This window comes from Mustela nigripes, chromosome 16 (assembly GCF_022355385.1).
Source record: "Mustela nigripes isolate SB6536 chromosome 16, MUSNIG.SB6536, whole genome shotgun sequence".
Classification (NCBI taxonomy): domain Eukaryota; kingdom Metazoa; phylum Chordata; class Mammalia; order Carnivora; family Mustelidae; genus Mustela; species Mustela nigripes.
The window spans coordinates 58054788-58181046 of NC_081572.1; the positions used below are offsets into that span (position 1 = coordinate 58054788).

A 126259-nucleotide genomic window follows, 5' to 3' on the forward strand; every position below is an offset into this window, starting at 1 on the left:
GGGCAGGGGGCGGAGACGCCGGGAAAGAGGGGGGTGCAGCCGGGCGGGAGGAACCCCGGGGTTCCTTGGATGCAGGGAGTGGGGACGGTCTTAGAGGCAGGCGGAGCCAAGGCAAGGCCACACGTTTTGGGGTTCAGAGGAGGAGAGACAAGGAGGTGACTGCACTGAACGGAACCCTGGATGGGAGGAGAGGTTCAGCTTAAGATGGATGGAATGGCGGACGCTGGGAGAATGGAAAAAGGGACCCTACTGCCCGGCCTGGGAGGGTAGAACTGAATGAGGAAAGTGGGGTCTAACTGCAGAGGGGAGGGGTGGTGGGGAGATCCAGCCCGGAGCACAACCTGGGCTGGTCTTCTTAATCTCTCCGATTTTATGGGAGCCAAACTGGTCAGTCCCTGGTTTCCACACCTTCCTGCTGCGTTTTGTCAGCAAATGTGCACCTCCACTCCTTCCCTACTGACTCCCAAAAGACCAAAAAATTGGGAAGATGGTGGCCGGAGGATGCGCTGAGCCGGGAGGGGTGCTGGCCACAGATCTGGGGAGTAAAGGGGCTAGAAATGGGACGACCGGTGCCAGGGACGGGGCAGGAGGATGGGGAGGAAACCGCGAGGCCTTCTCTGCGGTGCTCTTCGGAGTCAGGACGCGCAAGTGTCTCTCCTCGGCGAGGGGCTAGCAGCCCCCGCCACATCCCCATGGCCAACAGAAGCACCTTTCCACGCGGGTAGGAACAGCGTCTTTAATGGGCCCCGCCTCCCACGCCAGCTAAGCCGCCCCCCTTGCGTGCAGCCTTCGCCTCCTCCACCGCGGCGCGCAGGGCCTGGGCTGGGTCCCCGCGGAGCCGGGCCAACGCCCCAAGCAGCACAGCGGCGCCATCCCCCGCGCGGAGCTTCTGGCCGCTCAGAAAATAGTGGGGCAGCGTCCCGGCCTCGAGCACGCGGCCCAGCTCATCCAGCAGCCCGAGGCAGCAGGCGCCCGCGTTCTCGGGCCGCGCGAGATAGAGCGCGGGTAGCCGCTCGCACGCCCAGTAGAGCAGCGTCCGCAGGAGGTAGGGCGCCGCGGCCCGGGTCCCGGCCACCAGCGGGCGCAGCAGCGCCTGGGCCGCCGCGTGCGCTTGCAGCAGCGGAGCGGGTATGCGCGCCTTGAGCGCCAGCTCCTGGCGGGCGAAGCAGAGGTGCCAGCTGGAGGCGCCCAGCCCCTCGGTGTGGCCGCCGGGCACCAGGTAGAAGGATGACGACTCGGGGGCCAGCGGGCCGGCCCACGAGTGGCTCCGAGCACCATCGGGCCAGCCGGCCACGGACACCACGGGAATCAGGTCGAAGAGCAGGACGCGGCGCGGCGGCCCTGGCGTGGCCAGGAGGACGGTGGTGAACCCCGCGTGGCGGGCGGCGTGAACCAAGCGTGGGGCACCCGGGACGGGGAACAGGGACTCAGCCACCGCGGCCAGTGAAGCAAAGAACCACGCAGATACCTGGATGGGGCAAAGTGTGGGCCAAGTCTCCCAGTCCTCCGACGGCGGTGGGACTGGGCTGAGGATGGCTGCTTTCCTGACGTCACCATTCAGGTTTTTCAGTGGGGTGGAAAAGCCATGATCGATTCTGTTTTGCTCAGGCGGCTCGGGCTGGGAAACGTTACTAGAGAGTTTTTCCAAAGACATGTTTGGCTCAGGTTCAGTGACATAACCGTGCTGGTCCATGGAGGTTTGGGGGCCCTCGGGACCTCCTTCACTTTTGGTTCGGCGGATGGAGTCACGCCCTCCTGGGACTGGAGGTCCTAGGCAATCCCGCCAAGCCTCCCGGATCGAGGTTCCGCGGACCTGCTCTGGGAGGCACAGCCACGCGGAACAGGTCTCCGCATCCAGTTGGAACTCCTGCCCAGTGCCGTCTAGCGAAAACACGGGCACTAGGAGTGTAAAGCCGGCGTCGTAATGAGGTCCCCGGATGTAAGGACCTAGGGGTGCAGGTCCCAGATCCAGGGAGCCCTCGCGAATCCCACCACGAAGCAGCAAGAGCTCTGCTTGGGGAGGAAACCGGGGGTCCCGACGGTGAATGAGACCTACGGGAAGAGACGGGTTGGGGAGGGCAAGGCCCAAAGCCCCGGGCGGGGTGGGGCGAGGCTCAAGGCTGGGAGCGGCCGGAGGCGGGGAGAGTGACTTACCCAGCAAGGAGAAGACGAAGTCCTTGGCCCGGAGGAGATCGGGTCCCGGCTTGGGCGCGTCACTCCAGCTCTCCTGCACACCGAGCTCCTGGATCAGCTGCGTTAGTTCCTGCAGCTGCGCCCCGGAGCAGAAGTCTATGTCGGTGAGCGGCCGGGCTGGGGCTGGGGGCGGCGGGCCCCACCAGGGCGCACTCCCCCAGACCGCTGAAGCCATGTGGCTCAGCCGTTTGGGGCCAGGGAAAACACAGACGGGAGGACGCTTAGACGGGCCGCTCCTCTGCGGCCAAAAAGCCGCCCGCGTTCTTCTCTCCTCCCGAGGCCGCCGGAGTGCCCCAGACACAGTTCGTCAAAGGGTCTGCAGCTGAAGGGCTCTAAATTTAGTCTTGAAACCGAACAAATAAATACCTCCAACGCCGTTGCCCTTTTCTCAAATGCTGGTCCCCGCCCCCATGGAAAGGCTCACCTGACTCAGCAGGTAAAAAGTAGCTGTTGGGCCCTCCGACGGGATGTTGATAGTCGCCGCCGCCGCCCCTGGTCCGCCTCCCCTTACCTCTCTTTCGGAAGCCGCTTGTGGTCTGCGGCTGCCCTCTTCGGGATAGCTGCAAGGGGTGGGCAGGCAGCAGACACAGGGATTCAACAGGTATCTTCTTCCTGGAGCCCGAGGCCACGCCCCCAAGCTGGGGCCACGCCCCCTTCTGGAGGCCGTCGGGGCAGTTCCGGCCCGGCCCCGCCTCCTGCCGGAGATCCGTCGCGCTCCGCGCTGCTGAGCTCTCGCGCTGTGCTGGGGGTTGTAGTTTGTCTCCCGAGCTGCCGGGGCGCTGAGGCCACGCCCCTGCATCCTTTCCTGTTCCGCTGAAGTAGTGTCTGATGGAAGTTGTAGTTTCTGTGGAGATCAACTCCTGTGACTTTCAAGCCCAGGTCAGGCCCACGTGAACATTCCGTGGGGTTGGAACAGGATGGCTCCGAAGAGCAAATAATAAAGGGGGACGTACCCCAGGGGTCTGGGGGGTAATAGGGGCCTCTGCATCTCTTGTGGGAGTACAGGAGTCCTGGTCGCTTAAATCTAGGAGGGGTCGTCCACGCAATCATAACCTTCATTTGAGAGACGAGACTGCGGCCTATAAAGGCTGCACGTGGTAGGGAGCGGCCAGAGAGGTGTTGGAGAGGGGCTCCCAGCTGGGTGCCAAGCCATCCCTTCGGGGTCAGTGTCAGTCAAGCACACACAGGTAGTGACCCAGGAAAAAACATCTGGCTCAGGGAAGGGACATAGGTATTGGCGAAGCCCACCTCGGACCCATGAGTGCTGGCAGGGAACACACCTCCCATCGTCCAGCTCATGCGCCCACACAGAAGTGTTATCAGCACTGAAAATCAAGTCCAGAGGAAAATCCCAGCCAGGCTGGGGCAGGGCAGTGGAACACTCTCTGGAGGAAATCACTTTCAGTGACCACGGCCACCAGAGATACAGCTCTAGCCCAGGATGAGCCTGGGACCCAGAATGAGAAGACAGAACCACAGGGAACCAGGGACAGACCCGCAGACCAGACCAGTCCACCACCAGACCAGGATTTCTGACATTCCCTTTGCACCCTTCCCTGGAAGGACTATGTCCAAGGTGAGGTCGGCCCATGTCTGCAGCAAAGAGCTGCGTAGAAGGGGACTCAGAATCGAGCTTGATTTGGGGAGCCCCGATCTCAGGGGTTCTGAGTCCCTGACAAAGAAATCTCTTCGCCCTCAGCAACCTTGAGGCCCAAAACACAGCTCAGAATGGGGGAGGCAGGTTTCCATATACCTGGTTGTGACCTGAGAGACCAGATGGGGGAGGACTAAAGGCTAGGGTCTTTGTCACAGTCTGAGGGGCAATCGGGTATAGGGTGTCCCTGTCCCTACTCCTTCCCTCCTCCCCAGAGGGTGGCCTGTCATCACATTGAAAACAACTAAGTTCTCTGGGTTCTGTGCAAGCTTTGAAGATGCTGGGTTTGAGTGACAAGGGAAAGGAAAGTTTCTGTAAACTGTAAAGCATTGCTGTCCGATAGGTTTTTCTGTGACAGCGGAAAGGTTCTAAATCTGTGCCATCCAATACAGTAGCCACATATGGCTACCGGGCACTTAAAATGTAGGTAATGAGACAGAACAGAATTTAAATTTTTTTTTCCTTTTTTTAAGTAGGCTCCATGCATGCCCAACATGGGGCTTGAACTCCCGACCCTGAGATCAAGAGTCACGTGTTCTACCGACTGAGCCAGCCAGGCGCCCCTAAATTTTAAATTTTATTTATTTATTTATTTATTTATTAAGATTTTATTTATTTGACAGAGAGAAGTCACAAGTAGATGGAGAGGCAGGCAGAGAGAGAGAGGGAAGCAGGCTCCCTGCTAAGCAGAGAGCCTGATGCAGGACTCGATCCCAGGACCCTGAGATCATGACCTGAGCCGAAGGCAGCGGCTTAACCCACTGAGCCACCCAGGCACCCCTAAATTTTTAATTTTAATTAATTTATGTTTTAACAGCCATATTTGGCTCATGGCCACTGTATTGGATGAGGCAGCTCTGGGCCTTGGGGTTCCACCACACAGGGATGCAGGAGAAACAGGGGCAGGGATAGAGTAGCAGCCCTCATCGGGCCCTGTGGGGGGCCACAGCATCAGGAACAGGGCTAGGGTGGGATGTCCCCAAACAACCACACAATCGTTCTCTCGCCTCTTTATTCCTGATGCACCTTTGCCCCCTCTTTCTCCAAGGTTCTCATCACACTCTGATATCCCCACTCCTTGGTGGTCTCCGGGGGGTTGCTGCACGCCTCTTGGCGACTGCGTCTGGGAGACAGAGCTTCACACTTGTCCCTGCCCACCCCAAACTGTCTCTGGCGGGCATCGAAGACCACATGCCCGACTCGGGTGCCTGACCCAGGGCAGTAGGGCTTCCAGTTGACTTTGGGAGGCATAGACATCTGGCGATAGCTCTGGGAGGCTGAAGGCACCGGATCCACGGGACGGTATGCCCAGTCTTGGCCACCTGCTCGCCGGGAGGATGGCTGCAGCTCAATTAGCAAAGGGACCTCTGAGAAGGTTTGCAGGTCATTGTAGATCACCGCCGGGGGCTTGGGTGAGCTGGAGTTCTGACTAGGTGGGACAGGCGGCCATGGAAGGCGCTGTTGTGGATCTTCCTTCTGGGGAGCCTGCTCGGATGCACATGACTTTGGGCACAGTGAGGACTTTGGGGTCTGAGGGAGGCCCAAGACTTGTTCTGAGTCGGTACTTAGAGCAAGGCCTGGGTTCTTGGGGTGGTTGGGATGTGAGATAAGAGGTGAATCCTTGTGGAGGCTGGATTCCCTAATAAGACTTTGAGTCTTGGGGAGAATATGGTCTTGCGTAAAGGCTGGGCCCCTATGGGAGCCAGGATCTTGATTAATTCCTGGGTACTGGTGGAAGTTAGGGTCTTGGGTATATTCTGGGCTCCTGTAAATTCCAACGTCTTGTGTCCGGCCACATCTCCTTTCGACTTCAATGGCTTGTGTCAGGCCTGGACTCTTGTAGTCTCCGGAGTCTTGGGTAAGGCCTGAGCCCTTAAGGAGACCAGAGGTTTGGATCAAGCCTGAGCACCTGTTGACTTCAGATTCTTGGTATAGGCTCTTCTGTGGGCAAGGATCTTGGGGAAGGCCTAGGCTCCTGGAGACTCCCAGCTCATGAGCATGACCTGTGGTCTTGTAAATTCCAGAATCTTGAGAGGGTCCCGCACTATTATGGAGGCCTGTTGTCTGGGAGAGATCTTGCCTTTTATGGTGTATAGTCTCTTGGTTTTGTTCTAGATTCCTGTAGACGCCAGAGTTTTGCATAAAGCCTGAACTCCTCTGAGTGTCGGAAGTTTGGGGAAATGGTATGTCCTTGTGGAGGTTACAAGGTTGACTGAGACATGGGCTTCTAAAGATACCTGCATTTTGAGTAGGACCTAGGCTCTTTTGGGGGCCAGAATCTTGGGTAATGACCAGATTCTTGTGAAGTCCAGAATCTTGAGAAGGGCTCGGACTCTTGCAGAGAGAAGAGTCTAGAGTAGGGCCTGGGGGCTTGTTTAGGCCTGGATCTTCAGCAAGGCCTGGGTTCCTTGGAACTCTCAAGTCCTTTGAAAGGCTTGAAGTCCTTTGGAGGCCAGAATCTTGGTTGAGGCCCAGACTCCCCTGAAGTTTAGGGGGCTGGGGTGGAATTGGGGGTTGGAAAGTCTTGGAGAAGTGCGGAGGGATGGGGAACTGGGAAGAGGAGACGGACTGAGAAGATTTGGAGGTCGGGGGAAAGGTGGGGGGTCGCACTGAGTCGGAGAGCTGCTGGTGGTTGGAGGCTTGATGAGGGACAAAGGATCTGGGGGACATAAGGGGCAGAGAAAGAGTGCACGGTGGAGAGATGGTGCTCACTGAGCTCTGGGTAGTGGTCGGAGAATGAAAGCAACGCTGAGAAGGTGTGGCCTCCTTGGAGTAGACGAGGAATTTGGGGTAGACCGGAGTCTGAGAGTCTGTGCGTCTCCTCTCTGAACTGCAGGGATGGAAGCTAAGATAAGGGAAGATCTTGGGCTGCAAGAACTTGTCTTTGGCATCATTCGAGATCTTCCATTCCACATTTCCCAACTCCAGGTAGCCCAGGACGGAGCCTGTGGAGTGCTTGGCACTGTCCCTGTTGGGTTGCTTCGTTGTTGGCTCCACTGTACCAGAGCTGTCCAGACCCTGCCCCTCTTGGGGCCTGTGGAGGGTGCCCATGTCCTTTCTGGAATACCCAGAGGGCGGAGGGGGGCACATATGGTGTATACTCTGCTTCACCCTGCGGGCATCATAGACCACGTGGCCAGTGGAGAGGTCTTGGCCAAAGGCAGTCAGGGTAGACGGAATAGGAGTTAGGATGGGGGTACGGGTGGTCACAGAGACTGGAGTGGGAACAGGAGTGGTCGTCAGGGTCATGACCAGAGTTGGGCCAGGCGCTGGGAGAGGGGCTGCGACAAGGGTCGTTGGGGGAGGGGCTGAGGCAGAGGCGGGAGAGGGCACCAGGGGGTGAGGTGCATGGGTGTGGGTTAGATGAGCATGGCCTGGAGTGCAGGCTGGGCTGTGGGCTATTACATGCTCAGGGGTGTGACCCAGGGGATGGGCTGAGGGGTGCTCAGGGTTCTGGGCCTGGGCAGGAGTGGGCTGAGTGTGCTCAGGGGTAAAGCCTGGGGAGTAGGTATGGGCCTGGACTGCGGTGTGCTCGGGGCCATGGACTGGGGCTGGGGTGTGTTCAGCGGCATGGGCTTGGGGGGTGATGTGCTCAGGGGTGAGGGCTACGGAGTAGGTATGGGCCTGAAGGGAGTGGTATTCAGGGGCTTGGGCCGGGGAATGGATCTGGGCCTGCGGCAGGTTATACTCAAGGGTGTGAGCTGGGTCGGCCTGGGGGGTGGTGTGCTCAGGGGTGTGAGTTGGGAAGGAGGTCTGGGCCTGGGGGGTGTGGTCAGGGGCGTGGACTAGGGAGGAGGAGTGGGCCCCAGGGGTGGTGTGCTCAGGGGTGTGGGCTGGGAAGGAGGTCTGGGCCTGGGGGATGTTGTGTTCAGAGGCATGGGCTAAGGAGGGGGTGTGGGCCTGGACTGGGAAGTAAGTGTGGGCCTGGGGGGTGGTGTGCTCCGGGGTGTGGGCTGGGAAGGAGGCCTGGGCCCTGGGGGTGGTGTGCTCAGGTCCATGGGCTGGGGAGGAGGTCTGGGTCTGGGCTGTGGTGTGCTCAGGGGTATGGGGTGGGGAGTGGGTGTGGGTCTGGGCGGGGACACGGGGTGGGTCATAGTCTGGAGTGTTGGTCTTGCTCTCATGGGGCAAGAGGAGGGGAACCACGTCCACCGTGCTCATCCTGGGGAACTGGGAAGGTGTCTGGTGCCTGGAGATAAAGGGGGCCTGGGCCTTTAAGGCTGTGACCTGGGAGGCTTCCCCAGCTCCCATCACCCCCTCCTTCCACGGTCCCCAGGGAGCGTCCACAGGAGCCCTGGTGTGTCCACATGGAGGCGGCACCCAGCAGCACCCAGAAGCTTTCTCGTTGTTCATGTCTGGAATCCAGGAGTTGAGATGGTTAGGGTGCCCGGCCAGGAAGCCGGGGCGACGGTGGAAGCGGGAGGAGACTCTCGAGCACAGGTTCTTGGGGTCCATGGAGCAGCGGGTACACATGGGATGGCCACCTGCACAGCTGGGATGCTTGTCTGCGGGCACAGTGGGGAGGGGGCAAGGCCAGGGCTCCTGAGGGGCTGAGAGAGGGGACAGGCCCACATCCTTGAGGCCCTGCTGAGGTCCACTCACCTTTGGGGAAAAAATGATGGAAAAGGATCCGCAGAGAGCTCTTCAGATGCCTCCAGAGCTGAGGGGAGCAGGGGAGGGGGGAGCCCGGACGTGCGGTGAGCCCTGCCGCCCAGCCCGTGCTCAGCCCCATCCCGGCAGCCCACCCACCTCGGCCCCTTCCCACCACGGGGCTCCCCCAACCCTGTTGCCCCCGCCCTGACCAGAGTCACCACGTTGATCCCCACGTTGAGCAAAATGACACTGCCCAGAATCAGAAGAATAGAGTCTCCAAGGTCCTGGCACTTCCTGGGGTTGGTGCCAGAGCACACTTGAGCTCCGTGGTGGGCTCGCTCACCCATGGCCGGGGGTCCCAGGACTACCTGGGCCCCCCCGTGGCCCCCACATACTCACTAGGAGCCAGACTCCTGTCTTGGGGGAGGGGGTGAGGGACTGGGTCACAATGGGGCAGGTGTTGGGTCACAATGAGGGAGGGGAGGAAATGGAGGGCCTGCTCTGGTACCAGGTTCTCCTCACCTGAGTCCCCAAAGTCCAGCGGGACTGAAAGCCAGCGCCCTGCCCTGGGGCCCTCATTCCTCCTCTGTTCCCTCACTGCCCTACCTTGCTCCCTCGAACACTCATGCAGTCTGTCCCCTCCGCCACTCCCGAGGCTGGGAAGACCTTGGCCTCAGAGCCTTGGCCTTCTCCCTGCCCTCCATGGGGCAGTGGCCCTGGATCTAAGCGGACGTAGGACGCACGGGCCTGGAATCTGACCTTCACCGTGTCGTGTGGGGCTGAGCCGCAGAGCCCACTTACGGACCAGGGAGAGCAGCCGCCCAGAGCTGGTGGAGGTCTCCCAGTCTCCTGGCTGCAAGGGCCCCGTAGGGCAGCACGGAGTGGAACCAGGGTCCTGCCAGGGGGGACGGAGGCCACAGCCACGGGGACGCAGGCTGACAGGAGGAGGGACCCTTCCCAGCCGCAGAACACACCACAGTGCTTTCCGAACTCTGTTGCTCTTTATTCCTGCCTCTCTGTGTGGCACCCCCCTGTTGCCGCGGGTCAGTGAAGCTTCCCGGTCCGGCTCCGGTGCAGCGATGGCCTTGAGGCCGAGGCGGAGGGCGGGGGCAGCGAGTTGGCCCGCGCTCGGCTCTCCTGCACCTGCCGCTTTAGCTCCAGGCTGTCGTAGACCTGGCAGCTGGCAGTGCCCCCCGGGTTCCTGCTGAGCGGCAGGAAGGTGGGCTGGGGCTGGGGGGGCTCGGGGACCTGGGCTTCAGGCAGGGGCTGGGAGGAATGGGGGAGCAGGGCCGAGCAGGGGGCTGGGGCCCGTTGGTAGGTGGTCTCGCCCAGCATGGTGAGGGAGGTGGAAGTCGTCAGAGGGTGCCGAGCCGGCAGTGCCTCAGCCCACTCGGCCGCCCGGCGCCGGACCTCGTGGGGCTCGCGGGCATTGTAGCTCAGGTGGCCCGTGGATGGGTGCGGGCTGCGGCTGGGCTGGCTGTAAGTGTGGCCGGGGACGCTCCGCCGGTGCGCCTGGGGGGAGCAGTGCTCACGGGCCTCGGGCCGGGAGCCCCGGGGCACCAGGGTGGGCGGGGGCTCAGAGCCCTCCAGACCCCGCCGCCGCTGGTCCCAGGAGTCATAGAGGAGCTGGCCGCTCGAGGGGTAAGGGCTGAACCCCGCGGGGACCCAGGAGGGATTGGGGGGCAGCCGGCGGAGGGGCGGTGGAGGTGAGGCCCACTGCTCTACCTCCATGCTGCCCCAGACTCGGGACTGGGAGCAGTGGGGCCCGCAGGACTGCAGCCGCAGCTCCGACTTGGCCTCCACACGCTTAGGCATGCGGCGCAGCTCGGGCGAGAGGTAGAGGGAGGGTGGGGGCAGACTGGCCAGGATCCCGCCCCGGCGGCCCCACAGCCCCACGTTGGAGGGCAGGCCCCTCTGCGGGTAAAGCCCTCCCCAGCCGCCCCGTGGGTACTTGGGGTGTGGGAAGGCCAGGTCCTCCTCCTCCAGGTAGGAGTCCAGGTCGCCCCCGAAGGAGGGCACCACCCGCAGCTGGGACATCTTGCGGCCTTGATGGTGGCTGAGGAAGGCTGAGCGGTTGTGGCATAAATGCTTCTGGTTCTTCAGCCCCCACTGGTGGCTGCAAGAGTTGTGGTGGTGGTGGTGGTGGTGGCGGTGACCGTGGCCGTGGCGTTGGCGAGGGCCACGGCTGCGGGGACGGTGGCGGTGGCGGCGGGGGCGGCGGTGGCGGCAGGAGCGGGAGCTGCGGAGATGGTGGTAAGAGGAGGACGGGTAGCACACGGGCCGGGCCAGCTTCACTTCCATGGGCTCCAGGGTGCAGTGGACGTGGACGTCTTGGGGCTTGGCAGGGGGATCCTTGGTGGGACTTTCACAAGGCTGGGAGGTTTCATCTGGGGGTGACAAGAGTCCGTGAGGTCGGGACGACTGTCAAAAGAGCTCGGGGTTGGGAACAGGACGGCATAGGTTTCTCGGGTTGTGCTGGTGACGATGGGGTGGGAGGAAGGGGGCCATGTCCCCGACCTCTCTTACTGCCATACTTACTTTTCTGATTAGTCCAAGAGATCATCTTGTCTAAGACGTTCTGGAGTCCATGCCACATCTGGGGGTGGGGAGAGGGCGGGAGTGAGGACCGAGCGTCTCTCTACCCGCACCCCGCCCCGCCACACTCCTACCTGGCTCCCAGCCAAGAGCACACTCCTGCAGGTGCAGGTGCCCCCCCCCTTGCCTGTGGGGGCGGCCTGCCGCCAGCACTGACCATGGTCACCACGTTGATCGCAATGTTCACCAGGATGACGAGGCCCACCAGCAGAAGCAGCACATCTTCGGGATCCTGCGGATGTTCCTGATACTGATTACAGCACCCCACGTTGTCATACCAGAGCTGGTTTTCCATGGTGGGGGGGCCCTAGGGCCACCTGGGCCACCGCCCCCCCCCCCAGGCCCCAACCACACTGTACTCATGCTGGGACCTGGGGACAGCTACCAGCTGGTGAGGGGTCTGGGTCATAATGAGGCACATTGTGGGGAGTCACAATGCAGAGGTGGCCACTTTTATCCACGCGGCTCGCCCTTAGATGGCCATGGCCGCCCTTGGTTGCCACTTGATGGGGCCCCCGTCCCCGGATATCCCAGAGCTCAGTCTGTCTCTGTCTCCCACAGGGGCCTGCTTAAGTCGCCACCGGATTCGTGAGTTGAAAATAGGGTCGCTATAGTTGTAAGACGGTTTTCACAGGGCTCGAAAGGTCCATAAAGAATTTCCTCCAAGTCGTTGTCCTCATGAGACATCATGGCAGCTTGTGGAGTTTGTCCCCTCGACCCATGCTTACTTGGCGCTAGCAGCTAGGGTGACAGCAAGGGTCCCCCCGGGGTCACCCCACTGTGCTGTTCCCTCCCCGTCCTTCCTGTTTCACTGCGATGATTCGTCTAGCACCTACCCTCCCCCACCTTTTCTGGCCAAGGATTGCAGCCAACACAGTGTGGTCACCAAGCCCACTGGTCCCCTCGCTTCGGAGCAAGACTGACTTCCCACACGCCCCGGTTGCTTTCATCTGCCAGGGACCACCCCCCGACCATGCTCTTTTTGCTTCCTAACCAATTGCCCTCCCACTGACCTAGACCTCCCAGCGGGAGAACTGTTAGATGCCCCCTTAAGAAAACCTCCCAAAATTCACAAAGCACAAAGAGATGTCATTGTTGACAAAGGAGACTTGTTCAGAAGCAGGTTCATGACTGGGGCCCCTGGAAGTGGCGCCCTCGGGTCCTTGAGTCATTTGTCTGAACGATGGGTGAAAAACTCGACCGGAATAAGGCAACATCCAGTGGGCGTTCCCCTTCGAGCCCCTAAACACGTAGTGGGTGCTCGATACTCACTGAACGGGATCAAAGTGATCAATGATGTCGGCTGAAAGCGAACAGAGCAACAGGCCCGTTGCTCTGTTGCTCTGTTGCTCAGAAGGCCTGTCTGTCCACATTCCGCGCACACATCTGCTACGGAAGGTGGGGTCCGCGGCCTTTGGCAGGGGAGCACTCACATGGCTTCGGTTCCCAGGCGCACCGGCGGCCATGTGCGTGTCCGCATGTCTGTGCATGCGTGTGCATGTGTGTGTGCAACGCGGGCCATCTAGGAGCAGGGCAGGGCCTGCGTTTCCCTGCTGCGTGTGGTTGGGATGCTCTGACGAGTTCCTGTGGTCGACTGAGGCAGGTGGGAGCCTGAGGGGCCAGGCTGACTCTGTGTGACCGTGAATAAGTCACTTTTCCTCCCTGAGGCTCGGTCTCCTCTTTGGTGACAGGCAGGTGCTAACCGCAGTAGTGAGGTCTCAGAGGGCAGCCCTCAAGAATGTCCCCTGTGTGTGGTCCTCGGCTCCAAGCCTGCTCGCGGCTACAGGAGCTTCCGGTCCTGACTGGGGCGTGGGGAGGCCTGGATGCCCTCCTTCCCAGCAGCCCCGCTCAAAGAAACTAGGGCTTGGGGTGGGGGCACACATCACACCTGGGGGCTACAGCCCAGCCCTGGCTCCGGCCGAAACCAGGCCGCTGAGGGGCTAGGGCCACAGGGATGGGGGTCTCTCCTCTAGTGCAGGTCAGTTTAAGGATCTGGGCCGGAACCTGGGGGGCTGCTCTGGGCACGAAAGAAAACAGGGGAGTGGCAGGTGGGAACCTGCCTCATCAGGGGCTAGGAGAGAGCTGCGGGCAGGGCCCAGGGAAGCTAGGAGGTTGACGAGGGTCCTTGGGGCTTGTGAGGCCCCTGTGGCCAGGGAGACCCTTCTCTGAGTCACCACAGGGGCCCTGGCTTCCCCAACACCACCGCGGACCACCTCCTCTTTTCCTTTTATTTTTGTCCCAGTCACCCCTCTGTCACAGAACGGTATACCCAGCCCTTGTTTGTCCCCTCCACGGCGTTGCTGGACGGGGAGCCCAGGGGGTAGCAGTGGGACAGGGCCTCCACCTCACGGGTCAGCTCCCGGAGCCGCCGCCGCACGTCTCGGGCGTCATATACTACGCGGCCCGAGGAGCGGCGCCGGGGGATGTCAGGGACGTGGGCAGGGCCCAAGACTGGCGGTGGGGCCACAGGGGCAGGGGCACAGGGCTCCGGCTCAGCCTGGGCCCCTGGCCCCACCCCGCTGTTCCTATGGCTCAGGGCCTGTGGGCTGGGGGGCGGGGGGTTCACCGGGTACACGTACGCCTCAAGGCCTAGCTCTGAGCGCATCTCCGCTTTGAGCGGCCCGCCTTCCACGGCCTGCTGGAAGCGAATGGTCTGGGGAGGGGGCTCCGCGGCATCCTGGGGCCAGGGAGCCCAGAACCCCTGCGTGGACTGAAAGCCCTGCCAGTCTGCGGGCTGATCCCAGTGGTGGGAGCAGACTGCTGGGTGCTGGTGTGGGGGCTTCTCCTCGTCGTCCGTGTCGGGGACCCAGGCTGCCGGGCGGTGGGTACGGCGGCCTGAAGAGCGGCGGTGGCGGTGGCGGCGACTGGGCGGGGGGGTCACGGTCATTTTTACAGGGTCCATGGTACATCGGAGGTGGACTGCAGGGGCGCTCTGCTTCGGAGGCTGGGGCGGCTTCCCTGGGGAGGATGGCTTAGAAGCTTCTGTAGATCAAGGGGAGGCGGGAGGCTGGTGGAGAGGCTGGCAGGTATGCTGGAGCAGGGGGGAGGCTCCACCGCTGAGAGGGGAGAGTGGGAGGGGAAGGGGCCGGCTCTAGCTCAGGGCTGACTCACCAGGTTCCTGCCTCTCCTGTGCCCCCCACCCCTCCCCCGTCCCCAACCCCCGGCCCCCCGCTTACCTTTCTCATAAACAATATGGAACACTTGGTGTAAGAAGCCACGGAGTCTTCGCCAGAGCTGGGTGAGGGAGGACACAATGACCCCGGGCGGGCCCTGGCCACCAGGCCTCCCGCCGCTGCCCTCCTGCCAGTGCCCACCCGCCTGGCCCCACCCTGACCAGCGTCACCATGTTGATGCTAATGTTAATGCAGATGACGAGACCCAGTAGCAACAGGATGGAGTTGCCCAGGTCCTGACAGTTGTTGCTATTGGAGCTGTGATACGACGCCCACCCAGGCCGTGGCCGCTCAGCCATGGCCATGGGGGTCCCTAGGGCCACCGGGGCCCCTAGGCCCCCAGCCCACTGTGCCCACAGTAGCCACCAGCCTGCATGCCTGCCCCAGGGGCTCCTGGGGGCAAGCGGGTCACAATGATGCCGGGGCACTCCCTCACAATGTGCCAAGAGGCAGTCTTGGGCTCGTGGGTGGCCCTCCAGCCTGGGCCCAGGCCTTGGCAGAAGCCGAACCCTTCACCTGGCATGCCTGTCGCCTGGACCAGCCCGTGTGCCCCCTGGCCTGTCTGGGTCTGCCCCCATGACCCCAGACCCTTTCTTCTCTATACCTGCCTCAGGCCTCTGCACACACCTGGGCCTGGATCGGAACTCCCCGCACAACCCCACTACCATGGCAACCGTACCCCAGCACCCACTCCCCCCTTTCTGCACTCTGAGCTGCTCCCGGAAATGGGCTGTGGGCTCAGACCACCTCCTTCTCCCTCACCCGCAAGTGGAAGCCCTGAGGCTTAGCTCCTCGAAGTACACCCCCGCCCCACCACAGCAGGCACAACCAACAGTTAAATTTTTATATTTACAATATTCTCTTCATCTTTTGCCAGGTTTAAAAATGTGTACAGAGCCGCAAAGGGTTGGGGCAGGGATGTGGGATTGTCTGGGGGTTGTTCTGGGGAGAGGGGCTGGGCATTGGAGTCCGTGGCTGAATCATGGGGTCCCCCAGCCCCCGTCCCATGCCCCAGTCTGGGGGGGGGCATCTGTCTACAAGGTTCAGGGCCCAGGTCCCTAGCATTTAGAGGGCATGGCCATTTGGAGAGGAGCTAGACCAGGCAAGGGGAGGGGTCAGAAAAGAACTAAGTTTCCATGGCGGGAGGTGGGAGAAGGGACAGTCAGGAGGCAGAGTTCTGGGGAGCCAAGACCAGGGATTCCGGATTTGAGTGTCAGTGGAAGACAGCCCCCCACCTCCTATTCAAGTTTGGCACTAACGAACCCGCCCCCAGCAGACAAGGACTTTCCTCCACTGGTGTCCCTTAAAACCCTACTTGACACCATTCTTCTCTCCCAGAGGCCCAAACCCTTTCTCCCCAGGCAGTTCCTCTCCGGGGCGGCCACTGCACACGACCTTTCAGATTCGCCCTGCTGCTATCTGCCCAAGCCCTGTCCCCCATGGCCCCCTCCATCTGTTCTCAGCACTGCTGACCTCATTCTCTCCCCAGCCTGTCCCATGAAGCCTTTCCCCCTGCGCCCTCTTCCCGCGGCTCCTTTCCTTCAGCCCCGGCTGAGGGAAGGGGGCCTCGTCAAAGAAGGGGGTCGGCGGCTGAGGGGAGAAGGTGTTCTGACACTGACACTGGGTGGCTTCAAGGAGGGAGACAGAGAAGGGAGGAGGGACACTGAGGCAGAGAGGGAGGGATGACACAGGAAAGGAGGAGAGACACAGGCAAGACCCCTTTCGCTGTCACTTCCGTCCCCCATATCCCATTTGTCCCCAAATTTACCTGCCCTGGCCCAGGCCTGGGGAATCCTTGGAACATTTTGGGGGTCTCCCCCCCACAAACCCACCTAATCCAGTTTGGCACGGATGAGCAGTGGTCTGAGAACTGAGGGAAAGGCTGTTCTCAGACCCCAGTGAGGGCTTTGGTCAAACATGCATGGCCTCCGTGGGTGGCATGCCACCCCCCCCCCCCCGACTTGGCAGCTCTTGGGTGGGGGAGACAGGCTGTGGTCTGCCCCCAGGATTTGTACGGCCTCCACACTCCACTTCTGTCAGTCTGAAGTCTGTTCCCACCTACTGGGGGGGGGGGGGGGAGCTAAGTGCTAGGCCTCAGGTCTGGGGGGCTGCGGGGGGAAAGCTGGCGGGAAAGGGGCTGTCTGCATGGGAAAACACACATCCACATGCAAGAACATGTTTCCACTCAGGGAGATGCGTCCTGGACCCGTGGGAAAAGTTCCCAGGCAGCCCAGGGACAACGGATCTCCTCCCTTCCCCCCGCAGGGAATCCCACCAGAGCACGGTCTTCATCTGACATCGGCCACGGGGGATAAACATGCTTCGCTGGGGTGGGTGGGTGGGGCACACAGTGGGAGTTGGGGGGGGAACGACTTGATTTCCTCGGTTCCTTCCCAAGGGTCACTGTCCGGGAACACACCACTTCCAGGGTCTCCATTGGGTAGGGAGGTGGGGTGGGGGGGGAGAAGGCAGGAGGGAATGGGATTCTGGGGTACAAATCCCCGCAGAAATTCTTTTGAGGGGGCCAACATGTGTCCAGGGCGGCAAAAAAAAACACCTCACCCTGCACATGGGAAAACACACCCCCTCGTGAGAAAGCACGCCTCCACGTGGGAAAACATGTCCACGTTTCCACACAACCAAGACTGGTGTCCCAATGGAGGGGCCGGAACTCCCCGGCTGTTCCGAGGCCCTGGTCCAGAGAAGAGGACGGGCCTCTCGGCATGGGAAAGACACGCACCCCGGTGCGGAAACCCATGTCCACCTGGCGCTCCCGCCGCGGGGCATCTCCGGCGCGCGAGAAGCCTGTGGCCAGTCCTCTTCCCTGCCTTCTGGCCGCATTGCCCCCCGACGGCGGCGGCCATGGCCACGGCCACGGCGGCGCTGGCGGCGCTGGCAGCAGCGGCGGCGGGGAGGGCTAGGGAGGGGGGCCTCCCCCGCCAGCCTCCCCCTATACCCGAGTGGTGGAGTGGGGGTGTGGTAGCGTGTTGTTGTGGCTGGTAGCGGTGGGGGGTGGCGGGGGGAAGGGCCCGAAGGGGTGCAGGGACGGGGGCGGCGGGGGCGGCGGGGGCCCCAGGCCGCTGGGCAGCAGGGTCAGGGCCCCGGGGGCCAGCAGAGGTACGTCGTCCGGGGCCCGTCGCAGGGCTAGGGTGTAGTCGGGCGGGCAGGCGGGGCGCAGGGCCTCGGCGGGGTCCGCCCCGACGCCCCCGGCCCGCTTCAGCTGCAGGGACACCAGCTCCTCCTCGGGCGGCAGCTCACGGCCGGCGGCGGGGAGCAGGGGGCCCCCGCCCGGTACCCCAGAGCCCGAGCCGCCGGGGGGGGCTGAGCCGCCGGCACCGCAGCTCCTGCCGCCGGTCCCGCTTGTAGTAGAGCGCGGCGAAGGCCAGGATGTTGAGGAAGAGGAGCGAGGCGCCCACGGCCACCGTGACGCTGAGCTCGGTGGAGTAGTCTCGGGAGTCCCCAGGGAAGCGGTCGTAGGCGCGGGGGCCCGGCTCAGGCTCAGGCTCAGGCGGCAGCGTGGCGGGCGGCGGCGGGCGGCGCGTGCCCGGGGCGCCGGGGGGCGGGCGCGGCGGCCAGCGCGTGGCGTAGGGGGGCAGGCGCGTGGTGGTGGTGAAGAGCTCCGTGTGCAGGTTGTGCAGGTGCGGCACGAGCTCCAGCCAGAAGGCCACCTTGTTGGCGCGGTAGTTGTCGCGCACGCGCGGCTTCAGGCCGATGTGCAGGTACTGCTTCTCCTTGCTGTTGAACTTGCTCCACACCACCTCCTCGAAGCGGTTGGGCTTGGTGTGGATGAACTTGGTGTCCTGCGGCACAGGCTGGTTGGGGTCGCTGCGGGCACAGGAGGGCAGGGCGAAGGAGGAGTGAGGGGGAGGCCCGGGCGCACCTATGGGGGAGGGGTGGGCAGGGAGACCCACAGAGACGAGGGGGGGCAAGAGGGCCCTGAGACAGAAGGAAAGGCCAAGAAGCAAGAAGCCAGAGGCAGAAGAGAGAGAAACTGCCAGAGACAGGCAGAGGTGAGGTGGGAGGGGCAGACCGGCAGAGGTGAGGTGAGAGGGGCAGAGACAGGCAGAGATGAGGTTGGAGGGGCAGAGACAGAGATGAGGTTGGAGGGGCAGAGGTGGGCAGAGATGAGAACGGAGGGCCAGAGACGGGCAGGGAGTTAGCTGGCGAGAGAGGCAGAATCTGAGACTGAGGGAGAGAGACACAGTTAGGAATGGAGAGACAGAGGCAGGGGACAGCCCGCCAGGATGAGAGCAGCAAGCAAAAAGCTTGAGTCAGTGGATTCAAAGAGAGAGGTAGATAGTGTCAGACACAAACTCTCACACAGAGACACAAGCCCGGGCATCAGAAGGAGAGCAGAATGCCCGGAGAGGGAGGAAGAGGCCCAGAGAGACAAACCCAGAGCCGAAACCAGCAAGGAAGCCCAGGCAATGATGGAGGAATGACCGTGTATGGAGTTGGGGGGCGGGACGCTAATGATGGCAGGGGTGTGTGTGAGCCTTGGCCTGCAGGGGGGCCCCCCAGCCCCACTGGCCCTCACCCAGTCTTGGCGAAGTTGGTCCAGTAGGTCATGACCACAGCGCTGAGCATGACGTCATTCTTGGAGAAGTTGCAGGGGAAGAGGTCGGTGGCACCCACCATGGGCACGCCAAAGACGTAGGGCAGCTCATCCCCATGCGCTGCATCTGCCCACTCGGGCCGGCCCTCGGCCTGGCAGTGGTGGTAGAAGGTATAAAAGTAGACAGGGGACTGGTAGTCAGCATGTAGCTTGGCGGTGGCCACTGCCGGTGCCACCCACTGGTGGTCTGTAAAGAGCGCCAGCAGGGTCTTTCTCCGCATCTCGCCATTGTCCCGGTCGGCCCAGTCCGTGTACATGAACTTGATGGTCTCCCGAAGCACGTCCTTGCCCTCCGGGTAGCCGTACAGGTTGTCCACAAAGTTGGAGACGGTGAAGTCAAAGGCGCTGGCAGACACGCCGTCCTCGCTCTCTGCGGAGTCCTCTACGAACTTGAGACCCTCTCCTTGGTTGACGCCAATGAGCATGTCGTAGTTGAGGAACTCCCCCTGCTGCATGAGGATCTCAGGGTCATCGGGGACGACGTCACCGTCCACCACGGGCCCAAAGGCGATGTGGTAGCTGGGGAGAAGCGGTCAGGGTCTCATCACCTGCTCCCTGGCCTCCTCTCAGCTCCTAGCCTGCCGAGCCTTTCTTTCTGCCTCGGGTGAAATCTCCTGAGTCCTTCGGGGCACGTGGCCTCTCGGGGAGTCTTCCCTGATGCGCCTCATGGCCCCTCATGCACCCTCTCTCTGTTTGGGCGCCTGCATTCAGGGCGGGCTCCCGAGGGAAGTAGGCTGGGCTGGCAGAGGGGCCTGAAGCCGATCCGAACGCCCGCGGGCACCTCTCACCCACAAGGTCCTGGGAACCAGCAAGGAAAACGGAGGCCCAGCCCTGCCCGCTCCCACCCCCATACCGGGCGGGCTGCACGTCCTGGTCCACCAGCTCCCTTGAGGGCTTCCGGCGCAGGCACTCCACAGCCTCCGCGCTGTCCTCCCGGTCGCAGCCCACTTTGGCCGCCAGCAGCCGCGTGTACTTGAGCGGCTGGTAGTTGACCGACCAGCTGGAGATGGCCGTGCCGCTCTGGGCGATGGCCTTCTGGAACAACCCTGGCAGGACAGGGCGGGCTTCAGGCTGGGCTGCCTCTGCCGAGGGTGGGAAGGGGGAACCTGGTGGGGTGGGTGTGTGGGAATGGGGATGGGAGGGGCAGGCCACAGTAGTGGGGGGCTGCGTACCTTCTGAATGGTGAGACAGGATCAGAAGGTTGACACAGGAGGCCCCTGCCCCTGATCCGAAGATGGTGATGCGCTCAGGGTCACCCCCAAAGTGGGCGATGTTCTCACTGAGCCAGCGTAGGGCCTGGATCTGGTCCAGGAGTCCGTAGTTGCCTTTGGCCGCCTGGTCCCCGGTGCTGAGAAAGCCTGGAAGCACAGGAGGAAAGGGGCTTCCTGGGGGTGTCAGAGCACCCTTGCCCCCTTTCTGGGCAGCTCGGTCCAGCCCAGAAGCCATTCTGCTTCCACCAGGTCTAGAGGAACACCGCCCACCCCCGCCCCACCCAGACTCCAGGCCCTCGAGTGGGCTGCCCGCCCTCACCGAGCACCCCAAGCCGGTAGTTGAGTGTGGCTACAATGACGTTGCCGTAGGCGGCCAGGACGGAGCCGTCGAACATGTTCCCGGTCCCCTCCATGTAGGAGCCACCATGCAGAAACAGCATCACCGGCTTCTTCCCGGAGTCCCGGATATCTGCATGGGGAGGGGGCGGGCAGTGGTGGGCCAGGGTTGGGGGACAAGAATACAGTCAGACCGGCCCCAGCACTACCCAGCTCCTGGGCCTGCAGAGGACCAGCCCGGAGCTCAGGGGACATGTCTCTCCAGTCCCTGCGGGGGGGGGGGGGGGAGCAAGACCGGATTCCCCTCCCTCCCTCCCCAGGAGCCCTGGCCTAAGGTCCCACCCCACCTCCTGCCCGCCTGCCCCATGGCACTTCTCCGAATGCCAGACAGACCTTCCAAGAAGCCTAAGAGGTGGTGGGGGGGATCCTCCCCAGGGCATCTGCTGGATGCAGGGGACCCCCTCCCCACACACACACAGCAAATCTCCTTCCTGCTCTGAGGAAGAACAAAAACTCCCGAGACTGACTCTAGCGCTAGAGATGCTGGGAGGGTCCCGGCGGTTCCTCTGACTCAGGCCTTGGGTCTCGGGTCCACGTGGCAGCCCGGTCTGTGGGTGAGGGGTGCCAGCCTAGGGTCCCTGGGGGCCTGGTCTCCTCCCTGCCCTAATTCCTTTCTAGGTCACCTCCCCAGTTACCATGGCAACCCCCAGCCTAATTACTGTGGCAGGAGGAGGCAGGGTGGGAAAAAGCCTGCTTGATAAAGCCAGGGTACAGCTCTTTAGTCCCCCCCCCCCCAACACTGCCTGACCCTGGCTTCTGCACTGGACGCCCCTCTTGCCCTGTCCCTAAAGGATCCCATGAATCACTGGGCTGAGGCATGACGGATTCCAGAAGAGGGGGGAGTCTGGGAGGGCTTGCCACGGCCCCCAAGGCAACACCAAGTACCCTTCTTAGCGGCCCCCCATGATTCCACCACAGCGCCCGGCTGGGGTCCCCCATGGCCCACAGACCCTCCTCCCTCGTGACACTCTCAATCCCTGACTAGCCCGGGCCTCCAAGTCCCCAGCAGCTCTGCTCGCCTCCGTCCTCCTGATAGAAACTTTCTCCTGCCAGAAGGTGAGCCCACAGGACACTGAGAGGTTCCCCCCACCCCTGCAGACAGCTGGTGGCCTCCAGTCTCTTAAGACCTTCTCTGCCACCTCCCTCTACCTGGTGGGCTCTGCCCTCTCCGTGTCCTCCCCAAACCCTGCTCTTGCCCTCCTTCTGGAACCTTCAGTGACTTTCCAGCCAGACTCAGGCGGGAGCCTCCTCCCTGAAAGGCCCTTTCTCTTCAAGTCCTCAGTCCCCCCCCCCTCCCCACCCTGCACCTCCACTCCCGGTGTGGGGGGAGGAGGGGGTCGGAAAGGGAAGGAGCAGGGAGGGGGGCCGGGGCAACAAGAAATTCAAAACCAACAACAAAAAAACAGGATCAAGAAAGAAGAAAGAAAGAAAAAAACAACAACAACCAAAAAGCGAGAAGCTCTTGGGGGGGGGGGGGCAGATTCAACAAAAAAAAAAAAAAAACCAAAACCAAAAAACCAAAACCAAAAAACCAAAAAGATCCACTTTTTTTTTTTTTTTGGAAAAAAAGAAAAAAAGAAAAAAGTTCTTTGCATTTTTTTTTCAAAATTTTGTGGTGAAACTTCAAGATATTGGGCCCTGTTTTCAAAAATTTCCAGATTCTTTAATGCGCTTCAAATGTTTGCGTTTTCTGCATCTGACAGGCTTTTGAAAATTTTAGGTTTGTTTCTTACGTTTCAGTTGTGCCATCAATTTGCCAACTTAGTTTTTTTTTTCAAATGTAGTTTTACTCCAAATTAAAGTTGGTTTTGTTTTGTTTTTTCAAATGTTACATGTCGCAAATTTCCAAACAGTCCGAATTGCTGCCGAACTCTAAACGTTTTATCCAATTCTTTGGTGGGTTTTTTTTTTCCCCCTCTGACATTCCAATTTCTTTTTTCACTTAAATTTTGGCCGTGTTTGGCTTTGCTTGCAGGTTCACTAGTGGGTCCAACATTGTTCAAATTTCGTTTGAAGTTTTCGTAATTCTTTTTTCCAATTATTACAAATTTTTCTTTTCTTTTCTTTTTCGTTTTTAGTTGGGAGAAACGACTTGGGGGGGCCTTGAGGGCCGCGGGGGTGGGAGGGGCATTTAGTTAGGGGCGGGGCCTTGAGCGTCCTCTAATCAGCAACCACATGCAGCAGCGGGGTTTTTAAATCTACCTGTGTCTGGCGGATTGAGCGTCGCCTCGTCACGTTTTTTTGTGAGCGGACCTAAGACCGGGAACACAAAACAGAGAAAAAAGGACAATTTTGTGGGGAAAGATGGGGGTCGGGGGGAGGTGGTGGATGGGGAGGGGAGGACAGAAAGCAGAAAAGGGGAGGGTGGAGGGCAGAAAAAATAAGCCAAAAAAAGCAAAATTCGTTTGCAAGAAAAAGAAACCAAGAAAAGAGAAAAACGTTTTCTACAACCCAAATTTGTTTCCCCTCCCCGGAAAAAGTCATGCCCCAAAGAAAAGGCTGGGTTTGGGGGGTGGGGTGGGCTGCCTGAGTGGGCTGAGGCCTGTTTTAAGACATAGCGACTTGGCTTGGAGACGTGTTTGCTAATTGCTGGAAACGAAATGGTGTTAGAGGTGGGGGTGGGGTGGGGAGGGGAGGCCCGCCCCAAGCCCCAAGCCCCAAGCCCCAAGCCCCAAGCCCCAAGCCCCAAGCGGGGGAGGCCATGGCCAGCTTTGCCACCAGCGCCTCCACTCACGCGGGGCCCTCTCCAGGGCCAGCCCAGCACCTGCCTGCTCCCCCAGGCTGCGAGGGAGGGGCGGCAGCAGAAAGGGCCCATCTGGAAGATCTGGAAGGCAGAGCCTAGGGTGGGACTGGGGGCCGCCTGCCCCTGCAGCTCACAGCCCTTCAAGCCCTCAGCTTCCCACTGGAGTGCTGGGGCCAGGTCAGCAAGGGCTGCCTGTCTGCCTGCGCAGCCTCTCACCTGGCCAGCATTCCTCTCCCATCCGCACTCGGGGATCTGGCTTCTCACCCCACCTCCCCGATGTGTGGCAAAGCAGGGAAAGGGGTCATCAGGTCTTGCCCTCCTCTCCACCTCTACCCTCTGCACCCCACAACCGCACCCCTCACCCAGGCCAATTCTCCCCCCACCGAGAACAGTCAACTCCCCACCGGGGACAGGAGCACCTCCTGCCCCCCCCCCGGCCCACCCAGCCCCCGGCCCATCACTGCTCTAATGCCAGAAAGCCCCCCTCCCCAATTCGGGGTTCAGTCCACAAATAGGGAACAGGAAACACAGCACCCTGAGCCACCCTGACACATAGGGGCCAGGAGGTGCTGGGAGGTATGAAGTATGCCCCTGGTCACGGAAAGACCCTAGGCGGGGCTCAGAGTTTGGTTCCAGGCTCCTTGCAGGAGGGGGAATTGGTTGGGGCAAAAAGCTGGGAGCCAGAAAGCAGAGGGGGTTCCCCTCGCTGATTGGCTTCTCCTCATTGGCATGGGGAGGGATGGGTCAGTGAGGTCCAGGCCAGCCTCTGGAAGGCTTCTCTCAACTGGTGATGAGGGCCCCATAGGGACCCATTAGGGTTGGGGTCTGTTCTCTACAACAGGATGGGGATGGGGATGAAGTCAGCAGGGCATGTGTGAGCATGAGATTAATGTGTGAGAGTGTGTGTGTGTGTGTGTGTGTGTGTACGCGCGCGCGCACTCATGCCTGAGTCAACCTCTTCCTTGCAGAGCTGGTGTGAAGATTCAGTGAGATCACCTGCATGTGTCAGGACCCAGGCAGGTCTGTGATAAGCGATGGTTAAAAATACAGAAGGTGTGGGCATAGGTGGTGTGGGGGCAGGGTGGACATTTTGTCTGGAGGTGCTGGGCTGGACAGCCCATTGGTGGGAAGTCTGGGCTGGATGGTCCGTGTGAGGGGCGAGGGGATAGCCCACGGAGGGGGGCACAGGCATGGACAGCCTATGAGGAGGCAGGAGCGGGGTGGGGAGAGCCCTCGAGTGGAGAGCACGGAGATGGACAGGCTGTGCGGAGGTCCTGGGGCAAATGATTCAGAGGCCATTGTGGAGGGCAGGCTGCTGGGGCAGGGGGCCCACGAGAGGGCAGGGGGATGTGGAGTGGATGGCTCTCCCGTGGAGGGCATGATGGTGTTGGAGAGGGCGTCTGGAGTGTATTGGGATGAAGAGTGGATCAGGGTGCCTGGAATGGGGACGGGGTTGGAGCAGGGGGTTCCTTGTGTGTATTGCAGGCCTGGGTTGTGGAGGCATGGTTACCACGGGAGGGGTGGGATTGGGTTAGGGTGCACGGTTGATAGGGGGAACAGGGGGTGGATAGCGATACCCCAGGAGCTGGGAGTGAGGTGTTTCAGTGCTCGATCTGCGGGAAGGGTGTAAGCTTGCTGGGCATGCTATCCCAGCCCGAGCTGGGACACAGGGGGTCTCTAGGCAGAGCTGGGGTAAACGATGCTTAGGAAGTGTTGAGGGCTTTGGGGGCTGTGGTGTGAGTGGCCACATGGAAGGTTACTAGGGCCAAGGTCTCTGTAGGGGTGTTACTAGGACACATGACCTGTATCGGGGGATACTGGTGAGCACGGGTCTAAACGGGCAATAGGGTCCACAGCTTCCGAGAGGCGCTGGGGTGTGTGCTGCGTGCGGGCACTGGGCATCTGGCTACGTGGGCGTTGGAGCATGTGGTAAGTGTGCAGGCTGGTGGGGTTCCTGATCCCATGTGCTGACGAGTTGCGGTTCCCAGGGTATTGTGGTATGTGCGCACCTGACATGCGGATAGTGGGGGCCTATGGTGTCCGTACAGGGGTTCCTGGGTACCAGGCCTGTGTGTACATATAGTTGGCAGAAAACGGCCTGTGGGGGATGCTGTAGGAATGGGGGGTCCCTGTGGTGGTGCTGGGGTGTTCTGGAGTAGTGATACAGAGAGTCGGAAGGATAACATGGGACTGTTCATGAGGCTCGGCTTGGGGCCGGCTGAAGTCGGGCTGAGCACCTTGGCAGGAGACAGGCAGGTACTGTGAGATACAGTCCCGGGGCTGAAGGTTGGCTGGTGGACGACCTTCAAGGATGTTGTGCTGGGGGCTGGGAGCACTGAGGGGGCAGGGGGTGAATGGGACAGCTCCTTTCCCAGGAGAGCTGGTCGGTTGGAGTGGGGGGCGCCCGGAGGGAAAGATGCTCTCATGAGGATGGGTGGGCTGTGCTGTGAATGAGGGGGGTGCGTAGGGATCAGGGGACAGAGCTTTGGAAGGAAAGGGGACTAAGCTCCCTGTGGCGCTGGGCGTGCAATGGTGCAACATACGGAAGGGTGCCTGTGCACCTGGGGAGGAAAAAGGAGACTCTCTGAGCTGTAGAAGGAACCAAAGGGGGTACTGCTCAGGGACAAGCCCAGACCTGGGGTGGGAGGTGGGGCAGTGGCCAAAGTGGGCGACTAGGCAGGGCGAGATGCTTCCAATGCCCGCTTCCGTGGAGAGACAGTGTGTGTGTGCCTTGGTGGGGATGGGGTCTTTAAGCCCAGCTTGGTACCTGCGGATCGCCCTGCAGGCACCAGGACCTTCCAGGGTGGCTATCTGCGGGAGAGTTCCTGCGACTGCCCGGCAGGCCCCCATCCTACCCTGGGAGGGCCCGCGCAGCCTGCAGGGACCTGAGGCCTCTCGCAGGGGCTCGGCCAGTGGCGCGAGGCTGGGGGGTCTGCGTGCATGCGTGTGGGCTGCGTCCGCGGGGTGCCCAGCCTGGTTCCTGCGCCCTTACCGTCCTCGGTGGGCACGTAGAGGTTGAGGTACAGGCAGTCTTCGCTCTGGTTCTGCACGTAGGTGGCGGCCGCCTCCAAGTTGTCGGTGAACCACACGGGCAGCATGATGGCGGGCAGCGCCCCGTGCAGGTTCTGCGGGCAGGCGGGCGGCAGGGTGGTGGCGTTGCGCACGCCGGGCCACGAGGCGGGGGCCTCGGGCGGCTGGAAGCGGCGGGCACCCAGGGGTGGTGTGGCGTAGGGCACGCCCAAAAACTGCACGACGGGGCCCAGGATCTCGTTGTTGAGCTCGCGCCGCACACCGCGCACTCGCCCATAGGCCGTGTTCACCACTGGGAAGCGCTCCTCCCCGAGGCTGCTGAGGCCCAGGCCTGGGCTGCCTGGGGAGCCGCTGCTGGGACCCCCTCCCCCCCCGTTGAGCCCCTGCCAGCCCCACCAGACACAGCGCCAGGAGCCACATGCTGATCGGGGGACCCCCCCTCCCTCCCCGGGACCCCCCCCCTCGGAGAGAGAGAGAAGGGGGGGGAGAGGGAGGGAGGCCCCCCCTCGCCCCAGTAGGGAGGAGGGGGCGGGGGAAAGGAGGGAGGAGGGGGGTGGGGAGGGACCTGGGTTAGACTGGACAGAGAAAGGGTCTGTTCCTCTCCATGGAGGGGGCAAGGGGTGGGGAAGGGGAAGGAAGTGGGAGAAGGTGAAGGCAGGCCCCGACTGCAGGGCGGAGGGACGGGGTGTGCAAGAGACAGACAGACAGACAGAAAAATACAGAGAAGTGGAAGAAGGGAAGGGAAATCGGACAGGGCAGACAGAAGGGAACAGGGAAACAAGAGACAAGTGGTTAGTGACTTGGAATTCAGACCAAGTTGCCCCCCTTCTGCCACCCTCAGGTCCCCTGCCGCACCCACCAACCCCAGCAACCCCCATCCCCAAAGCAGGGACCCAGATAGAAAAGTCTAAGGCTGGGGATGGGGTCAGGATGTGATAGATGCCCAGAACAGAACCAGAGGAGGAGGAGGGCCAGCTCCCTGGACCCCGCACGCCCTCCCCCCCTTTTCCAGCTGCTTTATCCCTCCCAGGCAGGCTCTCCTCGGGGACTCAGGAGTCCCAGTTCCCACCTCCCTGGGAGGGATTAGATAGACAAGGAAGAGAAAATAAAAATACCAAGTCATTAATTAGCAGGAAGTAGCGGGTTTGTTTATATGTGTTAATTACTCCTGAGCTGTAATTTCAGGGCACTGAACTCCCACTCCAGGCCATTCTTGGGGCCACACAGTCCCAGAACCTTCTCCTCCCTTCAACAGCCCCGTTCCCTAAGGATCTGTGCACCAGAGGAGGGGACGGATCCCTTTCCCCCCAGGTCTTCCTCATTTCTTCCATCAGAAGTTAAGGTGCCTGGAGGCAGGGGCTGGAGCAGGGAGGGGATGCTGCTGGAGGGGCAAATCCAGGGACAGATGCGTGATCCTGCAGCCGGTTGCTGGGCGACGGGATGCTGCCCCGCAATGTTACCTCGGCAACCGGCTGCAGCTTTAACCCTGGAGGGGGGTCTGGAGGAAGAGGGGAAGGGGCTGGCTTGGTTATGGGGTCCGTTCAGGGCAGGAGGGCAGAGGCGTGAGTAAGAATGCTAGAGTTTTCCCCAACCTTAGCAGAGAGAAAGAAGTGTATATGTTCAGGGGAGCGGGAGATTGGGGCATAGAGAACGCTAAAGACCCGCCTCTTGCCCCTTGTCGGCCAATCAGAGCCTAGCCCTAGTGACCAGGCCTCTGGCTGGGGAGAAGGGGTGCTGAGGTGGGTTTGGAGGGCATCAGATGCAGCCACCGACCCCCCCCCCCCCCGGCCACAGTCTCGAACAGCTCTGGAGCCCAGATGCCTCTTCCACGCATGGCATTCTGACCCACGTCCTGGGGGCAAACCTCGGCTTTCTTCTCGTCCCATCCCAGCTCTTTACCTCCCCTTCCCCTTGCCGGCCCCCCCACAGTTGCTGTTCTGATGCCTGGATGCTCAGGACAGCAGGGGCGGGAAGAGAGACAAGATCCCACCGAAGGGGCAGACTCCCAGGTCATTTCAGCAAGCCCCCCCCCCCCCCCCCCCCCCCCCCCCCCCCCCCGCAGCCGCCAGAGCTGTTTGCTGACGCGGGCTTTTCGGAGCCAGGCTCTCTGCAGGTGTCAATTTATTCCAGGGATGAGGACACAGGGATCCTTACCACACACACCCAGTCATGCCCTCCCCCTCTCCAGGTCCTCTTAAGCTCCTGTCTCCCATCAGCAGGAGGGGGCTTGGGGCTGGCTCCCTCAGGATCTCGTCTGACCGTGCAGGGCTGGGTTCTGCTTCCATAGCCCTACCCTCCCACCCCCTCCTACTAACACGGTCTGACTCTGTGTCCCCCCCACCACTTCAGGTACTTTGGGCCCCGGGCCTCTTGGCTTCCAGCTTCTTTCCCTTCTTCCCTCCCACTGGAGCCCTCCCCCCATCGCTCTCCCCTCCATAGCGCTCCCTGAGAGCATCTTTCCCGGCCTCTTCCAGCTTGCTCTGGCTTCTCCCTTCAGTCTTTTTCCATCTCTCTCCTCTACATCTCCCTCCTCGCCCGTTTCTCATCTCTCTCCTTCAAACCTCTTCCCCACGTTTCTCCCTGAAGCCCCTTCTCTCTCTCCCTCTCCCCTCTTTCCTACCTCTGTCTCCCCCATTTTCTCTCCCCATCTCTGTCTGCCACATCTTACTCCCCCTCCTTCTCCCTATCCCTCTCTGCCTTGCTCTCTCCATTCCTGCCCGGGCCTGACTCCCCCAGCCAGGCAGAATTGAGGGAGGGGGGGCTCAGGCCGCAGCCCCCCCCCCTCCTGCAGTGGGGAAAATGGCTTGGCCGGGAAGGGGAGAAGGAGGGGGAGGGGGAGATGGGAACACACGGGGTCTGTGGGCCCATTCAAAGGATCATTCATGGGCTGGAGAGAGGCAGAGACAAAGAGACCGAGACGCAGAGACACGGCGAGAGCATCCCTAGGCGGAGACACGCAGACAGAGCAGGCTGGGGGGAAACCAGGCGCAGGGAGAGAGATGGGGAAAAGGAGACCCCAGTGGACCGCCACGCATCCCCCTCCTCCCGGCCCGGCTTAGCTCCTACCTGGCTCAGCCCTGGGGCCGTGGTGCCTCCATCCAGGGCTCCGAGTAGGGGGCGGACGGGCTTCGGGAGGGGGGCGGCGGCCTCTGAGCCCCCGCGGCCCCGTAGGCCCAGCCCCCGCCCGCAGCGCCTCACCGGGCGGGGGAGGGGGATCGCCCCAGCCCCGGGGGGCGGGGCCGGGATCCAGTCGATCCCCGGGGAAAGGAGAGGTAGGGGATGGGGTCAGGAGGAACCTGAGAACAGGGAACCCCGCAGTGGGGCCGGAGGAGCGAAGAAGGGGCAACAAGAAAGGACTGGATTGGGGATCCACTGGCTCCGTGGGCCGTCTTCGAGGGACCAGAAGGTGGTACAGGCGGAAGATCCTAAGGGATCGGGTGCGGGAGGAGGTGTCCACGGCAATCCCCAGGGGCCCGGAACCCGGGAGCTCAGGATCTGCGGTGCAGGGGCCGGGATCCAGCCGGAATCCTCGGGGAGGGGGAGGGATCTAGTCGATCCCGAGGGCGGGCGGGAGGGGGAGGTCCAGGGAGTCAGAGGAGGGCGGGAGTCGAGTCTGAATCCCCAGGGTGGGGGTCGACAGGGCTCCTAGGAAGGGAAGCGGGGGTAAGGGGGAGGCTTCGGGGGACGCTCAGCAGCCAGGAGGCCCGGACTCCTGGCTCCGCGCGCCAGGGCCCACCCGCCCCGCGTCCATCCCAGCCCGAGAGTGATGATCCGCCGGCGGAGCAGCCGCAGCAGCCCCGCGCGTCACCGCGCGGCCGCCTCCCCCGCCCCCTGCGGAGAGAGCGGCGCACACCCCTCGCTCGCACCCGCCTGCCCGCCCGCCCGCCTTCCAGAGTGTGGGGGGATTGGAGACGGTGGAAGGGGGCGGGAGCGGACAGACCGACGGATGGACGAAACGGGCCAGGGCAGGGTGGAGACATCCCCCCTCCCTAGGTCTCCCACCCTCGAGGCTTTGGGGGTTGGTGGGCTGGAGACGCGGAGGTGGGGAGGTAGACTATAGGGGGCGGAGCATCATGTGAAGAAGGCGGAGCCTTGCATCTGTGGGAGGAACCATCTCGACAGTGGGCGGGGTTTGACGGCGATGGGTGGGGCTTGGCTATCCGAGCCACCGCCTCTTTTTGGGAGTGGGTCTGGTTTAAAGCTGGAAAGGAGGAGCCAGTGGGGAAAGGGGCGGAACTTTGCGTGGGGACCGGGATCTTTGGAAATCGGCCGGAGGTTGGGGGGTAGATGTTAGAAGAAGCGATCAACTTTGAAAGTGGGCCAATCCGTGACGCAAATCCTCTAGTCCCGCCTTCCAGCCCCGCCCCTCAGCGCTCGGCTCCTCCGCCGCTAATTGGTTCCCGTTTCTCCGCCCGCCAGACGGCTTCGCCACTCAGCAGAGGTTTTACAAAGGCGCAAGTACCCGGGTGAGGACCCGGGCGCTGAAATGAACACGGCCTGGATTGGGCACTTATGGACCTCATTTGCATGGGAGACCGGGATTGGCTGGCATCTCGGGTGGCCTGGGCGGTGTTCGTCCGGCGCGTGACCGTCCACTGCCATGGCCTGGCCGGGTGTTGCTTTCCGCCGCTTGGGCGCCTTGTCCGGAGCCGGGGCCTTGGGCTTGGCCTCCTACGGGGCGCACGGTCAGGGGCTGGGGACGCAGCACACACTGTGACGCCCGTTGCGGGGGGGGTGTGGAGGCGTCTAGTGCAGGGGAGGGGCCTGGGGGAATTGCCAGACAGCCCTCGGAGCCCCGACCCTTTTACAGCCCCTCCAGCCGGGTCCGGTTTGGTTCCCAGCAGTGCCCGTGCGTGCTTCCACCAATCAGAGGCGTCCTGGAGACACTCCTTGTCGCCAGGGTACCCCTGGGTCCTGCCGGGAGCTGGGGCGGGCGAGGCCGGCGCTCCGACGGGTAACCTCTGCCTCTCTCTCTACAGGCGCCCAGTTTCCGGATGCCTACGGAAAGGAGGTGAAGGACCCGCGCTAGGACTCCCCGCCTCCGGGTCTCCGGGCGCCCAGAGTCGGGGGGTCGCCGCGGGGGGCCGCGGAGGGGCGGGGCGCGGGGTCCCGGAGCGCAGAGGGCGGCCGGCCTGAGCCGTGGGTGCCTGCGCGGGAGGCCAGCCCGACTCGAGTTGGGGGCCGAATGGGATCCAGGCTCCCGCGTTGCTGGGGAAATGGCACCCACCCCCAACCACCTTTCTCTTTTCCTTACAGCTGTTTGACAAGGCCAACAAACACCACTTCATACACAGCCTGGCCCTGTTAGGGGTGCCCCACTGCAGAAAACCCCTCTGGGTAATCTGACCCTGCGCCTAACCTCGACCAAACCCCACCCTCTCCCGCTCGGTCTGACCATCTCTTACTGGCCTGTGTTCTTCTTTTATCTCCTTCAGGCCGGGTTACTGCTGGCCTCGGGAACCGCCTTATTCTGCACCAGCTTTTACTACCAGGCCCTGAGTGGAGACCCCGGCATCCAGACTTTGGCCCCGGTGGGAGGGAGCCTGCTTATCTTGGGCTGGCTTGCCTTGGCTCTTTGAGCTTCCGTGTGCTTGCTTTCTGGGTCCTTCTCTGAGAGTTGGAGTAGGGAGGGGATTAAAAGAGAAAGGCAAATAAAGTCACTTGCGTCTTGGTTCATCTTGGAGGAAGAAGGGTAGGGATTGTCGGCCTCTGGACTCCCTCCCTTTCCTAAGACTGAGTCTTGGGTCTGGGGCTTCTGTTCAATTCAAGTTGACTTGTTACAAGGTTCTTAGACCGGAGGGCATCGGAGCTGTAAAGTGCTAGAAGCTATGCAGAGTCTTACTGGAGTGTTCTCTGGCACCTGGGATTCTGTGTTCCGATAAGCTCATCCTGTGGTATCGATGCTCACGGGAACTTGAAGATGACTTTAGGGTGGTGGTTTTCAGCCCTGGCAGCCCACAGATTTATGGAGCCCTCACTCTAGCAGTCAGGACACAGAGGTGGACGGCCATTAGTTATAAAATACTTTGGGGTTCACCACTGGGGCAGATCATCATGTCTGGGGGGGCAGTCGGGAAATGCTTCACGGTGCCCAAGAAGAGGTGGGGAAGGGAAGAGTAACGAGCTTCTCCGCTCTCATTGTGGGTGGGCGGAATTTCTGAGGCAGGAGAGTGAGAAAAGGTGGCCAGGCAGGCTGTCGCGGCACCCACGGTAGGTAGGGAACCGGAAGAGATGTAGGGGGCAGCCAGGGCCTGTGAATTAGTCATCATGTGTCAGACACACATTACAAGGAAATTTAAGTCTGAACAAGATAGATGCCATCGTTTCCCCATGGAGTTGCCTGGCTAAGAGTAGAAATGGGTCATTGTGAGTTGTGCTGTGTGCTTGAAGGAAAAGAACAGGGAGGCTGGGGGACGGTGGGGTAGTGGAGTAGGGAAGGGGAGTAGGGGGCTGGGAAACTGTCACACAGGAAGTCCACTGAAGCGGGAGCTAATCAAGTACAAAGTTGGATGGGAAGCATATATATATGTATTTTTTTTAAAGATTTTATTTATTTATTTGACAGAGGGAACACAAGCAGGGGGAGTGGGAGAAGGAGAAGCTGGCTTCCCGCTAAGCAGAGAGCACAGTGCTGCGGGGCTCAGTCCCAGGTCCCTGGGTTCATGACCTGAGCCCAAGGCTACTGTTCAACAACTGAGCCACCCAGGTGCCCCTAGGGGAAGCATATTCTAGACAGGAAGAGTAACCTTCAGAACTGACTGCAAAGAAGCCGTTCAAAATCCTTGAGGCAGAAGAAAATCAGGTGCACTGAGAAGGGGCAAAACCAGTGTGGCTGATGGGTAGTGGCGAGGGCCCCAGATCCCAGATGCCCATGCGGGCCTTGCCGGGAGTGGTAAGGCACTTGGAATTCATTTGTAATGCAGCAGTAAATGGTTGAAAGGTTTGAAGTCAGAGAATGCTAGGATCTGATGTCTACATTTAGAAGACCTGGAGAACCCATCGGAGGAAGGCGGGAGAGGAGGCCCAGGTATGAGATGATGGTGGTGGCTTGTCTTAGGGTGGAAGAGATGGTCAGAAGGGCCCGGGTCAGATGCATTTCGAAGGTGGTGCCGATGGGACCCGCTGATGGACTGGATATAAGGGCTGAATGAGTGGGAGCCTTCTGGGTTATACACCTGCTGGAGGTGCTGTTACTCGGATGAGAAAAACAGGCAGATCGCAGGAGGCAGGTTGGCATGTGTTGGATGGGCTTCTTCTGAAATGCCTGGTTCACATCCAAGCAGGTAGTTGGGGAGCTCAGGGAAGTTCTGGACTTCAGGCTTATGCATCACCTGCTGACCCCGGCTGGTCTCCCATCCCATCTCTTGCCCATAAATGCCCTTGGAAGGATCCTGTGACTCGTTAGGACCTCTGGTTGTGCGATCCAGCGGATAGCTTTCAATCTTGTCATCTTCGGCCTCTGTAGCATGGGACACAGTTGGCCACACGGTCCTCGGAACATGACTTTTTTTTTTTTAAAGATTTTATTTATTTATTTGGCAAAGAGAGACACAGCAAGAGAGGGAACACAAGCAGGTGAGGGAGAGAGGGGGAAGCAGGCTTCCCACCGAGCAGGGAGCCCAATGCGGGGCTCGATCCCAGGACCCTGGGATCATGCCCTGAGCTGAAGGCAGACGTTAACGACTGAGCCCCTCAGGCGCCCCGACAACCTGTTGCTTCTCTGTCACTATTCCCGCTTTTCCCTCTCGCTGTGGCTGACCTACCAGCTTCCCCTTCGCCACCCAGCTTAGATCCATGGTTTTCAAATTTCAATGGAGAGTTAGAACACCTGTGTGTATGTATTTAACATCAGCTTTGTTACTTTCCATGTTTGTGTGTTTCATCGAGTGCATATCTGTGTGGTGTGTTGGAGGCATGTGCTTAGTTTTTCCAAAGGTGTGCATTCAGAAAAAGTACAGGCCGTTTCTCTAAATGGAGGATTTTGGGGTAATCTCCGTGAGCCACCATCTTCAGTTATAATCGGAATACTTTTTTTTTAAAGATTTTATTTATTTATTTGACAGAGAGAGATCACAAGTAAGCAGAGAGAGAGGGGGAAGCAGGCTCCCTGCCGAGTGGAGAGCCCGATGTGGGCCTCAATTCCAGGATCCTGAGATCATAACCTGAGCCGAAGTCAGAGGCTTTGACCCACCCAGGCGCCCCAATCGGAATACTTTTAAACCTAGGATTTCTGTCTTCCGCCCTAGTCCCTTCTGAGCTCCGGACTCCTGTAGCAGCTGCAGTGTGCAAAAACGTTCCGTAGGGACCTGAAGAACACAGTGAGGGGGCGGGGGTGTGTTCCAGACCGGGGTAGGAGTTTTTGAGGCAGCCCTGAAGCAGACAAGAGCCCAGTGGACTTGTGACCTGAAAGAATTCCTGGTGACCAGGTGTGCCCGGGTGGCTCAGTCGATTAAGCCTCTGCCTTCAGTTCTGATCAATGATCCCTGGGTCCTGGGTTTGAGCCCTGTGTCAGCGGAGAGTCTGCCTCTCCCTCTCTATCTGACTGCAATCCCCCCTGCTTGTGCTCTCTCTCTGTCAAATAAATAAAATCTTTAAAAAAGAAAAAAAAGAATTTTTGGTGAATGGCTGGAAGACCAGGAGAGGGTCGTAGTGAAAAATGTGGATACCGGGGGCCAAAGGGTGGGGAGCCTCGGGCTGAGAAGTCAGGCTCTTCTGAGGGCAGTGGGGAGCCACAGAAGCTTTTATATCCAGGGAGGAGGCATGAGTTGAGGTGTATTAGTACAAGATCACAATATTTCTTTATTTTAGTGAGGACGAAAATGCAGCCTCAGAGGGACCCCCCAGAGAGGCCCAGAGTGCCAGTGGCGGAGCCATCCCAGGATCCCCAGGCTCCAAGCATCCAGTCCAGGGCTCCTGCTGCATTTCCATCCTTCACCCCAGGCAGCACGGGGGCCGTGGGGGACTTCCACGTGGAGGAGACCCCAACATCAGGAATGGCAAGCTTCCCTGTACTGTGATCTTTAACACCTGAGCTTTGACCCTGCCAGTGTGGGAGGGGGGCCCTTGAGGAACCAAGATAAATAAAGCCGGCTTAGTAATTGGTCCCTGTTATCAGAGCACTGCGGTTTCCAGTTCTTGCGGGTCGGTTTCCAGTTCTTGCGGGTCGTACAAGGCAGCGGGAAGTGAAGCTAGCGGAGGGGAAGCAGGTTGTCCATATCACAGCCGGGTGTCAGCCAGGATCCAAACTCCCTTCTGTCCAGCTCCCCGTGATAAGTCCTTTCCTTCTTATACATGCCAAGACATTCAGACTTCAGCAGTGTAGACAGAACCTAGCAAAAGCAATTTGTTCCAGCGTGATCGGTGTTACATGTAGGTACAGAGGAGGGCTCCTTTTGCTTTGGGGGACTGGTAAGGCTTCTGCCCACCTGCGGGGCAGCAGCATGAATAGTTCACCAGAAGAAAAGGGACAAACCACACTGGGGACAAGTCAGGAGGGAGAGCTGGAGTTTCTGGAGCGCAGGATGGAGTAGGCAGGCAGGAAATGACCAAGCAGGAGGAGCACAGCCCCATGAGGAAGAGCCTCCTGGGCCCAGCCCCAGTCAACTTTGCTTGCCCGTTTTCTCACATTCTGTACCCAAGCAAGCCATCAAGTCTAGTTGGCTTAAATGCAAACCCGGAATCTCACCACCTGCTCCTCACCTACCACTCCGGCCCCTGGTCCAAGCCCCCATCACATCCCACCTAGTTCTTCCAAGAACTTCTAGTTCTAGTTCCCTTGCCTGCCTATTCCAGACAGAACAGCCTGAGAGAGAGACACCCTGTGACATCGGGGACCTCAGCCTTTAGCTGCACATTAAAATCTTAAGAAATTCTCAAAAAGGTCTCCTGTCTACATTGACCCCAGATATTCTAATTGAGTTGATAGGACCCGGGGCCCACGAAGAGGTATTTTGTGAAGCTCCCAGAAGATTCTCTCTTGTGGCCAGAGTTGAGGACCCCTGATTGAGTGTCAGTCCGGTCTCTGTCCAAACCCTGCAACCCTTCCCATCTCATTCAGTCCAATCCAGTGGTCTGCAGGGCTGTATGTGGTTCGGGCTTCTGTGACCTCTCTTACTTCTCCCTAGTTCCTTCCACTCCGTCCGCACTGGCCTCCTTTCTGTCTGTTGAACAGGTAAGGCAGGCTTCTCCCTTAGAGCTTTTGCCTTCGGCGTTCCCTTCGCCGGAAACGTTCTTCGGCAGAAGTCGGCCTAGCTTGATCCTTGACCTCTAGGTTTTTGTTCAACTCCCACCTCCTTAGTGGCACCTTCCTTGCCCATCCCCTTTGGTAGCGCCACTCCTGCCCACCACCCTGTATCCTCCTTACCTTGGCCCGTTTTTTTCAGAGCACTGGTCACATCTGCCCTCTAGAATATTTTACATTTTTTGTCTCTTCTCTGCTAGAATGCAAGCCACAGGACATCAGCAATTTTTAATGTCTCTTTTAACTGCTGTAGATTCCTGGGCGCCCAGGTGGCTCAGTCAGTGAAGCGTCTGCCTTGGGCTCAGGTCAGGATCCCAGGGTCCTGGGATCGAGCCCCGCATGGGCTCTCCCTGCTCAGTGGGGAGCCTGCTTCTCCCCTCTCCCTCTGTTCCTCCCCCTGCTCGTGCTCTCTCTCTAATAAATAAAAAACTTAAGAAAACAAACAAAAACCCTCTGTGTGTTCCTATCAATGCTGTCTGACATAGAGTAGATGCTCAGAGTCTTTGTTGAGTAACTGAATTTCCGTATGTTTATATGGTTCCCGCCAAGTCGAATCTGAGGTACTAAGGGATACCAAGGGAGAGGTCAGGCACTTGGGTCTGAAGTTCACCATGACGAAAGCTGTGGCAGCAGCTGACCAGTCCAGAGAAACATGGACATAGGGGCAAAGGAGCCCCACCGTCACCCACAAACCTGCTTCTCCCTGTGTCCCTCTTGAGGGGTGACCCCAAGGGGTGACCTGGTCACCAGACAGGGACTGAACTCCTCACCTCCACATCTCACCCCTCCAACAAGTTCTATGTTACCGTCTAAGTGTCCCCCAAGTCTGCCACGTCTATCTGTCCGCACTAACACAGCATCCTCTCCCCCAGCGACTGTCCCGGGTGCCTGCACGGTCCACCTTCCGGTGTAAGTGGTTTCTCTAAAACACAGAATTGACCTTCTCCTTGGGTCTGAAAGTGTTGCGGTGGGCTCCGTGCGGTCCCCGGGGCCAAGTCCCAGTCCCAGCAGGCCCGTACACGTGCGCTGGCCTCGCTGTGTAAGCTCCTGTCTTACCGCTCGGCCCGTGGGGCCCCAGGCCCAGGGCTTCCTCGCAACTGCGCGCCTCTACTCAGGACGCAGGAGAGGCCACTCTTCTCCGGAGGCTTTCCTGCCAACCGCGCTGCCTCCGCCCCCCTCCCTGCGCCGCATGGTCACCGCTGACACCGCTGGGCGGCCTGTCACCACGTGGTCTAGGGTTCCTGCAGGCACTATTGTAGTTGCAAGGTGTCTGAGTGGGTGACTGCGGCGTCACGGAGAGGAGCCCGCGAGGCAGCCCCCGGGAGGCCGAAAGGGAGCGGGGGACCAGCCCTGGAAGCCAATGAGGGAGTGTGAGGGTGTTCCACTGCGTCAGCGGGGCCCGAACCGCCCTTGGGAGGAGGAGCCTGGGGTCTAGCGCCGCGCAAGCTGCCCTCGCTTCCCACCCAGGGACACGGAGCCCTTCGCGACCGCAGACCTGGCGGGGTCGCAGGGCTAGGTCTCCGCCGGCAGCCCTCCCCAGGCGAACGACCTCTGGCCTGGGGCTCCGGAGCGGAGGAGGTGGGGACGCCGACCGCCCCGCGCAGCCGGTGGTCCACAGCCAGCGGAGAGCCGGCCTCCTTTGTGCGCAGGCGCGCCGCCCAGGCCGGGAGGGGCGGGGCCTGGACGGGTCGAGGGGCGGGGTCAGATCTCGGGCCCGCCTCTCCGAGCTCCTGTGAGCGACCGGGAGCTGGGCAACCCAGCTCCTCCAGGGGCTTCAGGTGAGCAGGGGGCACCGAAGGGTCAGGACGCCTCCAGGTCGGGTGTTGGTCGGGCCGCGGGTCCATCTGTCCTGCCGTCTGCCAACAGCGGTCTCCGCGGAGAATGGGAGAACAAAGGAGGGGGCGGTTCTGGGGCCCCCGAGGGAATGAAGGGTCGCAGGTACCCCGCCCTGCCCGCTGACAGTTTCGATTTCTCCCTGAGTCAGAGGCGCCGCCCTAGAGACCCTGGGCTGGCGGCGGGCGCAGCAGCCTGTCCGCGTTTGCTTGTCCGTCTTTGTGTCTGTCTCTGGGTCTGTTTGGCTGTGCCCGAACTTGCCTCCGCCGCTCAGACTGAGCCTCCCGGACACCCCAGTATCCCGCCAACTACCCCTGTCCCATGGCAGGTAAGTGGGCTCCGGGTGGAGGGTCTCCGTTATCCCCCCACGGACTCGGGAGCCGGGCGTCGAACCCATCCTCCCGGAATGTGCTCCGACTGGCTGCGTGGGCCCCTCCCTTCCTCCGGGAGCCGCCGCCCTGCTCCCCCGCCGCATCTTTCTCCGCCTCTTCCCATCACACTCCCCCCTCCGCAGCCTCGCGGCCCGGCTCCTGGGGGAAGTGGGTGAGGCCGCGGGTCCCCTTCTAATCCACCGCTGTCTCCCTCGACAGGCTACTTGCCCCACAAAGGGCACGCCCCTTCACCCCCACCACCCTACCCTGTGACCGCGGGGTACCCGGAGCCGGCCCTGCACCCTGGGCCCGGGCCGGCGCCAGTGCCCGCCCACGTACCTGCCCCTGCACCCGGCTTCTCTGTCTTCCCCTCGCCCGGCCCTGGAGCCCCACGGCCTGCCGCCCCCTTCTTGCCACTGCCGGGGGTGCCTTCCGGCCTCGAATTCCTGGTGCAGGTGAGTGGGAGGGAGGAGGAGTGGCGGTATGAGGCGGGGAGCCTGGCGTTCAGGCCAACCCGCTGACATCGCCGCCCACCCCACTCTCTTTCCAGATCGATCAGATCTTGATTCACCAGAAGGCTGAGCGCGTGGAAGGTGAGTGGAAGGGGGAGTAGGTTGGGCCTCATGGCGCGGAGGGGGGGGGCGCGGAGAGGGTGCGCTCTCAGGGGTGCCAGTGCCTGAGCCTCTGCCTGTCCCCCGTGGCAGCGTTCCTAGGCTGGGAGACCTGTAACCGGTATGAACTGCGCTCGGGGGCCGGCCAGCCCCTGGGTCAGGCGGCTGAGGAGAGCAGCTGCTGCGCGCGTCTGTGTTGTGGCGCCCGCCGGCCCCTGCGTGTCCGCGTGGTGGACCCCGGTGACCGCGAGGTGCTCCGCCTGCTCCGCCCCCTCCACTGTGGCTGTGGCTGCTGCCCGTGCGGCCTCCAGGAGGTGGGCCCGGAGGGCGGGGCCGAGGAGGGGTTCGGGCGGGGGGGCCAGGCCATGGTGGGGAGGACCACTGACTGAGCACGGTCCACTCGCAACGAGGCATGGGCTCAGGCCGGTGAGATGGGCGGCCGTGAGGGTGGTGACAAGTGGTCTAGCGAAGGGGGCGGGAGGTCTTGTGCGGGGAGACGGATGACGGAGCCCGACCTGTGAGAGCTTGGGCCGGGGTGCCCTGGCTCGGCTGATCCTGTCTGCCCCACTCCAGATGGAAGTCCAGGCTCCCCCCGGCACCACCATTGGCCACGTGCTACAGACCTGGCACCCCTTCCTCCCCAAGTTCTCCATCCAGGATGCCGATCGCCGCACCATCCTGCGTGTGGTGGGGCCCTGCTGGACCTGTGGCTGCGGCACAGACACCAACTTTGAGGTACCGGGAGTAAGGGGAGAGTCCTGGGACCTCCGTAAAGCCAGATGGCAGCTTCTGTGAGGTGGGTTGGCCAACACGAAGGTCAAGACCCTGAGCTCTAACATCCAAACCCACTGTGACTCATACCACACTTCCAGGGTTCCTCCACTCAGGAAGGGATGTCCCTGTGGTCCTGAGAAATGAAAGCTTGGCAAAGAAGTGTCTTCTTAGGGACCAGTGCTGATGGTCACTGGCAGCCCTATGTGGAAGGGGAAAGAGTCTAAAGCCAGGCCCGATTTAGGGCAAGTCTGCTGTGGGCTGGACCCGTGTGGCTCCTTTGCAGGAGTCTGAGCCCTGACCCAGGAGCAAGCACCAGACTTGCTAAGATCCTGCTGCTTGCCCCGCCAACCTAGAAGTCCAAACAGCCCCTCCAACTGGGAATCTGGGTGATCTATATCCCTGTCATCATGCATTTCTGTCATCCGCCGGGAGAGCCCAAGTGCTGATACTCTCAGGGGAAGGTTTCTAGAAGACAGGTATCTCACAGACACTTGAGTTCCCTCAGGGATAATCACCCGTACAGATAAGGAAGGGATAACAGGTAGATGCCCACAGACTTCCCAAGGCTGTTGATGAGGTGTCTGGCCTAAGCCTGCTTTTAAAATCGAGTCACCTTGGTGTGTGGGTGGAGGTTCCATGATTGATGGAACCAGTGATCGACGGATCACTGGTGAGCTCTGGATGGGAACAGGGAGACCTCAGGGCCCTCACAGGGCCAGTCTCCCTTTTACCTAATTGTGAAGGATCCCTATTTGGGGCTGCAGTTGGGATCCCAGGGCTGGCAGGGAGAAGCCCTTCCTCATCTTGAGACTGGTCTGCAGGAGTGCCCCAGCTCTGGGAGGCAGTGGGGGAAGGTGACGGGATGGGCATTGTTCCAGTCATGAAGACTAAGCCTAGGAAAAGGACCGGGGGATCACTGTGAGTTCCCACCCACAGTGGCAGGAGCTCTTGCTGCTGGGCCCAGGGAGGCCCGTGAAAATCTGGGTCCTCACAGGCCACATACTGCTGCCCCCATAGAAGCAGGTGGACGAAGCTGCTGATGGTGGACAGGATCTGTCCTACTTTGCAGATTTGAGGAAAACCACACCTTCGGACAGCCACAGCCTTCCAGAAGCCTGGGGGGCTCCTAGAGCTCAGCCTGCCCAGCCCCACTTGAGCAGACTACTGTGTTCAGGGCATCCAGGGCACCCACCATGGGTGCCAGGTACTTTGGTAACCAGAACAAACCCAGCGGGCAGCCCTGTGCTGAGATGAGCCCATCACACTTACACGTGTCCCACCGCTGATGTTCTGTTCTCACATGAGGCCTTTTAAGAGCCACACATCAGAGCCCGAATTCTGATTTTTGCTATACACACGCAGCATGACCTAGGCTGACTCAGTTTCCCCCAATGTCACGTGGAAACCTGGGGCTGTCGGAAGGATTCCCGGAGTGGAGGGCCTGCATGGTTCGTGCGGGGTGATGGTGGGAGGTCAGTCGCATCCTTCCCAGTTGGGTTCTGCTCCCCATCCCCCAACCCCAGGTGAAGACCCCGGATGAGTCCCGCAGTGTGGGCCGCATCAGCAAGCAGTGGGGGGGGCTGCTCCGAGAGGCCCTCACGGATGCAGATGACTTTGGCCTGCAGTTCCCGCTGGATCTGGATGTGAGGGTGAAGGCTGTGCTGCTGGGAGCCACATTCCTCATCGTGAGTTGGCCGCCCCGCCTCCCCTCCTGTCCCTCTGCTCTCACACCAGGCTTTGAGCTCTGGTGACAGTGCCCTCCCCTCAGGACTACATGTTCTTCGAGAAGCGAGGAGGCACTGGGCCTTCGGCCATCACCAGTTAGAGGCCACGTCAGGGTGAGGAGACCATCACCTCAACGGGGATCCAAGATGGTGGCCTGCCCCAGCCCCTCCTCAGAGGCAGCCCCTTCCCTTAAAGCACATGACAGGGGACAGACAGGGATGCCTGAGAGTCTAGGGGCCACGTGGCCCTACCCCTACCCTCATTCCCCGGCCTCCTTCGCCTCGGCCCCCAGAGAAGAGTATTTAGGAGAGCCCTGTCCCTGCGACCTCCCACCACTGTCTCTGGCGAGCCCCCAGCGCGCAGGCATATTCGCTTTCAGACTCTCCCTCACCCCCTACCAGGCCTCTGCTCCATGTGTGGTCTGTGGAATCCAGAGCCCTGGGGTTTTCTGACAGAGCTGAGGCTGGGGCCCTGCAGCACCAAAGACGGCAGCAAAGGCTGCTCTCCCCCCGCACTGGCGTGGCCAGCGAGTCCAGCCTGAGACTGTGGGCCTCTGAGGGGGGATCCCCGCCTCCCCGTCAACAGCTGTAGGGCCTGCCCTCCGGTGCCAACATCCTTCCCCCTTGGGCCCTGCCCGCAGTCAGCGCTTAGCAGCTCCCGTGCCTTACACAAGCATCCCGTCCTTTCCTCACCCGGGGAAGGAGGCTGCACCTTTGTATGTTATATTCATATAAAGTTTGTAACTTTTTGGATACTGGGAGATGTATGTCATGGGACAATAGAAGCATGGGTGCGGGAAGAAACCCAGGGAAATAGGTGGGCCTTTGGCGGTCGGGGGGGTGGGGCTGGCCCGTTTCGCCATCCAGGCTGCCCAGGTCCAGTGTCCTTGAGTTCAAGAAGACAACGCCATCCTCCATCATGGCCCCAGACCGAGCCAAGCAGTTTGGGCCATGTACCCCGAATCCAGAGGGAGGCGTCTGCCATCTGGGATGGCTGCGCACATAGAGTCTGGCGTGGTGGGGCCCGGCCACTCCGGATGGCTGTTCCCAAGGTCCTCCTGAGCAAGCGTGTGATGGGGGACAGCTCTGTCTCTCCAAGTTCTTTTAGTTGGGAATACGGTAGGCAGACCAGACTAGATCCTTCTATGAACTAGCCAAGGAGGCTGGAGCCTTCGGAGGCCAACGGGTACGGGAAGAGATGCTCGCCCATGCCCGGCCCCAGCTCCTGCTGCAGCTGCCTCTGGCACAGTCTCCCCATGGAGGAAGTTCTGCCCTGGTGGGATCCGTTCTGGTTCCGCTTGGTCCCACACGGCCAGGCCGTCCATCCAGGCCGGTATCCGTGCCCAAGGGGGCAGCGCTCAGGGCCGAGCCAGGACATAGCGACTGGCCGCGGAGAGATCCCACTGGTAATGCTCCAGGATGCGTCGGCAGTCGGCTCTGGACCGGCTGCTCAGATGGTAGAGCTGCTCCACCTGCGGGGTGGCAGGGGGGACAGTGAGTGCCAGGTGGGGGGGGATAGTGAGTGCTGGGCAGGGGGGACAGTGAGTGTTGGGCGATTGGTGGGGGCCGCGGGAGCTGCAAGAACCAGAGAGCAGCATCCGGCTTTACCTTGAGGTTCCGGATGGCAGAAACCACGTCTCCCCCAGTGGCCCTCAGTGCTGCCTGGCACTCCTGGTGGGTGACTCCGTGCACACTCAGCTCCACCTGCGGGGCACAAAGCCTCGCTCAGGCCGCTGCCCCAGCCTAGAGCCCCCTCCGGACACCAGCCACATCAGGGAGAGCTCACCTCCATGACCCTCCTCTGTAGCTCGGGGTCTGGCAAGAGGCCTCCAGAGGGGATGGTGGCTTTGCCAGTGGCAGGTGCTCCTGAGGGCTGGCTGTGGGGGGGTTCCCTTTTGGGCCAGGGAGGCCGCTCCCTGGGGGGCTGGCTGGGCTGAGAAGGGCTAGAGGCAAAGGGAGTCCGGGATGGCAGGCCTGGGGGTCCCTGGGGCACGGCTCTGGCATGACGAAGTTCAGGGGGGCTCGAACCACCCCCTGTGGGGCGGGGGCCCAGGGACAGAACAGACTCCAGACTCTTGGAAAGGACTGTACATTGAGAAAAAAAAATAAAGCTTGAGAGGGAGCACAGGCGCAGGGCCCTGCCTTCTCCCCACTCTGTGCCCTGCTCTTGGGGTGACCCTCAGCTAGGGGTGCAGTAGGGTATGCCCAGCAGACACCCAAGTTGAGGCAGGGGAGGCCCCAAAAGGCCGAGGTGGCAGGAGCTGGGCTGTCCAGTCAAGTGCGCCAAGTTCGGTACTCCAGGCAGGAGGATACTCAGAGAATCGCTCTTGATCTCGAGACCCCAGAGGCCAGGTCCCCATCAGCCATGCCTACCTTTCATCCTCTGCAGGGGCACATTCCTGTTCCTTCTCTGGGCCCGTGCAGGAGGTAAATCCTGAAGCTTTGCCTTCCCTCTGTCCCTGTGAGAGACAGGGATCCCATTCACTCCACACCCCCACCCCTGACCCACCTAGCCGTGTCCCCTACCCCAGAAATGTTGGGGGGCTCTCCCAGGCAGGCGGAGACTCAGAGGGGACCCTCCAGCTGGGAGCTGAGCCCAGCCTTCCCTCCAGCCTCACCCGGGCCCCCTCCCCAAGCTTCCTTTCCAGAGAAGTTGCAGGACGTGGTTCCCCCAGCCCAGCTGTGTCCCCCCACACACCCCACCCCACTGTTTCAGGTGCCTACCCATTTCCGCTTCCCTGCTGTCGCTCTCCCTGGGCAGGGGAGACCCTCTGGACCAGACGGGTGGCTGGCGGCCCCCCCCCGTCTGCCAGCGTCACCGCCGAGGCTGGGAAGCTGCCCACTTTGAGTGTCCGGCCATTCTGGCCCTTCCAGGTCGCAGAGTCGGGGCTGTGGGAAGAGGCACTGGTGAAGGCGCCGGGCGGGGGCTGGGCCCGAGCCCACATTCAGCTCGCAAGCATCTGCCTGGAGGAAGGGAAGCTTTTTTTCTCCGGAACACAAAAGGGCTCTATGGGCTTGGTGGCTCCAGCCGGAGGCCACCACGATGGTAGTGCAGCTCTCGGGGCCCAGTGGGGTAGAGGGGAGGCAGAGGAGCCGGGTTCAAGATGCTGAGGAGCAGCAGGTCGGACCCGCATCAGGAAGGTGGGCTGTGAGTCCTCTTCCTGGGGACATGTGGGTGGCATGAGGCTCTCACCTGCCCTCGATGATGGTGATGAGGTCACCAGTCTGCATCCTTAGGGCGCCTGGCTCCATGACATCCTGGACACAACATCCCTCAGGAGGCCAGGCCTGCAGAGACAGGAGGAGAGGGTATTAGGGGGTGTGGCCTGAGTCCAAAGGGTAATTTCCTGGGAGCAGGGAAGAAAGGAGACACCTCTCTGTTCTTGCCCCCAACAATGAAACCTATTCCAGCTATGTCCTCGGTCCTGGGCCCAGGGTGGGACTGTCCCCGTCCCCCGGTTGTCATCCAGGAGGGGAGGCAGGCCTGGAGTCCATGCCAAGCTGGGCACAGCCCAGGAGTCAGCGAGCAAAAAAGGGGGGCCCTGTCTCTACCTAGGGGAACCAAGGCGAATGTCCCCTACCCTGCTTTTACTCCACACATAGTTCTGCCTCCTGGGGCCTCCAGAAATTTTCCATTTCTTTCCGGTCCCACTGCCTTGACTGTGAACCAGACATCGGCATCATTTCATTCCTGCTTCGGAGCCCGTCACCTACCTGCTCTTCCCATGTTCAGTGTCCTGCCTCCTATCCCTTCTTGCACCAAGCCAGAGCGACAGAGCACATAACGTGGGCTTGTGACCCACTCCTGCTCAAAACCCTTCCATGGCTCCCAGGTGCCATCGGAGTAATGACTGAACTTCAACAACAGAGTTCAGTGATTTGGGTCATTTCACTGGTTTAACTGACCTAAGACTGCTCCTCTGCTTACTCTGTGAATTTAGGCAAAGCCCTTCAATGTCAATGCCATAACTGCCCCATTCGTAAAGGCCATGAAACAGTGGCCTTCCTGGATGGTGAGAATGAAGTAGTGGTGCAGGAAGATAGTCTAAGTGTCTTAGTGTGGTACCTTCCACAGATCAAGTGCCCTGCAATAGCTCTGGTTATCTATGGCTCCTTCCTCATCCCTGCACAGCGCCCCTGAGGTCACCTCGCTGTCTTCCCTGGGTTGCCGGCTGAACTGCTTTAACCTCTGCCTGGAGACACCCATAGCAGCCTGCTGCTCTGAGCGCCCCCTTTTCTGGCCCAGCCCGCAGCCCTTGAGCCCGCATCTGTGTAGGCCAAACTGTCTCCCCAGGGCTCCGAGCACCCTGCAGGTAGAGCCCGAATCTGCTGGTCTGTCCCAGACCCCAGCCCGGGGAATTATGTTAGTCTTGTGCGTGCAACTCTGGGAGAAAACGGGGAGGTGAAACGGGGTGTGTGGGGGGAGGTAGGGGCTCCCACCTCTTGGAGCAGCCCCTCCAGGTAAGAAAAGCTAGGCCGGTCGGCGGGGTGGGGGGCCCAGCAGCGCAAGGCGATGGCGTAGAGCGCCCTGGAGCAGAGGGGAGGCCGAGGCAGCCGGGCCCGGTCCTGCTCCAGCCGCTGCAGGATGAGGTACGGCGGGACCCCGGCCCAGGGCTCCTTGCCCCGGGAGAACATCTCCCACAATGTCACCCCAAACATCCACACGTCAGACGCAGAAGAGAAGGCCCCCTGGCGCAGGCTCTCCGGCGGGCACCTGCGGAAACTCTGCTGAACTAGGCCGCCGAGGGGGCGGGGCGCGTTTCCCCCACGAGCGACCTACACGGCGCCACCACCACCCTCTGTGATCTCCTTCCCAAACCCTTCCGAATCCTCGTTCCGGCCTACTCTGGGGGCCTGGCGTGCCCACGCCGCCCGGATCAGCGCCCCCTCGGCCCCTCACCAGGCGTAGGGGATGGGGCGGGGCCCGCCCATGACGTAGCGGCCCCGGGCGCCGCGCAGCGGCCGCACCAGCCCGAAGTCCGCCACCTTGACCGTGCGCGGGGAAGCCAGCAGCAGGTTGCGCGTGGCGAGGTCTCGGTGCACCAGCCCGCGGGCCCCCAGGTACGCCATGGCCCCTGCCAGCTGCCGCAGAAAGAGGCACAGCAGGGCCACGGGCAGCGGGGGTGTCGGGGCCGGGGCGGTCAGGCGCGCGTGCAGGGAGCCCAGCGGCGCCAGCTCCATCACCTGCCGGAGCGCGGCGCCGCGTGAGCAGAGGTCTGCCCCCCTCCCCGCCGCCCACCCCGGCCTCTGGCCTCCTCCCTCCCTCCCATCGCGCCCCTGCCCTGGGAGCTGCTGTCCGGCCAGCTCACCATCTGCAGAGGCTGGCCCAGTACGAGGCCGTGCAGACGCAGCACGTGTGGGTGCTCCAAGTTCATCATGACGGACACCTCTCGAAGGAAGTCCCCCAGCTCTGTGCCCACGGGGCCTTCAGGACCCACCCGGAGGGACTTGACAGCTACTGGGACCTGGGGCGTCACAGGGAAAGGACATTGGCACCCAGAGCAGAGAGGGCATGCAGGGCAGAGGGGAAGCCAAAATTTAAAAAGGAAGGAAAGAAAGAAAGGAAGAAAAGAAAAGAAAAGAAAAGAAGCAAAGACCAGACCGGCGGCTGGCCCCAGCACCCAGAATGAAGGAGGCTCCCCGGACTCACACTCTGGCCACCAGGCAGTGTCCACAGCCCTCGGTGCACCACGCCAAAGCAGCCAGAGCCCAGCAGCTCCCCTCTGCACACAGCACCGTCCGGGATCAGACACTTGAGTCCCCCCTCGGGCTCAGGGAGGGACAGGGGGCTGTCAGGAACTGAGGTGGTGTCCTTCTGCTCAGGTGCTAAGCCCCCAAGGATCTGAAGCAGGGGTGGGAATTAAGTGTGTGGAACCCTGTACCACTCCTCCCTGACACTCGGCCCGCCCCAGTTCCGGGCCTACGCTGACCCTTTAAGCCTGTTGCCCCCCCCACCCCAAAACACACACCTTGTAGACCCAGTTCTTTGACTTGAGCCCCGAACGGTGCTTCTTCAGAGCCTCAGTGAGTCTGCGCTGGGCTGGGAAGGTCAGAATCAGGGCACGTGGGTGTTACATGATGGGCTGTGGGGGTTAGGTCAGGACGCAGGAGGATTTACAGGGCAGAGGAGGGCTGGTGGGGGGCAGGCTGAGAAAGAAGAGACCAGGGGCCCCTTACCAGGCCGGCCCATTCCAATGCCATCCAGGTCCTCGGGCCTGACAAAGTCAAAGTGCTCCGGCCGGGTCACAGTAAGCTCCTCGAGGATGGGTCGGTAGAACTGGGCCAGCTGGATGTCCCGGAGCAGCCTCAGCAGCCACATTGAACTCGCCTCGGGGACCATGTCTGGAGAAGGCATCCCGGAGGTCCATGCATCCAGCTCTAGACACAAAGCCAATGGGACTCCCAGACAGCAGAAATGGGGCCTCGAGATCCACCCCCACCCCCAACCCCATCAGACACACTCAGGTGCAGAGGGAGGGATGCATCAAAGAATGGCAGGAATCGGGCCACTCCCACAAACCCCAGGAAAAACCCTAGGTGTGGCCTACCTAGGGTCCCCACCTCACACTTGAGATCCCAGAGCTCTGCAGACCTGACATATGTTCCTCTTCCCACTCTTGAGATAGGACGGCACCCTACTCCTGGACCCCTAGGACACCCAGGTACCACATCCCTGCCAGGGATGCCCAGATATGCTAACTACACAGTGCCTCCGCCCTGCCGATGTGCGTGCCCAGACACACAGGAACCTGCCTCCACACTGGAAACACTGCTACACACACACACACACACACACACACACACACGGAGACCTACAGACATGCTGCAAAAGAGGGCTGAGCCACCCAGACACATGGCCTTTCAAGTCCGAGACGTTCCAGTAACGCTGCGGTGAACCATGCCTGCACGCCTACCGGTGACACTGAGGTTCACGGCCTCTGAGATACACCGCCCCACGTGTCGGAGACATCAAGGTCCACAGAAACACACAGCACACGAGACGACCAGGGCCCGTGCGCACACATTCCTCAACTACGCGGGCATACGGCCCCTCAGCTCCGAGATGCCCAGGCTCACCGCCCGGTCGGCACCCGAGACAGCCACGCCTGAAATCACTGGGTATTTGTGACCGGCGGTCAGGTGCAGGCTGAGCTAAGCTCGGGCACTGCCCACGGAGCCAGGTGCTGCCGGGTGCACAGTCCCTTCCACACCCACCTGCACTCAGCTGCAGGAGCCCTGCCCGCACACCTGAGTCACTCAATCCGACCGGGCTTCTAGGCAACTCCCCCAGTCTGAGCTAACCAAGGCCGGGAGCTGTGGGCGCTGCCTGCACCGCGCTCTCCCTTACACGCACCTGGACGCCCCCCTCCACCTTTAGTTAAACCCTGACGAAGGGCTGAACTAGGGACCGGGCGCACGGAGAGGCGAGGAGGGAGGAGGCCGGGACCCAGGGAGACCGCCAGCAAGGTGAGGTGGGGACAGTACCCGAAGGGGGACGGGAGGAAAGGCGGCCGCGGAAGGGAGGGGAGGCGAACAGGGCATCCGAGGACGCACCCCAAGCGACGGCCGCTCCTGCGGCCCCTGTGCCCCGCGTCCCCGCCCCGCGGGACCCTCACCTGGCGAAGGCGGAAGCGGCGGCAGCGGAACCACCCTGGCCACCAGCACTAAATCCCGGGGGGGCGGGACCACAGCCTCGGGGGCGGGGCCGCAGGCCGTAGGGGCGGGGCCCGGCGTCGCGCTGGGGAGCCCTACCACGCCCCTCGCCCCCAACCCGGGAAGGCCTGAGGCGGGGAGGCGGGGCGGGGGGGGCCGGGGGGGCGCCTCCTCCTCCGGGCCAGACCCGGAGAAACCATTCTCCCGTCTTTTCCCTCTCTCACCCTCTACATCCTCTTTCCCGCCTCTTCCAAAGAACTTTTCATCCCTCCCAGGCTTCCTGGGACCGTGGGGTCCTGTCCCCCGTGTCCCCTCTCCCCAAATCTTTCACCTCTCCCGGCCAGAGCCCCACCCCTTACGCAGATCAGCACCAGATGGAGAAATGCTGCCCAGACCCTGGGAATGTGAGGCTAAACAGGACCTTGTCCCTGCCCCCTAGCAGGGGAGAGGGCTTCCTAGCCCCCATATGGGGGGAGGCAGGGTGCTCTGAAATGGAACCAGGGCGGACAGGTGTTGCTGGTGCAGGAAGTCAGCCCTCAGCCCACGTGGTCTAAGTAAGGTTGGGACCGTTGTCCCTGGCCCAGCTCTGAATATTGGTCCAATGTGCTGCCCCGAAAAGGAACCTTTTGGGAGCAACCCAGGACAGAACACGCGGGAGGTCTTATGTGTGAGTGGGCTCCTGCCCCCCATACCGGCTTAGTACCTTGTCTGGGTGGCCAAGGGCAGCACCCCATGCTTTAGGGCACCCCTCCCCATAACTGGCACTTAACTGGCCACGTTCTGGCTCAACCCTCCTTCTCCCACATAGTCTCCGTACACTGGCTGTGGGGATGGGGGCCACAGGTCAAAGTCCAGAACCTCCAAAAAGGCTCTGAGGAGGAGCATTCCTCTCCTTTTCCCTCAGGGGTCCCAGAGAGGAAGTCACCAGTCTCAGGACGTCTCGTGTGTCTCCTTCTGTCCCAAGGAAGGATGTGCAAGCTGTCCCCAAAGTCCCTTGGGGGGAACACACCCCCCATCCTGGTAAGCATACAGGATATTCCAACACTGATGGGAAAATTTTTATAGTTTACAGTTCAACCTGCTTGGTTTCCTTGCCTTCTCTTGACCTCCAGCGAGGCCAGCTTATCACACTGTAATAGCTCCCTCTGCATCTGATGTCCCGGCTATACTGTGGGATCCGCATGGTAGGGGCTGGATCTGTCTTGTCTATCCTTGTGTTTTGTTTTGTTTTGTTTATATTTTATTTATTTATTAGAGAGAGTGAGAGAGAACGCACAAGCAGGGGGGTGGGAGAGAGAGAAGCAGGATCTCCACCAGCAGGAAGCCTGACGCTGGGCTTGATCCAAGGGCCACAGGATCATGACTTGAGCCAAAGGCAGATGCCCAGCCACTGAGCCACCCAGGCTCCCCTCATCCTCTGTTCCTACTCTTAGTATTTGGGACAGTGTAGGCATGTAACAGGTACAGTGCATATTGTTTGCGAAGAAGTCTGCTCAGTCTGTCATTCCTCTGTCCTTTCTCCCTGCTTTTAAGACATCATTGGTATTTTGTAGTTCTATTAAAAAATATCTAGGTATGGATTATTTTTTACTTATTCTGATCAGTGTATTCTATTTCCTGTATCTATGAATTCATATCTTTCATTGGTTTTGGAAAATTCTCAGCTAGTATTTCCTCAAACATTATTTTTCCTCCATTCTTTGGCTCTCCCCTTTGGGGACTCTGATTAGTATTATGCTAGATCTTTTCATTCCATCCCTCATGTTGTTTAAACTCTCTTCTATATCTTTCAATCTTTGGGTCACTGTGATGCCATCCAGGTCTGTCTTCCAGTTCACCAATTCTCTCTTTGGTTATGTCTGATGTGCTGTTTAATCCATAGTCTGAAGGATTTTTGTCATTGATACGAACACTGGCAACTTTGTATGCTGACAGTACTTTATTGAGGTATAACACATTTAGGAACATGCCCAGATTTAACTGTGTAGCTCAATGCATTTCTTCTTCTTCTTTTTTTTTTTTTTTAAAGATTTTTATTTATTTAAGAGAGAGAGAGAGTGCATGAGCAGGGGGAGGGGGAGAAGCAGAGGGACAAGACTCTCTGCTGAGGAGGTAACCCTGAAGCAAGGCCAAGTCTCAAGACCCAAGACCATGACCTCAGCTGAAGTCAGGTATCTAACTAACTGAGCCCTCCAGGCTCCCCAGCTCAATACATTTCAACCAATGTACATGTGTATTGATGCTGATAAAGACCCAGAACATTCCAGTGATCTTGGAAACTTGCCTTGTGTCCATTGTTAGTCAATTCTAGTGACCATTCTCATGTCTAAAACCCATAGATCACTTTTTCCCCCAAAGATTTTATTTATTTATTTGACAGAGAGGATCACAAGTAGGCAGAGAGGCAGGCAGAGAGAGAGGGAAGCAGGCTCCTGTCGAGCAGAGAGCCCCTTGTGGGGCTCGATCCCAGGACCCTGAGATCATGACCCTCTGAAGGCAGAGGCTTAACCCACTGAGCCACCCAGGCGCCCCCATAGATCACTTTTTCTTGCTCCCGACCTTCTTATTGATGGAGTCATAGGCTGTAATTGCATTCGGCTTCTTGGACTCAACACGTTTTTTGAGACTTATCTTGATGTTGTCCGAGTTCTTGATGGGGATCACGTGGTTCCCTGAGCTTTTGGGGAGAAGAATGCATAACAACTGATTTTCCTCCAAATGTCCAGCATCTTCACAGATCTGGGAGCACCAGAGGTCTTCTAGGAGTTGAACACATACATGTGGAGGACATGGGGATACAGGAAGCAGCTGCTGCCAGAGAGGCCGGCAGGAGCCAAGTCAGGCACTATGTCATCCTTCAGCAAGCTCTCGCTGTGTCAGGTTCTAGGGAACAAGCAGACACGATCCCTGGCCTGGTGGGGTTCACTCTACAGGGCCTTGGAGAACACAGTCAGGAGCTTGGGCCTTACCTGAGGGCTCTGATAACGGCTGGACGTTTTTAGGAGAGGAATGAGAGAACCAGGCGGCTGCGTAAGCAACTGGGAAAAAGAGAGAGAGGAAGGACAGGGAGCTCCGGGAAGAGGTTCTCGCCGGTTCAGGGGAGAGAGGTTGGCCCTGCTGAGACCTTGGCAATGGGATGGAGAGGAGGTGAAGGTAGGGGCCTCCGCGACTGGACTCTGGGCCTAAGTCCTGTGCTCCAGCAGGAAACCAGACCATTTTTCCAGCAGGAAACCGGACACGGAGGCTCAGCCCCACCTTTGCCTTTAGCTTGGAAAAAACCCAGGGAATGAGAAGCCTCTTTTTTCCTCCCCTTCTCCCTCTTCCCATCTGACTTCTGGAGTTAAGCTTCTCTCGTCCCTACCTGCGTGGGAAGTACTGCCTGACCACTCTCGGGTGGCACCCCTTCTAAGCTGAGATGGGGCGTCCTGCTAAGCTTGGAGGCCTGGGTCGGGCACCAGTCCCACTCAGTCTGCCTTTCCCCAACCCCAGCCCTGCCCCACGGGCTCTGCATCCGAGAAAGATGAGCACACGCACACCCCCGGCCAAGTCTTTGCCCAGAAGGCAGGGAACCAGAAGGGTAAGCAGAGAGGCCCTCTGGTATCTTCCCCACCTACTGCCTTGGGTTTGGGTGGAGGGTAGGGCCCATCCTTCTGCGGAAAACTCTACTCTCCTACTGGGAGCCGCATCAGCGCCCCCGTAGCCCCTCCCTTCCTGCTCTGCTCCCTGAGATCACGGGCCTGTCCCTTGCCACCTTACCTATGCCAACCTCTCAACAGGGGAAAATCCCTCTCTCTCTTTTGGGCCTTTGTGGGGCTGTTCCCATCTGGCTAAGGGCAGGAGGCCTGAACCCCAACAACATCCCTGCTTCCCGTTATTGCACTCATTGCTGTTCCGACCTTGCCAGTAACTTGTCTGTCTCCCGCTGCTCGATTCCAAGCTCCAGGCAGAAAAAGACTTGATCTTGTCTGAGTTTTGCTGTGTCCCTCCTGCCCAGTCCAGGGTCTAGCTCACAGGGTAGGTGCTCAGTAAACTTTTATGAACAAATGGGTGAGATGCCGTCATCTGGGTCGAGAGAAGCCAAGGAGACTTTTTGACATCAGGAGCTCCTTTGCTGGGAGTGATGCTGATGGGAGAGCCCGAACCGCCCCCATCAGCATTCCCTGGTGAACTTGTCCCTGCCCCTCTCCCCATTTGCCACCCACCCCCCGTACTTGGCTCTTCCTATACCCTGGGGTGAAACCCTTCCATTCCATCACCCCATCTCCATCCCCCGGCTCCTGGAGGCCCGTCGCTTCCCAGTTTGGATTTGCCTCGCTAGAGTTTCCAGGCAGCCCACCACGCTGTATGTCCCTGCTGGTTTGCTTTCCTAAGTGGGAAGTGCCCTAAATCCACCCTATTCCTCCAAGGTCACCAAGGAGCACAGCATAGAGCGCCCCCTCCCCGGGTCTAATCACCAGCGTTGGAGTCCCTACCCTGTCGCTTGCCATCGGTGACTCTGAGCAAGTTACTTCCTGTTTCTGTGCTCCTGTGTCCACGTGTACGGCAGCCAGAGTGGAGGCCAGTGACCCCCCCATCCGCATTAATGTTGTACACAGCGCCCTCCCGGGGGAGCAGGGCTGATCTGGGGCATCAGAGGGATAGTGCAGAAAGGATGGGCCCGTCCAAGACAGTGTGCCTTCCACCCTCCTCTCTCAAGCCTCTCCCTCTGGGGAGGTCTGGTCACTGGGTCATGAAGAGGCACGAGCGGTCCCAGGGAGAGGCTCCCCACGCCAAGAGACAGAGGCCTCTTGCCCACAGCCAACACCAACCTGTCAGGCATGCAAGTGAGCCAGCTTCAACATGATCCTCTTGCCCTGGTCAAACCTCGGATTTCCGTGACCCTGACTGACATCCGGACAGCGCTGTCCTGGGAAGCTGCAAGCCAGAACCACACAGCAAAGCTGCTCCTGAATTTCTGATCCTCAGAAACTCTGAGATCAGGTTTATTGTTTTAGGCCATTAAGCTTTGGAACAATTTGTTACGCGGCTGTAGGTGACTAATACAGAGCATGAAATGCTTGGAATCACGTCGGATGCATCGTCGCCCTCCGGGGTGGCCTGCGTTCACGTTCATTTTACAGGGACCAGATGGAGTCTGTGGCTGGCGAGTGACTCGTAGCTGGAAGGGCGTGGCGAGTTATGTCGTGAACACAGGGCCCCATCGGTGCCAGGTCCTCAGCTCCTTTATCTGCCCCCATGGTTGCAGCGATCTGCTGCCGAGCCGTAAGGCCTGGAGGCACGGGTCAACTCTCTGATCATGCTCCTGGGGTCTGAGAATTTGGAGTTCCACCAGGACAGGGTGGGGATGGGTTTTCTCTGCTCGAGTGGGTCTGGCCGTTGACAGCTGGGGCCTGTCTTATCCTCCCACGGGGATAGTAGATGCTGCCTTTTGACCCAACTCCTCAGTGTGGACCCTCCACGGGGCTCCTCACCGCATGGTGACTGGGTTTCTGAGCGGATATCCCAGGAGACAGAAGGCAGAGGTCGCCAGTTTCTTTAGGACATGGCCCAGGAAGTGGCCCAGTGTCACTCCTGGCACATTCAGCTAGCTGGCCAGCGATAGAGGAAGGCATGCACAGACCCTGCCTGTCCACAGGAGATGTGTCAAAGAATTTAGGGGCCATTGTTTGAAATGGCCAGTCTCTGTTCTTAGGAGAGGGGCTCAGGGAAGATTTTTTAAAAATATATATTTTATTTATTTATTTGACACAGAAAGAGAGCACAAGCAGGGGGAGTGGCAGGCAGAGGGAGAAGGAGCAGCAGGCTCCCCGACCAGCAAGGAGCCCAATGCAGGACTTGACCCCGGACCCTGAGATCGTGACCCTGACCGGACGGCAGACGCTTCACCAACTGAGCCACCCAGGCACCCCTAGAGGGAAGGTTTCTAAGGAAACACCACCAATCTGATGTAACAGGTGCCACAGGAGAGACACGTCTAGGGAAGGGACACTCTGCTCTGCTTGAGGAGCTCCGAGCAGGCTTCTCGGAAGAGGTGATGTTGGAGGCAAGGGCATTCGGGTATGCAGACGAGCCCAGGCAAAGGCAAGAAGCCGGGCGCAAACAAAGGGTTTGGGCAACTACCAGTGATGCAGTGTGGCTCTGGGGTGGGCAGAGCTGCGGAGATGCAGAACCCCAGGGGACCAGACTGCAGAGGACACTCACTGCTGAGAAGTACACACATGCATGAGAGCCAGGGACAGTCCATCAGACGCTTAGCGCTGCCGTTAACCTTGAGGGAGATGCCAAAGAGGAGGGGGCGGGTCTGGGAGGGAAATGGTTTTGGACCGGGAGACTCCGAAAGGCCTTTGGGGCATTCAGGTAGAGATCCCACTTCGACCTGGGTTTGGTCAGCTCTGGGATGAGGACCCCTTAAGACGTGGGGAACCTTGAATGTCAGGGTCAACGTCCAGGTCTGTATTCCATAGGCGGAAAAGAGCTAGGGAAGGACTTCAGTAAGAGATCGCAACAGCTAATGCTTAGTGAGGGCCCAGCACATGTGGGCGCCGTCCCAAGCATTGTCCCTGAACTTATCTGAACCTCGCAGTAATCCTGTGAGGGTCAAATGCTGGCAGAGTTCCCCGTAGTGAAGAGATCACCGCTGGTGATATAGAACATCATGGCACGACGTGTGTCTTCGAGGGCTGAGCTGATAAAATGTAAACAGAATAAAAACAGAAAAAGCCATCGAATCAATGAACTGCGTGATTTGCCTTTCAAGGAATGGAGAAGTTACAATAGCTTGCCCGAGGTCCGGTGAGACACAGAGCCAGGATCTGAAACCGTGGCAGCCCGACTATGAAGCCCGAGTTCTGAACCATCTTTTGACGCTGGACAGGAGGCCATCCACAGTGTGGCGCTTCGAGAAGACCCATGTGGCCACGGAGGGTGCGGCGGCAGAGAGCGGAGTGGGCTGTCAGATGGCACCCTTGGGAGAATGGAGTCTGCAGTCAGAGGGGTCTAGAGTGGGGCCACAGGACAGGAGGAGGGCACAGACAGGGTAGAGGTCCTTCAAGAAGGGGCAGAATCGGTTGACCCACTGGGCGCTGAGTGTGAAAACAAGGACTACTCCCACATGTGGAGCCTGGAAAATGGGTACAGTGTTGGGGGGTACGAGGCAGCTGGCGCAGACCAGCAGGAAGCCGTGGGGCCAGGGTGGCCAGCAGCCTCGGCTTCTCATCCTGGCTGGGGCGCTCACTAGGCGTCTGTCAAAGGAATGGATGAACGAGCTATATGATCTTGGGCAAGTTGTAGGAATTTTATATATGATCTCTGGGTCTCTCTTTTTTTGGGTGCAAAATAACAGATTGGACTAGAATGTGTGAAATAAAATGGAAGGTACTTTCCTAGAAGAGGTAGGCATTCCTCTCTCCATGCGGTGTGCTACATGGGCACCCCAAAACAGGGGTTCTAGCCTTGGCTAGCTGTAAGATGAACTGAGGTCCCATTCAACACCACTAAATCCAATATTTCTGGATATAAAGCCCAGGGATGGATAATTGGTGGGTTGTTTTTTAAATTTTTTTTTTTTAAAGATTTTATTTGTTTATTTGACAGACAGAGATCACAAGTAGGCAGAGAGGCAGGTAGAGAGAGAGGAGGAAGCAGGCTCCCTGCTGAGCAGAGAGCCCGATGCGGGGCTAGATCCCAGGACCCCGAGATCATGACCTGAGCCGAAGGCAGAGGCTTTAACCCACTGAGCCACCCAGGCGCCCCTTAAATTTTTTTTGTTTAGATATTATTTGACAGAGAGATCACAAGTAGGCAGAGTGGCAGGCAGAGAGAGAGGAGGAAGCAGGCTCCCTGCTGAGCAGACAGCCCGATGGGCTCAATCCCAGAACCCTGGGATCATGACCTGAGCCGAAGGCAGAGGCTTTAACCCACTGAGTGGTGGGTTGTTTTTGTTGTTGTTCTTGTTTTTTAAATTTAATTTTATTTATTTGAGAGATAGAGAGTGAGAGAGAGCATGAACCATGGGGAGGGGCAGAGGGAGAGGGAGAAGCCGCCTTCCCCTGAGCAGGGAGCTGTACATGGGGCTCCATCCCAGGACTCAGAGATCATGACCTGAGCTGGAGTCATGCCCAAATGACTGATCCCCCCAGGCACCCCAGGACGGGTAGTTTTTGAAGCTGCCCAGATGACTACAATGGGTGGCTGGATGATGGCTTTTACCCTGGAGCCTCCAGGTACCCAGTTTGAAAACCACGGGTCTAGGTGCAGACTGGGATCCCTTCCAGGCCCAGGCCCTCAGACTGAGACTTGTGGCTGAGAACGGGCTAACTCTTTCTACGTTTCATCTTCCACCCACCAACCGAAACCTTCTGACAGCTGGGGGGGCAATGCCAGGGTTTCTCCAGCACATACAACTGAGGTCCTGGGACAGGAGAATCGTTGGAGACTCCCCTGTGCGTTGTGGAGCCCAGCACCCCCCGCTTGCACCCCCGGCTTGCACCCACTGGATGCCAGGAGCACATCCCCTGATTGAAAACGTCCCCAGATGTTGTCAAAGGTCTCTTGGGGCAGAACCCACCCCCCACCCCCACTGCCACCGTCCTTCAGACAAGAACCACTGTGCCACCCTGAGTCTCCCGTCCCCCTCTGCCCTCCCCAGATGCAGACAGAGGCCAGGCAGGGGTGGAGGCCATCTGACAACAGGTTTACTTGGCCTTGGCAGGAGGGACGCCTCCGCGGGAGGCCACGGCTTCACAATGTTAAATGGAGGGAGAGCCTGTCAGCAGGATGACTGATGTGGTCTCAGCTCTAAAGGGAGGGAGTTTTCCAAAATACTCATTCCCGGATTCCCAATCAGTCACAAGAGGGCCAGGAGGAGCTTCTGGGGCAGGCGGCCCCTGCTTTCCCAGAACAGGCGGGAGGGGGAGTGGGAGGGGTGGCGAGGAGGGGATTCTTTCCTTCTGTAGATAATTTCCTGGAACCAGCAGCTGGCTGCTCCTGTCTGATTAGTTGAGGGCTGGAGGGAGGAGATTTCCAGTGGGGTGCCTGGGTCCCAGGAGGCCCTCTGACACTGGGATCAAGGGGACGTCTGGGTTTCCGGGTCTGGAAGACTGAACCTCTGGGAGTGGAACTCAGGGGCTGGCTGATCCCCTTGGAGGGAAGTGGAAGTTGTGGGTTCATGGTCTTTAGAACTGGAGGCTGGGAGGCTGTGGAAACCTTCACTCGTCCTTTTTTCTTCCAAGTAACTGGACCTGAGGGCAGACAGAGAGTGGGAGACCTGGGATGGGCAGGGCAGGGTGGAGCTGGGGGAGGGACGGTGGGGGAAGGTACTGGGGGGCTCAGAAGTGACGAGGCCCCTGCCGCCCTTACCCCGCCCCCGACTCACTCCACCAGGAGGCTCAGAACACCCAGCAGGAAGGCAGCCACCAGGAGAGCGAGGAGCAGAACCCTGGCTTCCCAGAGATCGTGACTTCCTGCAGGGAACCCAGGAAGCAATAAGGGACCCGGCGACCTCTCCAGCCGTCGCAGTGTGGGCGGGGTGGGGGGGGAGGGTTGGTGGCCGAGAGCTCGGAGACCTGAGCCAGGGGAGGCCGGGCGGAGGGGTAGAACCTGGGAGGCAGCGCTTTCGGGGCCAGCAGCAGACGTCGAGTTCCTGGCAGGTGGAGCAGTTGTACACGACGGTGCTGCCCCCTGCAGGACACAGCGGGAACGAGCTGGGGCGGGGGAAGCCCCGGCTCTGCCTCCCAGAGTTCCCCCCGCCCCCGCCCCGGTTTCCGCCACAACAGCCAGGCTCTCCTCGAGCACCCCAGATGCCCGCGTCCTCACTACTCTTTCCTTTTCTACTCACGGCAGGCAGGCGCGCAGAGAGCTGAAAGCAAAGACAAGGAGGGGTGGGGGGAGGGGAGCCGCTCGGCCACGCCCCCCCTTTTCCCAGCGCCCGGGCGCCCCCATCCCTGGCGGCATCAGTACCTTCCCTGCTGTAGGCGGGGAGCTTGGTGTTTTGCAGCCAATGCCGATACAAAGGGAGAGAGGAGAGAGACCCTTTGATCTCTGGGGAGAGAGGGCCGCAGTGTCTCCCGGTGCCTTGCCAGGGCGGGCTCACCTTCCACCCTTCCCAAGCAGCACCTCCCCGATCGCGGATCACACCTTCCCGGCTCCACCTGGCCGCCCTGCCCCTGCCTCCCCGCCCCCTCGCAGCTGCCCCTCCAGGGCCCTGGGTCGTGCGTTGCCCCTTGGCCTCACCCATGACCCTCAGGACTCTGTGAGTCTTCTCTATGACATTGTTCATGGACGTCTCATCTGTGGAGACAGGCGGGAACCTGTGATTCTCTCCGCGGGGGAAGAGGCCAGAGTGTCTAAAGAGGGCTGTGGTCTGAGGGGGCAGCTGAGGGGCCCAGCTGGGAAGCCACAGACTGCGCCACTGGGGGTGTGGTGGTCCCGGTCCCTGGATGTCTGAGCTTACCTAAGGCAAAGGCAGGGAAGCTCCAGGAGGCCCTACAGTCCTTCCACCGAGCCTCTACTCGGCTGCAGAGTTTAGCCAGGCGGCCCGCCAAGTCACGGTCTGGGAGGTGGCAGAGGACACAGGCCTGGGCGGTCGCCAGGAAAACTCCACCTAAGGCCAGCATCCACATGAGGCCTGCTGGTGGGTGGCAGACGGGTGCCCGCCCCACTGAGGCCGAGAAGGCCTCTGAATCCTATAATCCTAGTTCCAACTCTGCCTGGAGATTGGAGCATGTTCCAGAACAGCTGGGGATTCTAGAACATTATGGAATGGCACCCAAGTTCCATCTCTGGCTGGGGCAAAGATGGGGCCCAAGGAACTCAGGACCTGAAGACCAGGGCAGAGAAAGCAGGGCTTCTGCTACGAAGGGGACAGTGCCCCCCAACCTGGTCCTCAGCACTCTTGACAAGTTTGAGGTTCCACAAAGCAATTTTATTTTTCTTCTTGTAAATCATGACCAGCGATAAATAATGAGCGAGTGCTTCCCCCAGTGAAGAAGCTGTGCATGAGTCTCCCATTCATGGGGGAACCAGAAATCCCACCCCTTTCCCTGTCCTCCCCCCACTCTCCCCACCTCTTCTGTTCATCTCCCCTCTGCCCTGGGCAGCCTGGGCCTTCCCAGCCATCTCCTAGCAACGTGCCCATAGTTGCCTTAGCAACGGAGAGTTCTGCACGGGCCTCCTAGGCCTGGCTGGGCCCAGGGACTTCTCTTATCTTCCACCCGGAAGATCCTGGTGGCTGAGACCTCCACCGGCCTGTCCTGCCTCCATGTGCACAGTCTACATGCGACCTACATGTCCTATATGCATGTGCACAGCCCCCCCCCCCTTTCTGATGAAACTCCTCACTCTCGATTTACTTGAAAGAGTCACCGGGCAACCCCAAACCGGCCTAGGCACGCAGAGCCCACGGATACCGTCTCCGGCAATGCAGACAGGAGCCGGGACGGCAGAGACCCACACATTGATCAGACACACTGGCTGGCACATGTGAGCACGTGAACAAAGCAAGCCCAGGACCCAAGCAGATGCCACCCTCGTCCCTGTGGCCAGCTCCAGCAATATGGGGCCCTAGAAAACACTTGGGTATCTAGAGTATGGGCATTCTCTCCAGTTCCCTAAGCCGACCTAGGGTAGGGTGTAGCCTTTCTGTCTCCCTTAGTAGGTGACCTGGGACATGGCAAAGAATCCCCCTTCCCATATTCTAGAGTGTTCCGGCCTCTCTTTGGTCAGGCCAGAGCAGGCCCATTCAGCAGCAGGAGAATCCACGGTCCAGGAGACCACATCACACCTACCCGAAGTCCTTCTCCCACACTCCAGTGTCCCTCCAGAGTCCTGCTAGGCTGAGCCTGGGCAGAGAGGTGTCCCGACTTTTCTAGAACCTTGAATACTGAGCTCCACCAAGGAGACGCTAGAGGCCGCCAGTCTCCGGCAGGGACAAGCCTGGGAACCTTCCCCACCCATCCCAGATTGAGCACCAGTCCAGATCCTTCCCGTGGCTGTGAGCCTTCAGCGCGCTTAGACTTGGGAGCTGCTGCCCATGCCTGGGCTCCAGTCAGGTGCAGCGGGAGCCCTGACTCTCATGGCTCCAGAGGCAGAGCTAAGAGGCTTCAGGGGGGGCTTCGTTCCCTTTGCTGTCCACCCTCTCCCCCACCCAGCCCAGATGGGAAGGCGGCGGGTTCAGTGCCGCACAAAGCGCAGAGATCGCGAGTTGAGCAGGTCTTCGGGGTCAGGGAAGACGGAGTCTAGACGGAAACCGTGCTCCAGAGCCACCCGCAGCACCTCCTCCAGGAAGCCGGGTGCGCCCACCACCTCCCGTAGCTCTCCTGGCCCCCCAGTCCACAGAGGCTGCAGACCCAGTCTCCTATACTCTGCCTCGGGGAGTTCTGCGGGACAGGGGGCCCACTCCAGACGAAAGTGCGGGCCTCCCTCTGCCCTGCCCTCACTGGCCACCCCAAATCTGGCCCGCATGGCCCCCAGGCACTCGGAGTCTGTGCAGAAAATGTTGGCTCGGAAGGTATCCACCTGTGCGGAGCTCAGCTCGTAGTGGTGCGGGCCCCGGCGCGCGGAGAAATGCACCAGGCGGGGGCTGGCATCTACATCTGCGTGGAGCAGGGCAGCTGTGGGTACAGGGGCCCCCCGAGAGGCCTCCAGCTCCCGCAGGGCATCCAGGAGGGGCTGGATCTGGTAGAAGTCAGCCTCTGCCCTTAGAAGGGCTGTCTCCCCATACCCGTGGGGCAGGTCCAGGCGGCCCAGCCGCAGGAAATTGAGGATGTGCCGGAAGGCCTTGCCATCTCTGTCAATGAAGTAGTGGCCGCCTCCCTGGGGGTTGAGGTTGGGGGGTATGGGGGTGCCCGCCCTAAACATGGCCCCCAGCATGGAGTCTGGGAAGCGAGTCAGGGTCTCCAAAGTGGTGGAATAGAGTGTGCCCCCCACATTCAGGGTCACAGGGCCCCCAAAAGAGGGGGGCGAAGAGGGCACAGGAGGCGGCGAAATTTTGGGGGAGTACAGGAGACACCGAAAGAGAAGAAAAGGCGGAACTCCCTGGGTGTGGGCAGAACTGGGTCATAAAGTTCAGACTGTCTCAGGGTTGGATGCACAGGTTGGAGCACAAGGCGGAAGATCTGGGGTTCACCCCAGCTACCTTGGTAGTGGGGGAGACGGTTTCCGGGCACAGACACGGCGGAAAGCTTGCGAGAACGCTTGAAAAGCGCGGAAGCCAGAGAGGGAAGGGAGACTTCGGTCCAGACGCATTCGACTCTGGGCGGAGAGTCAGCAGCTGGGCTCTGAGGGCTTCAGACAGCGAGTTTCCGGAATCCAACCAGCAGGTGACGGTGGCGAGCACAGGCCGACCCTCGGAAGTACCCAGCTTCCAAGTTCTCGGGCAGATCGCCGTCTCCGCGGGCGAGTGCACGCAGGGCCCCGGGAGCCCGTCGCAGGCCTGGCCTGGCCCGGCTCCGGCGCTGGTCTCGGGAGGCAGAGGCGGGGCTGACGGGAGCGGGCGCGGAGGTGCCTCCCTAGCGGCCGGGGGTCGGGGATGCGCGTTCAGCGCGAGCCGGGACCACCGAAGGACTCTGATGGGAGCAGGCGGGAGTCTCGGGACCCGGGCTCCGTCACCTCCCCGGCTGTCGCCGCAGCCGCCGCAGTCCTCTCCGCCCCCAGGAAGTGGCCTAAGGGCAGCGACTGGGGCCCTTTAAGAGACAGCCCCGCCTCCCTGGCGCCCCGCCCCCCGCCCCCGCGGGGCTCGCGCGCGGCCGGGGTGGAGGTGGGAGCCGAGAGTCAGGAACCGGAGAGACTGGGCGGACGAGCAGGGCGGGCGCACGCGGGCGGGGGTGGGATCCCCATAGTGATTCAGGCACGTCGCTCCGGATGTGGCCGCGACCGCCCCGCGGGCCCCCAGATGTGCCCGACCTCACGTCTGCGGCCCAGCGAGTGGCCAGAGGCCCGGCCGTCCCGGGTCTGGGGGCGGTGTCCGCCCGGTCGCTCCCATCGGGAATTCCCGAGGGGGCGGGTGCTGAGCCGCCGCATTCCGGGGATGCCTGTCGGCCGGGGTGGCCGCACCCCGCCTCTTAGTCCCGGCCCGACGCCAGCTGCCCCCTCCGGGAGGCCGGCCCCCCAGCCCACGCGGGCGGCCTCTCCCCGGCCGGATGCGTCTGGCCATGTCGCCAGAGGCCGAGAGCCCCGCCCCAGACCCGCCCGGCGCCAGGCCGCGTCCACATCGCCGGCTAGAGCTCGCAGACCCCTTGCGCGCCCGCCGCCCGGCCTGGCCCGAGGGAGGCGCCCTGCAGGGGAAGCAAGACGCGAGGCGCACAGCACGGAGGCTTTAATGGCCCAGGGGCGGCGGGGTCGGGGGAGACAGGGTCGGAGGCGCGGGCGCGCGAGGGCCGGGGATCAAAGCGTGTGGAGGTCGTGACTGCGGCGGCTCAGCTTCTCCGGGTCGTCCGACGCCATGAGGGAGAAGTCGCGGAAGATGTCCAGATACGTCTCATCCCCTGAGGGGAGGGAGGCCGGGCTGGGCGGGCGCTAGGCGGCGTCGCGGGGACGTGCGCCCTCCCGTGCGCCCTCCCGTGCGCCCTCCCGCGCGCCGGGTGTGAGTCTGTGGACTCGGCGGTGGAAGTAACGAGGGCGGCCCGGCGGGCCTTCAGGGCCCAGAAGCCCAGAACTGCAGTGTGGGGCGGGGCGGGAGGCTCTTTACCTGCCTGGCCCTGGGCCGCTTCCACCTCTCTCATCTTCGCCAAGCGGAGCCTAGAGGGGAGGAATTACGGCCCAGGGACTCTCTCGTGGCGGCCCCACTCCCAGGTGCCCACCCTCGGAGCTCCGGTGGTAAAGTCACCTGCTCCCCCGAGGCCAGTGCTTGCAGACGCTTGGGGCCACGAAGCCCCTCACGCGGGCGGACCTCACCACCCGTGGACCCTACCCGTCCCCCTTACTGCTCCACGCCCCAGTCTACACTCGCTACAGCCTCTCCCAGGCCGGGTCCGGGATCCCGCCCGCTCCCGGCGTTAGCTCCGCCCCAGATGGGTGGGGCAAGCTCTAGCCCCGCCCATGGATCTCTTTACAAGGTGACAATGTCAGCGTTGGCCGTTTCCATGGCGATGGTCAGAGGGTCTTTGCCTTCTGAGTCCCGAGCTCCCAGATCGGCCCCCCGTTTCAGGAACAGACAGGCCAGCCTGGAAAGGATAGCGAGGTTCAGCCGGCCACTCACCCCATCCGCGTGCCCTTCCTTCCCGCAGCCGGGGTCCCTGCCCGCTCCTACCCCGTGTGGCCCAGAATGGTTGCATGGTGCAGCGGCCCCCGGCCATGGTTGTCCACTTGGTTCACGTTCGCCCCGTTCTGGAGGAGAAATTCACAGGCCAGAAGAGAATTCTGCACAGAAGGGTTGAGAAGGAAGAGAAGGTAGCATCTTTATAAGCTGACCCAAGATGTTTTAGGATGGGGTCTGTCCAGGGGCTGGGATATGGTGCGTCCGGCTCTGCTCTACCTCTTTAGCTGTACTGACCCGTGAAGTCCACAGTACAATCTCATGAGGTGTGTGACCTTATTTTACAGATGAGCGAACTGAGGCACACAGAGCTTCACAACTGTGAGCGGTGGGAGCTCAGATTCAAACCCAGGTGATCTGCTCCCAGACCACACACACCCCTAGCAACCAGTGTCTCTCGGTCATCATTCCTTATGGGGTCGGAGGAAGGGTGAGAGGTGGGCCCCAAATCAGAGAGGGATCAGAGGGAAGGAGCCTAAGGGACGGGGAGGTCAGTGAGACTCACAGCAGCTGTGGCCTGGATCAAGGGAGTGGCATTCTCTTGGCCAGCGTTCACCCAGTTCACATCAGCTCCATGGGCCAGGGCGTCAGCCATGGTGGGGAGGGAGGGAGGGTGCCCAGCAGCTCGAAACAGCAGGGCCCCAGAGTGGAGGCTGCCCAGGTCCTCGGACAGGGGCTCTGGTGGAGGGAATCGGCTGTGAGTCTGGTACAAAATTCTCAGCACAGTCCCCAGATGCTCTACAGGGAGGCCTTCGGGACTCCCAGGACTGCAGTGGGAGGGGGAGGGTTGGGGTGTGTGCCAGGCATGGGGCAGGGACAGCATCATTCCTTAACCTCTTCCTGTTCAACTACTGGGCAGCCCAGACCTCTCCAGTGAGCACTCAGCCTCCACGCCCCGTTCCCTGCACTCTAGCCAAGCACACGCCCTCCACCCACCTCTGGGACCCCCAGCGGGCTCCTTCTCACTCCTGATTTTTCTCATGCAGTTGAGACCTTCGCTACCTGTGTCTAGCCCTACACTCCCTCCCGTCCTTCACTTAACCCCTGAAACTCTTGCCTTGTGAAAAAAGAACCCATGCTGGTGTGGGCCACCCCCCAACCCCCAGCCCTGGCAAGGGGAAGGCCAGGGCCTCATGCTCTGTGCCTCCTGGCAGAGTGCTGGGCACACAGCCGGGCTCCATAAATGTCTGAGCAAGGCTATACCTGGCCTGGATCTGAGGCTCCCTGGCCGGGGCCTGACGGAAGGCTTGGGGGGCAGAGGAGGCTGCCCCTTGGGGGGCCCCCGGCCACCTCTTCGCCCCCGAATCTCAGGAAGCTTGGTCAGGAACTTCTTCTCCACGTACTTGGCATGAATCCAGGCCTCCTTCTCCTGCCTGGCAGAGCATGGTGGGGAAGAGGGGGCCCGTCTCCCCTCCTCCAGTCCCAGACCCTCTTCCTCCCCGTAAGCAGCTCCACCCCACCCCCACCCTCACCGGGAGCAGCTAGGCCCTGGCTTCTTCACGGCCAAGGCCTCCACGCGGGCCTCATAGATCTGGTTGATGACGACATTCCCCAGCTCACACATAAGCTTCCGGAGGTGCAGGCAGAGGCAGAGACAGACAGGTGGGAGGGAGGTGAGTGTCTGAGCCCTGGGGGCATGCAGCTCGGAACTCACCCCGCCCCCCCTTTCTCATCGCAGTGCCCCAAGTCACCTTCACCAGCTCTGGCTCCCACGAGTCAAGGGTCAGAGACCGGACTTTGGAGAAATGAACCCCGAGGCTCCTGGAAGGCCAGAGTGGAGATCAGGCCTGCTGTGGGGCCGCAGGTGCTGACCAGGAGGCCACAGGGCTGGGGGCCGCCCGGCCTGGCTCTGCCTACTGCTTCCTCTTCTCCCTTCTCCTCCAGGTCAGTTTTCAGGCCTCATCATTTCCAGCCACCTCCCTTCTCTCACCCTGTGGATCCCCCTGCACCCCCGACCCCCGCTTCGGCCAGACTCGCAGAGGCCTTGAGGCCTCTCCTCTCTCTCTGCTCTTCGTGGGTTCCCCAGCCCTCAAGAGCCCTGACCCCACACCCCAGTCAAGCCAATAAACTCCTCGGGCAGGACTAGGACACGGTGCCCTGTGTGAGCCAGGGCAGGGTGGGAGGGAGGGTGGAGCCTGCATGCTGGGCTTCAGCTGGCCCTCTCCCCCTCCCCCAGCAGGAAGGAGTGGGGCCCCCACGGGGGTGACGGGGAGTGACCTGTGGATGCCAGAGCACTCGATGCAGAGGGTGACGCCCAGGTTGATGCTGGCCCACTCTGGGGCTGGCTCGCGGCAGTCGCAGCACTGGGCATTGCCGTCCACGCCCTGCACCTGGGCAGCCACGTGCCCCCCTCCACCGGGCTCCCTGCCCCGGGCCATCCCGCCACAGCCCAGGGTAGCTGAGGAGCCCGAAGCCAGGTATCCCGAGCCCTGGGGGAGACAAAGGAAGAGAGACTGGCCCTGGGGCCTGGGGAAGGGGTGGACCTCCCCTCCCCGGGGACCCCCGTTCCCTGCACCGTCCACGGGAAGGCACCTGGCCAGGCCCCCGGGGGCTGTCATCCAGGCGGGCCTGGCTGAAGGCCGAGGCTATGCTGCTCTGCACGGCGCTGACCCACCGGTGCAAGAGGCGCTCGGAGTCTGCCTGCAGGAGGCAGGACCTGCAGGAGTGGGGAGCAGAGGGGGCAGTCTGAGGCCCGGGGAGCCACGTGCCAGGGTCGGCTGGCTGACATGCTACTCGATGGGGCCCAGTCGTCCCAACATGCAAAACACCAGCCGAACAGAGATTTGGGACTACATGGTCCATTCTTTCTAAATATACCTCATCGCCCCATCCCTCCCTCCAGGACACCCCCAGATGGCCTCCCCCCAATCCAGCCACCGAAGGGTTAATGCCTGCTGCTGGATGGGGACCTCCAAGATGTCTCTGCCATGGGCCCTACACTCACTTGCTGGGGGACACGACCTCAAAGCAGAACCGCCTCTCCGAGTCCGGGCAGAGCTTCACTGTGCAGAGGCGAAGGTCGTCCACCACCACAGTCACGGGGTCCTGGAAGGGGAAGGTGACCAGGGGCAGCCAGCCAGCCAGCTGTATCGAGGGCTGAGGGTCCCTGGGCCCCGGCGTCCGGGACGCCACCTGCCTACCTTGTACTTCTTCTGGTAAACCAGTTGGTTGCTCTGGATAGTGAACCAGCGTCTGGAGGAGGCAGAAAGAGAGTCGTGGGTGTGGGGGGCATCGGGACGAGCTCGGGACAGGGACACTGGACAGGCTGTGCCCTCTGCCCCATAAGGGTGGCGGTGAGAGCCGGGCAGACCCTCCCATCCCGTTGGGAGGACACAGGGCTGTGCCAGTGTGCACAGAAGCTGCTCACACCCCAGACAACCGAGGTTTGAGCAATTGTGAAGACAACGTTCCAGTAGATGGCAGTAAAATGCTTTTTCCCAATAAAATTAGGCTCCTGCTATAATACTTTTTTTGAAGTATTCACCACACCTACGTGGGGCCCGAACCCACTGACCCAAAATCTAGAGTCCCAGCCTCCACCGACTGAGCCTGCCAGAGGCCCTGAGTCGCTTGCCAGTTTCTTTGACAGATGGAAGTATCTTAGGGAAGGGGTTCGGTTTTCCAATTTGCGCAAATATCCTCTATGGGAAGGAGCCAAGTCAGAGCAGGTGACCCCCCACACCCCTGCAGTGGTTCCTAAGTCCCCAGGGAAGCCCGCAAAGCCCTCTCGGTGGCTCCGCCTACATCTCCCCCTCCCTGCGCCCTCCTCCCTCTCTCTGTCCACACCCTTGTGCCCCTCTCTGTCCCTCTGACCCTCCTGGGTTCAGTGCTGGCTCCTCCCCCTGCCTAGAACCTTCTCCCCCCAGGTGTCCTTCAGGTCTTCCCTGGGAAGCCATCACCTTCCTATGAAGCCGGAAGCCAGCCCGACCACATTCTCTAGAATGGCAGCCCCTCACCAGCTCTCTGCACCCCTACTTTCTCACATTTCCAACCTAACAGGATTGACTGGACAGCTTTGCTGCTGGGGATGGATGGTCTGTGGGGGCAGCAGGTTTTGCCTGTTTTCTCACCACTTAGTACCCTGTCACCATTCAAAAAACGCTGAATGGAGCTGGTTTGGGCAATTGGGGTCCCCCCGCCCCTCACCTGCTCCAGGTCTTGAAGGCGTTGCTGGCGCGCTTGAAGAGGTGGCCCTCCATGAGGAGCCCACTGGGCCCTTCCTTGAGGCTTGGCTCTGGCTCCTCCCCTCCGAGCTCCTGGGGGAACAAGGGGGTCAAAAGGCAGCTGAAATGGGCAGAGGGGCCTGAGCCAGGCCCCACCGCACCCGGAGGCCTCACCTTCTGCTTCAGCAGCACGTGCCTCTGCTCCATGTCCCTCCTCTCGCGCGCCGAATTCAGGACCAGCTGGTGCAACTGGGCGGAAGGAGGGACATTTCAGGTATCCTCCGACCTCCCCCAACCAGGACCGGACAGCCTCTCAGAGCCCCCTTTCTCCCTCCACCACCAGCCTGCCCACCCTGGTGCTCACCACCGCCCGTCCCACCGCCCACCAGGGCCTCACCTGGGCGCCCAGCTCCCTGCGATACCGGGCCAGCCGGCCCAGCTCCTCGTGGCCCTGCTGGAAATGGGTAGCCTGGGCCTCCACCAGACGCAGCACCTGGGCGACAAGGCGGGCAGGGTGCAGAGCTGACAGGGGAACCTTCTGGCTTTCCCTCTCCCCTCCCGGCTCCCATCAGCAGGCTCCTCCCCACCCTGCCCTCGTGGACACCGAAACTCACAAACTCCATGATGTCAAACTTCCTCTTGTCCTCAATCACGTTGATCTGAGGGTCCCCAAAAAACCTCAGGTCAGTCTTGGAAACACAGTGCCCTTTCCCAATGCACGGGGACCTTGACAGCCTTGAGGGGCCAGAGGCCCTGGGATCCCGGGGGACGGGGAGGGAGACAGGTGGCAGCAGGTACCTGGAGGGCATAATCCAGTGCTCGCCCCTGGTACCCGGCCCTGGCGGTCTTCAAGGCAGCTCCCGCCTCTTCTGCCTCCTGGGCCCGGCGCCTGGGGACCTCAGCGTTGTGGATGAGAGCAGCCTCCAGGCTCTCGGCCCCCCTCCAGAAATCCCGGCGAGCCTCTCGGAACCCCCGGAGACCCCTGTGGTGGAGGGAAGGGGTAACGGGCAGAACAAGGTACCCACCCCCACCAGCCCCTGCAGAGAAGTCCCAGGTGGGCGGCCCATGTATGGCCTTCCAGTCCGGACTCCAAGGGGGTGTGGGGATGGGGGACAGCAGTCGGGCCATCAGAAACCCCCAACCTCACAGCTCCTCCATTCAGGGGGGCCCTTAAGGTGGCGGGAAGAGGGACAGAAGACTGGTTTCCCCTCCCAACTCACTCCTTGACCAGGGTCTGGATTTGCTGCTGCAGTGTGTGCTGGGTGGCATCTAGAAGCTCCTGTGGGGGTGCGGGGAACAGAAATGGGCAGGGGAGGGTCAGGCCACAGAGAGCACTGCTCCCCACCACCAGTCCCTCCTGTGCCCCCCCTTACCGCGTGGCTGTCCAGTTTGTGGTTAAGGCTCTCGGTGAATTTGTCCAGACACTCCTGGGCACGGAGAGGCAGAGACAGAGTACCAGGCGTGGGCCGGCAGGCTGTCTGCACCCAGCCTGCCAGGGCTGTCTCAGGCCACAGCCCCAGCCCTACTCCGGCCTGGCACCCCGACACCCCAGGCCCTCCCTCCCCCTCCAGAGGATCTCTGCACTGCAGACCCCAGCCGGCTCGACATACCGCCATCATGGGCTCTGGGGGACCCAGGCGGGCCAGGTCACAAATGCCCGCGACGAAGGTACGGCCAGCGGCAAGGTAATGGCGCCCACTTTCCAGAAGGCCATTCCCCAGCTTGAGGAGCTAAGAAGCAACGGGGTTAAGGGGGAGTTATGCCATGTGCCCCCATACTGGGCACCCCTCCTCTCCCTTTGGCAGGAAGGGAGATTTCTCAGTCTGCGTCTTGGCTCCCACCGCTCTGTGCCCAGCTAAAAACCTCTCCCAGCCTCTCACCAAAGCTAGTGTCGCCTCCTCTCCACCCCCAAACGTCTTCCTCTGTCCCCTGCCCTGTCTCCCATCCTGCCCCAAATTGCCTGGGTGCAGCACTCCCCGGAAACCCCAGCCTCGGTCAGTGTCCGGCTTGTGGGATAAATGGCCACCCGGCTGGGGGTAGGTTCGTCAGCCCTTCCCTGTCTGGAGTCATCCCACCCCGTGCTCACTGAGCATCCCCCTTATTAAGATGAATTAGCCATCCGGCCACCGGGCTAGAGCAAACATGGCACCTTAGGGTGCTCCAGGGGCCCATTGCATCTGGCCCGAGGAGGGTCCCTCTGGAAGAGCCAGGCGCTGGAGTGAGGTCTCCTGATCTCGGGCCCTGGTTTGGGAACCACGGTCCCCGAGGGGACACCGCTTGGCTCTGACCTGAGTCAACACAGCTGGGATAGAGTGAGTGTCTAAGGAGCCCTTCAGCTCAGCCCAGGGGGCAGGAGACCAGGGAAGTTGTGTGGGGAAATCCCGGGGCAGGGGGGTCTCGGAGAGTTGGGGCCCTGGGTCATCAGTGAAATTTGGTTGAACTGATAGACACTTTCGAGGGCTGACAAAGGCTGCAGGGAAATAGAATGGACCTGAAAGTAGCCGACAGGGTGAGTCATGGTCAGGAGACCAGCCACGATCCGACCAGCTACGACCCGACCTAATCAGGTACCACCGTCAGCTGTCTGTGGTCAGGCGCAAGGACCCAGATGCTCACAGTGTCACTGGCTGCAGCTGGGATCCTGAGTGGCTGTTTCTTCCCTACCCACCACCCTTTCCCCAAAAATGAGACTTCCCGAGACAGAACTGGGGATAAACTTGTCCATCCGTGCCAACGAAAGAGTGCTCAGCAACACAAAGGCACGGACTATCCACACAGGAACTCCTTGTGCTGAAACGTAACAACCTGAGTGGACTTCAAGGGCATACTCTGAGAGAAGAAAAAGAGAGAAGCCACATAATGGACGGTTGCACTTATGGAACATTCTAGAAATGGAAAAAGTCTGGAGAAGAACAGTTGAGAGTTTGCTGCGGATGACAGAAGGCAGGGGAGGGAAGCTGGACAAAGGGCTGCACCGAATGGTTCCTTCTGGTGGTAGAGTTTTGTGCCCTTTTCCCCTCCTTCCCTTCCTGCCTTCCTTCCTTCCTTGAGAGAGAAAGACAGAGAGAGAGAGCACATGAGGGGTGGAGGGGCAGAGGCAGAGGGAGGGAGAGGATCCTAAGCAGACACCATACTCTGCCCAGAGGTAGATGTGAGGCTCAATCCCAGGACCCTAAGATCATGACCTGAGCTGAAGGCAGACGCTTAACCTACCGAGCTACCCAGGCGCTCCGATTTTTGTGTTTTGAATGTGATTCTGGTTATAAGAACATATGCATGTGATTAAATGCCATTGAATTACAAAGACTTTTTGAAAGAAAGAGCACAATCGATCTTGAACATGGGTTTGAACTGCACTGGTCCACTTCTAAGTGAACTTTTTTGGATAAACACAGTACAGTCCTGCACATGTATTTTTCTTCCTTATGGCTCATTGTTTTGAAAATTTTGTTTATTATTTTTTTTAAGTAAGCTCTACATCCAACATGTTTTTTTTTTATTTTTAAAGATTTTATTTATTTATTTGAGAGAGGGAAGGAACACGAGCGGGGCTGAGAGGAGAGGCAGAGGGAGAAGCAAATTCTCCTCTGAGCAGGGTGCCCTATGCGGGACTCGATCCGGGGACCTGGGATCATGACCTGACGCTTCACTGACTGAGCCACCCAGGCACCCCACCCAACATGTGGCTTGAATTCATGACCCGGAGATCCAGGGTTGCACGCTCTCTGGACTGACCCCACCAGGTACCCCTCTTCCTTCTGACTTTCTAACGCTTTCCTCTAGCTCCCTTTATTGTAAAAACAGTATACGTTACATATGATACACACGAAATACATGTTCATAGACTGTTTCCATTATTGATCAATGTGGGCTATCAGTAAAGTTTTTGGGGAATGAGGAATTATATTTTAAATTTTTGACAGTATGGAGAGTCAGCGCCTCAGGTTGTTCAAAGGTCAACTGTACATGCAAAATGGGTAGAATCCAAGTAAGTTCTCTAGGCTGTTCCTTGTGTCATGCCCTCATCACTTTCCTGGTTTGGTAACATACTAGCCTTATACAAGAGGCCAGCACTGGGGGAAGCTGGGTGATGGGTAAGTGGGACCTCCCCGTGCTATCTTTGCAACTTCTTGCAAGTCTGTAATTAACTGAGAAAGGCTTAGCGGCTCCTGGGTGGCTCAGTCACTTAAGCCTGTGATTCTTGATTTCGGCTCAGGTCATGATCTCAGGGTTGAGAGATCGAGTCCCATGTAGGTGGGGAGGGGGAGGGGAGAGGGTCCACATTCAGCGGGGAGTCGGCCTGAGAGTCTCTCCCACTCCCCTGCTCATAGGCACTCTATTGCTAAAATAAATAAATCTGTAAAAAAATATTTAAAAATTATATATAAAAATATGTTATCTATTAATTGATGGTTGGCTAACTTTCAGACTGTGGGATAGGCACTGAGGATTGAGCAAACACAGAACATAAAAGTCCTTCATGGCATTTACGTTCTAGTGGGGAAAACAAGAACACATATTGGCAGGCGCCTGAGTAGCTCAGTGGGTTAAGCAACTGCCTTTGGCTCAGGTCATGATCCTGGGGTCCTGTGACTGACTCCCGTATCAGGCTCCCTGCTTGGCGGGGAGTCGGCTTCTCCCTCTGACCCTTCTTCTTTTCATGCTCGCTCACTCTCGCTCTTTCTCTCACACAAATAAATACAAAAAATCTTAAAAAAAAAAAAAAAAGAATGCAAATTGGCAAGTGTGACAGACATGCTCTCAGGTGACCCTGGATGGTCCCCTCCCTTGCATCACCCCCCCACCAGCGTGAGACACGCGACTTGATCCTGCCCCAACGGAATATGGCCAAGGGCACAAGACAGCGCTCCCATGATCGGGTCATGCCATGTGGCAGAGGGAGGGGACAGCCACCCGCGGCTCCTGTGGCTGCATTTCCATCCAAATTGATGTCACCTTGTCAGCACACATGTGCCCATTTTATGAAAAGTGGCCCGGGATGGCCTTCCTGTCTGAGGTTTAAGTGTCTCACTCAACTGGTTTATCTCCCCAAGGCCATCTGTGGGCTGCCCGGGGGCAAACATCTTGCCGTCCCTGTGTCTGGAGGCCCAGGGCCCAGGGGAAGGCTGGGCTTGCAGCTGACCCAGGAAGCCCACAGGGAGTCTGGTCTTCCAAGACCCTGTGCTCCTTGGGGGTACATAGCCCCCACCTCCTTCTCTGTGGCCCCCATAGTATTTAGCCCACATGGTTAGTATTCAACAACGCTCGGAACTATTTGAGGTTCTCCACTTTTCTCCCCAGCCCGCCCCTCTCATCTTAATGCCATCCTGGGTTGCCTCTCCCCCATCACCTTTTCCAGCCGGGTCTCCAGTTCTGACACCTCGGCTTCCACCAGCTCGATGGAGGCTCTGGGAAGAGAGGCACAGGGTCACCGGAACACAGTCTGGGTGCATTGGGTCCGGGCCCCCCAGGAAGGTTGGCATTGGGGTTAGTGTGTAATGGGACAGACAGAAAAACTGATCGGTGAAGGGGCTTGACCACCCGCCCTCTTGGGCTCCCTTCCTCTGTGTAGTGTGGGAGCTCGTGGGGCCCAGGCTGAGCAGGAAGGGTAATGGGAGGGTGGATGTGGCCCAGGCAGGAAGTTGCTAACCGCCCCAGCAGGTGCTGGGGGAGGGGCAGGGGTCCCCAAAACGGGAGGAGAGAGTGTCAGCTCTGGGGGGGAAGACGGGCTGGAGCGGCCCCCTCTGCCCAGAAAGGGGGTGCAGAGTATCAGAGCCCAGGGTCGCCTAGTGGAGGTGCTACTCTGGCCCTCGAGTTTGATCTTGTCCCTTTATGAACTTGTCCCCTAAAAGGACATCTGGCCTGGGGAAGGCTGTGTGCTATGTGCGTGGTGGCTGTGTGTGTGTGTGTTTTAGGGGGGTTGGACCTCACCCCCCTGTGTCCCCCAGACCTGTGCACACTTACCGGAAACGGGGTGAGTCCTTGAGACACTCCTCGAAATCCAGCTTGACAGTCATCTCAGCTTGTCTTGTCTTGGGACTGACGGGCAGGGGTACACGGTGGAGATGCTCCCTGCCCCCGGAGGGGTTGATGAGGAAGGAGGAGGGGGTCCTCTCCTGGGGAAGAGCCTGTGGGGGGGGTGCCCAATTCCTTCTCCAAGGGTAAGGGGTGTCCAAGGAGGACCTCTCACTTCACACTTGCTGGCTGCGCAAGGGAGGGGCAGAGGCGGGGCCAGGCAGAGAAGCCGTAGCCCCGCCCACTGAGACTTGGCTGTCCCCTTCCTCCTGGGAGCCCTGGGCCCTCTGACTTTCTCCTTGGGGGACACAGCGATTGGGGGGGCTGGCAGATGTAGGCTCAAGTCCTGATTCTGTTTCTCGGAGGGACCCTGGGCAAGCTCATTGATTCCTCAGGTTAGCTCATCTGGAAGGTGGGGATGATGGCCCTCCCCAGCCCCCAGGCTTGTTGGAAGAACTAAAGATGCGAACATGGTACATATAAGGTTGGTTGAGCCACACCAAGCGCCGGCCCCCTGCTGCAGCCCTGCTTCTGGGCCTCGAAAGCCCTTGCTGAGTTCAGTCCGCCAGGCTGCTCCCAGCTTTCTTCTCTGCTCTGCTCACTGTGGTTTCCTGTGTGTGGAGGTCCCTCCCTCCTCCCCTGTCCTCGGTGACTGAGCAGGCCCATCTAACGTGAACAAGTCACAGCACCCAGGCTCCTGCACTTCTCTTTATTGTCCACCTGGAAGGGGTGAGGCCTGGGAGACGCTGGCCCCCATCTCACCCCAGGCTGGCTACAGTTTTTATTGTCTGCTTTCCTCCTCCTGTGTCCATCGAATCTGCAGGGTTTCATCTGGACGGAGAAAGGAATGGGTCACTGGCTGTCTTGTAACAGGTGGGAGATCTGGCCCCTGCCTCCCTGAAACTCTGTAGAAGCTACCCACTCAGGCCCTCTCCCTCCTTGGCCAGCGCAGGCAGCCCCTCACCCCTGCCCAGGCTCACATCTGCACTGGTTTTGGTGTGTAGAGTGTGGGCTGCTTCCAAGTTCCTTCTCCAAGCTTTCTGGGTTTCGCCAGTCGAGCCCCTTGGATATCACCCACTGACACCAGCCTGACTCTGCTCTGTCTTTGGAGGATAGGGCAGACCCTGCAATGTGGTGAGTGGCAGAGAGGAGTCAGGGAGGAGGCATGGGGCCAGCGGGTAGTCCCAAGCTAGAGGGGGTTCCCGTCCCTTCTGAGCCTCCCCGGTTCCTCTCTGTACAACTTGGGCCTTGCACACCAGGATGCTTGAGGCCGCTCTTGGCATCTGTTGTGATCTACCCTGGTATGCAAAGAAGGGCGGTTGGGGGGATGGGAGCTGGCCAAGAGCCAAGCCTTGTGGCCCAGTGCCCTCACCAGGCTGCGATGTCCCTGCCAGGGACTCCTCGGAGGCCCGGGGATCCTGAACGGGGCTTTCTGTGTGCTCCAGTAGACGGATCTCAGTGCCTGTGGGACTCTCAATCACCCAGTTAAAATCTGCAGAGCCTGGCAGGATCAGGGGGTCAAGGTTGGGGCACCCCTCAAGTCTGTTGCTTGTTGGCACCCCCTGCCCCGGGCTGACCCCGCCGGCTCTCACTGTCCCGCTGCTCGGGCTCGTCTTCTGTGTCCTCCTCAAGCTCTGGGTGGGGAGAGCATCTGAGGTACCTTCCCTTGCTATAATACTCCTTGCGCTGCTGATCAACGTCCTGGTCCCACACGACGGTGGCTGAAGGCAGGGATGGGTTTCTGAAGGTAGGGGGATCTGAGGAGTCATCCCAATCACGCTGAGTCTTCCAGCTGCCTGGGGCATCCAGGGATCCACAGGTGTCCATAAGAGCCCCCCCTGCACAGGGGAGAAGCTCAGGCCCTGGGTTCTCATCTCCATTCTATGCCCTTCTCCCATGTTAGGAAACCCCAGCGAGCTCTCCGTCCCCCACACCTTTCTCGGGCTTCCTGAAGGTCGTGCTGAGGACCCCACCCCAGTTGCTTTCTTTCTTTCTTTTTTTTATTTAAAGATTTTATTTATTAAAAAAAAGATTTTATTTATTTATTGGACAGACAGAGATCACAAGTAGGCAGAGAGGCAGGCAGAGAGAGAGGAAGGAAAGCAGGCTCCCTGCCGAGCAGAGAGCCCGATGTAGGGCTTGATCCCAGAACCCTGAGACCATGACCTGAGCCAAAGGCAGAGGTTTTAACCCACTGAGTCACCCAGACGCCCCCAGCTGCTTTCTGTCTTCCCTGGGCTTGCCTCCCATCACCTCCCTCTCAAGACCCAGGGCTAACCCTTGACTTCTGGGATGTGGTTCCTGGTCACCAGACAAATCTCATCTTGGACTTCTCTGGTCAGTCCTCCCATCTGGCCTCTCTCCACAGGCCTGGGCTCCATGACCTGACTACCGCTGCCCAGACTGGAGCGAGCCCCATGGCAGGGCTTGTTTTTACTGAAGGGAAGGCTTTTCTGAGCCTTGAGGAACTTTCCCTCATCATAGTGCGACTTTCGGTGCTTGTCAAAATCACTGGAGTCTGTGGGCCATGGTAAGAGCTGGGCTTTCCTGCCAGGCTCCTGCCAAGGGTTCACTCTGCCTCCCCTTTCCACTCAGCCCCGACCCCTCATCTCACGTGTCTTGGAAAAGATGTCTGAAGACTCTGAGCTTCTCTTATTACGGTACCGCAGGACCTTGGGGTAGAAATTGTCCATTGTTGCAAACCTGAAGGGGAAGGAGACTAGTTGGCACCCAAGGGGAGAGGACAAGGGGGGCAGGTGGTAGATGAGGACTCGCTGCCTTGCTCTCTCCCACCTTGGCCTTGGTCAGTCCTGATAGGAATTGAAGTACTTCCCATTCTGGTGGCCAAAAAGCAGAGGGGGCTCTGACCCCAGGGGTGGAGGAAGGAAGAGGCCCCACATCCCTACTGATATCTGGTGGGCCTCTCACCTTTCAGCCAGCGCCTGGGGAGTCACTGTGTGAGAGACCGCCCCAGGCATGTCCTCATCGCTGTCCTGCAGCCTGCAGCGGAGGGAAGGAGCAGGGCTGAGAGGGGGGGCACCAGGCAGTATCCAGTCCCTGAGACCTCTCTGCCTCCCCAAACCCCCTTTGAATAGTGAAGGGTCTGGGCTGAAGGCTAGAGCTGCGGGCTCCACACCTGTGGTAGGGGGTGCTGGGCTCATCCACCTTCATAAACCCATAATCCTTGTCAGCGGGGTGGTAGGTGGCCAGGATGTTCATTTCATCCCACCGCTGGGCCTTTTTCCTGGAGTAGGGGAAAGACACAAGAAATGGGGAGGAAACTTCCCGGCGGCCTCCTCCTTACAGCCCTCCCTCATTCCTTCATTCAAAACCTTTTCCTTGTACCCTCTCGTCGTGTCCGAGGCAGAGGAGCCTGGGGATCGGGATTACACCCAATGATCTGCACGCACCGTGTAGCCAGCGTGGACGGGGCACCCGCTGCTCTCCGCAAGGCCCGGGACCTCGGGTTTCCCACCCAGTGGCCCTGTGCCGTCCCGGCTTCCAGGTTGTCGGGACTCCACCCCCTCCCCGAGCTCCGCCCCCGCCAGTGTCCGGCACCCCTCCCTCGGGGCTCCGCGCCGGGAGCCGGCCGAGCTGGATTCCGTACTTGTCAGCGCTAAGGGATTTCTGCATCAGGATGGTGGTGCTGGTCTTTAGGATGCTGCGGGGCCAGTCCTCACAAGGTTTGTGGAGGTTCAAGCAGGTTGACCCGGAGCGCGATGGACTGCATTCCCAGCTGTACACCCCAGAGCCCCCCGACCCGGGGCTGCAGGTCCCGCACACACTGGCTTCAGGGAAGGGGGCAGGTAATCCGTCAGGGTGTGCCCCGGACCCGGCGCTGAGGCTCGCAACCTCCCCCGGGGGCCAGTGGGGCCCCGAACCGAGGAAAGCTACCCCCCCGGTGGGCCGGCTAGAACCAGAAGCGCAAGTTACGATTTCCCCGGAGTGCGGGGAGGGCCCAGAACCCTGAGACGGGACCACCCCGGACGGCGGCCCGGCGTCGGCCGCCTCCGCTCCGACTCTTTCTGGCACACCCTTGGGTGCCGCTCCCGGGGATTCCCCGCGGAGGCCGCCAGCAGCCCCCGGAGATTCCCCGCGGAGGCCGCCAGCAGCCCCCGGAGCCTCCCGCCTCTCCATGGCCCCACCCGGGGACCGCTGTCAGCGGCCCCGCCCCGCCTCCCGGTTCAACTTGGCCCCGCCCCGAGGCCCCGCCCCCACCGCAGCGGGCTGGGGACCATCGGGCCGAAGCCCGGGTATCCGTCCGCTCTGCTCCCTAAAGCCGCGGCCCCGGAATCAAGCTTTATAGAGGGACCTCGGGCCGGGGCCCCTCCCTTTGTGTCCCACCCAAAGGCCTTCTTTCTTTGTCTCTGGGATTTGTTCCCGCCCTTCTTCCCCATCACCGCCTTCATCCGCATTATCCAATCACAATCAGGGTCCTTGTTCGGGGCGGAGAAGCCTGGTTGTGACGTCACAGCCCTCCCACCTCCGCGCGAGCTCGGGGTCGGGCCGGGAGCTAGCTCGAGAGCTGGGGTTTGGGGGCAGACCATCAGCCGTCGCAGGAGACCGCCGCGGCCAGGGTTTTGCTGGACTCTGTCCGCGGCCTTAGGACTTAAGGGTTTGGCTGGATGGGAGTTCAAGGTGGGCTTCCTTAGAAATGCCGCGGGCCTTGTATCCCCCCTAAGCCAGCCGGCTTTGCCTCTCACGGGAGGGGAGATACCAAGTGGAGGCGTGGCAACACTGTCGCGAAACGTGCGCTCTCGAGGTGCGGGGGGCCGAGGTTTTCATGCGTTAACTACAGGGTCTCTTCTCCGAATCCCACGGACGCCACGCTCCCGCCCGCAGTAGGCGCAGCGGAGGGGACACTTGCTCCCGCCTCGCCGGAAAACGACCATCTCTAGGAATCGCCTGCCTCGGCGAGGGCGGGGCCGGCGGGGCCGCTGTCGCAAAGCTGAAGGGGGGGGGGCAGCATCCCCTGCGTCGTAAAGACGCCTGCGGCCGTCGTTTCTACCGCTGTCGCAAAAGCTCCCTGCCCCGTCTGCACGGCTGTCGGGCCCACTCCGTCACCTCGTTGTGCCGTAAAGCAAGCCCGCCCGACCCCGTCGTCCTTCCGTTCCCACCGCGGCGGTCATTAATTCCCCAGCCGGGGATGCGCCGTCGCCCGGCAGTGCCGTAAAGCATTCCCGGCCCCAGCCCCGAGTCCTGTTCCCTCCGGGTGTCTGTGCACCGCGGTTGCCACGGTGCCGCCAAGCGCGGCTGTCGCGCGGCCCCGGTGTCAGCGGCAATGGCGGCGGGGTCGGGTGGGAGTGGGGGCTCTGGGGGAGGCCCCGGGCCGGGGCCGGGTGGGGGTGGGGGCCCCGGCGGGAGCGGCGCAGGGCCGGGGTCTGGCGGGGGTCTGGGCAGCGGCGGGGAGCTGCACCCGCGCACTGGGCGCCTGGTGAGCCTGTCGGCCTGTGGGCGTACAGCGCGGCGGCAGCAGCCGGGCCAGGAGGTTAACCACGGGCTGGTGTTGAGCCGGGAGCCCTTGCGCGATGGACGCGTCTTCACCGTCCGCATCGACCGCAAGGTGCGGAGCGGGGCCGGCGGAACCGAGATAGGGGGAGGCTGGTGGGAGGGGAGAGCGGCAGACACGGGGCCGGACAGTCAGGCTGGCTCGCATCGACGGCTGCCGAGAGGGCACCGACCTGCGGGGCACTGGGCACCAGGCGACGGGCGGGAGGGGAGCACGGAGAAGAAACGTTCGCTCTCACGGGAAAAGGGACGAGGACAGCTGGCGTTTCCTCAAGACCCAGGGGCAGGGCAGGGACGCTGGGCTTCGTCCCCAGGAACGGTTAGGGACCAGATCTCCCGGATCGTCCCAGGAGGTGGAGGATGGAGGGATGTCAGGGATGTGATGGGAAGGGAGGAGAGAAGCAGGGAAGGACCAACCACTGGCGGATACGCTCCCGCGGAAGGATGGGTGAAGAGAGACACGGGGAGAGGGAGGTGTGCGCGCGCTGTGTGTGCCTTGGTGAAGAGGCCAGGTGCGCAGAGGTGCGATGGGGAAGAGGTGGACTGTGAATGCAGCCCGAGCCTAGGAGAGACTGGGCGGGCTGAGGGGAGTGGGACCCCAGAGCAGGGAGTGTGGGCGTGGAGAGCTGGGAATCCGGTGGCTGAGGAGTCACAGAGATCACTGCTTCACGTCTCCAGAGAGAAAAGCCAGTTAGTTGCCCAGAGATGTGGGAAGAGGGGGACACAGTGGTCTGGGACATGTGGGTTCCTAGTGGTGGGAGACCTATGGGGGCCCATCCTGAGCCTCTGTCCACCGCCCTTATCACAGGTCAACTCCTGGAGTGGCTCCATCGAGATCGGGGTGACGGCACTGGACCCCAGCGTGCTGGACTTCCCCAGCAGCGCCACAGGACTAAAGGGGGGCTCATGGGTGGTGTCAGGCTGCTCGGTGTTGAGGGACGGACGTTCTGTGCTGGAGGAGTATGGGCAAGACCTGGACCAGCTTGGGGAAGGGGACCGTGTGGGCGTGGAGCGCACAGCTGCTGGGGAGCTGCGGCTCTGGGTGAACGGGCGGGATTGCGGAGTGGCCGCCACGGGCCTTCCCGCTCGTGTCTGGGCCGTCGTGGACCTTTATGGCAAGTGCACCCAGATCACCGTGCTGCCCCCTGAGCCAGGTTTCAGCCCCCCTACTCCCATCCCCGCACCTCCCCTCGAGCCTTCCACACCCCCCGAAGATTCCGCCTTGACGGAACAGGGGACCTCCGGGGATGAAGGTGAGAACACAGGGCAGTGGCGGAGGGGTGGGGCAGAGGGAATGGCTGAAGGAACGGGAGAGACATAGTGGCAAATGAGGCTGGGTGTGAGCAGGGTCACTCAGACATCCCCCCCTCCCGCCCCAGTCTGTTGAAGGGGAAAGCAGGGGCTAGAGAGAGGAGAGGGGTCTCCTGGCTGTGGGCCCTGCAGCAGGGGCTGAACCCTTATTCCCCTCCCATCCCTCCTGGTCCCCAGCCTTCATGGTGTCCCCAGCGCAGGCCCGGCCGGAGACGTTTCCTAACAGCCTTGAGTCGCATAATGGTGAGGGCTTCTGGGAGGCTTCGGGCAGGGGAGCGGGAAGTGAGGTGGACGAGGCGAGGGGAGGGGCCTCAGGAGAAGGCTAGGGGGAGAGTGGCGAGCCTGAGGAGGTAGCGCCTCATTCCAGCTTCCCCCCCCCATCCCACTGCCGCAGACTTTGCCAGCATGGAGCTCTCCGAGGTGGTGGGCAACGCCATCCTGTCTGCCTACAACGGGGGGCTCCTAAATGTGAACCTGAGCTCCCCGCCGGCAGGGGAAGGACTGGGGTCTGGCGGTGCCGCCACCTCGCCCGTCCTCACTTCCAACGATGCCCTGCTCTTTCACGAGAAGTGCGGGACGCTCATCAAACTAAGCAACAACAATAAGACCGCCGAGCGCCGCCGGCCCCTGGATGAGTTCAACAACGGGGTGGTCATGACCAACCGTCCCCTGCGGGACAACGAGATGTTCGAGGTGTGCGAGCTGCTCGGTGCTGGCTGGCACCCCGCCCTCTGGGACCCAAAGACAGGCTTGATCCTTGATGGGGGCAGGGTGGGGGCGGGCAGAGAACAGTCTGAGGGTCTCTTCTCGGCATTTACCCTCCGCATCTCCCCCTTCCTGCTGTCACTCCCCCCAAGATTCGCATCGACAAGCTCGTAGACAAGTGGTCGGGCTCCATTGAGATCGGTGTCACCACCCACAACCCCAACAACCTTGAGTACCCAGCTACCATGACCAACCTGCAGTCAGGTACCAGCCCCCCACAGGGCGGAGGCCCCTTCCTCGGGTGAGGGCCACCGGGGCTCTAGCTGGGCTGTCCCCCCTTCCTCTAGGCACCATCATGATGAGCGGCTGCGGGATCTTGACCAACGGCAAGGGCACTCGCCGGGAGTACTGTGAGTTCAGTCTGGATGAGCTGCAGGTGAGGGGGGGCAGGGTGCAGCGTGGGGGCCCCCTCTCTGGGGCTGCCTCATCCCCCACTTCCCTGCCCAGGCTGCATGGTCTCTGCTGTGGCCTAGAGCAAGGCCTCTCCCCTCTCACCTGAAGTTTCTTTTTGAGAAGGTGGGGTTGTCCGATGGTTAGGTTTGCAGATCTGGGGAGTCAGGGGGTCACACTCTCTCACCGTGTGGCTGTGGGGCAGTGACCCGAGGTGAGAAGCTCGAGGGTTGTCGCTGGTACGGTGTATTTTTTTTTCCTATATTCTTCTAATGTCTCAGCTGAGCCCGTTAGCGTTTTGTAAACTGTTTGGAGAGGTGGACGAGGTGACGTTTATTTATAAGGTGGCTTCACCGGGAGTCGGGAGCGTTCTGGGGGCTCGGGACTGCGGCATCTTTGCAGCCGTACCCCTGCGGCCTGGGGGGCAGGACAAGCCTGGAGCCTGAAGGGGGAATGCATACGAGACCTTTGTTTTTCTCCTTTGGCTAGGAAGGTGACCACATTGGCCTCACGAGGAAGTCCAACTCTGCCCTACACTTCTTCATTAACGGCATTGACCAGGGTGAGGGGACGCCCAGAGCCGGCCACCGGCCCTGGCTTTTGGGGGCGGGGACTCCGGACCTCCTCGTTCTGCCTCTCTTTGATGTTGTTCCCCCCTCTTTCCCCCCCACCCAGGCGTGGCTACCCCACTGACGCCCCCAGTGGTGTACGGTGTGGTGGACTTGTACGGGATGGCCGTGAAGGTGACCATCGTCCATAACAACAACCACAGCGACCGCCTGCGCCGGAACAATGCCATCCTGCGGGCACTGTCTCCAGAGGGTGCCCTCCGCCGCGCCGCCCCCACCGCCCAGGCTGAGCCGGAGCGCCTGCTTTTCCACCCCAACTGCGGGCAGAAGGCAGCTATCACCCACGAGGGACGCACTGCCCTGAGGCCCCAGTATGGCCCATGGGGTGGGGAGAAGCCTGCAGAAGGGGCTCTGTTGGGATTGGGGGGCGGGGGGTGGAGAAACAAGAGGCGGAGGGATTCTGACCTGGGGAGCTCGGGCCGGCGAGCTGGGAGCCTCGCACCAGCGAGCAGGGAGCCTTGCGGAGAGTGGAGTTTCTCTGGTTGACTTCAAGCAGTGAGCATCAGGCAGGCATCGCTGGCTAAGTTGGGCATGCTCAGAGAGCGGGTTCATACCTGAGTCCCCGTTCGCTGTCCTCAGTGCCACCGATGACTTCAACCACGGCGTGGTGCTGAGCAGTCGGGCCCTGCGGGATGGAGAGGTGTTCCAGGTGCGCATAGACAAGATGGTGGACAAGTGGGCTGGCTCCATTGAGATTGGGGTCACCACCCACAACCCCGCCTACCTCCAGCTGCCCTCCACCATGACCAACCTGCGCTCTGGTGAGCTCCCAGGAAGGGCAGGGCCAGGAGAGGGTCCCAGGGAGGGAGCTGTCCCCAGAGCCCTGACACTGGGTCCCCAGCTGGGTCGTTCCTGATCCTACTGGTGACTACTGTTTTAGGGGCGGAGCGCTGCCATGTGGACTGGGCCTGTGGGGTACGGGGACGTGCATTTTTCTTGCCCGGCCCTGGGAAGAGAGCTGACCTCACACAGGGCAGGCTGGGCCAGCAGCCTTGAGGAGAGACATGGGGACTGCTGTGCAGCATAGTGGAGCCCTGGTTCCCGCTCATGTCCTCTACCACTCCTTGTCGCCCTAGGGACGTGGATGATGACCGGGAACGGGGTGATGCACAACGGGACGACCATCTTAGACGAATATGGGCACAACCTGGACCGCCTCAAGGTGGGAGAGTGGGGGCACCGCCGGGGTGCGGTGCGCAGGGAGTGGGGCAGGCGGGGCTGCCGTCGGACCAGCCCCCCCCGGAACTCTGCCTGACTCCTCACTCCAGCCCCCCTTCTTCCAAGGCAGGGGACACGGTGGGCGTGGTGCGGCGGGAGGATGGGACTCTGCACTTCTTTGTCAACGGGATGACTCAGGGCCCTGCAGCCTGGAACGTGCCCCCGGGCGTCTACGCTGTCGTGGATCTGTATGGCCAGGCAGCCCAGGCCACCATTGTGGACGACGTGGGTGAGGGCCAGGGCCGGGGCTGGGCGGGGGGTGGCCTCAGGGGGCCTCAGAGACCACTGCAGCCTCACGTGCTCCATCTCCTCTCCCAGAAGTGCCCCCCGTGCCTGAGCCGCTCCCTGAAGGGAACAACCAGGTGTCCCCCAGCTCCCCATCGTCAGGCGCCGGGGGCTCCGACCTGCGCTTCCACCAGCTGCACGGCAGTAACGCCGTCATCACCAATGGGGGCCGCACAGCGCTCCGCCACAACTGCCGCAGCGAGTTCAACGATGCCATTGTCATCTCCAACCGGTCAGTGTCAGTGCTGGCTCGGCCCCCGCCTCCCGCTGCCTGGCCTCGGCCACCCGCGCGGGGCCCGTCTGATGGCCACCGTGTCCCTGGCAGGGCCCTGCGGGACGGAGAGCTGTTCGAGATTGTCATTCAGAAGATGGTGGACCGCTGGTCAGGCTCCATTGAGGCTGGTGAGAGGCACGGGCATGTGTGTGTGCCAGAGTGGTGCGGGCTGCCTGTTGCCGGGGGCTTGGCTCTGACCCCCGCCGGCCTCCTCCTAGGGGTGACTGCTATTCGGCCGGAGGACCTTGAGTTTCCCAACACCATGACAGACATCGACTACGACACCTGGATGCTGAGGTTCGGCTCCTGGGCTCAGGGGCGGCCGGGCAGGCTGGGTGGCGCCGGTGAGGGCACAGGGGGCCAGGTGTGGGGCCTGCGGTGGCCGCAGACAAGGACAAGCCTGTGGGGGTGGCTGCCCCCGCCCCTTGCCGCTGGCCAGCCCTCCCGCCTCCGCACGTGTGCTCCGGCAGCACCCCTGCGGGGGGATCCCAGAGGGCTGGGACGCAGGACTGGGTCTCCAACCCCAAGCTGAGGTCCCAGTCCGAGGCCCGGAGTGGGGCGCTCAGCGGCCCGTGCGTTTCACCCCGCAGCGGCACAGCCATCATGCAGGACGGGAACACCATGCGCAACAACTACGGCTGCGACTTGGACGCGCTGGGTACGGGCGCGCGCATCGGCATGATGCGCACGGCCAAGGGTGACCTGCACTACTTCATCAACGGCCAGGACCAGGGCGCCGCCTGCTCAGGCTTGCCCCCGGGTAAAGGTGACTGCTCGGTGGCACTTGGCCTGCCAGCCTCCTGCCGGCCCCGCCCGGGCCAGCTGGCCCCTGACCCTTTCCTCCTCCACCCAGACGTGTACGCAGTGGTGGATCTCTATGGCCAGTGTGTCCAGGTGTCCATCACCAACGCCACCGGCCCCATGGACAACAGCCTGGCGACCAGCAACACCGCCACCGAGAAGTCCTTCCCCCTGCACTCCCCAGGTTCAGCTGGCGGGGAGGGCAGACGGGTGGGCTCTGCTTCCCCGGTGGGGGTGGAGGGGGGCGGCCAGCAGCAGCAGACTGGGCAGGGAACAAGGGCAGAGAGGGAGGGAGCCAGGGTGGGACGCCCCCAGGAAGTAGGGAGGGGCTAGAGTGTGGACTGGGCACCTCCCCCGCCCCCCACCCTGCACCCAACAATGGGACCCGTCTGCTTTGAAAACGGGTCTCCTTTCAGGGAGAGGTGTCCAAGAAGCGACAGCCAAGGGGGCCTTTAGGGCAACTTCCTGTTTCACCTGAAAGCCCTGTGCCCGGTCCTTTCTGGAGCCTGCAGCCCCCATGCTGCCCCTTCCGGGGATCCCGTCTTTCCGCAGTGGCCGGTGTGGCTCACCGCTTCCACAGCTCTTGTGGCAAGAATGTCACTCTGGAGGAGGACGGCACGAGGGCGGTGCGAGCGGCCGGCTATGCTCACGGCCTTGTCTTCAGCACCAAGGAGCTCAAGACGGAGGAGGTCTTCGAGGTGGGTGGTGGGCTTGCTGCCGCAGGGCCAGGCTGCTGCTGCTGCCTGTCACTGCACCTGTGGCAGCCCCGTGCTCTCTGTCCATCAGGTGAAGGTGGAGGAGCTGGACGAGAAGTGGGCGGGCTCCCTCCGCCTGGGGCTGACCACACTAGCGCCGGGGGAGACAGGGCCTGGCACAGCCGGCGGCCCGGGGCTGCCTCCCTCTCTGCCTGAGCTGCGGTCAAAGACCACCTGGATGGTGACCAGCTGTGAAGTGAGGCGCGACGGGCAGCTCCAGAGGATGAACTATGGCCGGAACCTCGAGAGGCTGGGGGTGAGGCAGCCGGCTCCCGGCGGGGGCAGGGGCGGGGGTGTCGGAGGGGGCTGTGGGCCGAGCCTCTGGGCTCATCTGCTCTGGGTCCCAGGTGGGGAGCCGTGTGGGCATCCGTCGGGGTGCCGACGACACAATGCACATCCTGGTGGACGGAGAGGACATGGGGCCTGCGGCCACTGGCATCGCTAAGGTCAGTCTGAGCTGTTTCTTGGTTTTGCGGAGCAGGCTTGAGGCCCCCCACGGGGGTCTGACTCCCCTGTCGTGTGCGTGTCCCCAGAATGTGTGGGCCGTGCTGGATCTCTACGGGCCGGTACGGAGCGTGTCTGTCGTGAGCTCCACGCGGCTGGAGGAGCCAGAGGGCACCCAGCCGCCTTCTCCCAGTTCGGACACTGGCAGCGAAGGCGAGGAGGACGGCGACGGGGAGGAGCACGGCCTGCAGGTGAGAGACCGCGGCGGGGTGTAGGGAGCCGGGAGACACCAGGGTGCTCTGGGGTTCTCTGATTCCACCCTGGTGGGCAGAGGCATAGACGCCAGCCCTGTGTAAATGCCTGTGGTGGGGTGGCTCGGGCCTGGCATGGGTGGCCCTGGCAGCGCCATCTCTCCTCTGCACCAGGGCCAGAATCAAGTGGTCGTTATGCCCATAGCCCTCGAGTTTTTGGAAAACCACGGGAAGAACATCCTCCTGTCCAATGGGAACCGGACGGCCACGCGGGTGGCCAGCTACAACCAGGGCGTTGTCGTCATCGGCCAGCCCCTAGTTCCCCAGCTGTTGGTCCAGGTGGGCTCCTCTTGCCCAGGGTCGCTGGGGACCAGCCCTCCTGGAGAAAGCCCCCCCATTTGAGGACAGAGTGGAGGCAAGCCCCCCAGAGGAGCTTCCGGGGCTTTGGTCCGAACCCCGCAGTGGGATCTGTAGAGCGATTCTCAGGAAGTCCCCCTCCCTGTGACTGGTGAGGGGAGCAGTAGTGAGGGACTGGGAGAGTCCCGAGAAAGATGCACGGCCCTGCACGTGCATGCCGGGAGGGCTTTGCCTAGGGAGGGGGCTTTTCTGCTACAGATGAAAAGATTTAGTCCGCTGAAGGCAGCCCCTGGGGACAGGCACCCTTGCCCGGGCAACAGCATCAAGGCTGACACAGAGAAGGAAACCAGTGAATTTGCAGTTTGCAGTTCCTCCGGCCTCAGAAGGGACAGCACCCCTCCCTGCCCGGGGCCGCTGGGTGGCTTCTTTGCAGGGGGCCGTGACTGGGGAGTAGTAGTCACCTTGCCCCCCAGGTGCGGATAGACTCCCTGAACCGACAGTGGACATCTTCGCTAGTCCTGGGCGTCATCACGTGCCCGCCGGAGAGGCTCAACTTCCCCGCGTCAGCCTGTGGCCTCAAGCGGGCGGCCTGGCTGCTGCGAGGCCGTGGCATCTTCCACAACGGTCTCAAGGTGGCTGGGGGGTGGCAGGAGGGCCCTGGTGGGCGGGGTCACAGCTATCGGGAGTGCTGTGTGGGGAAACCCTCTAGTGGGTAAGCAAGAGCATGTCATCATCTAGACTCAGGCTTGTCAAGGCCACCTGTGTCCTTGCCGTTGGGAGCGTGGCTGTGGGGGGCCAGCGGTTGGCGGGTAGAGCCTGGGCAGGGGGTGAGCATGGAGGCAAGGCCCAGGCACCGGCAGCCGGAAGTGGAGCGGAACCTAGGGGTGGCCACCACCTGTGGTCTGAGCTCTGGGAAGACAGTAGGTCTCCCTCCCCGCCCCCCAGATCTGTGAGAAGTTCGGGCCCAATCTGGACACGTGTCCTGAGGGCACCATCCTGGGCCTGCGGCTGGATGGCTCTGGAGGGCTGCACCTGCACGTGAACGGGATAGACCAGGGCGTGGCTGTGCCAGACGTGCCCCAGCCCTGCCACGCGCTTGTGGACCTCTACGGGCAGTGTGAGCAGGTGAGCAGGCTGCCGGCAGGGTGGAGGCGGCGCCAGGTTGCGCAGGTGTGGGTCTCCCTCATCACGCCTCCCCTGCAGGTGACAATCGTGAGTCCCGAGCCGGGAGCTACCAGTGGGAAGAGTGCTGGTACCCAGGGAGACATGGAGAAGGCGGACATGGTGGACGGTGAGGCAGCCCCCAGATCCCCAGGTGCGTGGCCCCGCTGCCCCCGCTACCCCTGCAACCCTGCCCCCTTCCGCCCTCTCAGGCATCAAGGAGAGTGTGTGCTGGGGCCCTCTGCCCGCCACTGGCCCTCTGAAGAGCTGCGAGTACCATGCCCTTTGCTCCCGCTTCCAAGAACTGCTATTGCTTCCCGGTGAGTCCCCGGTCCCCCAGAACCCGCCGCATTCCCTGCTGCCAGGGTGGGGCCGTGCCAGGAGCCCAAGGAACCGGCGGGAGAGGAGGGGATGCTGTGTGCTGGAGACCCGGGATGGGAGCCACAGCCAACTACCTCTCCCTTTCCTGCAGAGGATTATTTCATCCCTCCTCCGAAGCGGAGCCTGTGCTACTGTGAGTCTTGCCGGAAGCTTCGAGGGGACGAGGCCCACAGGCGCCGTGGGGAGCCCCCCCGGGAGTACGCGCTGCCCTTTGGCTGGTGCAGGTTCAACCTCAGGTACTCTCAGGCCAGGATTGCGTGTCTCCCTTAGCACTCGCTCCGCCAGTGACGAGGGAGGCTCCCATGGGACAGAGGATGGTGTCCGTGAGTCAGCTGCTTGTGTCCAGTGTCCCCTGGGTCCATCCTAGGGTGAATCCGCGCTTGGAAGCTGGGACGCTGACCAAGAAGTGGCACATGGCGTATCATGGGAGCAACGTGGCAGCGGTCAGGAGGGTGCTGGACCGAGGGGAGCTGGGAGCAGGTAACCGGGGACCAGCAGAGGCAGGGCGGGCCGGGCCCAGGTCCCCAGGCATGTTCCTGACCTGGCTTCCCTACAGGCACCGCCTCCATCCTGAGCTGCCGGCCCTTGAAAGGCGAGCCCGGGGTAGGGTTTGAGGAGCCTGGGGAGAACTGCGCACCCCCACGGGAGGAGCAGCCCCCTCCGGTGCTGCTTTCCCCCTCCCTCCAGTATGCTGGGGCCGAGACCCTGGCATCCAAAGTGCAGTGAGTACAGGGGGGCGGGGTCTCCACGGCTTGCCCTCTGCCTTCCCACCGGGACACTCTAGAATGGTTAGCTTTGAAGGTGACTAGCACTACGGGAGTAAAACAGTGAATGCAGTGGGCCCCCCTCAGCTGTTGGAGCACGGTCAGGGCCACCTCAGGAAGAAGCTTTGAGCAGAGGCCTAGAGAAGGGGGCCAGCGGGCGGGCGGGTGGGGAGACGGCGGCCAGAGCCCAGCCACCGGTGGCAGGCGGGTGTGACCCCGAGGCACAGTGCAGGTCACAGGGGGAGGAGGAAGCCCGAGTTCCTCACGGCCAGCTTTCTGCTCCTTGCCCAACAGATTCCGGGACCCCAAGTCCCAGCGGACGCACCAGGCCCAGGTGGCGTTCCAGGTGTGCGTGCGCCCCGGCTCCTACACTCCCGGGCCCCCTTCGGCCGCCCTCCGAGAACCTCCCGACCCGCACTTCAGCCCCGCCGAACTCGAGTGGGTGACCAAGGAGAAGGGGGCCACGCTCCTGTATGCCCTGCTGGTGCGGGTGGAGTGAGGGCCGGCCTCTCGACAAGCACAGTGGGGCCCCGACAAGCACAGTGGGGCCCCGGCCCGCGGACTCTGAGTGCCGCTGGCCCGACTCCACACCCCGGCCCGACTTCCCGGCGGACGCGCCGGGAGCCTGGCCGCCACGCGCTGGAAGGGGAGCGCGTCTCCGCGTGCAGGGCGCACGACCCCGCGGGGCTGGGGGCCCGGCAGCGCCCCTCATGCACTGTCTTGGGGAACACGACTCCCCGGACTCCCTCCCCCGTGTCACTTAATTTATTTCCGTTTTCGTTCCTGTTACTGTGAATCCCGAGGAGCACCCCACCCCCGGACCCCGCGCCCCGCCCCGGAGCCGCCGCCGCTTCCCAGGCCGCCGGGCGGAGAGGGGAGGGCGGGCGCGGGGAAGGTGGGCCTCTGTACAGTTGTTACGGACGCGGAGTTCCAAGGAGCCAATAAACGCCGTCCCGGTGCGCGTGCCTCGGCCTCTCTCTCGCGCCGCCCCTCCCCACCCCCGCGCCGAGCCCTGGGTCCACCCAGCTGGGGGCGCCGGACGCACCGACGGGGTTTGGCCTCCCCCGGCACCCGTCGCGGCCGCTTCCGCCCTTCCCTGCGCCCGAGCCGCGAGGCCGCTGGCCGGCCCTGCTCCGGAAGGAGTCGGCCCGACGGCCGGAAGTGACGCGCGGCCCAAGCGCGCAGGAGCCGCGGGGAAAGCGCAGCGAAGGCGGGTAGGGAGGGGCCGGTGGGGCGGGGGGCGGGTAGCGCCGAGGTCGGAGACCCCTGCCCGCCGGCGCACGCGGGACACCCGGGGTCGGCCGGGGGAGAGGGAGCGGGCGCCGGGCGCGTGATCCCCCGGGGCGGCGGCGGCGGCGGCGGCGGGCTTCCTCCTCGGCCCGCCCGGCGCGACCCTCCTGAGCGCCCGCGTCCCGGCAGGCCCCGTCCGAGGTCTGGCAGTCCGTGACAGAGCCGGGCGCCCACGGCCCGAGCGCCCCCGGCAGCACCATGCCGGCGCTCCTGGAGCGCCCCAAGCTTTCCAACGCCATGGCCCGGGCGTTGCACCGGCACATCATGATGGAGCGGGAGCGCAAGCGGCAGGGTGAGCCGAGCGGGAGGACACACGGCCCAGGGCGGCAGCGCCCCGCCGGGGCCGGCCCCAACCACGGGCGGAGCAGTGCGCTGGGGCCGCGCGGAGGAGAGATGGGACGGGACGGCCCCTCCGGTGGTGGGAGCTGAAGGCCGGGTCTGAGGTCCAGAACCCTTGGGTCGGGAAGGACCTTGGAGAGCACCGAACAAAGCCTCCCTCCCCTTCCCCTCCCGACGGAAGGAGCCATTGCCGAGGGGGCAGAGGGGGCACTGTGATAACCGCGTTTGCAGGAGCCCCGTCTCTGACGTGCCGGTACTCTAACCACCCTGTCGTCCTCCCATTCTGCCTCTTCTTCAGAGGAGGAAGAAGTGGACAAGATGATGGAACAGAAGATGAAGGAAGAGCAGGAGAGAAGGAAGAAGAAAGAGATGGAGGAACGAATGTCACTAGAGGAGACCAAGGAACAAGTAAGCGACCCCTCAATCTGTCCCAGCTCTTTCCTCCTCTGGTCCTCCTGTCTCCAGCCTCTCTCCCCTCCCTCCGCAGATCCTGAAGTTGCAGGAGAAGCTGTTGGCCCTACAGGAAGAAAAGCACCAGCTCTTCCTGCAGCTCAAGAAAGTTTTACATGAGGAGGAGAAACGGAGGCGAAAGGAGCAGAGGTGGGACTGGAGAGCTAAAAATAAAATCAGAGCAGAGTGTAACTAGATCGGGTAACACCAGATCCGTGTCTAATGGCAGAAGAGGGGGCACTCGTCCTTGTCCTTGATTTTGACCTGCCCGCCTTTCACCGCAGCGACCTGACTACTCTGACGTCAGCCGCGTACCCGCAGAGCCTGACGGTTCACACAGGCACGCACCTCCTCAGCATGCAGGGTGAGGAATGAAGACCCCTGTGTTAGAACGCGCCCTCCTGGGGGTTGCAGCCACCCACTTCAGCCTCACGAAGTCCTTCTCCCTGTCTAGGGAGCCCTGGAGGACACAGCCGCCCGGGCACCCTTATGGCAGCCGACAGGGCCAAACAGATGTTCGGACCCCAAGTGCTGACAGTAAGGAGGACTGGGTGTGGCGCACACTGGTTTCCCGGCTACTTGCACGCAGACCCAGGAGCCTTCGTGCAACTTGCATCCCAGTCGTGAGCGTTGGGTGGCACTTTACCACATAGCGGACGCGGGGCACATGCAGGGCGTTCGGGGCGCTGCTCTGGGGCAGTTTCCCGCAGGAGTCAGCACTCCTCTTCCCTCCGCAGACCCGGCACTACGTGGGCTCGGCAGCAGCTTTCGCGGGGACCCCAGAGCACGGTCAGTTCCAGGGCAGCCCTGGTGGGGCTTATGGGACCGCTCAGGCCCCACCGCACTATGGACCCACACAGCCAGCGTACAGCCCCAGTCAGCAGCTCAGAGGTGAGTAGTGGGAAGAGGGAGGAGCTGGCTCCCCCAGCTGCGGGAAGGAGGCCCAACAGCCAGTGCCCCTGCCTCCCTCAGCGCCTTCAGCGTTCCCGGCAGTGCAGTACCTGTCTCAGCCGCAGCCCCAGCCCTACGCGGTACATGGCCACTTCCAGCCCACCCAGACAGGTGAGGCCGCCCCCGCCCCGGCCCCAAGCATCCACCACGCTTCCCTTTCCCGTGCTCTACTCAGGCTGCACATGTCCCCTTCCCCTCCTAGGCTTCCTCCAGCCTGGCGGTGCCCTGTCCTTACAGAAGCAGATGGAACACGCCAACCAGCAGACCGGTTTCTCAGACTCTGTGAGTATGGCGTCTTGGGAGGTCAGGGGCAGCACTCTGCCAAGGGGCGCCCCCAGGCTGCCTCAGGTCCTGACTCTCTTCTCCATAGTCCTCCCTGCGCCCCATGCATCCCCAAGCTCTGCATCCAGCCCCGGGACTCCTTGCCTCTCCCCAGCTCCCTGTGCAGATGCAACCGGCAGGGAAGGTAAGGACGGGAATCCCACTCGAGCGAAGCCCTGTGCTTCCGGGGAAAGGACTGGGTAGGAAGAGCGGCCCCCACCCCTCCTTTTCCCTCTCCCTGGGGAGGGGGGCGCACACCGACAGAGCCCCCCTTCCCCCACCACCAGTCGGGCTTTGCAGCTACCAGCCAGCCTGGCCCTCGGCTCCCCTTCATCCAGCACAGCCAGAACCCGAGATTCTACCACAAGTGATCTTCAGACTGTCTTCTCGCTAACCACCCCCGCTATGGGTGAGGGTCCCTGGTGTGTCCCAGCCCAATAAAATCCACCTCACCACCCCTGGCTGCCGTCTTGTGTTGCCTCCCTGCCCAGGCCAGGGCTGTACAGATGGGGAGGGGTGGCAGGCAGGTCACAGGAGGACAGGGGGTGGGTAATGAACTCAGCTGCCAAGTTCAGTGTCCAGTGCCTGTAGTTTCTAACTCTTATGTTCTGATCCGTAAACACCCATTTAATTCAAAAAAGCAACCGAGTTGGGGCCTTCATATTAAACTTGTAGTTTTATTCAGGTTTGATTTTAACAAATGTGTCGGGGAGAGAGCCCATAGGAAAGGGTGAAGCCCATGGGGGCAGGGCCCTCCCAGATGCCTGAGGAGGGGGCAGGTCCCCTCCCCTTTCCTCTTCTTCCCTCCCCAGCTAACGGGATTTGGGGAGAGACAAAGGCAGGGAAGGGGGCTGGTCCCCCATCTGTGGGGTGGTGCTTGGGGTAAAGGGCCATGGGGAAACAAGGGACTAGAGCAGGGCTGAGTGGGGGGAGGGCACAAGGATCATTTTTGCCAGAATCCACAGCTTTCTGATTCCAGATTGAATTAAAAAAAAAAGGGGGGGAAACAAAAAACAAAACAAAAATCCCACTAAACCACAAGCAGCACCCGCCCCCTCTCCCTGACCAGGGCTGTAGTGCGAGGGGAGAAGAGGAGGGCAGCTTCACCAAGGCCAAGGATCACTCACTCCTGGCCGAGGGAGCAGGATGAAGGGCAGGGGCTCCCCGACAGATTGAGAGGGGTGTGGGGGAAACCAAAATAAAACGTCAAATAAATTGTGTAGGAGGAGTCGTCCAGCCAAGGGCCAGGCCAGAGCTGGGCCAGGCTGGGGGAGGGGGCCTCTGCAGGCTTGAGGATCACTGCTGCCACCACTGCCACCCTGGGGAGGAGAGAGACCAGGTGAGGCAGGAGATCACCACACCCAGGAAGGGTGAGGATCCCTCAGGGGGCCAGGAAGGAAGTCTGGAACGATGAGGGACAAGAGCGCAGGTTTTCGGTGGGGACAAGACGTGGGCTGGGGGGAGTGCGTCACATTCACCTGGGAGCCGGTTATTTTGCCATGGCCTTGATTGCAACAGCTGCCTCCTCTGTCATGGCAGACAGCACCGTGATCTGGGGGTGCAAATGGGAGAGTCAGAAAGGAGCTCAGAGGAAGAGGCAAAATGCAGTGAGGCAGACAGCGGGGGGGGGGGCGCCCTACCAGGATCTCTTCTCCACAGTCGTACTTCTGCTCAATCTCCTTGCCGAGGTCTCCCTCGGGCAGGCGAAGGTCCTCTCGCACCTCCCCACTGTCCTGGAGCAGTGATAGATACCCGTCCTGGATGCCGATCAGCTGGGGGCAGAGAGGGGAGCAAGCTGAACTCAGCCTGAACAGGCAGAGGATAAAGGGTCTGAATACAAACAAGGGCTGTAAACTGCTGACAGCCAACTCCCCGCTGTCCTGATGCCCCCCCCCCCGCCACAGCACAGAGCTCCTCTAGCCAATGTTACCCCCCCTGTTACCCCCCCCAAAACCACGAACCCACCCGTGTACCTGGAAGTCATTCCTTTTGATGTTGGGGACATCCATATTATGAGTGGACGGGCAGATATCTTCGTATTTCTTGCCAGTAAAGATGTCAATTCCGACCAGGTGGACCTGCATGTACGCATCACATGAAAGAGAAACCCAGCCGGGTCCAGGGCGGAAAGAGGAAGGCACGGTGCCCTGACAGGCAGGAAGTCAGACTAGGCTGTCGGGGCAAGATCGGGGGAGGCGGAACCAAGCAAACTGACTCAAGAAATAAGGTGTCCAGCAAGAACCAGAGGCAGACAGACCCCATTCAGGTTGGGGGTGACTGACAAGGGAAACCGTAGGGCACACTTGGGGCCACCAGTTACCATGAGCTACAAGAACACTGACTGAGGAGCCCCAGGAATGGGAGACTAGGTAAAACCTTTGAAAGAGCATCCGGACACTGGAATAAAAGGCACAGAACTAGGGACGACAAAAAGGAATGAGAAAGGAAGAAAGCAGAGAGGATGAATTCAGGGAGAACAAACTGCCCCAGGGAGAAAGAAAACGCAGACAAGGATCCAGACATGAACAAGGAAACCCAGGATGAACGCCAGGCCAAGCCAAGACAGACCAACTAGGGAAAAAAATCCTAAGAAATCCAACAAGGATGGACCAAGTGAAGTTTTCGAGGGGAGGGCACAGTAGGCTGAGCCTATGCCTTCGGCTCGGGTCATGATCTTAAGGTCCTGGGATCGATACTAGCATCGGGCTCTCTGCTCAGCGGGGAGCCTGCTTCTCTACCTACTTGTGATCTGTCAAAAAATAAATAAATAAATAAAAGTTTCCCAAGATAGAAAAAAGTCTTAACTGACATGGAAGCACTAGCCAGAATGCCAGGATCCAAGAACTTGAGGGGGCGGCTCAGGGGACTCAAGGGGAGGGGGCAGGCAGAGACTTCACAGACAGGACATCAGAGATCCAAAGGGAAAGCTGGTGTGGACTGTGGTACAGCAAGATGACTTAGAGATTCGGAGGTATCCTGGTGCTCTCCAGGAAAGGCTGCTTCCAACATTAGGCCTGGAGAAACCCTGGGAACAAAGACTCAGGGGAAAAGAGGCAGAAAGTGAAAGCCTGGAGGAAGAAGCAAGCAGCTGAACAGAGCACCCAGAAGAAGCCAGAGACTCCACGCAGAGTGGAGAAAGGTAAAGGTGGAAAGTATCCAGGGCTGAGTGCTGAGCGCAAGAACAGGACGGTAAACCAGCGCTGAAGGAATGGAGAGGGCTGGGACTGAGGACGGCTTGCTGCTGGGAGCCCCACGGATACGGGCAAGTGTGGGGAAGGCAAGATGCAGAGAGGTCAAGTTCTAACCTTGGCATGGCCATGCTTGCCCGTCTTGGAGGTAGACATCTCCACGATCTTACATGGCCGGCCTTTGAGCACCACGAAGCCGTTCTTACGTAATGCTGAGCACTGCATCGGAAAGGTGGCTGAGGCCCCCGCATCTCCTGTCTCGAAGTCCAAATCATCTGCCATTTTAAGAGGCTTCGATTCCAACTAGAGTCAGAAAGAGAACCCAAGTCAGTCAGGGTGGAGGCCAACAGAGCTCTACCGCCCTCCTCTCTGGACACATGGCTTCACCGCCCCCCCTAAGCCCTTTCCTTCCACCACCACCTAAAGGAGAGTCACCAGGCCCAGATTAAATACTGACTGAAACCTCAAGTACCTAAGACCTGCTGCGTGTCTGGGAATGGTGGGGGACTGAGGCTGGACCCGAAGCCCAAATGTACACTAAAGGGGAGGCTGGGGAAAGGCAGGCCGCAGGGAGTCAAGATGTGCAATCCCGGAGATGGGCAAAGGCTGACTCCGGGGACGGGGAAGACTCAGGTGTTACTTGCCACTGAAACCAACCACCCCTCTTCCCCACACACAACCAGGGCTATAATTAGGTGAGCAGCCATGAGCCAGCAGAGGGGCGGGGCTATGGGGGGGGGGGGGGGAGAGGGGAGGGTGGAGACCGGAGGACAGGGCCCCACCCGGCTCTGTTACACCCCCCACCCTATCCCCACACAGGCCAGTCACTGGCACAGGAAACCACAAGGCCTCTTTGGGGGATTCCCGCCTCTCCAGCACACATTTGCACACACAGCCGAGGGGGGGGGAAGCAGAGTTGTTTTCGAACTTCTCCCCCTGCCAAACACCTCCATCTCGTTTCCCAAAGGGAACCCAGGAACCCGGCCTCTCCGCGAGGGCCCTCCCACTTTTCCCAGGATGCACTGGCGCTGTCGGCTTTCGGGCCCGGCCTGCGGGCTCCGTGCGGAGCAGCCGAGGAGTGGGGAGTGGTGAATGACAATAAAATGAAAGCAAAAGGCTGCTGCTAGTGAGTAGTGGAAGTTCTGCCGGGCAGACGGCGCCGGCGCTCCCCGGCCCGACGCAGCGGCGCGGGCAGTGAAAAGGTGAAGCGCACCGGGCGCGGCGCGGAGCTCTGCGCCCGGGACCCGACGGCGCTATCGGCTCGGCCCGCAGGAGTTGGGCTGCCGTCCAATCGCCGGGGTCTCCCCGGTTCTCCGGCCGCCCGGAACGGGAGCGCGCTACTTACACCTGCGGACCGCCTCACTTCACAGCGGAGTTGGGGGGAGAGCTGCGGGGGCCCATGGGGCGGGGAGGCGCTAACATATGCCCGCAGCGGGCTCTCCCGGGTGATCAGGATCCGGGCCTCGGGCTTCCCCCCTCTCCAAAATTCCAGGCTCCCTTGGGCGCTCGCGAGGACTCGTTCTCCTCGCGCTGGGGGTTGCCGGCTCCCGCCCACCATGTGGCCTCCCGGGGCTTCCGGTGGCCGGGATCTGGGGGGGAGGGGTCCCCGCGCTGCCATGCGGCCCCCGTCCACATTCGGCCATGCGGCCTCCGACCCCGAGGGAAGCCTCCGGTAGGGGACACTTCCGGTGCCGCCGGCACCCCCTCCTCAAAGGCCGCGCCAGGCCGGAGCCACGCCGCCTCCCCTCCCCCCGGCCGGCCGCCACCCCCCCCAACATGCCCTCTCACCGAATAGCCCCCTCCCCCACCTCACGTGGCCGCGCGGCGCCCGGTTATCAACGGCCCAGGTCCCCTTGCCCCGGCGGGCCGATCTGGTCCCCGACCCTCGCCCCGGCGTGGCCGCCCGGCGGCCTCTCCCGCGTGGCGGCCTCGCGGCTCGCCGTCCCCCGCCCTGCGTCGCTCCAACGTCACCCAGCCGGCCCCAACCGTCACCCCGCGCGCCAACCGGGGCGCGCGCCCGCGCCTCTCCGCACCTCGCGCGGCTCGCGGGCCGAACCCTGTGCCGCGGCGGTCGCCGCCGCTCCCCTCTGCCCCCTCCCCGACCCTCGCGCAGTTCCATCTCCACTCCCAGGCCCAAGCCAGGGTTCCGCGCACGCGCGGCCTGCCCGCTCTCACCTCGCGCGAACGCACTGACTCGACCCCGTCCGCTCGCCGCGAGCCCAACCGCTGCCTCCGAGCCCGCTGCCGCCGCCGCCGCCGCCGCCTCTACCGCCGCCGCCGCTGCTGCACACGGGTCTTAGTACGCAGGCGCCGACTCCCCACTGACCAACCAAGCAGCCCTGTGACAGCCGCGCAAGCGTGCTATCTATCCCCTCCGCCCTCCACCCCCGCACTGCGCAAGCGCAAAGACCCTCCCCGAGCTCCACCCTCCCTCCCACCTACCCGTCCAATGACGCGTTTGCGTGACCCCGCCCCTCACAAACCCCGAACTCTTCCCACAAGTAGGCAGTGCGCAGGCGCACCCGGTTTTTCAAGCCCTTCAACCTCCTCTTCCCTTCCCGTGATAGACCACTAGCCCTACCGGACAGGACCTGCGCCTGCGCAAAGAGGAGCCCTGCACTCCACACCCTCTGAAGGGAACGCCTCGGCCTCCAGGCGCATGCGTATTGGGAATCCGGACCGCCCCTTCCACCTCAGACGTCGTCTGTACGCCGGGCGTTGAAATGACCACGCCACTGTATTGCTGGTCTCGGCGAGGACGCATGCGTCTGGGGAACGCCCCACCTCGGCTTTCGCTGGAGTTAAACGACTCACACGTTTCAGAAAACTTGCACTGCGGGGTGGGCCCCTGGTCTCGAAGCCCATCCCCCCTTCCCGCACATGCGCGGGAGGGCTTTTTCCGCACACACTTCCTAACGCTCTGGTGTGGTCGGGTTACCGCCCAGCTCAGCTTCACCGCCCTGCACGGCTGGTCTCGGCTCGGCCATAGAGTTCCAGCCGCGGGCTAGAGCGGCCGCCTGGCGGCCACCATCTTGTGGGAGCGCGGAGTCCGGCTGGCCGCCGTGGGCGGCCGGAGGGGCGGCGTGCGCCTGGGCCCCGGGGAAACTCCCGGGGCCTTTCTCCCCTTCTCTGCCCCAGGTGCTCCCTGCCGTGTCCGAAACCGTCGTCTGCGAGCGCCCTTAGAAAACCGAAGGCGGCGCGCTCCGTTCCACTGCCCTCTCCGGAGTCGCGGCGAAGGACCGTGAAGCGGGAGGCAGCCTGTCCCTCGGACTGTACTCCCCCCGCCCCCCCGGCCCTCCTCGTGGGGAAGGAAGCTGCCCGCTGGCCCGGCACTTTGTATTCTCCCCCGCCCGGTTCCAGGCTTCCGGCGGCGCGGTGGAGAACCCGAGCCGCCAGCCGCTCGCGACCCGGTCGGTGTCTCTGCGACACCCGCTTGAGTGAAGGGCGGGCCACGGAGCTGCCGTCACTCCCGAGTCCCTCCTCGCCACGGTCCACAGCACCTCCCCTTCGCTTGAACACGAGACCCCCCAGCTGCCTGGGCGCATCGCGGAACCCCACGCGCGCTCTTCTCCCAGACGCTATTGTCCCGGCGACCCAGCAGTTCCCGTCCTGGGCACGTGCCCCGCGTCACAGACGGGGGCTCCGACCTCCGCAGGCGAGCACGGGCCGCGACGCTGTGTGCGTCCGCCAAACACCCGTCCGCGGGGGCATCCGGCGCGGTGTGTGTCCGCCGCGGAATATTATTCAACCACGAAAAAGGGACGTCATCTTCCCTTCCGCTGAGTGACCTTCAGAAACAGCTCGCTCAGGGAAAGACAGCAGACTCTAAAGGTCATAGCCCACGATCTGAAGGACACGAAATGACCAGAATCGGTGAATCCGTCGAAGCAGGCAGTAGATGGGAGCTGCCGGATGCTGGGATGGATGAGGGGAATGGCCAATGGGGTTAATGGACATGGGGTTTTACTTTAGAGTGAGGAGATGTTTGGGAATTCAATAAAGATGGCTGCAGAACCATGGGTGAATGCGCCAAATGGCACTGAATTGTTGGTGTAAAAGGTTTTACATTATGTGATTTTCCCCCTCAATTTACAAAACTTCAGGAGTCTTCAAACAGCCTTATACATAGTAGCCCAAGAACAGAAGCTACCCCAATGTCCACCACCTGAGGAAAGGATAAATAAAATAGGGGGTATCCACACAATGAAATATTATTCGGCAACATAAAGGATAAACTTCGAAACACTATGCTCAGTGAAAGTCACAAAAGACCACAGTATATAATTCCATTCATATGAAAAGTCCAGGATAGGCAAATCTGTGGAGACAACATAGATCAGCAGTTGCCTAGTGTTGAGAGGTTGGAGGGAAATGGGGAGACCGAGTGGCTGCTGATGGCTACAGGCAAAGTGACTAAGGGTGATGAAAATGTTCCAATGTCGATTGCAGCGATGGCTGCATTCTTCAGATGTTAAAACAGTGAATTATATGCCTTAAATAGTGGAATTGTATGGGATGTTAATTATATCTCAATAAAGCTCTTACTTAAAGTACTGTCAGGTGTCAGGTTCGTACAGGAACATCTCGTGTGCTTAATGGCACCGTCTTCATCGGTTCGTTTCCGGGAGGCATTGGCAAAGCGTCCTAGCTGACCCAAGGCACAAGTTCTACGATATTGCGTGGACACCGGGTGACGACAACCCTTAAGAATTTCCATTCAAGGGGCGCCTGGGTAGCTCAGTGGGTTAAAGCCTTTGCCTTCAGCTCAGGTCATGATCCTGAGGTCCTGGGATCGATCCCTGCATCAGGCTCTCTGCTCATCGGGGAGCCTGCTTCCTCCTCTCTCTGTCTCTGCCTGCCTCTCTGCCTACTTGTGATCTCTATCTGTCAAATAAATAAATTTTTTAAAAATTTCCATTCAAATTAAAAAGGCACAAATCATCTTAATATAAGACTGAGTTCTACACATTCAGAGAAAGAAAAAGGCAAAATACCGTACAGTATTATAGAGAGATGAGACGATTCGTACCTGGAAGAACCTTCCTTGCCTTCCATGTGTGGAGTCCCCACCGTCCAGGGCACGGTCCTCTGCTCTGTGAGCCCTCACATTTTCTGCGGCCAGTCTGAGTCCTTTCTCGAGGGAAACCTTTCCTGACCTACAAGACTTGGTCACCTTCTCACATTCTGTGTTCTCATAACAAACATGACAGCCTCTGCCACACACTGTTCACATCCATTTATTTGTGTGATGGCCGTCCCCATTAGAATAGAGCCTGTATAATAAGGCTGGGAATCGGTCTGTTCTGTTCATTACTGTGTTCGCAGCTCCTAAAATTGTACCTGGCAGGGGTACCTGGATGGCTCAGTTGATTAAGCGACTGCGTTTGGCTCCGGTCTTGATCCCAGAGTCCTGGGATAGTGTCCCACCTCGGGATCCTTGCTCAGAGGGGAGTCTGCGTCCCCCCCCCCCCCCTCCCCCCTCCCCATGCTGGTGATCCCTCTCTCGCTGTGTGTCTCGATGTCGAATAAATAAATAACATCTTTTAAAAAAAAAGTGTCTCTCTTGAGAACTGATTTGAATACAATTGATCAGATCGTACCTTAATGGCAAGTCACATTTCTTTCCCACCTTCTGGGATTATACCCACTCCCCAAGATCAAAATTCAGACATTCGGGTAGAACTCTCCAGAGACCCTGCTGTAGACTTTCCATGGCTTTGGAGGCTGTCCTGTGATTCAGCTCATTGTTTTCTCATTTCTTTCTCAGAGGGTCATCATTCGGAGGGCACCAATGTTCTGCTGAGAAAGAAGTTTGCCAGATGAGTTTATATCTACTCTGGGAGACTTTGTAAACCTTCTATTTCCAAGTAATTTTAAATCTACAGGAGGGTCACAACAGTCATATGAGGAACACTTTAAGGAACACTGGGGAAGTCTTGAATGGGAGCCCATGGTGTGGGGGAGGCTGCTTGTATAGGTTTAAGAACCAATTGTATGCATCTCTCCCTTTTTTAAAAAAAGATTTAATATATTTATTTTACAGAGAGAAAGAGAGCGCATGCACAAGCAGGCAGGGCAGGAGGCGGAGGGAGAGGGAGAAGCAGCACCCTGCTGAGCAGAGAGCCCAACTTGGGGCTCAATCCCAGGACCCCGGAAGACAGACGCTGAACCAGCTGAGCCACCTAAGTGCCCCGTGCATAGCTCTTCCTGACTAATATCTCTTCCTAACTACATGTTCAATACTGTCTTGCTGGTAGCTTGAAATTGGCCATGATGCAAGTATTTCCAACCACAGAAACTGGCAGGTGCTGTGTGCTGACCCAGGGGTCCCTCTGTCCAGAGCTGGTTGTTAACGACTCTGCAGCACAGCAGTGATGGATAGGGAAGGTGGTTCTGATGTACACAGAGTAGTGTTAGGTCAAGATAGACCAGGATATAGAGAGATGGGTTGAAAGAGTGAGGGACGAGAGATAAGGAGCTCATGAAGCTGTCATGTGGTTCAGGGTTTGGTCTAGGAGTTCCCTCAGAAAGCAGCGTTTTAGTAACTGGACCTTAAAGCATGGGTGAAATCTGGGGCGGGGGGAGGCAGAAATAAGAGTCAAGAGGATTCCTGGGGTGCCTGGGTGGCTCAGGTGGTTAAGCATCTCATCTGCCTTCAGCTCAGGTCAGAGGAGCCATAAGGTAAACCGTGGGCTCTGGGTGATCACGACATGTCAATGTCAAGGTAGATCCATCAGCTGCAACAAATGTCCCACTCTGGTGGGGGATGTTGATAGAGGCGGGAGCTGTGCGTGTGTGGGGACAGGAGGTGTACGGGAAACATCGAGGTCCCTGCTCCATTCGGCTGTGCATCCAAAACTGTTCTGAAAAATCAACTTCTTCTATAGGGGAGGGGGGGAATGGAGCTGGGCTGGGGGCAAGAGACCAGTGGAGATCCTCAACCAGGTAAGCAAGAATGAAGACCTAAATCAAGACCCTGGAGGTGAGGTCGGGAGGAGGAGTGGAGCGCCAGAGACGTCTTGGAGAGCTAATTGATAGAATTTAGTGGTTAACTGAATGAAGAAGGTGAGATCGAGATGTAGGTCAACGGTGCCTTCAGTCGATGTGTCTGGGGACAGACCATATCGTCACACAGTCATTCCTGCAGGGAAATGCAGGGATTGGGAAATACTGTTACAATTCTGGGATCCTAGAGTGCCTGGCGGCAGGGGTGGGGGGGAGGGGGCTCAGTCGTTAAGTGTCTGCTTTCAGTCATGATCACAGGGTCCTGGGATTGAGTCCTGCCTCAAGCTTCCTGCTTAGCAGGGAGTCTGCTTCTCTCTCTCTCTCTCTCTCTCTCTCTCTCTCCACTGCTCCCCCTGCTCATATGCGCGCTCTCTCCCTCTCAAATAAATAAAATCTTAAGAAAAAAAGATTCTGGGATCCCAAGGTTCTCGGAAGCCAGCTCTGATGGGATGTGCATGTTAGTCTCAAGCCAAGTTGAGCTTGGTAAAGTGGGCAGGGCTGGGGGTGAGGACAAACCCTCTGTTTTCAGTGGGACTTGTCCCTCACAGAAAGGGAAGGAGCTCCAGGTGTGTCAGGAGAATGATGCAAAGGATTATGTCAAATTTTATTATGGAAAACAGAACTCTTTTGTTAAAACATTTTGGAAATAAGAAACAGATAAGCCATAAACCCAATGCCCAGAGGCGACTGCTATTAACGTTTTACCACATTTTCCTACAAACTTTTTGCTGTGCCTTTTAAAAGATACATCTGAGATCACCGAGAGCAGATTCCCTGTTGCCGGAGAGGGTAAATTAAGTCAATGAACAGAAGTAATCCCCGGACAGAAAGAAAACAGGAGAGGGTAGGGGTGGGGTCCCCTGGGGGTATAAATATCTCACAATGAGAATTTATTCCTGTCAGCAGATCTGGGCAAGGACTATTGAATTCTTCTGTCTACCCTCAAGGGCTTGCATAAAAGTCAAACACTCCAAATGAACCTTGAGAACGGGTGAATGGGAAACCCTTTGGGCCAGGGACTCTCACAGCCTCCAGCTGCTGCGGTCCCAGCCAGCTGCTGCAGTCCCAGCCGAAACTCTGAACAGACTTACTCACCCGTTCTTGCGATGAACATCTACTGAGTCTGCTAGGGATATCAGCTACTCGAGACACGGTGGCATCCATACTTCCCGGCATGGGCCCTTTCCGCACAGCAGGGAGGGGGACACTATCAGATAATCAACAAACATACAGCCTGGGCCTGGGTGCTGAGTACCTAGTGTCCAGCCCTGGTGAGTGATGGGTTAATGAATGGGAGCTGGTGTGAGAGTAGGAGGAGCTCTGGGAAGATGCCTGGGGGATCTTTGTGACAACGACCTGGACTCCTTGGAGGCTAAGAAAAAGAAGGTGGAGGGAGGGCCGGAGAATGAGGTAGGTTTGGTTCTGGGCCTAGAGCAAAAGCCCTACATAAAAGTCCTGGCCTTGCTGAGTCTGGTGCTCGAGAACAGAGTCAGCAAGGTTTGTAGAAACCAGACCAAGAATGTAGGGTCTGGGGCTGAGGACAGAACATAGACCCTGGCTGCAGAGAAAGGAAGCTCAAGGAACCAGAGGCAAATGACTGCAGAGTTTTCCCAGTTCTCATTCTCTTTCTCTGGGTGGCAGCAGAAGTCTTGCTCGGTGCCGGGCCCTGTGGACAGGCCAGGGAATTCAAAGGGGCCAGGTGACAGCAGAGCAGAGAGATACGGCCCCGTGCAGGGACAGCGGTGGCTCAGTGAGTGCCAGGACAGGGCCCAACACAGCTGGGCAGCCTGGCAGTTCTCTGGCCGCGGGAGACCTCAGAGCAGAGGGCCCTGCAGAAGCTCGGACCCTCCATAGGATGAGGGAGGGTCCAGGAATACTGTGTACGGGGCATGAAGAAATGTCAGCCAGTGCCAACCCTTTGGAGCTGGTCCAGACCCAGGAAAAGAGCATCTCAGATGGAAGAGAGGAAGTAAGGAGAAGACGGCGTCTGTAAAGGGCAGACAGGGCCTCTGGTCCGGCATCTCCAGTCCCTGGGCCACTCACCGGTGCTCGATCCCAATCCTAACCCCATTCCAGTAGACCCCGCCATGGCCAGGGCAGGGGTCTGGCTTGGCCTCCTGGTCTTGCCCAGGCCGCCTTAGATGGCTTCGTCTGTGCTTCGTCCCCTCCAGACTCACCCCTCCCTCCCCAGCTCTAGACCACGTGGCCCTCTACCTCTACCTGGGCCTCCGCCTCCCCAGCGCCCACTACGGGGCTGGGGCATGTGCCCGGCTCTGGATGTTCGCAGAAGGAGCAGATGGGGTGGGTGGGGAGAGGGTGCCAAGTAGGAGAAACGTCCCGAAGCCCGGAGGGAATCCAGAAGGAAGGGGGGTGGTAAGCAGCTCAGAGATGAGCAGGATCCCCCAAATCCTAAACTTTCCAAAGGGGAAAGCAGCCACAAAGGTGGGACTTTGACAAGAAAGAAGGTTGCCCTGTTTGGGCCCAAGCCTCCTACCCATTTGGAGGGGAGGGGAGGTCCCTCCTACTCCCTTCTCCGGAGGAAGAGGACATCCCCCAGGTCGCCCTTCTGCACAGGTGAGCCGGCCCGGCCGTCTCAGGGGCTACCTTGGTGGCTCTGACTGAGCTGTGATCTCAGAGTTTGACCTGAAAGCCCCAAAGGCCAGTCCGCCCAGAAAAACATCTCTCCACCCTCACTGCCTCCTGGAGCCTGCCTGGGAAGCCTTGTTCCACCCCTGGTGTCAGGGCTGTGGGGCCATCCGATGCCACCGAGGAACCCAGGAAAGGGCTTTGGACAATCACTCAGGGGCCAACTCAGCTGAGGACAAGTTTCCCCCTGGATTCGTGGCCTCCCCACCCCCTGTTGGTCTCCAGAGCCCCCGCGGGCCTCCAGCACTTGCAAAACCCTGTCAGGCCTTTCCCAGGCCTGAGTCCCTCACTGCCTGACTTTGGCCCCATCACTCAGCCTCTCTGGTTCTGCTTCCCGAACTGGGAGAATAGAGAGAGCCACTCCCTGCTTCCTAGAGCCCTCACCCCACCCTCTGGGGCACGGGCGCTGGCTTTGTCCCGAGGCAGACACATCTCCAGCCCCCAGCGTGAGCTCTCCTCGCCCATGTGTCAAGCAAGACCCACGCCAAGCACCCGACGAGATCCCTCATCTAGGGTTTGTCAGAAAAATAAGGGGCATCACCACCCGCCCAGCCCCAGACCCCTCGGCCCCGTCCAGCCCACCACCAAGCCCCGCAGATACGATTTCCGAAGCATATTTCAAAGCAGTCCGTTTTCTCCATCCCCACTGCCCCCACCCGAATCCGTGCCGCCTGCCTTGGGTTTCTCTCCCGCAGGGCCACCCAGGGAGGTGTTACTAGCAGATGGAGCTGGGGAAGTTGTGGGGGGGGGGACGGAGAGGTGTAGGAGAATCTCTAGATTCTCCACTCAGTGTTGCTGTGAACCCAAATGCTTTGATAAGTCAAGTTTGTATGACTGGGCGCCCAGTTCACCTGGTCAGTGGAGCATGTGATGGGTGATCTCGGGCCCAGGAGTTTGGGCCCCACATTGGGTGTCAAGATTATGCAGAAATCTAATCCTTAAAAAATGAAGCTTCTTTAAAATTAATAAATGGTCGGGGCGCCTGGGTGGCTCATTGGGTTAAGCCTCTGGCCTTTGGCTCAGGTCGTGATCTCAGGGTCCTGGGGTCGAGTCCCATATCAGGCTCTCTGCTCAGTGCGGAGCCTGCTTCCTCCACTCTGCCTGCCTCTCTGCCCACTTGTGATCTATCACATAAATAAATAAAACCTTAAAAAAATGAATAAATGGAACAGGTCATCGGATTCACGCCTCCTTTTAAAACTCTCAGAGCATCCCTGTCGCTACCGGAACAAAATCCAGACTTCACGGCGTTGGTTCCTTGGGCTTTGCCTTCCCCACCGTCCTCCAGGTTCACTGAACTTTTTTTCTCCCATAGGCTCAAGGCTTTTCTGCCTCAGGCCCTTTGCACCAGCTACTTCAAACAGCTACTTCAAGTGCCTCTTTTCCTCCTTCAGGTCAAAGCATAAACTGTGACATCCCTCCCAGCCCTGTCTTCCTGAGCACTAGTGGGAGGGGCAGAGGGAGAGGCAGGGGCAGAGGCAGAGGGAGAAGAAGAGGGAGAGGGATTCCCCAACCGACTCTGTGCTGAGCACAGAGCCTGACTAGGAGCTTGATCTCAAGACCCTGAGATCAGGATCTGAGCTGAAAACTGGGAGTCCGATGCTAAACCGATTCTGCCATCCAGGCACCCCAACCTGAAATATTCTTATTCTTTTTTAAGATTTATTTATTTGAGAAAGAGAGAGAGCACACAAGTAAGGCAAGCAGCAGAGGGGTCAGCAGACTCCCCGCTGAGCAGGGAGCCCGATATGGGGCTTGACCCCGGGACCCTGAGATCACGACCTGAACTGAAGGCAGACGCTTCACTGATTGAGCCCCCCAGGCGCCCCTGGAATATTCTTAGAAGACTTGCAGAGGTGCCAACAGGGACTGTGGTCGTCATCACAGCTCCAGGTGCCCTCGTCTTTGTCCCTCCATGGCCAGAGGAAGGTTCCAGCAAATGTCAGGGAAACTACTTCAAAGGGGGATTCCCTGCACCTGGAGGGCAGGTGGGGCACGATGGAGGCTGAGCTTTCAAGAGATGGTTGTGCAGCAACAGCGTCTTCTAGAACTCTCCATGAGGACAAAAATGTCCCATGTCTGTGTTCGAACCTCAACCGCTATCCACGGCTGGGTTTTGTATTTCATTTTAATTGAACTTCAGTAGCTAGTGGCTGCTCTACCGGGCAATTTGGACCGGGGTCCGAAGACCCGTCGAGAGGGAGTGCTTGGGGGCTGGATGGGCAGGGCCTTGGCAGCCAGGACAAGAGACAGGGCCGGCCGGATCTCAGGTCTTTAGAGCTAATTTAGTCTTGGGTCTTTGACTTTTACCTACCAGTGTTTCCTGGGAAGTCACAGAAACATTTCAAGCAGAACAGAGTGTTTCATTCATTCAATCCTAAATTTGCTTAATTGGTTCATCTTGTTTGTTGATCTCTCACCCCATTTCTATCCCTTCCCTCGTACAGGCAATTGTGCTATTGTGTATCTTTCCATCTTTATGGATTCTGACGAGCTTGGGATGCTGGGTGTGCTGGGTGTGCTGGGTGTGCTGGGTGTGCTGGGAGGCAGGAGGGACTCAGGACGGACACTCAGGGCAGGCAGTGATTTGTTGTCTGTGGGACGGGGTCTCCTAAGTGAGCGAGACTGTGGTACATCTCTTTCGGTTTCCTATTCTTTTTCTCTAAGTGCTGTGTGGCCACAGAGCATCGGACCTGTCAGCTCTTTCTTTGAGAGAGACAGAGGATGAGCCGGCAGGGAGGGGACGAGGCAGAGCGGGGAGCAGGCACCCACTGAGCAGGGAGCCCGATGCGGGGCTCCATCCTGAGATGCTGAGATTGTGACCTGAGCTGAAGCCAGACGGTTCATGGGCTGAGCCAGCCACATGGACACCTTCCACTGTCCTCAGCACACCCCCAGGCAGGACACTGCCTCTAACTGCCCACCTCCCCATTCCCATGACCGGCTCCTTGCAAGCCTTTTATAAAAGAGCCTCTCTGGGTCATGTGCCCAGTGGATGGACCACAGGCCATAGGGAATGAGCTGGGCATGGCGCCTGGTGGCACAGTCCGTGAGGTGTCTGACTCTGGGTTTCAGCCAGATCCTGTCCTCAGGGTCATGAGATCGAGCCCTGTGCCGGGCTCTGCGCTGGGTGCAGAGTCTACTTGAGATTCCCTCTCCCTCTGCGTCTGCCTCTCCCATCCGTGCTCACTTGCTCTCTCTCTCTCTCTCTCTCAAATAAATAGATTAATCCTTGAAGGTGCCTAAGTATTGGGAGGGAAAAAAACTGCATTTCAGAAAGATGTTTCTGGCTGTCTTCATTACTTCATTTACAAACCTTCACTGGTCCCCTACTAGAGCTTGGGTACAGCTTTCGGCACTGAGACAGATAAGATTTTAAGCTCGTACATCATAAACAAGAAAATAAGGGAGCCCGGGGGCTCAGTCATTAGGTGTCTCCCTTCAGCTCAGGTCATGATGCCAGGGTTCTGGGATCGAGCCCTGCGTCAGGCTCCCTGCTCTGTGGGAAGCCTGCTTCTCCCTCTCCCACTTCCCCTACTTGTGTTCCCTCTCTAGCTGTCTCTTTTTTTGTCAAATAAATAAAATAAAATCTTTTCTAAAAAGCAACAACAAAAAAACCCAAGAAAATATGAATAGGGAAATAGCAGGTACGTGTGATTACTATAGAAGAAATCAAGCAGGACGGTAGGACAGGGTGTCTGGTAGGCTACTTGGTGGGCAAAATCCTGGGGTACCTCTTGCAAAATGGACTGGAAGGGGGCAGTCCCAAGAGGGGAGGGCAAGTCGGCAGGAGCTGCTGAAGGTGTGGACTGAGTGGGGAGGGTGGGACCCATATCTCTGGGTCTGGATATAGTGGAGCCCTTTATCAGGACAGGGGACCCTGGGGATTTGCGGCTGGCAGCTGGCCATCCCAGGTCTGGAGCTCAGGTGGCCCAGGATGGAGGCACAGACTGGGCAGTCATCTGGGTTTGAGCTGGCTCTGGGTTCTGGGGCTGCCGTATTGAAGAACCGCAAGCTTGGTGTTTAAAAAGAGAAATTTCTGGGCACCTGGGTGGCTCTGTTGGTTAAGTGACTGCCTTCCGCTCAGGTCATGATGCCAGGGTTCTGGGATCGAGCCCTGCGTCAGGCTCCCTGCTCTGTGGGAAGCCTGCTTCTCCCTCTGCCTGCCACTCTCCCCTGCTTGTGCTCTCTCTCTCTCTCTCTCTGTGTGTGTCAAGTAAATAAAATCTTAAATTTTTTAAATTTAAGAGACAGAAATTTGTGCTTACGGTTCTGTAGGAGGGAAGTCTGAAATCCAGATGTCAGCAAGGCTGTCCTCTCTCCGAAGAAGCCACTTCCATCTTCCAGCTGCTGATGGCCCCAGGTGCTCCTTGCAGCTTGTGGCACCGGGGCGTTGGCCCGTCCTCATGGTGCACCCTCCCTCCGCGGCTGCCTCTACATGGAAGTTTCCAGTCACACTGGGTGAGGGGCCACCCTAGTGACACCCCCTGAACTTGATCACGCCTGCCAACCCTATTTCCAAACACGGTCGCAATTCACAGGTGTGGGGATTAAGACTGCAACGTAGGTTCCTAAGGGGACACAAAAGAAAGGTCATAGCATCAGAGCGAGAGAAGAACTGGGGGCTCTGACCTTTAGGAAGGCTGGTGAGCCCGTTGAGAAATCTGAGAATGAAATGGTCTCCAGGTGCACCTGCCCCATAGACGGAGGTAGAGAAACAAGGGCAAAAAGGTGTCTGTTGAACTAGGTGGGATGGCAGGTGTCAGTGTCTTTCCTGGATGCCAGGTCAAGGGAAGAAGCAGAGCCCGGGTAATGCAGACAGGTTTTCAAGAAATTTGGTTTGGAAGGAAAAGTGTGACATATGGAAAGAACTAGAAAGGATGGAAAAGTATGGTCATAGCACAGCAGAAGGAAGCTGGCGACTCAGAAGTTATGCCCTGCCTTTGAAGCCCCACTGGCTTGTTCTGCGGCTGTGTGGTCTTGGGCTGGTTGCTTAACCCCACTAAGCCTGTTTCCTTATCTGGAGAATGGGGATACGGATGGCACTCCCTTCCCAAGATTGTCATAAAGAATTAACGATTGAGGGTATCTAAAATCCTTAGCTCGGGGTGTGGTGCACAGGAAATACTGAATCAATATTAACTCATATTACGAACAGAACAAGACAAGGAGGAGGTTTCCAGAAGGAGGAGGTAAGCAAAGTCAGAGGCAGAGGAAAGGTCAAGGATCTGGCAGTGCTTGCTGAGCGTGGAAGAGGGGACTGGGAGCAGAGGCACTTGAGGTTGTAGGTCTGGAGCAGCTGAGAAAAGTGAGAGCAGGTGCGGGCCCCGAGAAGTTGTGTGTGTTGGGGCAGGGAGTCGCTGGGAGCATCTGGGACGAGGGGCACAGCCAGCACCAGCTTCTCGATCATTCATTCAGTGTCTTGGTTTGATGCCAGCATCTTCACCTCCACCGTGCTACACCGGGGCGGCTGAAGGAAACTTCTCCGGGTGAGAGGTGGACACCGCAGAATGACTGTGGGTACGTGGTCATGTCAGCAAGGAGCAGTGGGTGGAGGGGGAGGAAAAAGGGGGCTTATAGGCGGGTTCTTCAGTTTCGGGATCCTGGAGGCAACTGGCTGGAGAGAGCTGGCTGGGTCTGCTGGGAGGCGGGAGGGGCTCAGGGATGGACGCGCAGGCTGCAGAGGTGACAGGTGGTCGCCAAAACCGATTAGGAAGGGCTTGGGGACCGTTGCTGAAGACATCTCAGGGAGGGCAGGGAGAAACCAGATTTGGTAGGGAGGGAAGGAAATACAAGGAAGCAGAGGCCATGAAGACTGCTTCGCCTGGTGTTTCTTTGATGGGGCTGCGAAGGGTGAGGACTGCTAAGGAGATGGGTGTGGGGGTGGGGGGAGTTGCTTTCATTTTGATAACACAGTGAACAAGACAAGGCAAGATGTTGAACTTGAGGTGGACAGAAGTGAATGGAGAGAGAGTGGCAGAGGAGGAAGGCTTTGGGCTATAATGTCTGGAGTCCTTCCTAGCTCTGGTTGGTAAACATACTTAAATCACCGCAAGAAATCGCACGGGGAAACCCTTCAAAGAACAGGGAAATTAACTGCTTATCTCTGTGGCATCTGCTAATTCCTGTCTGCGGAGATAAAGAGTGTCAGTGTTTATGAACAAGAGTTCTTAACTGCCCTCACCCGGGGAACCCCTAACACTTTCTTAACCTTACCGCAGGCAGGGCTCCCCCTTCCTCCGAGCTTCCCCTCGTCTCATAGTGCAGCGAACCAGCCCACACCAGAACTCCCTCGGCACCTTCCCTGCGCTCCCTCTGCTCCCGGGGCCACCCTGTGCGGTCTCTTGCTTCCCTTGCCCCAGCCCTGGCCCTCCTGCTTCTGCATTCTTCCAGGCAGGGGCTGAACACAGGTACCTCGGTCCTAAACAGCCCGTGGGAGGGCGGTCATTTCTGCATCCTTCCCGGCCTTGCCTCGTGATTCTCACTTTCCCCCCCTTTTCTGTCCGCGTTGAGACAGAACCGTCGCCTCGGGAAGGGCCGCAGGGTGGGGCGGACCGGGGAGCAGGTGTCCCGGACTGCGAGGAAGCCGGCGCCTCCGGGAGCGGCCGGCAGAGGGCGCGCCGGCACCGGGATTGGCCGCGGCTGGAGCGCGGACCCGGGGACAGGGGACGTGCACGTGGGGCCCGCGGCGCCTGCCGGCACTAGGCCCGCCCGGGAGCAACGTCCCGGCTAAAAATACGCTGCGCCCAGGTCGCGAGGTGGGGCGGCCCCGGAGGGAGCGACTTCTGGAGCCGGACCAGGCCGGGAGCGACACTGCAGCTGGCGGCGAGCGCCAGGGCCCCCTTGAAACCCGGGCGGGCGTCGCGCGGGGACCCCCGTCTTTTCACATGCGGGGCGGGGACCGCGCAGCTTTCAAGAAGCAGCGAGCGGCGCTGCCGGCTCCAGCACTTCGAGTTCTTGCGCCGTGCGGTTCACGGCCAGCTGGCCGGACCGGGGCCGAGACAGGCGCGCCCGGGGAAGCATGAGGGTGTGCCCGTGAGGTCGCGCCGAAGGTCCCCGACGCGCGCAGGTGTAGGAGCCCGCGCGAAGGCCTCGAGGCCGCAGGGAAAGGAAGAAGGCGGACGGAGCGGCCCGGGAGCTGGTTGGGCGGCCGCGGCGCGCGGGACCCCGAATCGGCGGGGAACCTGCGGGTGCCCAGGGGCGGCTTGCGGGAACTGGCTCCCTCGGGCGAGGTCGCACAGCAGTGGCCAGGGTGAGAGCCGCACGGAAACGGAGCGCCGCGGTCTGCTCTGCGGCTTCTACCTCGACAGCGAGACTGAGCGCGACTGCGAGCGGAAAGTCGTCGCTCCATGGCGCGGGCAGGCACCGGCCCCGGGCGTGCGGGGCGTCCCCCGGGGACGGGCGGAGTGCAGACACCCGCTGTCTCGAGGGCGGAGGGGAGCGGTGCCGCCCCCAGCCCGTGCGGAGGCTGCCGGCGCCGGGCCCAGCCCCCCACCCGGGTCGTCAGGGGCAACCCCGGAGCAGCGCCCCCCGCCCCGCCCTGCGCGCAGAGGCCAGGTGGCCGTTGGGGCGCGACCAGCCCGTTTGATTTCCCGCGGCCGGTGGAGAGGGGCGGAGGGGGAGGGGAAAGGGGCGGACGGCCAATCGGCTGGGCTGGCGGCGGTCATGTGACGGGTGCGGGGTGGGGCCCAGGTGTACTTACGGGGCTGCGAGCCGGGGCCTCGGCCTCCGCGCGAAGTCCGGGAGGCGTGGCCGGGGTGCGGGCCGGGGGAGCGCTGCTCCTCTCCGATTGGCCTGTGGCCGGGAGGCGGGGCCTGCGCGCGCCGCGGCTGCGGGCTGCGATTGGCCTCGGCCCGGGGCCCGCTGCCGGCGTGCGGGCGAGGCTCAGGGCGCGAGGACCGAGCGGGGCGGCGGGTTCGCGAGCCGGGGGGAGGGGCCGGGGCGGTGGCGGCGGCGGAGGAGGTGGCGGCGGCGGGGGCCGGTACCGGACCCGGCGGGATGAGTGAGGCGGAGGCGGCAGCGGTGGCGACAGCGGCCCCCGCGGCGACGGTGCCCGCGACGGCGGCAGGGGTGGTAGCGGTGGTGGTACCGGTGCCCGCGGGGGAGCCACAGAAAGCAGGCGGCGGGGCGGGCGGCGGCGGAGTCGGAGCCGCCTCGGGCCCCGCCACCGGGACCCCCTCGGCGCCGGGTCCCCGCACCCCTGGCAACCCGACGACGGCAGCGTCGGGGACCCCCGCGCCCCCGGCCCGGAGTCAGGCGGACAAGCCGGTGCTGGGTGAGGGGCGGGCGCGTGCCAGAGCCGCTCTGCGGGGTCGACGGGCTGGGGGAGGGGCATTGTGGAGCCCACGCGGTCCCCAGAGCCCAAGGCCGGCCTGGCCCCGCGGCTCCAAGGACTCGCTGGGCTGGGGGCAGCTGAGCTGAGTGAGTTCCGCTGGCGCCAAATCCCGCTGTGCCTTCCCCGCTGTTGGGGGCGTGGTGGGCGGGTCCCGCTGGGGCCCCTTGGCTGGACCCTGGGCCTAGTCCTAGCCGAATTTCAGCCAGGGAAGCAGGTGTTCTGGGAGCCCTTTCACTGGGAGGGCCCGACTTGGTGGGCCCTGCAGGTACCTGGCTCTGGGTGCGGGGCGTGGATTTGTAGCCCACGAGGAGCCTGACTTCGAGTTGGAAGGGTCTTGGGAGCCCGGGCCCCCCTGTGTGGGCACGTCCATTTCGTGGATGTGGGATCAGAAAGCAAGCCTTGGAGCTCCTGGGAGAAACCGGTGGCTTGAAGTTACCCGTAATCGGTAAAGGGGAGGCAGGATTTGCGGAATCTCCAAACTGAGCCCAGCTCGTCTCTTCCTTCCTGTCCCGCTGCATCTCTGCCTGCCAGCAATCCAAGTCCTGGGCACTGTGAAATGGTTCAACGTCCGGAATGGCTACGGATTCATCAACAGGTATCTGAGAAACGCGGGAAAGGGGAGAAAGGGGCGTTTTTCTGAACTGGCCGGTGGGACTGGACACCCTCCCGACTCCTCTCTCCCGGCTGCTGAGGCACATGGTTGCCGAGTCCAGCTGACGCTGATTGAAAGTCTTTAGCCGCGGTGCAGACGTGGGTGAGATGAAGGCGCCTGCGCACCTCCAAGGGCAGCCGAGAGTTAATGACTTAGGAACCTAGCAAACCTGGCTCTGCGCTGCCGGCTCGCTCGCGTCTGGCTCACCTTGCGGTTTAGTTTGCCTCGCCTTTGGGGCAGAATGTACCTGCTGTCTTCGCCTCGGGGCTCCAGGCTGGAATTCTCACTCATTTCCTGTTTCGGGCGCTGGAGGAGCCCTCCCCTGACTCATGTCCCATAGAGGGCTGCTGGCTCATCTGCATCCCCCCCACCTGACCCTGACCGGGCAGAGGCTGGGGAGGGCCCGGCAGGCGGCTGGCTGGGGAAGGAAGCCAGCCTTGGTACAGGCTGCTGCTTTCCTTCATTTGGGCATCTCTAACCCTCCCGTCTGGGGGAGGGGCTACAGTGGCAGATTCTGAGCTGAGCCAGGTCTCCCCCAGTGGGCCCTTCCCCAGCCCGGGCACCCTGCCCAGCCCAGCCCTCCCAGGAGGCCCTAGTTCCCTCTTAGCAGGCTGACCTTTGTGCAGATCCAAGTGCCTTAAAGCCAGCACATTTGATCTAGGGAAGGATTCCTCTCTAATTCTGGAAACCGAGGGCTCCTGGGAAGTTCTGGAGAAAAATCTCTCCATTCCCCTCTGCCCCACCATGGGGTGCTAGGATAAGCTGGGGTATTAGGCAAGTCGTGATCGAGAATGGTCAAAAACACTCTTCTTTCCCACCCTTGGTCCCTCGGTATTTTGGGGTGGCGGTGGCTGATCTGGGGTTCACCCCTGGGCTGAGGGTGAGAATAAAGTATCGGGGATGTTTAGAGCAGCCCCTGGGAACACTGTCCTTTTTTCAGACTCGTTCTGCACCTCGACCCCCCACCCCCATCCACACTTTCTCCCTCCTTCTAGACTGTAGAAGGGAAGACCTGGAGAGGAATTTTCCAGCTGTGATAGGGGCTGGGGCGGGGGTGTTGGCCAGAGGTAGTTGCTCGGCACTGCCAGGTTCTAAGGTGCCCCTGGGGCAGAGAAGTGAGTCCTCCACAGGTAAAGAGCTGGCCCAGCGTCTTCAAGGTGACTTTGCCACCCCCTCCACCCTTAGGAAGTTCAGGGTTTTCACTGAGGTTTTTGCTATCCTTCCCTTCATATCAACTCCTGGCTCTTATCACTTCCTGGGCCCGTCTACCCTCCCTCCTCTCAGGGAGCCCAGGGTGGTGGGCGAGGGTGGGCCTGCTCCTTTGGGGTCTGGCCACCTGGGGAGGCCTCCCTGAGGCCCCTCCCAACAACCCCTCCCGTTCTGCAGGAATGACACCAAGGAGGATGTCTTTGTTCACCAGGTAAGAGCTGGGGGGGCGGGGAGTGGGGAAGAACGCACCCCCTCCCGGAAGGCCTTTGCCATCATCTGCCTGCTTTCCCCTCGAAACAGCATGCCCGCCAGGAAGTGGTCCCCTCCTCCCCCTCGCCTCAGGTGCCTGTATTAACCGCCATTGGCCCCACGTGTGTCACGTGGTCTGCGTGAGAAATGTGCTTGTTGCCCCCTGGCTGTGGCATGCTCACTCCCCACGTTGGGACCTGTTACTCAAGAATGAACCCTAGGCCGTGTTCTGAGGGAAAGGACACAGGCTGGAGCTACTTGCGGTGGTTCTCAAAGTGTGGTCCCCAAGGCAGCAGCATCATGGGCCCTGGGAGGGGCCGCCGCCCGTCTGAAGGGGTCTCCAGGTGATGCTGGTGCGGCCACAGCTTGAGAACCACCTCTCTGGGGGCAGGAGCTCTCGGGTAAGAAGCACAGGGCACTTTGCCCGCTCTGCAACTTAGGACGGTGTCTGCCTCTGGTTATGCTTTGAGTTCCTGCTTCTGGCCTCCCTTTGGGAAATCCCTGAAGGCTGAAGGGAGGGGGGAGCGTGTCCCAGGGACAGTGCTGAGGGAGCAGGCGCTGGGAGGCGTCTGGTTTGCCTCTGGTTTGCGGCTTCTCCCCCACTGAACTTGGCCTGCCTCCGCGCTCCGCCCTCCGGCCCAGCTGCACCCGTGATGGATGGTGAACAGAAGGAAATGGGGTGGCGGACCCAGCAGGGGTGAGGGAGACTCCGGGCCTGCTGCCCTCACCTTTCTCATGGCCTTTCCTCTGCCAGACGGCCATTAAAAGGAACAACCCCAGGAAGTTCCTACGCAGCGTTGGAGACGGGGAGACCGTGGAGTTCGATGTCGTGGAGGGAGAGAAGGTTCGGGCTGGGGCGAGGCTGGGGCGACCCTCCCGAGGGCCCCCTTCCTCGGGCCAGTTAGCCCAGGCTGTGGAGTGGAGTGGGACAGTGCTGTCCCCAGGATGGCTGGGGCCTTCGCCAGACGTCCTAGAGCCCTTCATGACTTCCAGGCTTCTTTGTCACGCACCAAGCACTTCTAGTGGCTTCTACAGGAGTCTGGAGCCTGCCCTCTTCCTCCCCAACCCCAGACTGCAGGGTCCAATAGCAGCTACCTGGGAAGGGCGAGTTAGAGAGGGGCCCTTCCTTGAAGCGTCCACAGGCAGACCCAGGCCATTGGAGGAGGGCAGGAGACCGCAGCCTGGGGGTGCTGCAGGGCAGATGGGGGGGGATTTACCTGGGAGGAGGGGAAGTGAGTTTGGGGGCATTGGGTGTGCAGCTGGGGTGAGCTTTGCTGTGTTCCCCGCCTCTCCCCAGGGTGCCGAAGCTGCCAATGTGACTGGGCCCGGGGGCGTGCCAGTGAAGGGCAGCCGCTACGCCCCCAATCGGCGCAGGTTCCGCAGGTTCATCCCCCGGCCTCGCCCGGCCGCCCCCCCACCCATGGTGGCAGAGGCTCCGTCTGGTGGGGCGGAACCGGGCAGCGAAGGCGAACGAGTTGAGGACTCAGGGCAGAGGCCCAGGCGGCGGCGCCCACCTCCCTTCTTCTACCGACGGCGCTTTGTGCGAGGCCCTCGGCCCCCCAGCCAGCAGCAGCCTATAGAGGTGGGGGTCCCGGGCGTGTGGAGGCTGCTGCCGCACCCGGGGGAGGGGTGGACACAGACCTCTGGGTCTCCAGGGAACGGTCCGGATGCTTGGGGCCCTGGATGCTGTCGCCCCTCCCCCACTCCCCCGGGCCTTTGCGTGCTCCTAGGGCACCGACGGGGTAGAGTCCAAAGAGACAGCCCCATTGGAGGGGGACCAGCAAGGAGATGATCGTGTGCCCCCTCCCAGATTCCGGCCTCGGTACCGCAGGTAAGACTCCCTTTCCCAGGCTGTCTTCCCCTTGCCGTCTTGCATTGGTGGGCGTGGGGTGTGGCGAGCGAGGCTAAGAGGAGCCTGAGGCTGGCGGCAAGGGGCCAGGGCAGCTGAGAGATGGCTGCTTAGGTGCCCGGGGTGGGGGAGGGGGAAGCCGGCTGGTTCCCCTCTTCTGGGGGAGCCCTGGGAGGGAGGGAGACGGAACCCACTGGCTCTCTCTGCCTGCTCCAGGGTCTCCTACTTGTCTCCCCAGGCCTTTCCGCCCCAGGCCACCCCAGCAGCCTACCACAGAAGGTGGGGATGGAGAGACCAAGCCCAACCAAGGCCCCACTGATGGTTCCCGGCCTGAGCCCCAGCGCCCACGAAACCGCCCCTATTTCCAGCGGCGGCGGCAGCAGCCCCCCGGACCCAGGCAGCCTACAGCCCCGGAGGTGAGGACCTGGGCTGCTTGGTGGGGGGCAAAGGGGGTAAGAAAAACAGCCCCAGCCCTTTTCCCTTCCCTTCTCTGCCCCGGCAAAAACCCCCACACACACCAGGGAGCCCAGACTGCTGGTGCTGGGTCCTCTACCTTCAGGCAGGTGTCCCCCCAGACCCCCCTCTCACTCTGCTTGGAGCCCCAGCCCCCCTGCTTGTGGGAGGAATGGGAAGAAAAAACGTGGAAGAAGGTTCAAGTTGGGGGCTCTCAAGAGTAAGAGGGTCTCGGGCGCCTGGGTGGCTCAGTGGGTTAAGTCACTGCCTTCGGCTCAGGTCATGATCTCAGGGTCCTGGGATCAAGTCCCGCATCGGGCTCTCTGTTCATCAGGGAGCCTGCTTCCTTCTCTCACTCTCTATCTGCCTGCCTCTCTGCCTACTTGTGATCTCTGTCTGTCAAATAAATAAAATCTTAAAAAAAAAAAAAAAAAAAAGAGTAAGAGGGTCTCAAATGACCAGCCTGTTCTCTCCAGACCTCAGCCCCCATCAACAGTGGGGACCCCCCACCTACCATACTGGAGTGACTCCAACACGAAGGACCCCTAGAGCTACCATCTGGTGAGCGGCTGCACCCGGGGGGCAGGCCCGGAGATGGGACGCTGGGCCTGAGGAGGGGTCCCCGGTCACAACTTGTCGCTGTCTCTCTCTCATGCAGGTTATCTGCCAGTTTTTCCAACCGTCCTGTACCCCACCCAGCACCCCCTGCCCCCTTCCCAGAATCCATGACATCAAAACACCAGCTTTCCCCTTTTCCTTGAGACTCAGGAGGGCTGAAGCAACAGCCTTTTGCTTTTTCTCTGTCCCTACCAAGGGCTGAAGGAAGGGAGCCATCCTACTGTTAAGAGGCACCACGTCCCTCCCCTAAATCAGGCTGTGAAGGAACCAGCCAGCTTCTACCTCCTCCTGGTTGCTTTTCTCTCCCACCCCAGTTTATTTTTGGTCTCTCCTCTAGCCCCTACCTCTGAAGCCATTTAATGAACTGTCATGTGCCACCCGAGCCTCCAGTAAAAACAAAACCAGGCTTTCCCCGTGGTCTTGGTGTCTGCCTCTTTTCTGTGGACTCGCCGGTACCTCCCTGCCAATGGGGGCGGCAGAGGGTGGGGGGTTGGCCAGTCGGGCGTGAGCCCTCCTCCCTGGTGCAGGTCTGAGGGTGCCTCCCCCCATCCCGGGAGATTCACTTGTCCTGTCCCTACCCTGGGGCTGACCTCTCCCCTGCAGGAATGTTCTGGAAAGTGCCAAAGGCAGCGGCAGCCACCCGGGACTGCAACTTACTGAGCATTTACTGTTCGTAAAAGCAATGACCAGGGGCGCCCAGCTGGCTCAATCAGTAGCACGGGCCACTCTTGATCTTGGGGTCGTGCATTCAGGCCCCATGTTGGGTGTAGAGCTTACTTTAAGGGGGGGAAAAAAAGGCAATGACTAGAAGCAGAAGTAGGGGCAGAGTGATGAGCACAGCCACAGGATTCTTGGGCCTCGAGCTAAGGCAGGGTGGAGAGGGACAGCAGGATGCAGAGGGGGACCAGGGAGCTGCAGTCCCTGTCCAGCCCGTCCCGGGTGCCTCCACGACAGGACGCACGTCGCAAACAGTGACTTTATGTACAGATCTATATATATATATGTATATATATACATTTAGTACAACAGACCTTTGGTTTCTTCTTTCTACCCCTTCTGCAAACATATACAAAAATATCTGAGGGCTCCTCCCACCCCGTGTTTACAGGCAGCCTTTCAAACTTCTCTTGCCCTTAGTTGGTCAGAAGCTTGCGGGGAGAACATCCTTGAAGGCCAAGGAGAAGGGAGTGGGGGGCAGTCCCTCTCACCACACATGGGCACACGGCCCTCTTGCCCTGGAAGGTTGAGCGAGAGAGCAGAGCCTGCCAGGAGAGATGAGCTTGGGAGGGCGCTTCCTCGTCTGGGAGGGGTCAAGGCGGGACCCCCTTCACCCAGTCTATGAGGCAGGAATTCAGAGAAGGTGCCCATGAGGAGGAGGAGTCCGAGGTAGCAGAAAGCTACCTTATCTGCTCCAGTCCTGCTCCTGCTTCCGTCCAACCCGGGGGCTCTCCTCCCCACAACCCCCTTCTCTAGCAAAGGACAAGAATATTCTGGAAGGGTGGCCAGGTGGGGGTGGGGTGGGCTACGGAGGAGGCGGGGGAGCCCAGAGAATGGCCCACCCTGATGGCCACAGCCTAACCACGACATCAATAATCCAAGAGTCACGCGAGGGGAACGAGGGGGTGCTCAGACCACGGTCCCCGCCAGTTTCCCACTTCTACCAGGCTGCAGGGGTGTCGCCCTGGGAGCAAAGAGGGAGAGCGGGCCGCAGGGCTGCACAGGAGAGGAGGGGTCCCGGAGGGGCGAGAGCACGGCCCCTCAGTCGTTCTCGTCGGGCCCCAAGTACTCGAGCTCTGTGCTGGGTTTCACCTCCTGCTCTAAGAGGGACGGCGTCCGGCGGAAGGTGGCGGAGATCTGGTCAAACGTCCGGCCTCGGGTTTCAGGCACTTTTAAGAAGGTGAAGATGAAGAAGCCAAGCAGGAGGACGGCGAAAAGAAGGAAGACGTAGGGCCCCATAGCCTCCTGGGATGGGTGGAGAAAAGGGTTGGTGGAGGGGAGGGTGGACGCGCTCTCGGCAGCGCCCAGGGCCCCGGCCGGTGGGGGCGTGATGGGACACGCAGGTGGCTCCCTTGCAGGCCCAGGGAAACCGGGAATGAGTGAAGGAAAGGATCTCCGTCCCCTGCCTCCTAACACCTGTCCCCGTTTCCTGCCCGGAGCACAGTAGCGCTTCGGGGAGCGGATTCCCGACTGCCGGCAGTAGGAGCCCGAAGCCATTGGCTTTACTCTAAGTTGGGCCGCACTTGGTTTTGAAGACCCTTCGCTGTTAGCCCATGCCCCTCAGTTCCCTTCTTTCCTGGGACTGTGGGTGCTTCTCAGGGACCACGTGGTCCACACGAGTAATTCCCAGCCAGGAGGGGGGAAAGCAAGCGGGCTGGTTGTGACGTGCCCCCCCGACCTAAGGAGCTGGACATAGGGACGAGGTTTAGGGCACCTACCGCCACATACTGGAAACCCATGCCAATGATGAAGTTGCACGTCCAGTTGGAGAAGCCGGCCACGGCCATGGCCGCTGGCCGGGGGCCCTGGCTAAACAGTTCGGCCACGATGAACCAGGGGATGGGGCCGGGGCCGATCTCAAAGAATGCCACAAAGCCAAAGATGGCCACGATGGAGACATAGCTCATGGCAGGAACACGCTCCTGGGGCAGGCGGGGAGGAAAAGGAATTCAGGCTGAGCGGAGACCTGAGGTCCGCCCCTCCAGGCCGCTGATGGACGAGCCCGCCACCCCAGGTGGGCGCAGGCCTCTGAGCCCTGCCGAGCGTCCACACCCAGCCGGGAGTCGCACTGCTGCCCAATGCAGGGGATGCGGACGCCCTCTCGGTCAAGGTGGTCCGTCCTCTTCTCGTTCTGCAGCAGCCCCTGGGGAGTGACAGTTCCTGGGACTGGACAGGGGCTCTCCGTCCTGGCCTCCAGCCTTGCACTGGAGCTTCCTCCCAGAGCAGGCGGCAGGGCAGCCTGCGTGCCTCAGGAGCACCCGGTTGCCCCGGGGATCACAGGGAGGTGTTGAGGACTGGCCCTGGCTGAGCGCAAAGCCTCTCAGGGCCATTCCCAGGGGCTGGACCGAGGCTCCCCACCTCCACCCCACCCCTGCCCCAGTTGTCCCCGGCCTCACCAGCAGAAGCAGCGCCAAAGTCATCAGGATGGCACAGCCGCACATTCCTGCCAGGCCCAGGAGGTGCAGGGTCCGGCGACCAGCCCGCTCCACCAGGAATACCTGCCGAGAGCATCAGGGCTCGGTGGGGGGCCTCGGTGGGGGGTCTCTGGAGCACAAGAAGTGTGGGCAGGACCCGGGGGAAGGAAGGCTGGGGCATCTGGGGGACGCGAAGCCAACAGGGAGGCGGCACTGTCCATTACCGAGACCAAGGTGAAGACCGTGTTGACCACCCCGGCCCCTATGGTGGCGTAGGCCGGCTGCCCCACCCCCGCCGACTCAAAGATGCTGGTTGAATAATAGAAGACCTGCGAGGAAGGAGAAGGAAGAGGGCTGGCAGTGCGTCCCTCCATCCCTCTTAGCCATGCCATGCTGGGATGGCCCTGCGCTGGATCACTGGATCTCCAGGGTGGGGGAGGGCTGCGGGCTCCCCTTCTCCCAGGCTGCGCCTCCACCCCCGCCCCACCCGAGGCTGCCCACCACCTACGGCATTGATGCCCGACAGCTGCTGGCTCAGCTGCAAAACCACCGCGATGACCAGGGGCTGCCGGTGGGTGCGGCTGGCTAGCAGCTGGAGCAGGGACAGCGGGCGCTCCCGCTCCAGCTTCCGCTTCTCCTCCTTCAGCTCAGCCAGCGCGCCCGACACGTCGGCCCAGCCTGTCAGGCGCTTCAGACCTACAGGTGATGAGGGTTGGGCATGAGTGGATGGGGTGGGGGAGCTCTGCCCCCCGCAGGACAGGTGCTAGAAAGGTGGGGGTAGTGGAGGGAAGCTCACTCTTCCTGGCGGGCCCCTCCAGGTTCCGGATGATGTAAAGGTAGCGTGGGCTTTCCGGGCAGAAGGGCAGGAGGACCAGCTGCAGGAGGGCAGGCAGCACCGTGATGCCCAGGAGCAGGGGCCAGAGGGCGGCGGTGCCCAGCATGGACTCCAAGCCCAGCACCTGGGGGACCGCGCGTGGGAAGGAAAGGGGGCAGGCTGTTCAGCCCAGAGCCCCCACTCAACCCCAGGCCCCCAGCTACCCAGTAAGGCCAGGCCCAGTCACCTGGGCGATCAGAATGCCAATGACGATAGCCAGCTGGTTGAGCGTCCCCAAGGCACCGCGCAGGTGAGTGGGTGCGATCTCTCCCACGTACATGGGCACCAGCCCGGATGTGAGCCCTGGGCACAGGGAAGAAGACAGGGGTGAGGGCACCTGGCCGCTCCCACCCCCAAGCTCAGAGCCAGCGGAGGAGAGCAGGACTCCGGGTGCGGTGTGGGGCGCGGCGGGTACCTGAGTAGGCGCCAATGAGGAAACGTCCCAGAATAAGCATCTCGTATGAGGCCGCGGCTTTAGCCAGGCCCATGAGGGCGCCCCCCAGCACCGCCAGGATGTTGTTGACCAGCATCGCCCTCTTCCTGACAGGCAAGGAGTGGGGCTGAGAGTTGGGGTACCAGGCGGAGGCCCCCTTCCTACCTGCCCCAACCCTCGCCCACCAGCCCCATACCTTCCCAGCCACTGAGAGATGATGCCAATAAGGAAGGAGGAGATCATGCCGCCCACGGAGAAAATGGCCACGGAGAGAGCCCAGAGGGTAGTGAGGGTGCCTGGCGGGATGGAGCCGGGTCCCTCAGGCCCCTGCCTCCCCAGCCACGTCTCATTGTAGCTCTGCTCAATCACCTGGTGTGTGTGGGGGGAGACAACGGAGAAATGATGGCCTGCGGAGACCTCCCCCTCGGCTTCCCATGCTGTCCCCCGCCCCCATGTTCGGACAGCCCACTCTGCCTGCTGCAGGCCCCTCACCTTCTGTGGGGCATTGATGACCCCAATATTGTAGCCGAACTGCAGGGAACCGAGCACAGCAGAGAAGACAGCAAGGACCAGGGTCCCAGTGACTCGCTGCTGGGGGGGTTCCCCGTCCTGGGTGGGCAGAAGCAGAGAGGAGGAGGGTCACACAGAATCATGATTTCTTCCCTTCACCCAGGGGCCTGGGTCCTGTTGGAGCCTGGAGATGCTGGGCTCCATCCAACATGTTGGCTGAGGGAAACTGGGCCATATTAGGAATCGGAAGAGGAACTCAGTGTAAACAGCAGCAGTCACCGGGCATGTCACGGTGCATGAAGGAGAAACGGGATGTCTGAGTCCAGCGAGCTGAGAAATGTTTGAAGATCTTGGCCTCACTGTTTCTCGGTGACCTTGGGGCAGGCTTTGGGCCTTAAGACTGGAGTTCAGATTTGTGTGACCTTGTGCAAGTCACTTTCCCACTCTGAAGCTAAGGTCTCCTCTGGGTCAGGGGCCCTAGGAGTGATGTTGCCTGCTCTGCCTACCTGTCCCTGAAAACGAGAAAATCAAAAATCAAATGCTAAGGGGATTCCTGATGGCGCAGGATTTATAAACCCACAAGGGCCTTATCACCGGCCTCTGTCCTCTTCTGTCCCCTCTGGGGGTGCTCTCAGAGGGCTCCTGGAGGCCCCCAACACGCCCAAGAAGGACAATTCCAAAAAGGACATCGCGGTCATTCCTTCCCGCATATGGCCCTTGGGGTGGCCGTCTCTGTCTCCGCCCCGGGCTCCCCTCCCCCTCTAGGCTCCGCCGCAGGGGGCGGGGGGCCGTGCGGGCTTCTGCCTGGGAGAGCCGCGCCCAGGGGATGGGGGCGGGAAGGTGGTTCGAGGGGCGGTGGCGGCGGTGGCCGCTCGCTGGCGGCACACACTGTCTCCAAGCGGAAACCTGAGCTGGGGGAGGGGGGGCTGACACTCCCCTCAGCCCCTCCACCAGCCATGGGGCCAAGGGAAAGTTCAGCGTCCTGGAGGACGGCCAGGAGTGGGGGTGGGGGCCCACGAGAACCTCTGCTCCTCGAAAAACTTCCCGCGAGCCGGGACACACGGACAGCTCCAGGAGGGCAAGACCAGCCCGGATCTGCTTTCTCGGGCTGGATCTATGGTAGGGTGTCCCCCAATCCCCGCGCGCCCCGCCGCGCCCAGGAGAAGGGGGAGAACCCTGGGCTCGGGAAACCGCGGGGTGGCCCATGCCCCCGGACAGTCCCCCCAGACCCACTCAGCCTCTTGGAAGGACTGGAATCCCACAGTCACGGGTTGTCCCGCTCGGGTATAAATAGCCAGGCCCCCACTTCCCCCACCCCCTGCGCCTGCGCAGGGACCGCCCCCTAGCTGACCCCAACCGCGACCCCAGCCCGAGAAAAGCGGGCTCTGCGCCCCCGTCCCGCCCATGCCGCATGCTGAACCCTACTTCCGAGCCGATCTGTTGGAAGCCCGACGGCATCTTGTCTCAGGAACCCGGGGCGCAGCAGCTTCAGTTAACAGGGAGGCGACTGGGGGTCGGCGGCCCCGGCCCGGCGGGCAGAGGGCGCGGGGGCGACGGGCGTCACGGAGCGGCGTGCGGAGGGCGAGACCGGCAGGACCCACCGCCGCGAGCCACGGACCCAGAGAGCG

General features: G+C 60.8%; 17 protein-coding genes and 2 long non-coding RNA genes across 41 annotated transcripts in view; 6 read left to right on the plus strand and 13 right to left on the minus strand.

The window, feature by feature from the left end:
* Positions 1-722: 722 nt before the first annotated feature.
* On the minus strand, positions 723-2854 carry TMEM102 (transmembrane protein 102). 2 transcript variants are annotated; one of them, XM_059380914.1, is made up of 3 exons: positions 2618-2854; positions 2155-2515; positions 723-2052 (listed from the first exon to the last, which is right to left on the minus strand). In XM_059380914.1, exons 2-3 carry the CDS (start codon positions 2366-2368, stop codon positions 737-739), a joined length of 1530 nt encoding a protein of 509 aa, XP_059236897.1. In that variant the 5' UTR covers positions 2369-2515; positions 2618-2854; the 3' UTR covers positions 723-736. The 2 variants fall into 2 exon arrangements, with proteins under 2 accessions (XP_059236897.1, XP_059236896.1); XM_059380913.1 differs by having other exon boundaries at positions 2155-2854.
* Positions 2855-4902: 2048 nt separating this feature from the next.
* SPEM3 (SPEM family member 3) lies at positions 4903-8784 on the minus strand. Its single transcript, XM_059378596.1, is given in 4 exon segments — positions 4903-4941; positions 4943-8349; positions 8447-8504; positions 8647-8784. Coding segments are annotated over 4 exon segments (3642 nt in total).
* Positions 8785-9481: 697 nt separating this feature from the next.
* Positions 9482-12061, minus strand: SPEM2 (SPEM family member 2). 2 transcript variants are annotated; one of them, XM_059380344.1, is made up of 3 exons: positions 11190-12061; positions 10976-11033; positions 9482-10824 (listed from the first exon to the last, which is right to left on the minus strand). In XM_059380344.1, the coding sequence occupies exons 1-3, from the start codon at positions 11325-11327 to the stop codon at positions 9482-9484; spliced, it is 1539 nt and encodes a 512-aa protein (XP_059236327.1). In that variant the 5' UTR covers positions 11328-12061. The 2 variants fall into 2 exon arrangements, with proteins under 2 accessions (XP_059236327.1, XP_059236326.1); XM_059380343.1 differs by having other exon boundaries at positions 11107-12061.
* A 149-nt stretch (positions 12062-12210) lies between these two features.
* On the minus strand, positions 12211-14956 carry SPEM1 (spermatid maturation 1). Its single transcript, XM_059380346.1, has 3 exons — positions 14367-14956; positions 14209-14266; positions 12211-14014 (listed from the first exon to the last, which is right to left on the minus strand). Exons 1-3 carry the CDS (start codon positions 14508-14510, stop codon positions 13275-13277), a joined length of 942 nt encoding a protein of 313 aa, XP_059236329.1. The 5' UTR covers positions 14511-14956; the 3' UTR covers positions 12211-13274.
* Positions 14957-15034: 78 nt separating this feature from the next.
* On the minus strand, positions 15035-26709 carry NLGN2 (neuroligin 2). The gene is given in 9 exon segments (XM_059380342.1): positions 15035-17524; positions 17526-18030; positions 18743-19339; positions 19674-19866; positions 19993-20178; positions 20351-20500; positions 22630-22680; positions 26163-26571; positions 26573-26709. Coding segments are annotated over 9 exon segments (2508 nt in total). The 5' UTR covers positions 26621-26709; the 3' UTR covers positions 15035-17155.
* Positions 26710-30748: 4039 nt separating this feature from the next.
* Positions 30749-31860, plus strand: TMEM256 (transmembrane protein 256). Its single transcript, XM_059380345.1, has 4 exons — positions 30749-30885; positions 31180-31211; positions 31457-31537; positions 31636-31860. The coding sequence occupies exons 1-4, from the start codon at positions 30801-30803 to the stop codon at positions 31777-31779; spliced, it is 342 nt and encodes a 113-aa protein (XP_059236328.1). The 5' UTR covers positions 30749-30800; the 3' UTR covers positions 31780-31860.
* A 6266-nt stretch (positions 31861-38126) lies between these two features.
* On the plus strand, positions 38127-42506 carry PLSCR3 (phospholipid scramblase 3). Of its 5 annotated transcripts, none has more exons than XM_059380244.1 (8): positions 38127-38218; positions 38421-38601; positions 38864-39099; positions 39195-39237; positions 39349-39569; positions 39829-39990; positions 41553-41714; positions 41798-42506. In XM_059380244.1, exons 2-8 carry the CDS (start codon positions 38595-38597, stop codon positions 41852-41854), a joined length of 888 nt encoding a protein of 295 aa, XP_059236227.1. In that variant the 5' UTR covers positions 38127-38218; positions 38421-38594; the 3' UTR covers positions 41855-42506. The 5 variants fall into 5 exon arrangements, with proteins under 5 accessions (XP_059236227.1, XP_059236226.1, XP_059236229.1 ...); XM_059380243.1 differs by having other exon boundaries at positions 38425-38601; XM_059380246.1 differs by having other exon boundaries at positions 38130-38218; positions 38548-38601.
* Positions 42507-42523: 17 nt separating this feature from the next.
* TNK1 (tyrosine kinase non receptor 1) lies at positions 42524-49429 on the minus strand. 2 transcript variants are annotated; one of them, XM_059380239.1, is made up of 13 exons: positions 49370-49429; positions 47931-48131; positions 47723-47793; positions 47404-47595; positions 47063-47218; positions 46654-46937; positions 46194-46467; positions 44947-45041; positions 44478-44642; positions 44127-44212; positions 43540-43838; positions 43362-43457; positions 43028-43225 (listed from the first exon to the last, which is right to left on the minus strand). In XM_059380239.1, exons 2-13 carry the CDS (start codon positions 48106-48108, stop codon positions 43112-43114), a joined length of 2010 nt encoding a protein of 669 aa, XP_059236222.1. In that variant the 5' UTR covers positions 48109-48131; positions 49370-49429; the 3' UTR covers positions 43028-43111. The 2 variants fall into 2 exon arrangements, with proteins under 2 accessions (XP_059236223.1, XP_059236222.1); XM_059380240.1 differs by lacking the exon at positions 43540-43838 and having other exon boundaries at positions 42524-43225.
* Positions 49430-58077: 8648 nt separating this feature from the next.
* TMEM95 (transmembrane protein 95) lies at positions 58078-61281 on the minus strand. 8 transcript variants are annotated; one of them, XM_059379504.1, is made up of 8 exons: positions 61190-61278; positions 59857-60006; positions 59637-59693; positions 59364-59444; positions 59242-59262; positions 58970-59084; positions 58764-58867; positions 58078-58645 (listed from the first exon to the last, which is right to left on the minus strand). In XM_059379504.1, exons 3-8 carry the CDS (start codon positions 59680-59682, stop codon positions 58248-58250), a joined length of 765 nt encoding a protein of 254 aa, XP_059235487.1. In that variant the 5' UTR covers positions 59683-59693; positions 59857-60006; positions 61190-61278; the 3' UTR covers positions 58078-58247. The 8 variants fall into 8 exon arrangements, with proteins under 8 accessions (XP_059235487.1, XP_059235488.1, XP_059235483.1 ...); XM_059379505.1 differs by lacking the exon at positions 59857-60006 and having other exon boundaries at positions 61190-61281; XM_059379500.1 differs by lacking the exon at positions 61190-61278 and having other exon boundaries at positions 59857-60025.
* On the minus strand, positions 60296-62456 carry KCTD11 (potassium channel tetramerization domain containing 11). Its single transcript, XM_059379509.1, has one exon. It carries the CDS (start codon positions 62271-62273, stop codon positions 61575-61577), a length of 699 nt encoding a protein of 232 aa, XP_059235492.1. The 5' UTR covers positions 62274-62456; the 3' UTR covers positions 60296-61574.
* A 1246-nt stretch (positions 62457-63702) lies between these two features.
* ACAP1 (ArfGAP with coiled-coil, ankyrin repeat and PH domains 1) lies at positions 63703-75054 on the minus strand. Its single transcript, XM_059379498.1, has 22 exons — positions 74784-75054; positions 74170-74227; positions 70430-70549; positions 70193-70246; positions 70040-70098; positions 69618-69801; positions 69434-69478; positions 69217-69312; positions 68994-69068; positions 68803-68912; positions 67797-67848; positions 67601-67701; positions 67189-67312; positions 66874-67085; positions 66348-66417; positions 66129-66223; positions 65860-66029; positions 65162-65334; positions 64651-64760; positions 64454-64564; positions 64090-64139; positions 63703-63886 (listed from the first exon to the last, which is right to left on the minus strand). The coding sequence occupies exons 1-22, from the start codon at positions 74834-74836 to the stop codon at positions 63786-63788; spliced, it is 2223 nt and encodes a 740-aa protein (XP_059235481.1). The 5' UTR covers positions 74837-75054; the 3' UTR covers positions 63703-63785.
* LOC132003774 (uncharacterized) lies at positions 64676-67601 on the plus strand. Of its 2 annotated transcripts, none has more exons than XR_009400307.1 (4): positions 64676-64790; positions 64944-65086; positions 66335-66540; positions 67499-67601. It is a non-coding gene; the product is annotated as an uncharacterized LOC132003774 (long non-coding RNA). The 2 variants fall into 2 exon arrangements; XR_009400308.1 differs by having other exon boundaries at positions 64680-64790; positions 64944-65008.
* A 138-nt stretch (positions 75055-75192) lies between the features above and the next one.
* Positions 75193-79223, minus strand: LOC132003770 (uncharacterized). Its single transcript, XM_059379499.1, has 8 exons — positions 78442-79223; positions 77971-78078; positions 77763-77834; positions 77449-77537; positions 76427-76672; positions 76207-76335; positions 75815-75958; positions 75193-75665 (listed from the first exon to the last, which is right to left on the minus strand). The coding sequence occupies exons 1-8, from the start codon at positions 78969-78971 to the stop codon at positions 75616-75618; spliced, it is 1368 nt and encodes a 455-aa protein (XP_059235482.1). The 5' UTR covers positions 78972-79223; the 3' UTR covers positions 75193-75615.
* Positions 79224-79908: 685 nt separating this feature from the next.
* On the plus strand, positions 79909-91093 carry NEURL4 (neuralized E3 ubiquitin protein ligase 4). Of its 4 annotated transcripts, none has more exons than XM_059379179.1 (29): positions 79909-80397; positions 81151-81595; positions 81831-81896; positions 82048-82346; positions 82511-82622; positions 82706-82794; positions 83298-83370; positions 83484-83748; positions 84017-84198; positions 84514-84599; positions 84722-84884; positions 84974-85172; positions 85266-85342; positions 85433-85511; positions 85805-85974; positions 86068-86199; positions 86568-86713; positions 86802-87026; positions 87118-87216; positions 87304-87465; positions 87640-87804; positions 88296-88454; positions 88768-88947; positions 89026-89113; positions 89196-89303; positions 89456-89600; positions 89732-89844; positions 89921-90086; positions 90423-91093. In XM_059379179.1, the coding sequence occupies exons 1-29, from the start codon at positions 80116-80118 to the stop codon at positions 90625-90627; spliced, it is 4680 nt and encodes a 1559-aa protein (XP_059235162.1). In that variant the 5' UTR covers positions 79909-80115; the 3' UTR covers positions 90628-91093. The 4 variants fall into 4 exon arrangements, with proteins under 4 accessions (XP_059235162.1, XP_059235161.1, XP_059235163.1 ...); XM_059379178.1 differs by having other exon boundaries at positions 79910-80397; positions 85805-85980; XM_059379180.1 differs by lacking the exon at positions 81831-81896 and having other exon boundaries at positions 79910-80397; positions 85805-85980.
* A 148-nt stretch (positions 91094-91241) lies between these two features.
* On the plus strand, positions 91242-94504 carry GPS2 (G protein pathway suppressor 2). The gene is made up of 11 exons (XM_059379182.1): positions 91242-91342; positions 91548-91710; positions 92056-92165; positions 92245-92357; positions 92492-92571; positions 92662-92744; positions 92945-93098; positions 93180-93269; positions 93361-93440; positions 93529-93624; positions 93767-94504. Exons 2-11 carry the CDS (start codon positions 91617-91619, stop codon positions 93848-93850), a joined length of 984 nt encoding a protein of 327 aa, XP_059235165.1. The 5' UTR covers positions 91242-91342; positions 91548-91616; the 3' UTR covers positions 93851-94504.
* EIF5A (eukaryotic translation initiation factor 5A) lies at positions 94137-99446 on the minus strand. 5 transcript variants are annotated; one of them, XM_059379189.1, is made up of 6 exons: positions 99259-99279; positions 96785-96970; positions 95453-95557; positions 95120-95251; positions 94958-95031; positions 94137-94798 (listed from the first exon to the last, which is right to left on the minus strand). In XM_059379189.1, exons 2-5 carry the CDS (start codon positions 96947-96949, stop codon positions 94969-94971), a joined length of 465 nt encoding a protein of 154 aa, XP_059235172.1. In that variant the 5' UTR covers positions 96950-96970; positions 99259-99279; the 3' UTR covers positions 94137-94798; positions 94958-94968. The 5 variants fall into 5 exon arrangements, with proteins under 5 accessions (XP_059235172.1, XP_059235170.1, XP_059235171.1 ...); XM_059379187.1 differs by lacking the exon at positions 99259-99279 and adding an exon at positions 98843-98955; XM_059379188.1 differs by lacking the exon at positions 99259-99279 and adding an exon at positions 98476-98496.
* A 2880-nt stretch (positions 99447-102326) lies between these two features.
* LOC132003121 (uncharacterized) lies at positions 102327-112886 on the minus strand. The gene is made up of 3 exons (XR_009400144.1): positions 112733-112886; positions 110587-110889; positions 102327-102466 (listed from the first exon to the last, which is right to left on the minus strand). It is a non-coding gene; the product is annotated as an uncharacterized LOC132003121 (long non-coding RNA).
* Positions 112887-114316: 1430 nt separating this feature from the next.
* YBX2 (Y-box binding protein 2) lies at positions 114317-120100 on the plus strand. The gene is made up of 9 exons (XM_059378413.1): positions 114317-114593; positions 115185-115248; positions 116692-116725; positions 117518-117607; positions 118061-118345; positions 118494-118594; positions 118851-119028; positions 119542-119626; positions 119724-120100. Exons 1-8 carry the CDS (start codon positions 114317-114319, stop codon positions 119590-119592), a joined length of 1080 nt encoding a protein of 359 aa, XP_059234396.1. The 3' UTR covers positions 119593-119626; positions 119724-120100.
* Positions 120101-120687: 587 nt separating this feature from the next.
* SLC2A4 (solute carrier family 2 member 4) overlaps positions 120688-126259 on the minus strand; it is a 6348-nt gene continuing 776 nt past the window's right edge. The window contains exons 1-11 of the mRNA XM_059379035.1: positions 126057-126259; positions 124614-124730; positions 124318-124490; positions 124104-124228; positions 123876-123991; positions 123611-123773; positions 123323-123510; positions 123039-123143; positions 122797-122898; positions 122119-122322; positions 120688-121645 (exon numbers count right to left, since the gene is read on the minus strand). The exon at positions 126057-126259 is cut by the window's right edge and continues 776 nt beyond it. Of these exons, the coding sequence (XP_059235018.1) occupies positions 121442-121645; positions 122119-122322; positions 122797-122898; positions 123039-123143; positions 123323-123510; positions 123611-123773; positions 123876-123991; positions 124104-124228; positions 124318-124490; positions 124614-124730; positions 126057-126089 (1530 nt within the window). The 5' untranslated portion in view covers positions 126090-126259 and the 3' untranslated portion in view covers positions 120688-121441. The remainder of the gene's footprint in view (positions 121646-122118; positions 122323-122796; positions 122899-123038; positions 123144-123322; positions 123511-123610; positions 123774-123875; positions 123992-124103; positions 124229-124317; positions 124491-124613; positions 124731-126056) is intronic.

What these genes read in the sequence shown, in the direction of transcription:
- TMEM102 (XM_059380914.1), bottom strand. Translation starts at nt 2,368, where the DNA reads ATGGCTTCAGCGGTCTGGGGGAGTGCGCCCTGGTGGGGCCCGCCGCCC. An exon ending in CTTCGTCTTCTCCTTGCTGG is followed by an intron (nt 2,053 to 2,154) that starts GTAAGTCACTCT and finishes CTCTTCCCGTAG; the next exon opens with GTCTCATTCACCGTCGGGAC.
- SPEM2 (XM_059380344.1), bottom strand. Translation starts at nt 11,327, where the DNA reads ATGGAAAACCAGCTCTGGTATGACAACGTGGGGTGCTGTAATCAGTAT. An exon ending in CGATCAACGTGGTGACCATG is followed by an intron (nt 11,034 to 11,189) that starts GTCAGTGCTGGC and finishes CCCCACCCCCAG; the next exon opens with ATGTGGCATGGACTCCAGAA. An exon ending in CTCTTGGACTAATCAGAAAA is followed by an intron (nt 10,825 to 10,975) that starts GTAAGTATGGCA and finishes TGTCACCCCCAG; the next exon opens with ATGAAACCTCCCAGCCTTGT.
- SPEM1 (XM_059380346.1), bottom strand. Translation starts at nt 14,510, where the DNA reads ATGGCCATGGCTGAGCGGCCACGGCCTGGGTGGGCGTCGTATCACAGC. An exon ending in GCATCAACATGGTGACGCTG is followed by an intron (nt 14,267 to 14,366) that starts GTCAGGGTGGGG and finishes TCCCTCACCCAG; the next exon opens with CTCTGGCGAAGACTCCGTGG. An exon ending in CCATATTGTTTATGAGAAAG is followed by an intron (nt 14,015 to 14,208) that starts GTAAGCGGGGGG and finishes CTTGATCTACAG; the next exon opens with AAGCTTCTAAGCCATCCTCC.
- TMEM256 (XM_059380345.1), top strand. Translation starts at nt 30,801, where the DNA reads ATGGCCTGGCCGGGTGTTGCTTTCCGCCGCTTGGGCGCCTTGTCCGGA. An exon ending in GGCCTCCTACGGGGCGCACG is followed by an intron (nt 30,886 to 31,179) that starts GTCAGGGGCTGG and finishes CTCTCTCTACAG; the next exon opens with GCGCCCAGTTTCCGGATGCC. An exon ending in CGGATGCCTACGGAAAGGAG is followed by an intron (nt 31,212 to 31,456) that starts GTGAAGGACCCG and finishes TTTTCCTTACAG; the next exon opens with CTGTTTGACAAGGCCAACAA.
- PLSCR3 (XM_059380244.1), top strand. An exon ending in GAAGGCTGAGCGCGTGGAAG is followed by an intron (nt 39,238 to 39,348) that starts GTGAGTGGAAGG and finishes CCCCCGTGGCAG; the next exon opens with CGTTCCTAGGCTGGGAGACC. An exon ending in GCACAGACACCAACTTTGAG is followed by an intron (nt 39,991 to 41,552) that starts GTACCGGGAGTA and finishes CCCCAACCCCAG; the next exon opens with GTGAAGACCCCGGATGAGTC.
- TNK1 (XM_059380239.1), bottom strand. Translation starts at nt 48,108, where the DNA reads ATGCCTTCTCCAGACATGGTCCCCGAGGCGAGTTCAATGTGGCTGCTG. An exon ending in TGGGCCAGCCTCTGCAGATG is followed by an intron (nt 46,938 to 47,062) that starts GTGAGCTGGCCG and finishes GCGCTCCGGCAG; the next exon opens with GTGATGGAGCTGGCGCCGCT. An exon ending in TGGAGGGGCTGCTCCAAGAG is followed by an intron (nt 45,042 to 46,193) that starts GTGGGAGCCCCT and finishes CTGTCTCTGCAG; the next exon opens with GCCTGGCCTCCTGAGGGATG.
- TMEM95 (XM_059379500.1), bottom strand. Translation starts at nt 60,025, where the DNA reads ATGTGGATGCTGGCCTTAGGTGGAGTTTTCCTGGCGACCGCCCAGGCC. An exon ending in CAGAGTCCTGAGGGTCATGG is followed by an intron (nt 59,445 to 59,636) that starts GTGAGGCCAAGG and finishes CTCTCTCCCCAG; the next exon opens with AGATCAAAGGGTCTCTCTCC. An exon ending in CCCGGCCTCCCCTGGCTCAG is followed by an intron (nt 58,868 to 58,969) that starts GTCTCCGAGCTC and finishes GGTTCCCTGCAG; the next exon opens with GAAGTCACGATCTCTGGGAA.
- KCTD11 (XM_059379509.1), bottom strand. Translation starts at nt 62,273, where the DNA reads ATGCTGGGGGCCATGTTTAGGGCGGGCACCCCCATACCCCCCAACCTC.
- ACAP1 (XM_059379498.1), bottom strand. Translation starts at nt 74,836, where the DNA reads ATGACTGTCAAGCTGGATTTCGAGGAGTGTCTCAAGGACTCACCCCGT. An exon ending in GCCTTCAAGACCTGGAGCAG is followed by an intron (nt 67,849 to 68,802) that starts GTGAGGGGCGGG and finishes TGCCTCCTCCAG; the next exon opens with ACGCTGGTTCACTATCCAGA. An exon ending in ACCATTCTGGGCCACACGGG is followed by an intron (nt 64,565 to 64,650) that starts GTAGGAGCGGGC and finishes TATCCTTTCCAG; the next exon opens with GCTGGCCTGTCTGTTCCTGA.
- LOC132003770 (XM_059379499.1), bottom strand. Translation starts at nt 78,971, where the DNA reads ATGGAGAGGCGGGAGGCTCCGGGGGCTGCTGGCGGCCTCCGCGGGGAA. An exon ending in AGACATCTTTTCCAAGACAC is followed by an intron (nt 76,673 to 77,448) that starts GTGAGATGAGGG and finishes TCCCCTGTGCAG; the next exon opens with GGGGGGCTCTTATGGACACC. An exon ending in GGCAGGGACATCGCAGCCTG is followed by an intron (nt 75,959 to 76,206) that starts GTGAGGGCACTG and finishes ACCACATTGCAG; the next exon opens with GGTCTGCCCTATCCTCCAAA.
- NEURL4 (XM_059379178.1), top strand. Translation starts at nt 80,116, where the DNA reads ATGGCGGCGGGGTCGGGTGGGAGTGGGGGCTCTGGGGGAGGCCCCGGG. An exon ending in CATGACCAACCTGCGCTCTG is followed by an intron (nt 84,199 to 84,513) that starts GTGAGCTCCCAG and finishes TTGTCGCCCTAG; the next exon opens with GGACGTGGATGATGACCGGG. An exon ending in CGGCCACTGGCATCGCTAAG is followed by an intron (nt 87,217 to 87,303) that starts GTCAGTCTGAGC and finishes GCGTGTCCCCAG; the next exon opens with AATGTGTGGGCCGTGCTGGA.
- GPS2 (XM_059379182.1), top strand. Translation starts at nt 91,617, where the DNA reads ATGCCGGCGCTCCTGGAGCGCCCCAAGCTTTCCAACGCCATGGCCCGG. An exon ending in CGGAGGCGAAAGGAGCAGAG is followed by an intron (nt 92,358 to 92,491) that starts GTGGGACTGGAG and finishes CTTTCACCGCAG; the next exon opens with CGACCTGACTACTCTGACGT. An exon ending in GCACCTCCTCAGCATGCAGG is followed by an intron (nt 92,572 to 92,661) that starts GTGAGGAATGAA and finishes CTCCCTGTCTAG; the next exon opens with GGAGCCCTGGAGGACACAGC.
- EIF5A (XM_059379183.1), bottom strand. Translation starts at nt 99,431, where the DNA reads ATGCGTCCTCGCCGAGACCAGCAATACAGTGGCGTGGTCATTTCAACG. An exon ending in AGTCAGTGCGTTCGCGCGAG is followed by an intron (nt 96,971 to 98,842) that starts GTGAGAGCGGGC and finishes TTCTGACTCTAG; the next exon opens with TTGGAATCGAAGCCTCTTAA. An exon ending in GCAAGCATGGCCATGCCAAG is followed by an intron (nt 95,558 to 96,784) that starts GTTAGAACTTGA and finishes GCGTACATGCAG; the next exon opens with GTCCACCTGGTCGGAATTGA.
- YBX2 (XM_059378413.1), top strand. Translation starts at nt 114,317, where the DNA reads ATGAGTGAGGCGGAGGCGGCAGCGGTGGCGACAGCGGCCCCCGCGGCG. An exon ending in GGCGGACAAGCCGGTGCTGG is followed by an intron (nt 114,594 to 115,184) that starts GTGAGGGGCGGG and finishes TCTGCCTGCCAG; the next exon opens with CAATCCAAGTCCTGGGCACT. An exon ending in GGCTACGGATTCATCAACAG is followed by an intron (nt 115,249 to 116,691) that starts GTATCTGAGAAA and finishes CCCGTTCTGCAG; the next exon opens with GAATGACACCAAGGAGGATG.